The sequence below is a fragment of the Coregonus lavaretus genome, assembly GCF_964263955.1.
Source record: "Coregonus lavaretus genome assembly, chromosome: 30".
Classification (NCBI taxonomy): domain Eukaryota; kingdom Metazoa; phylum Chordata; class Actinopteri; order Salmoniformes; family Salmonidae; genus Coregonus; species Coregonus lavaretus.
This window is the reverse complement of record NC_140017.1, coordinates 5,321,436-5,443,331: the sequence shown is the minus strand read 5'-3', so window position 1 is coordinate 5,443,331 and position 121,896 is coordinate 5,321,436. Positions and strand designations below refer to the sequence as shown.

The 121,896-nt window shown below is 43.1% G+C and overlaps 3 protein-coding genes and 1 long non-coding RNA gene across 6 annotated transcripts; 1 reads left to right on the top strand and 3 right to left on the bottom strand.

The window, feature by feature from the left end:
* Positions 1-1,439: 1,439 nt before the first annotated feature.
* LOC311105452 (serine/threonine-protein phosphatase 2A 65 kDa regulatory subunit A beta isoform-like) lies at positions 1,440-28,879 on the bottom strand. Of its 3 annotated transcripts, none has more exons than XR_014610257.1 (16): positions 28,735-28,879; positions 26,887-26,977; positions 16,264-16,364; positions 15,901-16,133; positions 15,466-15,613; positions 14,928-15,083; positions 13,869-13,983; positions 13,677-13,747; positions 12,486-12,620; positions 11,228-11,401; positions 10,743-10,803; positions 6,923-7,077; positions 3,411-3,553; positions 2,999-3,090; positions 2,029-2,720; positions 1,440-1,762 (listed from the first exon to the last, which is right to left on the bottom strand). XR_014610257.1 is itself a non-coding variant. In XM_084147606.1 (15 exons), the coding sequence occupies exons 1-15, from the start codon at positions 28,810-28,812 to the stop codon at positions 2,704-2,706; spliced, it is 1,770 nt and encodes a 589-aa protein (XP_084003732.1). In that variant the 5' UTR covers positions 28,813-28,879; the 3' UTR covers positions 1,440-2,703. The 3 variants fall into 3 exon arrangements, 1 of the variants encoding a protein (XP_084003732.1); XR_014610258.1 differs by having other exon boundaries at positions 1,440-1,786; positions 2,350-2,720; XM_084147606.1 differs by having other exon boundaries at positions 1,440-2,720.
* A 5,788-nt stretch (positions 28,880-34,667) lies between these two features.
* On the top strand, positions 34,668-37,890 carry LOC311105839 (mediator of RNA polymerase II transcription subunit 29-like). Its single transcript, XM_084148051.1, has 4 exons — positions 34,668-34,836; positions 36,399-36,457; positions 36,560-36,644; positions 36,829-37,890. The coding sequence occupies exons 1-4, from the start codon at positions 34,684-34,686 to the stop codon at positions 37,054-37,056; spliced, it is 525 nt and encodes a 174-aa protein (XP_084004177.1). The 5' UTR covers positions 34,668-34,683; the 3' UTR covers positions 37,057-37,890.
* A 5,546-nt stretch (positions 37,891-43,436) lies between these two features.
* Positions 43,437-66,570, bottom strand: LOC311106065 (myeloid leukemia factor 1-like). Its single transcript, XM_084148360.1, has 7 exons — positions 66,465-66,570; positions 64,156-64,318; positions 46,956-47,042; positions 46,658-46,798; positions 45,195-45,354; positions 44,359-44,506; positions 43,437-44,146 (listed from the first exon to the last, which is right to left on the bottom strand). Exons 1-7 carry the CDS (start codon positions 66,509-66,511, stop codon positions 44,062-44,064), a joined length of 831 nt encoding a protein of 276 aa, XP_084004486.1. The 5' UTR covers positions 66,512-66,570; the 3' UTR covers positions 43,437-44,061.
* Positions 66,571-75,863: 9,293 nt separating this feature from the next.
* Positions 75,864-77,268, bottom strand: LOC311106270. Its single transcript, XR_014610300.1, has 4 exons — positions 76,994-77,268; positions 76,650-76,898; positions 76,272-76,542; positions 75,864-75,951 (listed from the first exon to the last, which is right to left on the bottom strand). It is a non-coding gene; the product is annotated as an uncharacterized lncRNA (long non-coding RNA).
* Positions 77,269-121,896: the final 44,628 nt, after the last annotated feature.

Sequence of the window (121,896 nt, the reverse complement as noted above, 5' to 3'; positions counted from 1 at the left end):
ATGAAGGGGAGGAGACAGGTTAAAGAAGGATTTTTAAGCCTTGAGATATGGATTGTGTGTGTGCCATTCAGAGGGTGAATGGGCAAGACAAAAGAGTTAAGTGCATTTGAACAGGGTATGGTGGTAGGTGCCAGGCACACCGGTTTGCATCAATAACCGACGAAGACTGCTTGGTTTTTCACCCACACAACAGTTTCCTGTGTGTGTATCAAGAATGGTCCACCACCCAAAGGACAACCAGTCAACTTGACACAACTGTGGGAAGCATTGGAGTCAACATGGGCCAGCATCCCTGTAGAACGCTTTCGACCCCTTGTAGAGTCCATGCCCCAACGAATTGAGGCTGTTCTGAGCGCAGAAGGGGAGGGGTGCAACTCAATATTGGGAAGGTGTTGCTAATGTTTAGTATACTCGGCGTAAATGTACATGGGTATAACTGACGGTGGCTACCGCTAGTGGCTAATATTTAACAGGATACAAATAGTAAATAATACAGTGAAAAGTCCAGGCATATAATTAAAACATTCTAGAAATCATAAATCAACTCGATAGGTTTGGCGCTATACTATCATTTACGCATGGCTACAGAAGTCTATAGCTTGGGTCTCCAAAGTTTCTCGCAAGTTATAAGGCCAGCATTTCATATACTTCACTGTGGAAAAGGTGATATGTTGGTTGATATGCTTCAGTTTGCTGCCATATGTCTGGTTTCACATCTCCAGTGATCATAAGGTAAAATAGATCTAAACCAATTGTCATTTATATTTACAATCCACTTATCCAAACAGCTTACTAATTTACCTAGCGCTTATAAATATGTAAATTACAGTGCATGGAGAATGGTGTTATTTCTATCGGAAAAAAATAAGTAGAGGTTGTTCCACTTGGAACCGATAGGTTGCTCAACCTTATTCGTTTTGTTGCGCGCAAAGGTGGTGGAATTAAGTCTAGGTCAGAATACGGCAGACACACCTTCGTTCTCTTTTCTCATGCTTAAATTCAAAGTCAGAACAAGTTTAGAGAGAAGTGCTTAAATGTATTACACCCATTTACATGTGCTTAACTCGGGTCGGAATTAGGAGTTTAGGCGTGCCAGGCTAAACTACTCTGCTGTTTTGGTCCGGTGGCTATTACACATGAGCCTGAAGCGAACCCGTGCACATGCGCAGATACTGTGACAGAGCTGTCTTTAATCTTGCTCATTATGGTGCTGCTTTGTAACGTCATTTCGCTGACTACCTTTGAGGCAGCAAAATCTGTAAACGTCAAGGGTGTGCAGACAACTAAAACAGCTACGACACTAAATGCAAAAGTTTATATTGTAAGGTTTGTAGAGTTAAACAAATCAGCAAACAACCAGATTCTACCAAATCTTTATATTACTTTATTCAGTTCAAGATAAAGGAGAGAATTCAATAAAAACCAAAGTGGGGTCTTCATGACATGGGAAAATCAAGGTTTATTTGTTTAAGAGAAAGATGAGAAATATGGAGACAAAATTAGGACAATCAAGAGTTAAACCTTATGAAACGCTTGAAAACAAAAAAAAGCAATTGCTCATCAGTAATTGGCACAAAGATTAAGAGCAATATAGCAAGAGAGATTGCAAACAATTACTCCCACTGTTCCCCCTGCGTCAAACAAATGAAGGTCTCAGAAAAAGAAATAAAGCCAGTGATGAACTGAAAAACTAATCTATAATGACAAATCAAAAGATGGGCAACACTTTGTGGTGGTCCCTATTACCGTACTTAAAGGTATACTTTGGGATTTTGGCAATGAGGCCCTTTATCTACTTCCCCAGAGTCAGATAAACTCGTGGATACCATTTGTCTCTGCGTGCAGTTTAAACGAAGTTGCTAACTAGCGCAATTGCTAGTTAACATTGGCTCACAAAACTACCTCCAACTTCCTTCATACTGGACACTGACATAAAAATGGTATCCCCAAGTTCATCTGACTCTGGGGAAGTAGATAAAGGGCCTCATTGCCAAAATCCCAAAGTATCCCTTTAAGTCTAGATAGAACATTGGGTGTGTATTACTCATTTCAGACAAACTAAACCGTAATTCATTGTACACACACACACCACCTGCACAGGCCAGACAGAGAGGATGGGTGCTGAACAACAGCTTTTCTGAATACATGAGAAATGTCCCCGGAGAGGGAGCAGCACATGTAAACAAATCTGCGGGTGTCTTAGCCTTGCCGTTCTTCACAAGCAAATAAAACAGCCTTCCTCACCATCTGCTGCAGCAATAGCATGTGTCTAGCACTTGGACAAGCAACCAAGAGATGGCTTGCGTGTTCTGGGTGCTTCGTACAGAGAAATGTGGCAGCGATAAGGGCCGTGCTAATAGTAACGTTACAGTCAATGGCTATGTATGTAGGACAGGAATGTGTGGGTCAAACCAGCAATGCTACTTATGCACAGTGGTCAGCATACGTAGTTTAAATGCATGTTTCATCACACTTGGAGAAGCAAAAGATTTACAGCGAGGGGAAATTAGAAGCCTGCGCTTTTCCTGGACATTTTATTATCACTGAGAGTAAGAAAAAGAAAATTAGGTGTTAATAGGCTCCATTAATTCTCCATACATCACCAGTTGCTCTTGAACATCAATAAATATATTGTGAAAAGTGTTTGCAATGTCGTGCCATCTTGGGTTGTTGTTTCCTCTGGATAGCCAAGCTTGGGTTGTTTTATGCCAGGGCCAGAACTATGGGGAAAAACACAAGGAATCAGAAGAATGACAAGATGGACTAACCTTCACATTGGGCAGCGCATTCAGCAGGGCACAACATTGTGGAATGCTCACATAGAAATAGCCTATATTATGTATAACAAACCTGCTTCTTTGACATGTAGCACATTGACTAATGGCAGCTCTATTCAGGACATTTCTATCTGCAATGTTCCACAACATGTGCCTAACTGAACATGGCCCTAGCGAGGAGACTTCATACAAGAAGAAAATGGACAGAGTACTATACTTACCACGTATAGCTTCCTGGGCAAAGTACTTAACATCCATATCTGTATCTGTGGCTAGTTTCTCCAGGACTGGTTTCACCTCTGTCTGCAGGGCACTGAGAAAAACAAAACGTTTCAGACAAAGCACACATTTTCCCACACTCCCGTGCCATAATGGATTAGCTGAGTGCTAGGAATTAAGCTTGGACAAGGAGATCTGGGTCGTGTTCAGTAAACGCAAAACATACTGTGACGGAATAACAAAACAGCATCCTTACTGGACCAGTTCAAGCAAGAGCCTCCTCAGTTTCAAAATATTTTCCCCAGTTTTGTGCCTACTGAACACGACCCTGATGTAGACTGTGGTCAATTCATTGGAGATGGTTGTTCAGGTAGGCCTGAATGATATGAACGAAGGTGGACGAGGAGGACCTACTTGCTGTCCAGGACGGGGCCGATCTTCTGGAGGGACTTGGCCACATTGAAGCGCACATTGGCCACCTGGTCGTTGGACATCTTGAGGACCACGGGCAGCATATGCTTAGTGGTGATGTCCTGGCCACAGGCCTCAGACAGAGCCTGGGGTGGATGACAAGGAAACCAACAACGCATAAACAAATGATCCTTAGACACAAGTGACTAAGTTGCTCTGGATAAGAGCGTCTGATAAATGCCTAAAATATCAAGATGTAAAATAAGTAATGATGACAAGAATAACTGACTGGGCCAGAAACTTTCCTGATAAAAATAATATAACAGTATGATTTATGCAAACTGGAAACTACATATCCTGAGGGTGCATTTATTGTAGCCGGGGATTTTAATAAAGCAAATTTGAGGACTAGGCTGCCGAAGTTCTATCAACATATCGACTGTTGTACTCGGGCTGCTAAAATCCTTGACCATTGCTATTCGAACTTCCGGGATGGTTATAAGGCCCTCCCCAACCCTCCTTTCGGCAAATCTGACCACGACTCCATTTTGCTCCTCCCTTCCTATAGGCAGAAAATCAAACAGGATGTACCCGTGCTAAGGACTATTCAACGCTGGTCTGACCAATCAGAATCCACGCTTCAATTGTTTTGATCACGCGGACTGGGATATTTAGACGAATACACTGAAACGGTGACTGAGTTTATCAGAAAGTGTATAGGAGATGTTGTGCCCACTGTGACTGTTAAAACCTACCCTAACCAGAAACCGTGGATAGATTGCAGCATTGGCACAAAACTAAAAGCACAAATCACTGCATTTAACCATGGCAATGTGACTGGGAATATGGCAGAATACAAACAGTGTAGCTACTCACTCCGCAAGGCAATTAAACTGGCAAAACATCAGTATAGAGACAAAGTGTAGTCGCAATTCAACGCCTCAGACACGAGACGTATGTGGCAGGGTCTACAGACAATCACGGACTACAAAAGGAAAACCAGCCACGTCGCCGACACCGACGTCTCAATTCCAGACAAGCTAAACACCTTCTTCGCTCGCTTTGAGGATAACACAGTGCCACCGACACGGCCCACTACCAAGGACTGTGGGCTCTCCTTCTCCGTGGCCGACGTGAGTAAGACATTTAAGCATGTTAACCCACGCAAGCCTGCCGGCCCAGACGGCATTCCTAGCCGCGTCCTCAGAGCATGCGCAGACCAGCTGGCTGGTGTGTTTACGGACATATTCAAGCTCTCCCTATCCCAGTCTGCTGTCCCCACATGCTTCAAGATGGCCACCATTGTTCCTGTACCCAAGAAAGCAAAGGTAACTGAACTAAATAACTATTGCCCCATAGCACTCACCTTTGTCATCATGAAGTGCTTTGAGAGACTAGCCAATGATCATATCACCTCTACCTTACCGGTCACCCTAGACCCACTTCAATTTGCTTACCGCCCCAATAGATCCACAGACGATGCAATCGCCATCACACCACACAATCCCATCTAGACAACAGGAATACCTATGTAAGAAGGCTGTTCATTGACTATAGCTCAGCATTCAACACCATAGCACCCTCCAAGCTCATCATTAAGCTCGAGGCCCTGGGTCTGAACCCCGCCCTGTGCAACTGGGCCCTGATCTTCCTGACGGGCCATCCCCAGGTGGTGAAGGTAGGAAACAAAATCTCCACTTCGCTGATCCTCAACACGGGCCCCACAAGTGTGCGTCTGTAGTTTGCAGATAACAGTAGTAGGCTTGATTACCAACAATGACGAGACCGCCTACAGGGAGGAGGTGAGGGCTCTGGGAGTGTGGTGCCAGGAAAATAACCTCTCACTTAACGTCAACAAAACAAAGAGCAGAGGGTGTACCCCCCTATCCACATTGACGGGACCGCAGTGGAGAAGGTGGAAAGCTTCAAGTTCCTTGGCGTACACATCACTGACAAACTGAAATGGTCCACCCACGCAGACAGTGTGGTGAAGAAGGCGCAACAGAGCCTCTTCAACCTCAGGAGGCTGAAGAAATTTGGCTTGGCACCTAAAACCCACAAACTTTTACAGATGCACAATTGAGAGCATCCTGTTGGGCTGTCTCACCGCCTGGTACGGCAACTGCACCGCCCGCAACCGCAAACTACCCGCCTTCCAGGACACCTAAAGCACCCGATGTCACAGGAAGGCCAGAAAGATCATCAAGGACCCCGCTATCATCCAGAAGGCGAGGTCAGTACAGGTGCATCAAAGCTGGGACCGAGAGTTGAAAAACAGCTACCTCAAGGCCATCACTAGTACATGAGGCTGCTGATGCAGTTTGAAATCACTGGCCACTTTAAGAAATGGAACACTAATCACTTTAATAATGTTTACATATCTTGCATTACTCATCCCATATGCATTTACTGTATTCTATAATATTATACTGTATCTTAGTCCATGCCGCTCTGTCATTGCTTGTCCAAATATGTATATATTCTTAAATTCCATTCCTTACTTAGATTTGTGTGTATTGGGTATATGTTGTGAAATTGTTAGATATTACTTGTTAGATATTACTGCTCTGTTGGTGCTAGAAGCACAAGCATTTCGCTACACCCGCAATAACATCTGCTAAACACGTGTATGTGACAAAAAATGTCATTTGATTGTTTTAAAAGTAAAACGTTTCCAAAAATGGCTTGATTTAAATCTGAGGTTTAATGACATGAGCCCTATACTATGAATCAGGTTTGAGGAGTAAGCGAGGTAACTTTGGTCAACTGAGTTCAACTCGGGATGACCGGTCATACGAAAGTGGCTCACCTTTTAGGCAGGTACATTTCTAATGGCAAAGAATCCTTAATAACTAACCTGCTCCAGGGCAGGCCGCTAACTCAGGGCTAACTCCACTTACCCTGAAGGAAATGACTGAGCCGCGAGGTGAGGACCACTGAAATCAGATTCCCTCCCTCTCACAAAGATTGCGTCATACACTTCAGATGAGGAAGACGACGGATTCAATATTTTATTAATCAAATGTGTTAAAAATAGTAATATTAAAATACCCATCACATTACACATTTAGTAATGACAGCATGCATTTGAAAGTTTACGCACAGTAAAACGTTTGTATGACTATATACAATTATTTTATCGATAGAAAAAAACCTGTTCGTGCATTGATAAGCACACCAAAGCACATCAAACACGGCATTAACTCTACGTAATAAAATACCCGCTTCTAATATCCTGTTTTACACCATAGCCTGCTAAATTTGCAAGAACTTCTTTCATGTTGATTTCGGCAAAAATGGAAATGTGGCATTGACTTGCCCATGGTTTGAATAGTTTGGCGCTCAACTACCCATGTGCCAAGTTACAAGCCCGCTTTAGTTGGCGGCAGCTACATGATCAATATCCACCTTCGTAATATGGCTAGCTTTATAAAAACCTGAGTAGATCTATCATCCATCGTAGTATACGCCTATGGTCTCTGAGGGTTTGTGGTGTGAAGGTCAGGAGGACTCACGTTGATGCAGAAGAGCGTGGTCATCCTGTGCAGGTAGTTGGGGTCGTTGGCCATACCCAACACCTTGGGCACGATGGTGTTCTGGGCCCACTCAGCTCCAAACTTCTCCACCAGCTTCATCAGGTTACAGGTGGCTGCCTCGCGGATAGCGTATACTGTCGGAAACAAACACATGCTTAGAGACCTTGGCCTGTAGAACTAGATATAATTAGGCATAGTAGTTTCTTTTTAGTAGTAGTTGTCAGGAAAAGTGGTCAGAAAAAAGTGAGGGATTTCCTTTACAAAACTATAATATTAATTGAACTATTGACTAGCATTTCTCAATTGAAATGGCAATCTTACCAAAAAAAAAGTGTACAAAACTAAAATTAAAACAGATCAAAGTTCAATATAGACATATCCAAACTCTACAAGAGAGTAGGCAGTCAGTACACTACCCGGCCCGTGAAAATATTTGCCAGGATTCTTGGTTCTTTTGAGCTCTTTTCTATCCATTCCAGTTTGGCAGCCATCTTTGTATTATTGTCACAGTTTGTTTGCCTTGTAACAAATAATGTGGCAAAAAGTATATTTGCATGGAAAACATGTCCATCAGTAATCATGGCTAAAGAGGCTAGTGACTGCAGAACTGCTCAAAACACTCAATTGTGCCCAGAATACAGTGACATAACATCTGGGCACACACAAGCCTGATTTCCTGATATTCGTTACTAGCTGTTGGACAGAGAGCTGGAGACCAGGTGGCATGGGTACAACACATTTCTAACCCACTGACTAACCTAACCCTATCTGGTGCTTTGGCTCCTAATACAGCCATAAAGAGACTAGAGAGCTCGAGAGCCAAGCTGGGGTTAGAAGAACCATGCCAATAGCCTGTGGAATCATGGCTGTGGAGCCACAGTGGGATATTAAAACCTGTGTGACACTGGCCGTGTCTGAAATCGGTCTTGCCAACTTCTTACTAAAACGACATACTGTGTACTAAGCATACTACTTTGAACGTACTGTTTAGTATAAATGTATGCAGTAAACAAATATAGTAGGCAAACCCATCCTGAGAATGCGGCATCTAATGCTCAATTGCGTTGTTTCCCACCATTCCTTCATTTTGGTACAGCCCATCCTCTTGCTAGATTATCAGCTGTTGTCAAACAAGTGGGTTTGAGTGTGCAGGCAATTCTACTAGATGAAGCCAAAATGAGGACATCCTGGCATTTAATCCCATACAACATTTTGGAAGTGTCACATACTATAAAACGTGCCATTTCCGCATACCCAATCAGCCTACTTCTAGAACGCAAGTATGGGAAATGGGGGATGTGGTGATACAAGGTAGGTTGTGATATACTTACTGTTGAAATCGCCCCTAAGACACTGACCATGGGTCAGTTTTGCATTTCCCCCACTAATGGCTAAGGGTAGGATTAGGGGGAGGAAAACCTGATCCTAGATCTGTACCTAGGGAAAACTTTCAACCAGAGCTAAAGAGAGGATTCCATGCGAGAAACAAAGCAGATGTTCTGAGGAGGACAAAGAACATGTAGTCTAAACACTGAGGACAGCTCTCAGAAGACATCTTTTTCTAAACAGGATTAGTAAAGTCGCACTTGAGCGATAGGTCAATAAGGGATACAATCTTGCTGTTCAAGGCTTTATAGATGGGTTGCCTGACAACGTTACAAATATGATGCGCGCATCGATGTGGCCGCAAGGTGCAAGTTGTTATGATTCTGAACGGTCAGATAGTTAGCAACAATGACAAGACACTGAAAGTGGGGAATCATAGGTATCTCGATTTAGCTTGTTGTGTTGATACCATGTCTTGTTTTAAGGTGTTTTGACTGATGTTATGCAGTGCTTCCCCTATATTCAATTAGCACTAATTTGAAACGCAAACAGCCCCCTGCCCCCACCCCTCCCAATTTGCCAGTTACTCACTGATATGTATAATGGGTATCCCTGCAAGAAGGTGTTAAATAAGGGGGTGTTTGAAAGGGGTCATAAACATTGCCATAAATAAATAATTAAATACAAATGTACAGGTAATATACCACATCTTGTCTGAAATGGGTATTTGAGTCACCCAGATAGCACAAGAACAGGGCATAAGCAAAGGCAAAAAAATTGCTTTAAAACTGTTAATTTTTGTCTCTGCCCCATGGCAAAACATGTAGAATTGCAGGAAATTAGCTTTAAAACAAAATTGTCTCTACGGTCAAGAAAGCATCAAATGTAACATTTGGAGACTAAATACAGCATACATGTTGTCAAGTCTAGGCCATCCCCGCCGGTTTTGTTGTTTAACAACCAACCCGTCTATAGCACAATCTAAAAATGGAGAAAAAAGAAGAAAAAACCTGCCGACATTAAAGGCAGACCGAAGAGACGTAGCCAACAAGGTCTTCATATCACATGCAAATCAAACCAGCGCATTCAAAAGACACTAAAAATCTGTAAACTGCATGAAGACGTGCCTATTTTCAGAGTGGGGTTATCACAATACCAACGACGTGATAACAGGCCAAGTATCACGATATCGCGATAACACAGGCTTTGCACCCCTCCAGGACGCCTGTTCCCGTTTTCTATACGTTCTGCACGCGGGCTGCACAAAAACCTCTACCGGATATTCACATCTCTACTCAATACAATATTGAATTTAACTTCACACTTTTTACTGTATAATAGAAAAGGCTACTGCAGACAATAGCTGACTTGCTCATATCCAAATGCCTACCTGTTATGGTGTATTACAGTATTGTTTGCATCCTAAATGGCACCCGATTCCCTATATAGTGCACTACTTTTACTAGAGCCCTATGGGCATTGGTTAAAAGTAGAGCCCAATATAAAGGATAGGGTGCCATTTGGGATGAAGACTGTATTACAGTAGGTTTCCCATTCTATCCAGCTCAGCTAGAGAGAGGGCAGGAGAACAGTTAAGGAGAGAGCATTTCCCTGGCCTCTCCCAGTCTAAGTCAAATCAAATTTTACTTGCCACATGCACCGAATACAACAGTGAAATGCTTACTTACAAGCCCTTAACCAACAATGCAGTAAAAAAATAATAATATATATATATTAGATAAGAAGAAAGAAAGAAAAAAAGAAGCTCAATTGGTTGAGCATGGCGCTTGTAACGCCAGGGTAGTGGGTTCGATCCCCGAGACCACCCATACGTAAAAATGTATGCACACATGACTGTAAGTCGTTTTGGATAAAAGTGTCTGCTAAATGGCATATTATTATTATTATTATATTAAAGAGCAGCAGCAAAATTAAATAACAGTAGGGAGGCTATATACAGGAGGTACCGGTACAGAGTCAATATGCGGGGGCACCGGTTAGTCGAGGTAATTGAGGTAATATGTACATGTGGGTAGAGTTAAAGTGACTATGCATAGATAATAAACAGAGTAGCAGCAGTGTAAAAGAGGGGGTTGGGAGGGGGGGGGGAATGCAAATAGTCTGGGTAGCCATGATTAGCTGTTCAGGAGTTTTATGGCTTGGGGGTAGAAGCTGTTAAGAAGCCTTTTGGACCTAGACTTGGCGCTCCGGTACCGCTTGCCGTGCGGTAGCAGAGAGAACAGTCTATGACTTGGGTGACTGGAGTCTTTGACAATTTGTAGGGCCTGCCTCTGACACCGCCTGGTATGGCCTGAAGCTTGGCCCCAGTGATGTACTGGGCCGTACGCACTACCCTCTGTAGTGCCTTGCGGTCGGAGGCCGAGCAGTTGACATACCAGGCCGTGATGTAACCAGTCAGGATGCTCTCGATGGTGCAGCTGTATAACTTTTTGAGGATATGGGGGTGTCTTACCGTGGTCAATGAGCCATGCCATGCAGAGGGTGTTCAGCTTCTCATCAAAGAACTCCACTCCCTGGAGAAGAGCGATTAGGAGAGAATACATTTCTAAACAATTTTCACTTAATATCCAAAGAAATCTAATCCAAACATTACAGTGCAAGCAACACTATTACTGAATAGGGTTCCAATTAGATTCAACCAAAAATTGGGGGTATGCAGCTTTCGACTCAGAAAGCACAAATAAAGCTAGCTGAATGACTTATACATTGCATAGCCCTTTTCTAAGTCATGGATGATATTGGTGACCAGCACCTTCCCACCATAAATTGTTGCACATACGCATGGCGCAAGGCAGATGTAGGCCACACAGATGTGTGATTAGGGGGAAATGAGGATGGGACAGAGGTCTCCTGAGGTGGGACTGGAGGGGGCTCTGATCAAAAGTAGTGCACTATATAGGGAATAGGGTGCCATTTGGGATGCAGCCGACGACTCACCAGTTGTCCGGCCAACAGGGGCATATACTCTATGATGGCCAGACGGACCCTCCACTTGGCGTCCTCGGCCAGCTCCACGATAGCGGGCAGCAGCGACTGGGAGAGCTGGCGGATGCCGATCACCTCGTTGACACAGTCCAGGTTGGAGATGATGTTGAGGCGCACCTCAGGGCACTGCAGGGCGAAAAAGGGGGAGGGAAGGGGAAAAAGAGCGAGGGAGAGAGAAAGAGAGAGACAGCAGGTAAGACTACAGTGAGAAGGATCTCTTGTATAAGTCGTGGGGATAATTACATCAGGGAACATTACATTGCATATGTCTGTCTTCTTTTAAGAATGAAAGCCATTATATTTCAAGCAGTCTTAAAAAGTGGCAAAAATCATTGCAACAGAAATCCGAGCTATTGCTTATGCATCCCCATCCGCTTATAATGATGCCTTTCTTGGCTCCAATCTCGACATGACATTAGCAACAAAGGCCAAACGAATTGCCAAAGACCTTCCGCCTGTCCCAGACCCTTGATTCTTAGCCTCCGAATATGCAGACCGATTTCCCATCAAGCTTTTTGCGAACCAAATAGGAGACGACGGCGATAGCAGCCAGCTGTGAGACTAAATATTTGGAGTAGAAATATTGAAGAATACAGATATTTTTTACATTCATGAGTCATTCGAGGCGTTTTGACTGTAATCCTTTGTGACACAAACCCTGTCAACTCCACTTTGGCCGCGAGGCAAACTAGAACATATTTTAATAGGAAGGCTGTCATAGATGACAGCCAATCGTGTCGGTGTATTTGTGCACCTTCATTTTTTTGCAGGGCAATTTGCGTCATCTACCCAAACCTTTCCACTCCGGTATTAATAAACCACCAGAGATATGTAAATGTGTCAGCTAGTGCCGACGTCTTACATCGGGATGTTGGCTGCGATACAGGTTACATTTAGGAAGGAAATGTCAGAATGAAACCACACATCACTGAAAACCGCATGAAATAACCTAGCACCACTAGAACAAATGTCACCAGGGAAAAGGTTCAAACCCTATAAGGGTCATTCCTAGGTTTATACTCCGGTAGGTACATCTGATCCTGAACCAGGTCAATAGCATTAGAGGATATTAAGAGGGTGATCAGATCAGACATGGGAGACATTTCTCCAAGTCCAGGCAGTCCCTCCCACCCTCCCAATTTCAGCCTATTTTCTGCCATTTGGTGCTTAATGACTAGAACAAATAGGAGCAGTAGTAACTGGTGTTTACCTCGTCCTTGAGCTGGGCCAGGAACAGAGGCAGCAGGTGTTCCACTGTGTTGTCTTTGCCCAGGATGGTGGACAGGCCCATGATGACAGAGGCCAGGGCAGACTTCACGTGCTGGCTGGTGTCAGACACCAGTTCCTGTCAGGGGAGAAAGAGTCAGACATTGCAGTGGACAGGGACAGCAAATCTGGTATTTTCAAATAGCGGGTAGTTTCAGACCTGTGACAATATTATTGCTACATTGATATTTCCCTCAGGAGAAAAGTGGCAACGAAAACAAGTTAGAGAAGCACTTTGGTACTGTTACTTAAGAGGCGTTTAAGGCCACTTGTCAGCATGCTGCCCACAGAATTCAGTGCAGTTGTAGACAAGGTGAGCAGAAACTAGCCTGTGTTGAAATGAATCATCTGTTATTGCAATCTGACCTGACATTGAATTGTCCCGTGTCGCTCAGTTGGTAGAGCATGGCGCTTGCAACGCCAGGGTTGTGGGTTCGATGGGGGGGGGGGCAGTACGAAAATGTATGCACTACCGTGGTCGCTCTGGATAAGAGCGTCTGCTAAATGACTAAAATGTAGAAGCTACCATTTTTTTAGGCTTGGGATGTCCTAGAAGAGATGTTTTCCCCCAAAAATATATTTTCGAAACAAAAAGGGCGTCATTTAAACTCAGGAACCAACCAGTGAGTTCTAACACCGACAGCGAATAGGAATGGTGGTTTGGTAGATATCTTGAATACAACAGTGCCCCCTGCTGTCCAAAGGCTATACTGAGCTCAAGTCCTCATCTTGCCATAGACCCCAACCTACAAAGCATAATATCCTCATGGCTCCCATATAGAAAGTAAAGTAAAAAACAACAGGTTCCTCAGTTTAACAGCTCAGTATAGACCCTCATGCTAGAAATTGATTCATGGGTGTAAAAAATATCCGCTGCTTCTGCACACAAGAATTTGATTAACTTGTGTTATTGTCGAGACTTCAGAACACGACTGTTTGCCTAAAGCACGACAGCTTTTTAAAAATGTATTTTTAAGATCTAAGATTTTTTTTGCCCCTTCGTGAGTCATGGGTACTCAGAATTACTTCCATTGAGTGAGAAATTCACAGGTCAAAGAAACTAGCGTACGTAAGTTAGCGGAATAATAAAGGAATACAAGTGAACAGTGACTGTTTTTTTTTTGTTTTTTTATACCTTGACACAGGGCAGAATGTGAGTCATGATGATGGTCTCTCTGCTGTCTTCTGGAAGGTTCTCGCAAAACTCTGAGGACAGAAATGGGGTTTGTCAATACCGTGGTCTATTAGACAGTAAAAGCTTCTCATTCAAACAATTATTTATTTCAACAGAGGCTTTATGACTTGCGGATAGCATCCAGACACTCACCCTTGACCTTTTTGGCGGCAGCGGATCGGACCTCAGCCTCACAGTCCTTGAGCAGGTTCTGAAAAGCTGGGACCAGGTCGTTCTTGGTGATCTCTGGGCCCACTGCTTTCTGGAGCTGTGGAATCAGTGACATGGCAATTAACATCCACCACGAAACCTTTGTGTGAGACTCCATGACCAACACACTCAACTGATGGGATTCAAGTTGGGAACACATAGGCTACAAAGTCCATGGCAGCAAGGGGGAAAGTGCACGAAACTATTTGCCATTGCCAGGCTTTAATTTGTGTGGAGGTTTCCTGACAACTGTTCAATTGGTTGAGGGAACTTCTACTCCTTCCACAAACTATGGGCATGGCAATTAACATCCAGCCGAGATCTCCATCTACAGCTCTGACACAATCCCACCTTCAAACCTTGCTCAGATTTGCTGATGAACACACTAAACTAATGGAATGTTGGGTTGGGAACACGTTACCAAAGTTCATGGTGGCGAGGGGGAAAGTGGTAGAAGACCTTCCAGTAAGTGTGGTGCTAAGCTTTCATTTGTGTGAGGTTGCCTGAAAGCTTTTATATTGATTGACTGCACTTCTACAATATTATGGAAGTGGCAATATGACCCATTTTATACTAAATGACAAGAGGTCATATGGGTTAGAAATCAATGGGTTAGTGCAGTGAATGTAAGTGGTAATGAGGACATTAAGAATGTTCTACGCTGGGGGACTATGAACATTACAGGCCCCCATAACTGTCCTGCTATCCATGTCCACTACTTCCCCCTTGGAGGATTGTATTACTTCAGTTCAATACAGTAAAGCAACTGAAAATATTCCTCCTAGACAAAAATAGCAAAATTAGAGCAATTACATCTGTCAAATTGGAAAAATATCTCAATTTGGAACAAACTTTTTACAGATAGGCACCGTTTTAAAGTGACCATCTGTGAAATGTTGAATATCCGCCTCCCCATTGCTTCCATTCCGGGTTCAGTAAAGCAGCAAATATTTTAGAGGCATTATGGCTACATGCAGGACATCGATGTTTCCACATGCTCACCTCAGAGAACTTGTCGGCCACCATGTAGCGGACCCTCCAGGACTTGTCCTCGGCGGCCTGGCGCAGGGTGGGCATCACCAGGGTCTCCAGGTCCTCCTGGGGCAGCAGCGTGGCAATGCTCACACAGGCTTCCACGGCCAGCAGGCGCACTGAGTCCTACAGGCGGGGGCACCATGAGATTATTGCTCATTCTGTGCCAATTGAATAAAATAATGTAGCAACACCATAGAAATGCATATAGTGAACACGCTATCCCCCAAGGGCAGGATTTCATGGTGTAACTGTGGAGGCGTTGGGTTAACAATAGCTAGACACGGTTTCTGTCCAAGTTGGGGCTACCTACTGAATTCGCTGAAATATGATTGTTCTAGTTCCATTCAATATTCATCCATCCCCATTCAAAAACATCTAATTTGTATGGCCATGCCATTTCCATCGGCAACAAGCCAGTTGATTTAGCAATTGGCTGGAAGAATTCCAGGCACTTCCCACCGCAATGTTACAGGACGCCCTGTCTGCGTGTATACGGTACATGTACCTGCTCATCGGAGGCCAGCGCGGTGAAGAGGGAGATGATGTCACTCTTGACATAGTCCAGCTCCAGAACCTTGGCGAATTCCCCAAGCTTGGAGGCTGCGGCGCGGCGCACCATGGGAGTATCATCTGAGCACAGAGTGCGGAAATGTCTGTAGAGAGAACATGACACCCACAGTCAGACCATAAATCCATTGTATCTGCTCTACAGAAAAAGAGTGTAGTTAATCATCCTGATCTGATTGACTTGTGCCTGCAAGGCTAGTATGTGTGACTACAAGAGGTGGGGGCATGGGTCCCCTGATATGAGACAAAGTAAAGTCCGCAACTCTAATATTATGCTCCCAGAGATTATTGGGACAATTTCAATCCCATTGGGATGTTAGCTAATCAGGTCTTAGCTATATGACTATAGCTATATCGTGATAGAGCTACTCACTGGCGAATTTCAGCCTTGACGGTGCTGGATACGCGGGGGTAGCAGACGCTGAACAGGCCACAGGCGGAGGTGCGGGAGGTGAACCAGTCACCACTGGCCAGCCTCTTCACCAGGGGTTCAAAGTGCACCTCCAGGTCCACAGGAGAGTGCTCCTGGGAGATCTTACGCAGAGACTCCACCGCCTTGTCTCGCACCACCGTTTCCTCCACGGTAGCCAGGCTCTCCAGAGGCGGCTGCGGAGAAAGACACGGTGTAGCGTAGCTGACTGGATATGTAAAATAAACTCTATACAATTGTGTTTTAAGGTCTATATGTTGAATATCTTATGGTCAATGCCAGATTTAGTTTGTAACACATACGTACCAGCAGACAGTGAACATATTCAGGGCCTCCCACCAGCATGGTGAAGTTGCCCAGCTGCTCAGCCAAGGCAAGAAGCACCTCGTCCTCATCATAGATGGTGTCTACAAGAGGTCAGTTGTGAAACATAATTAAAATAGAGGGGGGGGGAGACTCATGATGATGGCTGTAACTTGGGTCTTAAGGTGAGGACATACAGTGCATTCGGAAAGTATTCAGACCCCTTCACTTTTTTCACATTTTGTACCGTTACAGCCTTATTCTAAAATAAAAAATTGACCCCCCCCTCATCAATCTACACACAATAGCCCATAATGTCAAAGCAAAAATAGGTGTAGACATGTTTGCAAATCTATAAAAAAACAAAAACAGAAATATGACATTTAGGGTAAACGTCTCTATTAAGCCCACGTACCATATAAGCCCACAGTCAAATACAAAAAAACGACATTTTTTTGCTGTGTGATGTTTCTTCCAATAAAGCTGCTTGTTAAATAAATGACACTTATTATTGTAAGCCAATCAGATTTGTCAATATTAAGTTATCAAAGCATGTGTGACATGTGCCTGCTGATCGCAGAACAAATTGTGATTTTGGTACTCTCAGAAGATAAAATTTTTTCCATATTTCTACTCCTGTTTTTGGTAAGTACTCATTTGTTATCAACATTTAAGTGATTAGTGTTTTGAATAAGACATGTCAGAATATTACTTGAATGATAAATATTGTTTCTTTTGAAATCAAAATATGAGTTTTAGCATGCTAGCAAACAGACCACATGCTGCATCAATACAGTAGCTGCATAGCATGGGTTATTGACAAAGCATGATAAGCAGGTATAATTTACATTTTTGTATGCAGTTTATATTATACTGTTAAATAGACAATACATGTGTATGTTTATCTTTATTTTAATTTTTTATTAACATTTTTACCTGGTGGGCTTAAAGGGGACACTAGCAAAAATATCACACTGTCTGGGTGGATGTAAATGAGTATAGCTAATTACTACCCTGCATGATACATTTATACTTTTCATGTTATGTTAGTGCACCATATATAGATTTATTTCATATCGGGTTTTTTTATGTCATGTGTGTAGAATAAAATATTTTGTCTTTTAACCATAAATTCACTGATTGACTGTTTCAATGGGGATTTTCTTCCTTTTGACCTTTGAACCATTTTCCTCCCTAATTTTGACCTCACCTGATAAAATCAGCTCCATAATTCAGATAATTAATACCCATATTTAAATATCAGTCATATTGCATAGGTCAATTCATTCTGGATAGGCCTATATTCTATCCTAACATTAACAATATATATTTTTTAAATCTTTAGGCCTACTTTTCAGATGAGTTTTAGTATGAGATGACTAAAACACGAAAAAACTACAGTTCATACCCACGCATGATAGAAGCATGCCGTCTGTACAGGGAGGGAACAATGCAAAATCTCTCATTTCAAGCAAAACGTTATGGAGTAGACAGCAAGTCGTTGAGGCAGAGAGTGAAGGAGCAGCTGAGCATTGATGCACAACAGGGACATGTCATCTACCTGAGTCCAGCGGTAGAGCAGGAGATTTCAGACTGTCTTCAGGTAGGGTTATACTGTAGTGACTGATAGGCTAAGAAAAAGATAACATGAAACAGTGGGTAGCCTAATATTTTGCCTAATCCAGTGGTTCTCAATGTGTGACCTGGGTGTATGTGTGCGTGTGCCTGTGTACGTGTTTGTGTGCGCATGCATAAGTGTGTGTGTGCATGCACATAAGTGTGTGTGTGTGCATGCAAACTTTTGTGTGTGTGTGTGTGCGCTCACACGTGCGTCCAGGACTAATGCTTTGTCATTCTCCATCTCTTCAGGTCCTTTGCCAGTTGGGTTGGGGCTTCACCCGGACGGATCTTCTCGATCTCGTTCAAGAGTTTGTGATAGCAAAGGAACATCAAACCCCGTTTAAGGACCAAAGACCCGGCCGAAAATGTTTGAACGCTTCATGCGGGGACCATCCGGAACTTACCATAAGGAAGTCGGAACCTCAGCCATCAACGTCTGCAACGTCAAGCCCTTCACCCTCATCAGGCATTGGCATCAAAGATTTCTTCCTGCAACGCATCATGCCAACCAAGAAGAGCAATCCAGCCAAAAGACAGAATCAACACTAAAATATGGAGAGTCTCTAACATCTAACAAAATGGAAATATCACATTTACATAATTATTCAGACCCTTTACTCAGTACTTTGTTGAAGCACCGTCGGCAGCGATTACAGCCTTGAGTCTTCTTGGGTATGACGCTACAAGCTTGGCACACCTGTATTTGGAGAGTTTCTCCCATTCTTCTCTGCAGATCCTCTCAAGCTCTGTCAGGAGTCACTGCACCGCTATTTTCAGGTCTCTCCAGAGTTGTTCGATTGGGTTCAAGTCCGGGCTCTGGCTGGGCCACTCAAGGGCATTCAGAGACCTGTCCCGAAGCCACTCCTGCGTCGTCTTGGCTGTGTGCTTAGGGTCGTTGTCCTGTTGGAAGGTGAACCTTCGCCCCAGTCTGATGTTCGGAGCAGGTTTTCATCAAGGATTTATCTATACTTTGCTCCATTCATCTGTCCCTCGATCCTGACTAGTCTCCCAGTCCCTGCCACTGAAAAACATCCCCACACCATGATGCTGCCACCACCATGCTTCACCGTAGGGATGGTGCCAGGTTTCCCCAGACGTGACACTTGGCATTCAGGCCAAAGAGTTCAATCTTGGTTTCATCAGACCAGAGAATCTTGTTTCTCATGGTCGGAGTCCTTTAGGTGAATGTGGCAAACTCCCAAGTGGGCTGTCATGTGCCTTTTACTGAGAGTGGCTTACATCTGGCCACTCTACCATAAAGGCCTGATTGGTGGAGTGCTGCAGAGATGGTTGTCCTTCTGGAAGGTTCTCTCATCTCCACAGAGGAAATCTGGAGCTCTGTCAGAGTGACCATTGGATTCTTGGTCACCACCCTGACCAAGACCCTTCTCCCCCGATTACTCAGTTTTGCTCAGCGGCCAGCTCTAGGAAGAGTCTTGGTGTTTCCAAACTTCTTCCATTTAAGAATGATGGAGGCCACTGTGTTCTTGGGGACCTTCAATGCTGCAGACATTTTTTGGTACCCTTCCCCAGACCTTTGCCTCGACACAATCCTGTCCCGTAGCTCTACGGACAATTCCTTCGACCTCATGGCTTGGTTTTTGCTCTGACATGCACTGACAACTGTGGGACCTTATATAGACAGGTGTGTGCCTTTCCAATCAATTTAATTTACCATAGGTGGACTCCAATCAAGTTGTAGAAACATCTCAAGGATGATCAATGGAAACAGGGTGCACCTGAGCTCAAATTCGAGTCTCATAGCAAAGGCTCTGATTACTTATGTAAATTAGATATATATATATATATATACACACACACACAGTACCAGTCTGTTGTGAGCATTGACGTCAGTATGCAACCCGCAAAGTGGGTCAGCTCCTCTGATAAGCCCTCAATCCTTCCTTACTGCCTTAATGTGCCTTGCCGTGGCTTTCACCGTCATATAATTATCATGGCTACTCTATCTACAACTTCCTTTGTCTCGAGGTGATACAGATCCACTATCTTTAGATCCCCCGTCTTAGATATAGGCATAAAAGGTATAGGATTGACCGCTTCTTTTGTCTCTAGTTCAAATGTAGCCTAAAGCCTAGGCTAAATCTAGACGTACGTATACCGTGCCTTCACTTCTTTTAACATCACATTTTTACCATGTTGCAAGCATCACTCTGAGCTTGTTGCATTGCCAGAGCTAGCCAGTTTGTTTAAGATAACTATCATTCAGTAAACCCAGATTCACAGTATTACTAGAATAGAATCCAGACGTGCATGGGATTGGATTAATGTTCATTTTATGGTGGTTATGAAACCTTGTTTTTAGCTAGGCTGGTCAATGGCAATGCTACGCTGCTGCTGTTAAGTGTGTGCTGTGCAGTGTGGTACACATCACACAGGGTTTACGTTAGCTGAAAGTTGCCGGCTTTTGTCCCCCCAAAAGTGAAAAGCCGATAAATCTGTTGCCGGCTAAAATGACCAAAAAACAACAATTCCAATAGTAAAATAATGCTGTTTATTCATTGATGGAAATACCAGTCAATGTAAATACATTTGACCGTCATGCTTATCGGTCTATAGGTTAATTTGCATAATTTAGTGGAATTAAATTGCCCTGTGTGTATTTTTGTTAGTCATAATGTAGGCCTAGCTTATTTATCCAACACAACTATCAGATGCACACAGCTATTTTGAGCGGGATTTCTCCTGCAGCTCCGAGCTGTTAAAAACAGTTTTGGTGAACGATTAAAATTAGCTACTATTTTTATTTCTCAAGTGTTCATTGACGCACGCCTCCCATTCACCATTCAAGTGCAGGCAACAGGCTATCAGCGTGTCACCCACCACTTTACAATGTGAGCTGGAGGCAGTATGCACTTAAAAAACACTTAATTGTTTGAATCCTGAATGTTTCATTTCATATTATGAGGCATGTCTTACTTTGCTTCAAAGTAGCCTACAGGCAAAATCCGAGGCAATTATTTTATAAAGACTTCATAGGCGGCGCATGAGTTTCAAGTTTGGGGAAGCTTACAATTTATCCTACCATTTCTACGTGCCAGTTATGATGTTCATATGTGCATTTTCGTGGAACAGTTTCATTTCAATAATTACATATTTTTCAAATGGCTTACTGTGAGGAACTATAGGTTTTAATATATATATATATATATATATATATATATATATATATATATATATATATATATATATATATATATATATATATATATATATATATATATATATATATATATATATATATATATATATATATATATATATATATATATATAATTCGCAACGGATATTTTAAAAAACACTTTCCTACATTTCCAAGCAGCAGGCCAGGTACCCTAAACAGAGAAACCAGACACATGCTCATTGCTCACATGGAGCACTCCAAACTAAATTAAATAACAATATTGACAGATCTCGTAAATTCTGGTTATGAAATGAACCAAAACTTGTTTCTCACAAGTGTAGCAGATTTTGAACTCTGCAAACACTGTTTCCACTCTGAGAATGAGAACAGTAAATTACTGTAATTAATATATGCATTAACAGAAATGTATGTAACCAAATTACTGGTATTAACGGTATATTTAATACTGGTGACATACAGTACCAGTCAAAAGTTTGAATGAGTAGGTGTCCAAAGGTTTTTCTTTATTTTTACTATTTTCTACATTGCAGAATAATAGTGAAGACATCAAAACTATGAAATAACACATATGGAATCATGTAGTAACCAAAAAAGTGTTAAACAAATCAAAATATATTTCATATTTGAAATTCTTCAAAGTAGCCACCCTTTGCCTTGATGACAGCTTTGCACACTCTTGGAATTCTCTCAACCAGCTTCATCAGGTAGTCACCTGGAATGCATTTCAATTAACAGGTGTGCCTTCTTAAAAGTTAATTTGTGGAACTTCTTTCCTTCTTAATGCGTTTGAGCCAATCAGTTGTGTTGTGACAAGGTAGGGGGTGTTTACAGAAGATAGCCCTATTTGGTAAAAGACCAAGTCCATATTATGGCAATTACAGCTCAAATAAGCAAAGCGAAACGACAGTCCATCATTACTTTGCTGCCGACAGAGGGCTGCCTCACTTCTAGTCCTTAGGAAACTTTGCAGTATTTTGTTTTTTTATTTATTATTTCTTACAATGTTAGCCCAGAAAATCTTAAGTGTAATTACATACAGCCTGGAAGAACTATTGGATATCAGAGCGGCGTCAACTTACCAGCACTACGACCAAGAATACGACTTTCCCGAAGCGGATCCTTTGTTCGCACCACCCAGGGCATTTGAACTGATTCCAGAGGCCGACCCAAAACAACGCCTCCGGAGGAGAGGGAGCCGCAGCGGTCCCCTAGTCAGACTTAGGAGGCACGCACACCACCCATTGCTTCCGAGTATATTACTCGCTAATGTCCAGTCCCTAGACAACAAAGTGGACGAGATCAGGGCAAGGGTGGCTTTCCAGAGAGACATCAGGGATTATAACATACTCTGTTTCACGGAAACATGTCTCTCTCGGGATATACTGTCCCCGTCCATACAGCCATCTGGGTTCTCAGTACATCGCGCCGACATGAATAAACATCTCTCCGGGAAGAAGAGGGGTGGGGGGGGGGGTATGTTTCATAAATAATGACTCATGGTGTAACTATAACAACATACAGGAACTCAAGTCATTTTGTTCACCTGACCTAGAATTCCTCACAATCAAATGCTGACCGTATTATCTCCCAAGAGAATTCTCTTCGGTTATTGTTACAGCCATGTACATCCCCCCTCAAGCTGATACCACGACGGCCCTCAAGGAACTCCACTGGACTTTATGCAAACTGGAAACTGCATTTATTGTAGCTGGGGATGTTAACAAATCAAATTTGAGAAAAAGACTACCTAAATTCTATCAGCATATTGACTGTAGCACTCGTGCTGGAAAAATGCTGGACCATTGTTACTCATTTCCGCTACGCTTACAAGGCCCTCCCCCACCCTCCTTTCAGCAAATCTGACCACAACTCCATTTTGCTCCTCCCTTCCTATAGGCAGAAACTCAAACAGGAAGCACCCGTGCTTATGACTATTCAACGCTGGTCTGACCAATCGGAATCCACGCTTCAAGTTTGTTTTGATCACGCGGACTGGGATATGTTCCGGGTAGCCTCTGAGAATAATATAGACGTATACGCTGATTCAGTGAGTGGGTTTATAAGGAAGTGTATAGGAGATGTCGTACCCACTGTGACTATTAAAACCTACCCTAACCAGAAACCGTGGATAGATTGCAGCATTCGCAAAAAACTGAAAGCACGAACCACCGCATTTAACCATGGTAAGGTGACGGGGAATATGGCAGAATACAAACAGAGTGGTCATTCCCTCCACAAGGAAATCAAACAGGCAAAATGTCAATATCGAGACAAAGTGTAGTCGCAATTTAACGGCTCAGACACGAGACGTATGTGGCAGGGTTTACAGACAATCACGGACTACAATAGGAAAACCAGCCACGTCGCGGACACCGACGTCTTGCTGCCAGACAAGCTAAACAAGTTCTTTGCCCGCTTTGAGGATAACACAGTGCCACCGATAAGGCCAGCTACCAAGGACTGTGGGATCTCCATCTCCATGGCCGACTTGAGTAAGACATTTAAACCTGTTAACCCTCGCAAGCCTGCCGGCCCAGACGGCATTCCTAGCCGCGTCCTCAGAGCATGCGCAGACCAGCTGGCTGGTGTGTTTACGGACATATTCAATCTCTCCCTATCCCAGTCTGCCGTCCCCACATGCATCAAGATGGCCACCATTGTTCCTGTACCCAAGAATGCAAAGGTAACTGAACTAAATGACTATCGGCCCGTAGCACTCACTTCTGTCATCATGAAGTGCTTTGAGAGTCAAGGATCATATCACCTCCACCTTACCGGTCACCCTAGACCCACCTCAATTTGCATACCGCCCTAATAGGTCCACAGACGATGCGATCGCCATTACACTGCACAATCCCATCTGGACAAGAGGAATACCTATGTAAGAATGCTGTTCATTGACTATAGCTCAGCATTCAACACCATAGTACCCTACAAGCTCATCATCAAGCTTGAGGCCCTGGGTCTCAACCCCGCCCTGTGCAATTGGGTCCTGGACTTCCTGACGGGCCGCCCCCAGGTGGTGAAGGTAAGAAACAACATCTCCACTTCGTTTATCACCGCCTGGTACGGCAACTGCACAGCCCACAACCACAGGGTTCTCCAGAAGGTGGTGCGGTCTGCACAACGCATCACCGGGGGCAAACTACCTGCCCTCCAGGAGACCTACAGCACCCGATGTCACAGGAAGGCCAAAAAGATAATCAAGGACAACTACCACCCGAGCCACTGCCTGTTCACCCCGCTATCATCCAGAAGGCGAGGACAGTACATGTGCATCAAATCTGGGACTGAGAGACTGAAAAACAGCTTCTATCTCAAGGCCATCAGACTGTTAAACAGCCATCACTAGCACAGAGAGGCTGCTGCCTACATATAGAATTGAAAATCACTGGCCACTTTAATAAATGGAACACTACTCACTTTAATAATGCCACTAATGTTTACATATCTTGCATTACCAATCTCATATGTATATACTGTATTCTATATTAATAACGTTTACATATCTTGCATTATCCATCTCATAGTATAGAATACAGTATATACAGTGGGGAGAACAAGTATTTGATACACTGCCGATTTTGCAGGTTTTCCTACTTACAAAGCATGTAGAGGTCTGCTGTGTGTCTCAACTGTGAGAGACGGAATCTAAAACAAAAATCCAGAAAATCACATTGTATGATTTTTAAGTAATTAATTTGCATTTTATTGCATGACATAAGTATTTGATACATCAGAAAAACAGAACTTAATATTTGGTACAGAAACCTTTGTTTGCAATTACAGAGATCATACGTTTCCTGTAGGTCTTGACCAGGTTTGCACACACTACAGCATGGATTTTGGCCCACTCCTCCATACAGACCTTCTCCAGATCCTTCAGGTCTTGGGGCTGTCGCTGGGCAATACGGACTTTCAGCTCCCTCCAAAGATTTTCTATTGGGTTCAGGTCTGGAGACTGGCTAGGCCACTCCAGGACCTTGAGATGCTTCTTATGGAGCCACTGCTTAGTTGCCCTGGCTGTGTGTTTCGGGTCATTGTCATGCTGGAAGACCCAGCCACGACCCATCTTCAATGCTCTTACTGAGGGAAGGAGGTTGTTGGCCAAGATCTCACGATACATGGCCCCATCCATCCTCCCCTCAATACGGTGCAGTCGTCCTGTCCCCTTTGCAGAAAAGCATCCCCAAAGAATGATGTTTCCACCTCCATGCTTCACGGTTGGGATGATGTTCTTGGGGTTGTACTCATCCTTCTTCTTCCTCAAAACACGGCGAGTGGAGTTTAGACCAAAAATCTCTATTTTTGTCTCATCAGACCACATGACCTTCTCCCATTCCTCCTCTGGATCATCCAGATGGTCATTGGCAAACTTCAGACGGGCCTGGACATGTGCTGGCTTGAGCAGGGGGACCTTGCGTGCGCTGCAGGATTTTAATCCATGACGGCGTAGTGTGTTACTAATGGTTTTCTTTGGTCCCAGCTCTCTTCAGGTCATTGAACAGGTCCTGCCGTGTAGTTCTGGGCTGATCCCTCACCTTCCTCATGATCATTGATGCCCCACGAGTTGAGATCTTGCATGGAGCCCCAGACCGAGGGTGATTGACCGTCATCTTGAACTTCTTTCATTTTCTAATAATTGCGCCAACAGTTGTTGCCTTCTCACCAAGCTGCTTGCCTATTGTCCTGTAGCCCATCCCAGCCTTGTGCAGGTCTACAATTTTATCCCTGGTGTCCTTATACAGCTCTCTGGTCTTGGCCATTGTGGAGAGGTTGGAGTCTGTTTGATTGAGTGTGTGGACAGGTGTCTTTTATACAGGTTATGAGTTCAAACAGGTGCAGTTAATACAGGTAATGAGTGGAGAACAGGAGGGCTTCTTAAAGAAAAACTAACAGGTCTGTGAGAGCCGGAATTCTTACTGGTTGGTAGGTGATCAAATATTTATGTCATGCAATAAAATGCTAATTGATTACTTAAAAATCATACAATGTGATTTTCTGGATTTTTGTTTTAGATTCCGTCTCTCACAGTTGAAGTGTACCTATGATAAAAAAAAGACACACAGCAGACCTCTACATGCTTTGTAAGTAGGAAAACCTGCAAAATCGTCAGTGTATCAAATACTTGTTCTCCCCACTGTACATATCTATTGCATCTTAAACTATGCCACTCTGATAATGAAAATGACATTGCTCATCCATATATTTATATATTCTTATTCCATTCCTTTACTTAGATGTGTGTATTAGGTTGTTGTAGAACTGTTAGATATTACTTGCTAGATATTGCTGCACTGTCGGAACTAGAAGCACAAGCATTTCGCTACACTCGCAATAACATCTTCTAACCATGTGTTGGACCGCAGAGTGAAGGAAAAGCAGTCAACAAGTGCTCAGCATATGTTGGAACTCCTTCAAGACTGTTGTTAAAGCATTCCTCATGAAGCCGGTTGAGAGAATGCCAAGAGTGTGCAAAGCTGTCATCAAAGGCAAAGGGTGGCTACTTTGAAGAATGTCAAATATTAAATATATTTTGATTTGTTTAACACTTTTTGGGCTACTACATGACTCAATATGTGTAATTTCATAGTTTTTATGTCTTCACTATTATTCTATAATGTACAAATAGTAAAAAAAGGTGTCCAAATTTTTGCCTGGTACTGTATATATAAATAAATGTGCAAACATTTCTGCCTACCTGTTTTCGCTTTGTCATTATGGGGTATTGTGTGTAGATTGATGAGGAAATGTTTTTATTTAATCAATTTTAGAATAGGGCTGTAACATAACAAAATGTGGAAAAAGTCAAGGGGTCTGAATACTTTCCGAATGCACTGTACCTGTGAGGAAGGGGAGGAGTTCAGTGCGGGTCCTCTCCACTCCCAGGGCCAGTGCGATGGTAGACAGCTTCTTGATGCTGTTCAGTCGCAGCTTGGAAAGTAAACAATACCAGGAGATGTTATTACATGAAACTTATAAGAGGCCACCATTATCCATAAAGACAATCTTAGCATTTCAGTGAGGCCATCTAGAAATACTATTTCAGACCTGAAATAGACTACAGAAAAAGAGGACTGAGCACGCCCCCATTCTCATCAATGGGGCTGTAGTGGAACAGGTTGAGAGCTTCAAGTTCCTTGGTGTCCACATCACCAACAAACTATCATGGTCCAAACACACCAAGACAGTCGTGAAGAGGGCACGACAAAGCCTATTCCCCCTCAGGAGACTGAAAAGATTTGGCATGGGTCCTCAGATCCTCAAAAGGTTCTACAGCTGCACCATCAAGAGCATCCTGACTGGTTGCATCACTGCCTGGTATGGCAACTGCTCGGCCTTCGACCGCAAGGCACTACAGAGGGTAGTGCGTACGGCCCAGTACATCACATCCAGGACCTCTATACCAGGCGTTGTCAGAGGAAGACCCTAAAAATTGTCAAAGACTCCAGCCACCCTAGTCATACACTGTTCTCTCTGCTACCGGAGCGCCAAGTCTAGGCCCAAAAGGCTTTTTAACAGCTTCTACCCCCAAGCCATAAGACTCCTGAACAGCTAATTATGGCTACCCAGACTATTTGCATTGCCCCCCCACCCAACCCCCTCTTTTACTCTGCTACTACTCTGTTTATTATCTATGCATAGTCACATTAACTCTACCCACATGTACATATTACCTCAAGTATCTCGACTAACCGGTGCCCCCGCACATTGACTCTGAACCAGTACCCCCTGTAAATAGCCTCCCTACTGTTATTTTATTTTACTGCTGCTCTTTAATTATTTGCTATTTACATTTTTTACTTAACCGTTTTTTAACCGTTTTTTTCTTCATTGTTGGTTAAGGGCTTGTAAGTAAGCATTTCACTGTAAGGTCAATACCTGTTGTATTCGGCGCATGTGGCAAATAAAATTTGATTTCAACATTTCATATTAGAAAATGTATTCCCATTTTGGTGCCTTCTATGAACATAAAACCTTTTTAGAAAATCTGTATAGAAAATCTGTGTTTTTGTAATGATTTCAGAGACACCAAAGCAAGATGCAGATATAGTACATAACTAACCATGTCAGTAGTTACCTAGCTAACTAGTTTGTTACAACATTAAAAGAATGATAATCTCACAACCATTACCAGGGTGGAGCTGGATGACCGGCAGGTACAACAAGGAAGCTATGTAGTTAGCAGCTATAGACATATGAGCTTACAGTAACGTTGTGTGCATTGTACATTTTGATATTTCAGTAACAAAACAAGTAAGTAGGTTCATCTGCAAATTAACATGCGAATTTGAGCTAGTTAGATAACGTTTATTAACTAGTTAGCTGCTAATAGTGATACAGTAGCCCAGCAGCAAACTAGCTAGTTAACCAAGTGACCTAGCAACTAGCTAACGTTAGCTAACACCAATTACTTTTACACCGACAAATAACTACTTAGTTATAAATGGCATTAACTAAATACGACATGCAGCTATTCCGTTTGATATGTATCACACTAAGTAACACGCTATCCAGTTAGCCAGGCTGGGTGCACCAGGCTGAGATGAACAGGCCAAGGCCAGGGGCCTCGGGATGTTAGCTAGCGTTAACTTGCTATCCTTTTTTAAATCAGACACGATCAAGTAAAACAAATACCACCAATATAACATCCCATATGAACGTCTTATGAACAGAGCATCGGTGATTACCTGCACATCCTCATTACGAAGCTCGTCAATGAGCACGGCGATGGGGTAGAGAGAATCGTCTCCGTCAGCTCCTGCCATTTTGGACTGCAGTTAGCGAAAAGCGATTCACTAGGGTTCTGGTTCTTCTGGTTCTTCGTCTTTTTCTTCTTCTTTGGTATAATGGCGTTCGCAACAATTATATATGCATTCCGCCACCTACTGTACAGGTGTATAATAAAGATCCGAAAAGGGAAAAAATGCAGGGTAAAAAACAAAATAAAAAAAATCCCTACAAACTATCAATAACGAAATGTTATTTAGACTAAATCTGCCTGCTTTTCTGTATTAATCAGGTTTCCACACAGGCTCAGAAGGATCTTGTTATGGCGGGACATTTCCTGGCGACCGTACGTTAAGTCTGGGACCCCCAAAAACCTCTCGGCTGCAGTCACTAGGGGCCTTTTTCTCTACGGCTTTTTATGGTGGTCACTAGTTACCAGTCACAAAGTCCTAAACCCCGCCTATTTCTACAATTTATCTTCTTAAAATTGGAATTTAAACCTAACCCTAACCTCAACTCTCTAAAATTTTAAAATGTCACCTTTATTTAACCAGGTAAGCCAGTTGAGAACAAGTTCTCATTTACAACTGCGACCTGGCCAAGATAAAGCAAAGCAGTGCGATAAAAACAACAACACAGAGTTACATATGGAATAAACAAAAACAAAACGTACAGTCAATAACACAATAGAAAATCTATATACAGCGTGTGCAAATGTAGTAAGTTATGGAGGTAAGGCAATAAATAGGCCATCATTTAGTATTAACACTGGAGTGATAGATGTGCAGAAGATGATGTGCAAATAGAGATACTGGGGTGCAAATGAGCAAAATAAATAACAATGTCAATAACAATATGGGGATGAGGTAGTTGGGTGGGCTAATTACAGATGGGCTGTGTACAGGTGCAGTGATCAGTAAGCTGCTCTGACAACTGATGCTTAAAGCTAGTGAGGGAGATAAGTGTCTCTAGCTTCAGAGATTTTTGCAGTTCCTTCCAGTCATTTGCAGCAGAGAACTGGAAGGAATGGCGACCAAAGGAGGTGTTGGCTTTGGGGATGACCAGTGAGATATACCTGCTGGAACGCATACTACGGGTGGGTGTTGCTACGGTGATTAATGATCTAAGATAAGGCGGGGATTTGCCTAGAAGTGATTTATAGATGACCTGGAGCCAGTGGGTTTGGCGACGAATATGTAGTGAGGGCCAGCCAACGAGATCGTACAGGTCACAATGATGGGTAGTATATGGGGCTTTGGTGACAAAACGGATGGCACTGTGATAGACTACATCCAATTTTCTGAGTAGAGTTTTGGAGGCTATTTTGTAAATGACATCGCCGAAGTCAAGGATCGGTAGGATAGTCCGTTTTACGAGGACATGTTTAGCAGCATGAGTGAAGGAGGCTTTGTTGCGAAATAGGAAGCAGATTCTAGATTTAACTTTGGATTGGAGATGCTTAATGTGAGTCTGGATCTGGAAGGAGAGTTTACGGTCTAACCAGACACCTAGGTATTTGTAGATGTCCACATATTCTAAGTCAGACCCGCCGAGAGTAGTGATTCTAGTCGGGCGGGCGGGTGTAAGCAGCGTTCTATTGAAGAGCATGCATTTAGTTTTACTAGCGTTTAAGATCAGTTGGAGGCCACGGAAGGAGTGTTGTATGGCATTGAAGTTCGTTTGTTGGTTTGTTAACACAGTGTCCAATGAAGGGCCAGATGTATACAAAATGGTGTCGTCTGCGTAGAGGTGGATCTGAGAGTCACCAGCAGCAAGAGCGACATCATTGATATACACAGAGAATAGAGTCGGCCCGAGAATTGAACCCTGTGGCACCCCCATAGAGACTGCCAGAGGTCCAGACAACAGGCCCTCCGATTTGACACATTGAACTCTATCTGAGAAGTAGTTGGTGAACCAGGCGAGGCAGTCATTTGAGAAACCAAGGCTATTTAGTCTGCCAGTAAGAATGCGGTGATTGACAGAGTCAAAAGCCTTGGCCAGGTTGATGAAGACGGCTGCACAGTACTGTCTTTTATCGATCGCGGTTATTATATAGTTTAGGACCTTGAGCGTGGCTGACCCAACTCTAACCTTAACCACACTGCTAACCCTAAACTATTTTTTATTTTTCAAAATTTTTACGATATAGCCAATTTTGACTGTGTGGTTATTGTGGAATGCCAGAGAGTATGATACCGGTAGTTGATGTTCTCACTGGATTTGCAAGTTCACCAAAAAGGCCCCAGGGTCTGTGTACGGATCTGAGAAGACATTTGAATAAGACTGAACATTTTGTTGGCTTTTTTAGTTTATGTATTATTATTATTATTATTATGACGCGAGAGGAATAAGTGGGTTTGAAATCTGTCTTCTCCAGCAGGTGGCGATTTTCGTTTTTTTCGCTTACCTAGCAAGGAGTTTTTGTATGGAGGTCAATGAGCGAGTGTTGAATAGATCCCCACAGTGGAGGTGTCGTAATACCCATTACACCCAGTGGCGGCTCCTGAAAAAATTCTCAGGAGGGGCAATTTTTCTGATGATTTAGGTGACCTACACACATTTTAAAAAAGATATGTCCAGCAACAACATGAAGACAGGGGCAGCATATAAGTCAATACCAGAAGCATTTATTGACTGATCTGGGGAGATGGATTCCAGTTTCTGTGACAGATTATAAATAATCTCTGATGCCTTTGTTATATTAGCTTTTGGTTGAATGTACTGTCGTAGTAAATATATAATGTTATAGCTTGGTCTGACTAAAATCTTGTGCATGACCCATTTTGTGTTGGGCGTTTGTTTTCAATCAATGCTGTTCCTATCCTATAACAATGGACAAAAGAGTCCTATCTTGTCAGCCTTGTCAGCAGGTGGCCAAGGACAACACCCACGCCATAGGTCTCTCAGTTCTTCCAACTCACGAGTTCTTGCTCTGAGGACACACACACACACACACACACACACACACATCATCACTGATAACACACACACACACACAAAAATCTCCTCTCTTTAGGCTGAACATTTGAAGACAGAGAACCCGACTCAGAGCCAATGCAACAGTGGAGGGGACCTCGCCCAACTCATCAGGACCAATCAGAAGATCAGAACTACTAGATTCAACCTACATCATTTATTGTATAAAATGTCTGCACACAATGTTTTCGGGGCTCTCTTCAGATAGCTCCCTAAGAGTTTGACGAACGAGTCCGTGCACGCGATTCCAGATATCTTTACCTCTGAATAAACTGCCTTTATTATACCATATCCACCCTGTCCAAAGTCTCTACTTGGTCTCAGTTCTCCAGTAAACTTGTGATTATCAACAGTACACAACGGTAACAAACAATTGGGGGAACTCACGGGGCAGATAGTAAGATCGCAGTGACACAGAAAGCAGTTCAATGTCGGGGGTACAGAGTCGCTCTCTTACCAGGATCGCGGTCCGCTCTGACCAGGGTGAAGCCGGCCGGCTCCACTTCTCTGTCCGGGACTCTGTCATCCAGCCAAGTCTCCCAGCTGTATTGGATTCCGCTGCCAGCAGCGTTTTCATTATTTAGTCCGTTCGTAGCGGGTATGTACACGATCAACAAGATCAGTCCAAAACCCACCACTGGAAATCCATGGTTGGCAGAATGTTTGTAAACTAAGTCTACAAATTAAAAACATAAAATAACGCCACTAAGTGTACAAATTAAAAACATAAGATAACGCCACACTGCAGGTCGCAACAGAGACGCTGCTAGCCGCTATTTTCTTAGTTACGTTCATGGTTACGTCACGTATGACGAAAGCGCGTAAGTGCAAGCCCACAGACACCCATAGAGATTGTATTGAAAGCTTTGAAATTTGAAAAAAATAGATTTTACATGACAGGCTATGAGAGACTTCTGGGCGATTTTCAACCTGACTGAAATCGCCCTAAAAACGGGCGGGGCCATTTGAAGCACGACTTTAGCCTGATTTGACATTTAGTGGCAGTCAGATCAGATTAGAACACTGATAACTACTGTTGCCGTGATATAATTGATTAGAAAAAAAATCCCTTCCTTTTCCCGTTTGGCAGTGCGTCGCCCATATCGCCCTATTGAACAGGCCGTCCCTGATTACACCTAGTGGTCAAACAGTGAAATTGTTCCAATCTTTTTTACACCATTCATTTTCCTATAGGGGATTTTTAGAAAAACTTAAAATCAAATCAAATCAAATGTTATTGATCACATGCGCCGAATACAACAGGTGCAGACATTACAGTGAAATGCTTACTTACAGCCCCTAACCAACAGTGCATTTATTTTTAACAAAAAAAGTAAAAATAAAACAACAACAACAAAAAGTGTTGAGAAAAAAAGAGCAGAAGTAAAATAAAATAACAGTAGGGAGGCTATATATACAGGGGGGTACCGGTGCAGAGTCAATGTGCGGGGGCACCGGCTAGTTGAGATAGTTGAAGTAATATGTACATGTGGGTAGAGTTAAAGTGACTATGCATAAATAATTAACAGAGTAGTAGCAGCAGCGTAAAAAGGATGGGGTGGGGGGGGGGGGGGCAGTGCAAATAGTCCGGGTAGCCATGATTAGCTGTTCAGGAGTCTTATGGCTTGGGGGTAGAAGCTGTTGAGAAGTCTTTTGGACCTAGACTTGGCACTCCGGTACCGCTTGCTGTGCGGTAGCAGGGAGAACAGTCTATCACTAGGGTGGCTGGAGTCTTTGACAATTTTGAGGGCCTTCCTCTGACACCGCCTGGTATAGAGGTCCTGGATGGCAGGAAGCTTGGCCCCAGTGATGTACTGGGCCGTACGCACTACCCTCTGTAGTGCCTTGCGGTCGGAGGCCAAGCAGTTGCCATACCAGGCGGTGATGCAACCAGTCAGGATGCTCTCGATGGTGCAGCTGTATAATTTTTTGAGGATCTGAGGGGGAATAAGGGCTGTGCTTCGTGTAGGCTAACTCTAGCATTAACTTTTTGATAACCATGTAAATCTCTTTCGGACAAGGTGACTTTTATCAATATATTCAGCTTTATTTACTCTCAGATTCGAAAATGTAAATTAGCATCAAAACAGACCATTCAAGACTACAAATCCCTGCAAGCTCCTGCACTTCATCTATAGCTGACACCTTTACTAACAGCTATTGTGTAAATTTAAAACTAGCCCAAGACAGTTCAGATAATTGTTATTTATAATAATAATAATAATAATAATAATAATATGCCATTTAGCAGACGCTTTTATCCAAAGCGACTTACAGTCATGCGTGCATACATTTTTGTGTATGGGTGTTCCCGGGGATCGAACCCACTACCTTGGCGTTACAAGCGCCGTGCTCTACCAGCTGAGCTAGGACCACATTATTTAAATACATTTAGCCAATTTATTAATTACTACATTTACCTAATATTAGATAGTTACTCCAGAGATTCTTAAAAATGAATGGGGAAAGAATATGGTTTTGGAATAAACGCTGAAAAATAACGTTTGAGGTTAACACAGGCTTAGGAGATCTTATACGCTTTGTTCTATGAGATAATAGCAGTCAATTAACATGACCTTTATGAATTATGAAGCATTTGTGATTTGTGTTTTTATTGTTACATAACTTTTTCAAAATTCACAAAACGTCTCATAGAACAAAACGTATAAGATCTCCTAAGACTATGTTTACCACAGACCTTATTTTCGGCGTTACAAATCCTACAAAAACGCCATTCATTTTCCTCATAGGCTTTGTCCAACGAACCATGGCAGAGTCAGTGCCTAAAAAAAGTATCCAAAAAAGACGCCATTACTATTTATCTTTGGGGTTAAAGTTTCAGTTTTCACCCCACCCAGTAGGTGGCGGCAACACACCCTGAAAGGATGTAGTCCCCCGTAAAAGTCTCACCAAAGAAGAAGTTCACCAAAATGGCAGCGCAGCAACAACCCGGTGGACCGATTCCCCAAGTTGGAATACAGCAAGCTGCTACACTTCAACAACAGCAGTTGAGTCAACAGCAAGATTTCGACCCTGTTCATCGATTCAAAATGCTTATTCCACAATTAAAAGAGAGCCTCCAGGTACTCCGCGTTTTGTTTACATGAGCTGGTAACAATGGCTGATCAGTCAGTCAGGTCTCTTCACTGCCACACAGAGGGGAAAAGGGGAATTTTAGACCAACCTTTACTTGGCGATCCTTCCAGTAATCCAACAATGTGTACGCTGCGATCTGTCTATTTCAAATCTTCTCATTGATTGAGACAGGTGAGTGTCATTCAACCAGTGGTTATTTTGGGAGGTGGGGGGTCCTGTTCGGGGCGTACGGGGGGCACTCAGCCAAGGATGTAGCCAGCTGACTAGCTCAAGAGAACTCGAGCCTTAACCAGCCTTAGAGTTGTCAATCAGGCATATAACAACTGGATCAATTAACTACAATACTGACGCTCAGTTGTAACGTTTAGGAACGTTAATAATCCTGCTTGCGATACGGTTTTGGAAAACCTTTAAACGTAACTTTCACATCAGCGAGAAATAATCTTTCAAATGCAAAAGATGAACTTACTGTAGGCAGTTTAGCAAAGTTGCATGCTGGTTGCACTCCCGGCAGAAATTAACAACACTGGGCAAACCGAGGTAAGAAACTTACTACCCAGTTAAGCGCCCAGTGACAAGGGGAGGAAGCTAAAAACCCTGGTTTAAAATGGTCCAACTGGCAAATTTTAGGTAGAATAGAAAGCTGTAAACCTACTCTTTTAACAGTGGCAATTAAACTGCTTTCAAACGTGTTTTCCCATGACTGCATTAATTAAGAATGTTGTGCAATGACTGGCCATCCATGTTTTTCCCTCTGTGCCACTCGCAATTTGAAAGCGCCCAGAGGAATATTATTTTCTCCCATATAATGCGACAAGCTGACCAATTGAATAGGTAAACTCTTCTACTATGGGGTTGTCTGCTGTTGATTACTCATGTTGTTGGCTGAGGAAATATTCAATGTGAACAACAACAATTTTTCATTATATAATTCAAAATTAGCATTACCAAAGGTGCCAGAGCCCCACCTGTCTCTGATTTGGATCATATGTGCAGGGTCTAGGACCCTGCCCAATTCAACCACTGCATTCAAGATTTCTGAGTCGCATTCATGACATGCAGAACTTTGGGGTGGACACCCACCTGTCTCAATCAATGAGAGAAGATTTTAAATAGACAAGATGGCGGCGTACACATTGTTGGATTACTTCATGGAGCAAAAAATTGATTTAATAACAGTGCATTTTTATGAATTCAAATGAAACATCTGCAACTAGCAATGCGTTGTCTTGCATCTCGGGAATTGAGGAAGTATCGACAAGTAAAGGTTGGTCAAATTCTCTGTGCTATGCTTTACACTACCTCAATAATAATGCCTATCAGCCAGCTGGAACAGTAGTAATAGTCTGACTAGGCAATATTTTTAATGACTACCTTTTTAAGTTGAACTGCAAATAGTGGTCAGAGACAGAGAATAGGGGGATAATGCTTTTTAATGGAATATAATATGTTTGCATAGTAACAAAATATTATGCATATAGCTATGTACAGGTATTGCAAAATGTAGCTAAACCGAATATAGGCTAACTAAGCATTCTTTTCTGTCTAGAATGTCATGAAGATTGCCTCTTTAAATTTGGGACATAATACATCAATTGACAATGGCATGTAAGTACCCTTTTTCCCCAAACTCTAAATGGCACATACAGTTTATAAGTGTATTTTCTGGAGCTGGAGATGCACAACTTTCCTAATGCCTTTGTGTTTCAGAAAGAGCAGTGATGCCAGTGTACAGCGGTTTGACAAGAGTCTGGAAGAGTTTTATGCCCTGTGCGATCAGCTGGAACTCTGCTTAGTAAGGCACACACACACAAAATGAAGTTGTTCACCACCTCTTATTACTACACAAATGTCTTATTTCTATTTGGCTTTTAGAGTGCAGAGCATAATTCACCATAACATACAGTATAGTTTATATATCGATAAAGCTGGCAGCCTGGTCATCCGCTCACTATTACTCCTCTTTTCTTCCCCCATAGCGGCTTGCCTACGAGTGTTTATCCCAGAGCATTGACAGTGCCAAACACTCTCCTAACCTGGTCCCAACAGCCACCAAGCCTGACACCGTACAGACAGAGTCCCTGTCCTACTCACAGTACCTCAGCATGATCAAGTCACAGATCTCCTGCGCCAAAGACATTCACAACGCTCTATTGGAGTGCTCCAAGAAAATCGCAGGAAAGGGCCAGCCACAAGGAATCCTGTAGAAATGGGCATTTCATTATACTATCACATGGTTGTTCCTTTTTCTAAAGTTATTTGTATTTTTTTTTGTAATGATTGATAAGGACATAAAGTTGATTCACTGTTTAACGGATGCCCCTCTTCACTTTTCTTCCACCCCAAAATCTGAAAAGTAGCAAAAATAATGTCCTCAAGCATCAAGTAATGAGATACACAACTTCCTCATATTATGGAAAACAAACTGTGCCTCAGACCCGTCCAATCATGTTTTCAACAACGCTATCCCACGTTTGACAACAATGGGGTCTTGACGAAGTCACTAGGCGTTGAACTAAAGTTGCTATAGTTGTAAGTGAGGACTTGGTGGACTGTACATTCTTTAGGTTAGGTTTTACTTTGTGTTCGGTCCCGTGTACTGTTAAGGGCACAGATGACAGACCGGTAGGATTCCAGTTGAGGTGGTTTAATAATGCTGAACAGGCACGGAACAGCACCGCACTGTGTATGTAGTATGGATGGGCTAAGGCACTTAGTGGTCTGGCAACTTGCTTCAACCAAAGTGTGTGTGTATATATCAACAAGGACGTACACTGGCCTTGGCTAACACAATGAAAGCTAACTGTTGGGAAGACAAGGATGGCTGGAACTTTCTCTCACTTGACTTCTCTCGAGCTGATCTTCTCTAAGCTGGAGATCGCCCTGCATGCTCTGCTCCACTTCACCGGTGGGCGGAGCTACAGCTCTGATATAATGAACTAACATTACTGATATGATTAACTACAAATACATCACAGCCTTTTGTACAATAGTATTTTTACAAGCCGGTCCACATTTCTATTTTGTTAGCCCCCCCCCCCCCCCAAAAAAAGAAAAAAAAACTGAAAATAAACACTTAAAGCTGCAATCCCCTATGGTGAAACAACCACGTCTGTTTGCTATATTACAACAACGAAGTTGACACTGTTTTTTCCCCTCTGACATCATGCGCGACAGAAGACCACAACATCAATATGTACAGCTTTTTTTTTTACCATGCTGCTTCACGCTTCTGAGCTCCGCCACAAAAACATTAACGGAGGTGGGAAGGCTGTGGCGCCGTTTCCCGCTGATGTAGCCAAAATGATCCGACTCGTTCATTTCTCTCGAGTCGGAATGGTGCTATGCCAGAATGTGGACCGTTTTCGTCAGCATGCTAGGCTAGCTAATGATATAGCAGCCCATTGGATTCTATTAAAATATGACTGCTAGCGTTGGGGGGAATTCAACAACACAACGGAAGTGTTGTTGAATCAAATGGGTTGCTATATCTTTAGCTAACCTAGCACACTGACAAAGGGTAGGGTTAATAATAAAAAAAAACTAGCAGTATTTCAATCTTCTCGATTCACCATTCATAATTTAGGGATGATTAGGAGTACAGCAAAACAGTCCATCTCTGGTTTGAGGTACGTTTTCCCAACCATATAGCGCGCCGGACTCTGGTGGTCCACATTCTGGCAGAATTCAAGAGAAATGAACGTGTCGGATCATTTTGACCACAGCTACTGCGGAGTTCAGCATTAGTCAAGTTTGTATGCCCTAACGTGTAAATATTAGTGTTTTGTCACAAGTAGAGCAAATGACCTAATATGACCACCAGAAGGGTGACCGAGTCATGAGTTGGGAATTCTGTACCAACGCTATCCAAGAGCAGCTACTATTCAACCAAACTGCAAAACATCTGTGTGGCAGAGTAGCTTTGTCTTAATTATAATAAACCTTTTTCACTCACTTAATTTGTCTCTTACTTTTACATACATTCAGGCCCCTTCCCCTTTCCCACATTTTGTTACGTTACAGCCTTATTCTAAAATGGATTAAATGATCATTTTCCCTCAATCTACACACAATACCCCATATTGACAAAGCGAAAACAGGTTTTTAGACATTTTTAGAAATGTACTAAAAATGAAACACTGAAATACATTATTTACATAAGTATTCAGACCCTTTGCTATGAGACTCAAAATTTAGCTCAGGTGCATCCTGTTTCCATTGATCATCCTTGAGATGTTTCTTGAGAGGATCTGCAGAGAAGAATGAGATTGATGAGGGAAAAAACCCATTGAATCCATTTTAGAATAAGGCTGCAACATAACAAAATGTGGAACAAGTCAAGGGGTATGAATACTTTCCAAATGCACTGAACAAAAAATATAAACACAACATGTGAAGTGTTGCTCCCATGTTTCATGAGCTGAAATAAAAGATCCCAGAAATGTTCCATACACACAAAAAATGTAATTCTTTCAAATCTTGCGCACAAATTTGTTAACATCCCTGTTGGTGAGCATTTCTCATTTGCCAAGATAATCCATCCACCTGACAGGTGTGGCATATCAAGAAGCTGATTAAATAGCATGATCATTACACAGGTGCACCTTGTGCTGGGGACAAAAGGCCATTATAAAATATGCAGTTTTGTCGCACAACATAATGCCACAGATGTCTCAAGTTTTGAGGGAGTGTGCAATTGGCATGCTGGCTGCAGGAATGTCCACCAGAGCTGTTGCCAGAAAATTGAATGTTAATTTCTCTACCATAGCCTGCCTCCAAAGTTGTTTTAGACAATTTGGCAGTACGTCCAACTGGCCTCACAACCACAGACCACGTGTATGGTGTCGTGTGGGCGAGCGATTTGCTGATGTCAACGTTGTGAACAGAGTGCCCCATGGTAGCGGTGGGGTTATGGTATGGGCAGCCCATTGTCGTGCCATTCATCCGCCGCAATTACCTCATGTTTCAGCATGATAATGCACGGCCCCATGTCGCAAGGATCTGTACACAATTCCCGGAAGCTGAAAATGTCCAAGTTCTTCCATGGCCTGCATACTCAACAGACATATCACCAATTGAGCATGTTTGGGATGCTCTGGATCGACGTGTACGACTGCGTGTACCACTTCCCGCTAATATCCAGCAACTTCACAGCCATTGAAGAGGAGTGGGACAACATTCAACAGGCCACAATCAACAGCCTGATCAACTCTATGCAAAGGAGATGTGTCATGGCAGCATGAGGCAAATGGTGGTCACACCAGATACTGACTGGTTTTCTGATCCACGCCCCTACTTTGTGAAATCCATAAACAAGGGCCTAATTTATTTATTTCAATTGACTGATTTCCTTATAAAGTGCATTCGAAAAGTATTCCGACCCCTTCCCTTTTTCCACATTTTGTTACGTTACAGCCTTATTCTAAAATTGATTAAATTATTTTTTTCCTTATCAATCTACACACAATACCCCATAATGACAAAACGAAAACAGTTTTTTCGAAATGTTTGCAAAATTATTAAAAATAATAAGGCACGTTAAGGCAGTAAGGAAGGATTGAGGGCTTATCAGAGGAGCTGACCCACTTTGCGGGTTGCATACTGACGTCAATGCTCACAACAGACTGCTACTGTGTGTGTATATATATATATATATATATATATATATATATATCTCATTTACATAAGTAATCAGAGCCTTTGCTATGAGACTCGAAATTGAGCTCAGGTGCATCCTGTTTCCATTGATCATCCTTGAGATGTTTCTACAACTTGATTGGAGTCCACCTGTGGTAAATTCAATTAATTGGACAGGATTTGGAAAGGCACACACCTGTCTATATAAGGTCCCACAGTTGACAGTGCATGTCAGAGCAAAAAACAAGCCATGAGGTCGAAGGAAGGGGGGGGGCAATGCAAATAGTCTGGGTAGCCATGATTAGCTAGTCAGGAGTCTTATGGCTTGGAGGTAGAAGCTGTTAAGAAGCCTTTTGGACCTAGACTTGGCGCTCCGGTACTGCTTGCCTTGTGGTAGCAGAGAGAACAGTCTATGACTAGGGTGGCTGTAGTCTTTGATAATTTTTAGGGCCTTCCTCTGACACCGCCTGGTATAGAGGTCCTGGATGGCAGGAAGCTTGGCCCCAGTGATGTACTGTGCCGTACGCACTACCCTCTGTAGTGCCTTGCGGTCGAAGGCCGAGCAGTTGCCATACCAGGCGGTGATGCAACCAGTCAGGATGCTCTTGATGGTGCAGCTGTAGAACCTTTTGAGGATCTGAGGACCCATGCCAAATCTTTTCAATCTCCTGTGGGGGAATAGGCTTTGTCGTGCCCTCTTCACGACTGTATTGGTGTGTTTGGACCATGATAGTTTGTTGGTGATGTGGACACCAAGGAACTTGAAGCTCTCAACCTGTTCCACTACAGCCCGGTCGATGAGAATGGGGGCGTGCTCAGTCCTCTTTTTTTTCTGTAGTCCTCAATCATCTCCTTTGTTTTGATCACGTTGAGGGAGAGGTTGTTATCCTGGCACCACACGGCCAGGTCAAAATCAAAAGTAACAGTATCTGGTGTGGCCACCAGCTGCATTAAGTACTGCAGTGCATCTCCTCCTCATGGACTGCACCAGATTTGCCAGTTCTTGCTGTGAGATGTTACCCCAGTCTTCCACCAAGGCACCTGCAAGTTCCCGGACATTTCTGGGGGGAATGGCCCTAGCCCTCACCCTCCGATCCAACAGGTCCCAGACGTGCTCAATGGGATTGAGATCCGGGCTCTTCGCTGGCCATGGCAGAACACTGACATTCCTGTCTTGCAGGAAATCACGCACAGAATGAGCAGTATGGCTGGTGGCATTGTCATGCTGGATGGTCATGTTAGGATGAGCCTGCAGGAAGGCTACCACATGAGGGAGGAGGATGTCCTCCCTGTAACGCACAGCATTGAGATTGCCTGCAATGACAACAAGCTCAGTCCGATGATGCTGTGACACACCGCCCCAGACCATGACGGACCCTCCACCTTTAAATCGATCCCGCTCCAGAGTACAGGCCTCGGTGTAACGCTCATTCCTTCGACGATAAACGCAAATCCGACCATCACCCCTGGTGAGACAAAACCGCAACTCATCAGTGAAGAGCACCTTTTGCCAGTCCTGTCTGGTCCAGCGACGGTGGGTTTGTGCCCACAGGCGATGTTGTTGCCGGTGATGTCTGGTGAGGACCTGCCTTACAACAGGCCTACAAGCCCTCAGTCCAGCCTCTCTCAGCCTATTGCGGACAGTCAGCACTGATGGAGGGATTGTGCATTCCTAGTGTAACTCGGGCAGTTGTTGTTGCCATCCTGTACCGGTCCCGCAGGTGTGATGTTCGGATGTACCGATCCTGTGCAGGTGTTGTTACACGTGGTCTGCCACTGCGAGGACGATCAGCTGTCAGTCCTGTCTCCCTGTAGCACTGTCTTAGGCGTCTCACAGTACGGACATTGCAATTAAGTTTTCATAACTGTGACCTTAATTGCCTACCGTCTGTAAGCTGTTAGTGTCTTAACGACTGTTCCACAGGTGCATGTTCATTAATTGTTTATGGTTAATTGAACAAGCATGGGAAATAGTGTTTAAACCCTTTACAATGAAGATCTGTGAAGTTATTTGGATTTGTGCTAATTATCTTTGAAAGACCGGGTCCTGAAAAAGGGACGGTTCCGACGAGTTATGAAAGGATGGCTTCGCGAGACTAGAGGTAAATAGTCTAGAACGGCCTCCTCTTGTCTCCTTTCCTTCACCTGCCCTGAGGTGATGGAACTGGTCAGGGGAAAACAAATTCTCGGTAGGCATCCATGAGCCATCATTTGAATCTCTTTTACCTATCATGTTTTGTCACAGTTAGATCAGTGCAAATCGAGGAGAGGAAGCCACTTCACACATTCCCTCTGAAATCCTAACACCCAGACGATATTACTGACTTGGCTAATTTCTGCGTCTCTGGGTCATTTACTTTGTTACATATACACACTGAGCAGTTATGGCACTTTGTCCTGTGAAACCTGAGATGAGGCCACCACTGTGACCCAACCGCTCCCCTCCCTCCCTACCCTGCCTCTTAACTTCTAATTGAGAAGCCTGCATATATGGAAAAGTGTTGAGTTAACGTCATAGGTGATTCCATAATATATTTTCACACTTTATATAAATGCAAGGAGACAAAAACACAAGTTCAACTAAATCAGGAGCACATGTTGGGGCATGTGACGTGAGAGTGCGCTGGTTTCATAACAGCTGTGTGCGACCTCTCAGACATCCCTGAGTCACTGACAGGTCTGTTCCAAACAATACCCTGCTAGATACCCTGTGATAAACACACTGCTTGATGACTAGTAAAATACAAGGATGTTTTGGAACCTTCAAAATACACGCTCAGTTTTAAGAATAGACTACACTACCAATTTCAAATTGCAGATCTTATGAGGTCAATCTATAAGAATCCCATGATAAGAATATTTCAGAATGAACCGGATACTTTCATTCAAATTCAGTGTTTTAGGGTATACATTAATAGCATGGTGAAAAACAAGAGAACCCCACGTCAAATAACAATATAAAAAGGGTATTATCATTTTTTACAAAGATTACAGCAGATAAAATACATTAATAAAACAATGGCCACTAAAAAAAAAATAGCAACAAAATTTGACGTCTAAGTGCACTTATGGACTTCAAATGTTTAACTGCATAAATATATACGTTTGTTTCCTTTTGATGCAATCTATACAATGTGAACATGACATTTTCAAAAGCAGAAGGATAGTATTTCTGAGATAACATTGACGTTGATCTGATGCCCAATGATAGACCAATATACTGTTTTATCTAATTGTGACAAATTATGTCTGCTCTCATGTCATGATTCTGAAATCATATATCACATATATTGCTAGTAGCTTATGTGTCCATGTCTTAATGCTACTTCCACAGGAGTCCTGAGCTTTCTGGAAGAAGCTTGTGTGGATCTACTCTGACAGAATAAGTGCCTGACTTGACAAGTGTTCTTTACTTTACTTGGTAGTGTGAAAATGAAAGGGTAAAAAGCATATCAACAACTGGGTCATTGTCTGATTTTCTGTGAGACAAAATACCTGGAAACCAAGCTCGTCTTGGAGACCGGTAAAAGCATCAAAGAGTTGTTGCCTGACGTATCTTTATTCGCTAGACATTTCTACTGTTTCATCATGCCTGAGCCTTTGACTTTGAGATCGTCAATGTGTATTTTCCTTCCTTCAGGTTTTGGGTTTGCTTTGTCCCTGAGGGAGAAAATGACAAAGCAGACATAAATCATTCATCCATCAACCCAAATTTCAATAAACCGTTTATCAACCGTAGTATAATATTTGACAATTCAATCATAACCTAAATTCTCAGTGATGTAGCATCCAGAAATGGTTTGTTTTGGTTTACGGCCACTCCTCCTCGAGCAGACCTGTCATTATATGACCTATGACACATGATGACTGACCTCCGTCCCTGGTCGAGGCCGGTGGCGGCGGTGAGGGCTGCCCGGTGCACCACCCTAGGCTTGGGGGCCTCCAGACGGGACATGGGGGCAAATGGTCGGAATTTAGACATCTCTTGCTGCCACTCTTCGTCAAAGGACTGCGCCTCGGCTATGAGGGGAAAGGGCAGAGGTCAGAGGTTAGGTGTCAGGAACAGTTTAGGTATCACTCTGTGGGATGCTGTGATAAGCCTGGCGAGGGGCAGTTCCTTGGAATCTGAATACCTTATTTTTGTCTGAGATAGGAACATAAATTAATGTCTCAGACTACAAACCCCAAACAGAGCTGGGAGAGGAGAGTCCTCTGATAGTAAATTCTATGTCTTTGTTTATGACTATTCATCGAACACTGATACATGCCTTTAAAAGCATCATAAAAAACACTTCTAATAAATTGCCGGTAACACTTTACTTAAAGACCGCAAGTATAATGTGTTATTGTTATAAGCATGTATGCGCCTTTGTAATGTTTTATTATAAGGCTTATAATATGTTATGTCTCTTTATGTAGGACATTTTCAATGGACTCAAGTAAGGATCATTATGAGATTATAATAAGACATAAGGGGGTGATACATTCTTACAACATGTCTTACAATGCATTATAATCAAAGGTAGTGGGTTCGAACCCCGGGACCACCCATACACAAAAATGTATGCACGCATGACTGTAAGTCGCTTTGGATAAAAGCGTCTGCTAAATGGCATGTTATTATTATTATTACCTGCAGGGTTAAAGTAAAGTGTTACCCTTTAGTTTCTTTTGGGATGCTGACCCCCTTACACTACAGCTGACTTACATTCATCTAGATTCTGGAAGTCCTGGTTGAGCTCCCGTTCCCCTGTCTTCATGTTCTGTTTTTTCTCCACCACGTGTCCTCGGTCCTGGATGTGGTGTCCAATGGACATCTTCTCCAGGCCGCTCTCTGAGTCCTTCAGGGACTGCCGAGTCTCCTTAATCTAGACACGGGGACAGCCAATCAGAATGAGTTACCAAAGAGGCGACGGCCAATAAAGACTGAGAAAGCCAATGTCAGGAAACTCTTGCTTTGTCAGACATATAGTTTGGCCAAATGTTATTTTAGTGTAAATGCAAAAAATACATAAATAAACCTAACTCTATATGAAGAGTTTATTTCCAAAACACTATATACACCAATTTTTCTCATTTGTTTTTTCTTCAGATATGATTGCTTATGGGTACCTTCATGTGTGTGTAAAATATTATACAGATCTTTAATTCATAGATTTTAGGTGTATGAAAAAAACCTCCCAAAACGCTATACACTGATTATGAACACGTTATACACTGATTATGAATACCTGCTCTTTCCATGACATAGACTGACCAGGTGAATCCAGGTGAAAGCTATGATCCCTTATTGATGTCACTTGTTAAATCCACTTCAATCAGTGTAGATGAAGGGGAGGAGAAAGGTTTAATAATGATTTTTAAGCCTTGAGAAAATTGAGACATGGATTGTGTATGTGTGCCATTCAGAGGGTGAATGTGCAAGACAAAATATTTAAGTGCCTTTGAACGGGGTATGGTAGTAGGTGCCAGGCGCACCGGTTTGAATGTGTCAAGAACTGCAACGGTGCTGGGTTTTTCACACTGGGTTTCCCGTGTGTATCAAGAATGGTCCACCACCCAAAGGACATCCAGCCAACTTGACAACTTTGGGAAGCATTGGAGTCAACATTGGCCAGCATCCCTGTGGGTTGCTTTCGACACCTTGTAGAGTCCATGCCCCGACGAAAGAGCATCTGCTAAATGACAAATGTTTTACATACAGATACATACTCATTTTACTGTACACAAATGTTTAATCTGTACAGTTCTTTATAAACAAAAACAATATTTGTTACATTTGACTGTGTAAAACCTAGCAGTACTACTTATTTCTCTGAGAGAAATAAATAGTTTGGATTATTTGTCTCTGAAATGAAACCATCAAGTGATAGATTTTAAACAAATACTGTACATGTCTGTCATTGAACAACCCCATGCCATGATTAGATAGTGAAAAAACACACCAATCTCTTTCATATTTTCTTTAAACAATAAAAGCAAATTTACCAACATTTCTGAAAATGGATATTTAGCGTTTTGGAATTAAACTCTTCATATACTCTCTATATGGCTCGGAGCGCTTGCGGTTCGAGTAAACAACCTCTTCCTTAGTGTTCAGTGCAGTATCAGCTTGGAGAGCCCTCCCCCAGACCCTCAGCAGTATCTCTGGCCATACTTGAGTGTACGTACCCCGCCGGGGGTGCGCCTTGTCTGGGAGGAGGCCTGGAACACCTTGAGGGGTTCGTCTCCAACCTTGGAGTAGGTCATCACTGAGGAGGAGCTGAATGAGTGGGCGTTGGTGTTGGCGTTCGAGTCTGTGGACAGGTTCTCCTGGAAAACAACACACACACAAACAGATTGACGTGATTATAAAGCGATGATGAACAAAGTCTGTCATAGAAATATAATTAATTCATACTATGCCCCTTCTAGTAATTCCATTTGTATGGGCTGTGTGGGGTATGAGAAGAGACACAACGTGACTCACAACGTTTCTATGCATGTCCTCCATCCTGTTCCTCACGCCGAACATCATGCTGTCCAGCATACTGAATGGGTTCCTCAACTCCATGTCCTGCAGAGAGAACAAGAACAATGGGCCATTCAAAACTAACTTTATGGTCCATACCACCATTACAACATTTGTGGTCCTCTGTAGCTCAATTGGTAGAGCATGGCGCTTGTAACGCCAGGGTAGTGGGTTCGATCCCCGGGACCACCCATACGTAAAAATGTATGCACACATGACTTAAGTCACTTTGGATAAAAGCATCTGCTAAATGGCATATTATTATTATTATTATTATTATCTTACAACAGACATCCATATACCATACTATATAAAACCTCCATCCACGCTGTACCATCACAGGGGAAAAACTTAAGTCGAATTTTCACTTATTTTCCCATTGACATCAATGCATGACTGGGTGAAAGCTTGACTTATCATAATCTAGTTTGTTGAAATCTATTTAAAAATGTAGGCTAACTTCACTCATCACTGTATTGGATATCTTTCATCAATCCATTCTTCAGAGATACACTAAACTCTAAATTATCCTTGTTTACTTTCCATTGACATGTTGTCACTTCAGTGGATGGATATGTTTTAGTAACGTGCATTAGTTGGGCATATGCAACCTTTGTGAAGTGGAAAAAAACATCACAACCGCAAAAATAACACCGATAAGTCAACGTAGCTTTAGGCTGCGTCCCTTAGGGCACCCTATCCCCTTTATAGAGCATACCTTTTTACCAGGGCCAATACAGCTTTAAATCAACATCCTGTGCATGTCACTGGCTAAATAGAGCTCTTTGACTGTTTTACAAGACTCGACCCAACCACATGATCCTAGTCTCTCTTGTAGTGGAGTGTAAATTACAGTAACTAACCACAGGTCTCCTAGGACAGCTAGAGTGAGCTAAAGTGCTAGGCTGAGCCACCATTGGTACCAGCCAGCCAGCCAGCAGAGTTGATCTGGCCTGCTGTGGGAGCCAGTTGGCTGGGGTAATATTTGACCCAACACCCGACAGGAAGGGTCAACCAGCTCGTAAAACAACCAGGCCATGTGTGCATGACCACACGCAACCCTGATACTGGTAGACACAATCGCACGCACACATACACACATGTAGCCTAGTAAGCCTACACATACACTTGGTATGGGGTAAACACATGCATACTATCACATCTTACCAATTTGACATGGCACATGTGCACTGTGAATGTGGCCTTTGCTCAGATTCACAATATAACAGATATTATGGTATTACGATAAATTCAGCTAGTTTCAAACTTGCTGTGTGTGTCTATTAAGACATAGTGTTAGTGACGGGGGTTAGTACGTGCCAATGGTTAGTTTAGGGATGAAACAAGGAATTGTGCTGCATTATAGCATTTGAGCAGTTTGCCTTACTAACTTACCGTGCTATCAACACTGCCGAAAGGCGAAAGCGACTGGCTCATTAGTACAATACAGAATGAACATAGCGCACAGAGCAGCAGCAACACACACATAAGCACACACATATACACACGCACAAAGAAGCCTGAGAAAGCACAAAGCACCACTGAGGCAGGCATGCTCATAAACACAAAATAGTGTCAGTTTTTACACATGTATTCAGTTTGTTCTCAGTCTGTAGTTTATAGTCTATTTAGCTTTGTTTTCTTGTTATATTACACTGTGAATCTGTACCAGAGCCCTTCACACATTTCCACGGGGCCTAGAACCTGCTGAATGTGCAAAGACAGACTCTATTTCAGTCCTAGCCGTTGCTCCCCTGACTCTCTACTCCAGGGTGTTTATAACCCCTTGAGGTCTGGAGGCCTGGGCAGGCATCCCAAACACCCCAACCCAAGGCAGGGGCACCGTATGTGGACACAGACACCAGAGAGAGGGAGAGAGGTTGGGCTGGTGGCTGCAGCTCAGCCTGGAGGGTGTTGAGAGAGCTCTGCTCTCCATGTAATTGGGACCCGTTGCCATGGATTACAGGGGGTTTAACACTGAAAACAGATCCTCGTTCTGAGAAAACCCTGCATGTACCCAATGGGCGGGCGGGCGGGCGAACGGAGGAGAGTCTGGGTCTATCTTGGCTGCTCGCTCAGCTCTTTTCCAAAGTTCAGGGTGATGTAAAACGCTCCTTGCTGCCCCGGATAGGCCTGTACGTAGCACGACGGGCCAATTAGATCTCTGAATTGCATCTATGAACTAATAAATAGCCATTACACTCCTGTGGTCGGGCATATTTTTAGATGGCCGCAGAGATTGATAGTGCAAAATGTAAAGCATGGACTCGGAGGGACTTTAACACATTATTTTGGGGGCGGCTGTGCTACCGCTCGATTATTTGAGCTCATGGTCCCTTTTCCCCCCTCTCTCACTGTTTAAAGGGGAGCTGTGAGTCACAGGGCTTTTATTTCAGCTCTCAGGGATGGGAGGGATAGGCGAGCTGTGAATGCATGGGTTCTAGGAACTGTTAGAGACCACTGGGGACATCTAAAGATGCCACCCTAATACAAAAAACAACAACTGGTCAGCAGATTAATGATACAGAGAGTAGGCCTAACTTTAGCGACAAAGTGCCCATTTCCTTTTATAATCAAAACACTTGATAAACTGTTTTTATTATGACAGGTATATAAAAAAGCTGAGATTTGATCTTGGCTTTAATTAAAGCAGTGAAATATAATGAACCGAAGTAAAACAATTTGATCTTTACTTTAATGAGCGATTAAACAAAGTGAACCGAAATAAAACGAACTCCTCTGAATCCAAGGTATCTTATGAAAATGTATATTAAGTAAGCAAGTAGTTGAGTGTGATGGAAGGGAAGGAAATGTGATATTGCCAAACAGCCAAACAACCTTTGAGAAGGAAGATGGAACATATTCACAGGCTGGGGGGATTGAATGCTCAGCAAACCGGCAAAAGAAACAGCAGCTTTACTTCAACGATGCCGTGAATGTGCGTGTGCGTGCGTGAATGCATCTGTGCGTGTGCTGATGTGCGTATATATGAGATTCTTCAAAGTAGCCACCCTTTGCCTTGATGACAGCTTTGCACACTCTTGGCATTCTCTCAACCAGCTTCATGAGGTAGTCACCTGGAATGCATTTCAATTAACAGGTGTGCCTTGTTAAAAGATAATTTGTGTAATTTCTTTCCTTCTGCGTTTGAGCCAATCAGTTGTGTTGTGGCAAGGTCGGGGTGGTATACAGAAGATAGCCCTATTTGGTAAAAGACCAAGTCCATATTATGGCAATTACAGCTCAAATAAGCAAAGCGAAACGACAGTCCATCATTACTTTGCTACCGACAGAGGGCTGCCTCACTTCTAGTCCTTAGGAAACTTTGCAGTATTTTGTTTTTTTATGTATTATTTCTTACAATGTTAGCCCAGAAAATCTTAAGTGTAATTACATACAGCCTGGAAGAACTATTGGATATCAGAGCGGCGTCAACTTACCAGCACTACGACCAAGAATACGACTTGTCCATATTATGGCAAGAACAGCTCAAATAAGCAAAGAGAAACGACAGTCCATCATTACTTGAAGACATGAAGGTCAGTCAATTTCTTCAAGTGCAGTTGCAAAAACCATCAAGCCCTATGATGAAACTGGCTCTCATGAGGACCGCCACAGGAAAGGAAGACCCAGAGTTACCTCTGCTGCAGAGGATAAGTTCATTAGAGTTACCAGCCTTAGAAATGGCAGCCTAATTAAATGCTTCACAGAGTTCAACAGGGATGCAAACTGGTGGCACTTTTTTTTGCACTGAAACATGCAGAAAATCCCTGCTTGGGGGGATAATAAATAAATAAAAACAAAATGCTAATTTCTAGTGACTTAGGCTGAATCCCTTCTTGAAATGCAGGTTAACTAATTAAACAACAAAGAATATGATCAACATGATCAGTCTCTGTGTGTAAAATAAAAAGTGGTTCATGTGAACCTAACGCACAGCTAAAAAATGTAAGGAAAGCAATCCAATGTTATTTGTTGCCAAGCCTTTACTGCAAATTGCACTCAAGTCCAGAGAAAAAACTATACATTAATATTGCAGTTAGCCATGACAGCCTTTGTAATAGAACGTTTGTGACCACACACATCTAAATATTGCACTTGGGAAAAAAACATATTTAAGTAGAAATAGAATGAAACAAACAGGCATTATATTTTTTCTCTATTATAGTGGCTACGATTATAGTGGCCACTATAGTAGACATCGATCAAGTGCACAAGGCTATATATGTGCAAAAATAACGTTTACAGAGAAAAACTAAAAGAATCCCCCCCTCACTCAGACACAACTGTATGTCAAGTTCAACACAACAAAAGCAATAGCTTTGGGCTACACTGCACGTTATTACATTGTACACTTTCTGCCTGTGGACACCTGTTCTACAATGTGCCAGCAGCAGAGCATGAGACCCTTTCTTGGCATAATTGATCTATTTCAGGCAGAGTACACCTGGCATACCCCTTTTTATCCACCGCATTGGAAAAGTGAGACAGAGGGAAAGTGTGTGGTGTTCCTTTCACCTATAATGGGATCCAGCTTAAGCCAGGCTCAGCTCCAGCTAACGTTACACTTCATCCCTGAATCCACTTGTTTAACAAGCAATGCCTCATTTTCACCTAATTCTCTCATTCTGAAAATTAACAACATACTGTAGAGGGAAAACATTAGTTCATAGATAGTAATTTAGTTAGTTCGTCAGCTAGTTAACTAGCTAACGGAAAATTCGATCCAGCTAGCAAGATACTTAACAATGCTAACAATTCTTGTTCCACCACACTTGCTCCCTCACCTCAAACTTTCCAAATGGCAGTTGTTTTTCGGTTACAGCTCATGAAGTACGCTTCATCACCTTCTCACCCCCGTCTCCGTAGTCAGGCTTCTCACCTACCTCTTCGTTATTGTGGACGCGCTGCTGTAACTGGAAAGCGGCCTTTCCACTCTCTGCTGTCTTTCCAGAGCGCGCACTGATGCTGTAACTAGCACCCGATTGGGTGCAACTAGCAAGTCGGTTATCTCTTCTCTCTTCAGTCGCTTGTTGCATTCTGTTGTTATGTGAACGATTGGCTGAGCCTTGGATAGCATCAGATGACCTGGCCTCCACAATCACCCGACCTCAACCCAATTGAGATGGTTTGGGATGAGTTGGACCCCAGAGTGAAGGAAAAGCAGCCAACAAGTGCTCAGCATGTGGGAACTCCTTCAAGACTGTTGAAAAAGCATTCCTCATGAAGCTGGTTGAGAGAATGCCAAGAGTGTGCAACGCTGTCATCAAGGGTGGCTATTTGAAGAATCTCAAATATAAAATATATTTTGATTTGTTTAACACTTTTTGGGTTACTACATGATTCCATATGTGTTATTTCACAGTTCTGATGTCTTCACTATTATTCTACAATGTAAACATTTGTAAAAATAAAGAAAAAGCCTTGAATGAGTAGGTGTGTCCAAACTTTTGACTGGTAGTGTACACACACACACATATATATATACTGTATATATACACAAAACCGTTCAAAAGTTTGGGGTCACTTAGATATTTTCTTGTTTTCGAAAGAAAAGCAATTTCTTTGTCCATTAAAATAACATCAAATTGATCAGAAATACAGTGTAGACATTGTTCATGTTGTAAATGGCTATTGTAGCTGGAAACGGCTGATTTTTTATGGAATATCTACATAGGCGTACAGAGGTCCATTATCAGCAACCATCAGTCCTGTGTTCCAATGGCACATTGTGTTTGCTAATCCAAGTTGATCATTTTAAAAGGCTAATTGATCATTAGAAAACCCTTTTGCAATTATGTTAGCACAGCTGAAAACTGTTGTGCTGATTAAAGAAGAAATAAAACTGGCCTTCTTGAGACTAGTTGACTATCTGGAGCATCAGCAATTGTGGGTTTGATTACAGGCTCAAAATGGCCAGAAACAAATAACTTTCTTCTGAAACTCGTCAGTCTATTCTTGTTCTGAGAAATAAAGGCTATTCCATGAGAGAAATTGCCAAGAAACTGAAGATCTCGTACAACGCTGTGTACTACCCTTCACAGAACAGCGCAAACTGGCTCTAACCAGAATAGAAAGAGGAGTGGGAGGCCCCGGTGCACAACTGAGCAAGAGGACAAATACATTAGAAACAGATGCCTCACAGGTCCTCAACTGGCAGCTTCATTAAATAGTACCCCGCAAAACACCAGTCTCACTCAATGTCAACAGTGAAGAGGTGACTCCGGGTGCTGACCTTCTAGGCAGAGTTGCAAAGAAAAAGCCATATCTCAGACTGGCCAATAAAAATAAAATATTAAGATGGGCAAAAGAACACAGACACTGGACAGAGGAAAATTGGAGCCAATTTCCTCCTACAAGAGGACAATGACCCAAAGCACAGCTCTAAACTATGCAATAACTATTTAGGGAAGAAGCAGTCAGCTGGTATTTTGTCTATAATGGAGTGGCCAGCACAGTCACTGGATCTCAACCCTATTGAGCTGTTGTGGGAGCAGCTTGACCATATGGTACGTAAGAAGTGTCCATCAAGCCAATCCAACTTGTGGGAGGTGCTTCAGGAAGCATGGGGTGAAATCTCTTCAAATTTCCTCAACAAATTGACAACTAGAATGCCAAAGGTCTGCAAGGCTGTATTTGCTGCAAATTGAGGATTCTTTGACGAAAGCAAAGTTTGAAGGACACAATTATTATTTCAATTAAAAATCATTATTTCTAACCTTGTCAATGACTACATTTCCTATTAATTTAGCTATATTTCCTATTCAAACTCATTTCATGTATGTTTTCATGGAAAACAAGGACATTTCTAAGTGACCACAAACTTTTGAACGGTAGTTGAAGTATTTTTTACTTCAACCACCAACCACAGGAGGACTCAGGAGCCCGCTCTCAAAGAGTGTAGACAGCCTGCTGCTGCCGCTCTGCTAATCATCAGATGGGGGGAGAAGAGGTGGTAGGGGGCCCGCGTGGGTAACTGGGGGTCCTGCCTTGATTAGGTAACTGATTAATAAAAATACGATAAAAAACTGCATAATAAATACATGTGACTGGTCAATTGTGTGAGTCAGGGGCTGGGCCAAGAGTCAAAAAACATAAAACTATAATAATAATACTTTTTTATCCAACCACAGGAGCCCGATCTCAATGTTCAAAATACACCAGAGAGAACAATTTAGCCACAAAGGATCAATAGTTTATTAAAAAATAACTGTGAATTCAGTTTTATCACAAGCACATATAGTTACCAGGACAGCGGAGTCACTCACCACCTTCCGGAGACACTTGAAACCCCACCTCTTTAAGGAATACCTGGGATAGGATAAAGTAATCCTTCTACCACCCTTACCCACCCCCAAATTTTTTTTAACTAAAATTAATTTTTAAGTGGTTGTCCCACTGGCTATCATAAGCTGAATGCACCAATTTGTAAGTCTCTCTGGATAAGAGCGTCTGCTAAATGACGAAAATGTATTTTTATTTTATTTTTATCTGCCAAAATGAAGGAAACACCAACAAAAGGTGTCTTAAAAGGGTGTTGGGCCACCACGATTTGCCAGAACAGCTTCAATGCGCCTTGACATAGATTCATAGATACAAGTGGACCTAAACCATGCCAGGAAAATGCACCCCACATAACATACAGCGCATTTGGAAAGTATTCAGACCCTTTTGCTTTTTCCACATTTCGTTACGTCACAGCCTTATTTTTAAATGGATTAAATTGTTTTTTCCCCCCTCATCAATCTACACACAATACCCCATTATGACAAAGCAAAAATTGTTTATCACATTTACATAAGTATTCAGACCTGTTACTCAGTACTTTGTTGAAGCACCTTTGGCAGCGATTACAGCCTTCTTGGGTATGACGCTACAACCTTGGCACGCCTGTATTTGGGGAGTTTATCCCATTCTTCTCTGCAGATCCTCTCAAGCTCTGTCAGGTTGGATGGGGAGCGTCGCTGCACAGCTATTTTCAGGTCTCTCCAGAGATGTTTGATCGGGTTCAAGTCCTGGCTCTGGCTGGGCCACTCAAGGACAATCACAGACTTGTCCCGAAGCCACTCCTGCGCTGTCTTGGCTGTGTGCTTAGGGTCGTTGTCCTGTTGAAAAGTGAACCTTCGCCCCAGTCTGAGGTCCTGAGCAGGTTTTCATCAAGGATCTCTCTGTACTTTGTTAATCTTTTCCTCAATCCTGACTAGTCTACCAGTCCCTGCCGCTGAAAAACATCCCCACAGCATGATGCTGCCACCACCATGCTTCACCGTAGGGATGGTGCCAGGTTTCCTCCAGAGGTGACGCTTGGCATTCAGGCCAAAGAGTTCAATCTTGGTTTCATCAGACCAGAGAATCTTGTTTCTCATGGTCTGAGAGTCTTTAGGTGCCTTTTGGCAAACTCCAAGCGGGCTGTCATGTGCCTTTTACTGAGGAGTGGCTTCCGTCTGGCCTTTCTACCATAAAGGCCTGATTGGTGGAATGCTGCAGAGATGGTTGTCCTTCTAGAAGGTTCTCCCATGTCCACAGAGGAACTCTAGAGTGACCATTGGGTTCTGGTCACCTCCCTGACCAAGGCCCTTCTCCCCCGATTTCTCAATTTGACCGGGCGTCCAGCTCTAGGAAGAGTCTTGGTGGTTCCAAACTTCTTCCATTTAAGAATGATGGAGGCCACTGTGTTCTTGGGGACCTTCAATGCTGCAGAAATATTTTGGTACCCTTCCCCAGATCTGTGCCTCAACACAATCCTGTCTTGGAGCTCTATGGACAATTCCTTCGACCTCAAGGCTTGCTTTTTGCTTTGACATGCACTGTCAACTGTGGGACCTTATATAGACAGGTGTGTGCCTTTCAAAATCATGTCCAATCAATAGAATTTACCACAGGTGGACTCCAATCAAGTTGTAGAAAATCTCAAGGATGATCAACGGAAGCAGGATGCCCCTGATCTCAACTTTGTGTCTCATAGCAAAGCGTCTGAATACTTATGTAAATAAGGTATTTATGTTTTTAATAAATGTGCAAACATTTCTCAAAACCTGTTTTCGCTTTGTCATTATGGGTATTGTGTGTAGAAAAATGAATTTAATCCATTTTAGAATAAGGCTGTAACGTAACAAAATGTGGAAAAAGTCAAGGGGTCTGAATACTTTCCGAATGCACTGTATACTTTATATCCCTCGTTTACTTAAGTGTTTCCTTTATTTGGGCAGTTACAGGTATGCCTACAGTCGAGAAGACTGCAGTTTGGGCAGCATGCGCGCCAAATATACAACTTGTTGCATTGTGGCCATAGACATATAGACATCCCACGGGGGGCCAGTAAAAATTATAATGTATGCACTCACTAACTGTAAGTCGCTCTGGATAAGAGCGTCTGCTAAATGACTAAAATGTAAAAATAGAATCCATAGAAGGGTTTCTTAACCTCTTACCCTGGCAATTTGACTGTTAAACTCATGGACACACTAGCAATAGATACCAGTCCTGACTTGAATGGAAACTGTTGCGGCTGTTGCTTTGTCTTTTGCAGATTTTAAAATACAATTGCGGGAAAAACGTACAGTTTGGAAAGCAAATGCCTACTGCTGAAAAGAGAAGACTAATCCGTCTTTAGAACCAATAGAAACAATTTTCTATTAAAAAAAACTAAGCCCCGGGGCCAATGATTTCTTAATCCGGCCCTGCATCCACCAGTAGCTTTTCAAAGATCCCTACAACAGCCCACTGCTACAGAGCTAGCCACCGCTGTGCACAGTGCACCACACACATGCTCTTACTAACAACAGCTTTGACTGTGAGCTAGCTAGCTACAGTAGCGTTCTTTAAAGCTCTCTAAAAACAGTGGTTGCCTCCCAAATAGCACCCTATTCTCAATGTAGTGCTCTACTAATGACCTATGTAGTGCACTACTTTAGGGAATAGGGTGCCATTTGGGAAGCACAGTCTCTCTGTGCTGTACTCAACAAGAGGCCACTCAGCGTGCTGTGAGGAGAGAGAGGAGAGGACTAATAGAAAGGAACAGGGTCGCATGCAGCGAGAGAGAGCTGAGGCTGGTCCGTTGAAAGTAATTACCAGGGATAAATATACTGGGCACACGGGGAGGGGCGCAGGATTAGTGAAAGGACACAGGGACTAAGTTTAGCACCTCAGGGCTTCTAGTGGAGGGCAGCTGCCTGGTCATCATGAGACATTTATACTGGGAGAGAGAAGTTGTCTTTACATTTACATTTTAGTCATTTAGCAGACGCTCTTTTCCAGAGCGACTTACAGTTAGTGAATGCATACATGTGAAACGAACCCACATCTCTGCCGGCCAAACCCTCCCCTACCTTGGACGACGCTGGACCAATTGTGCGCCGCCCATGGGGTCTCCTGGTCGCGGCCGGCTGTGACCCATTAGACAGATCTGGGTCATGTTCATTAGGTACCAAACGGAGGAAAACAGAGAGACAACTTGGACATGTCCAATAAGAAACCTTTTCGGAATCTGTTGCAAAACGTTTCAAAACGTTTTCATGTCCTAATGAATATGACCATTAGACTAGTGACCAATCCTCAAAAAGGGCTTACGTTTTTGAGCAGTGGCGGTCGGTGCCGTTTAAGGTTGCAAAGGGAGTGTATATTACTGGAAACTTTCTAAGTTTACCAGTAAACTACCAGAATTTTGGTATCTTTCAAGGATTTTCTGTAATATAATACAAGATATCGAGTGGCCCTTTTGGGTACTTCAGATTTGTACAGGTGTCTGTAATTATCTCTGGCCCGCTCTCTGGTCTTATCACATGTAAAATATACGAAATAATTAAATACGATGATTTTCAAATAAAACATTTAATGACAAAGCTGTAAACATTAGCCTTAATATAAACTATCAACTTAGTTGGTGTTAATGACAGTTTCAGCATGAAATATCCTTTGTATTTGTTTTATACCTTTATTTTTATTTTACTATGTCAGTATGCATTTGTTGGCAATGTTTTGGCATCAAATGGTGGCAGCAGTTGTGAAAAAAGTCAATATTGGAGTTGCAGAGATAATTGAAAATAATGCCATTGTTGATTACATGCTTTTTTCATTAATTAGGCTATTTTCTCTTGAATCATATGGTCTATCTACTAGAAACTCATGGACAATATGGACACAGATATAAAAAAATGAATAATATATATGAACATATTTTTAAAAAGTTATTCAAGTATAAATGACCAAAGTTACAATAGATTGCCATAGATTTTCTGTTAATGACCAAAATTACTGAAGATTCCGGTAACTTTGGTAAACTACGGGTAGCTTTGCAACCCTAGTGCTGTTTAAGATGAGGGAGGATGATTTTTTTTAATGAGCATGGCCTTATTTATATTACAGCATAATGGATGACTGTCATTCATATTCCATTCACCCAGCTCAATGTAACATTGATAGGTGCTAAATGGCATATTATATTATTATTATATTATTTTCTCGCATCTACACGCTCTCCTCCTCTCACCTTTTCCCTTCACTTGTGGACTCCAGTGCACAACACAACAGCTGTCTGTGACAAGGCGGAACTGCTAACCGCTACACAGTCTACATTGTTGTCACCATATTAATGCTATAGTCAACAAACTAGAACTAATGCGTTAGTAAACCCACAATCCAATCCATGTGTACAATCAGGCAGTACAGTGTACAGCAAGCAGTTTAGCAGTTACACCAGCGGGCCCCGTTGGCAATACATCAATAAAACCGAAAGCTTACCTTGACTTGGAAGAGTTGCAGTGTTGGATAGCCTTAGCCAGCTAGCTAACATAAATAGCATTCCTCTCTGTTTCTGTTTGAGTCAGGTTGTTGAGTAGGCTAAATTTGCTGCATTAGCTAAGTAAGTGAAAGGTAAACTAAGTACAATGAAATATAGCTCTCTCTCTCTCTCTCTCTCTCTGCTGCTTCTCCTTCATTTTTGAAGAAGTTAATTTGTTCAAAACTGTTCAACTATTATCTTTCTCACTCTTCTGAGTCAACTATTCACCACACTATGCACTGCATTGCTAGCTAGCTGTAGCTTATGCTTTCATTGCTAGATTTGTTCTCTGATCCTTTGATTGGATGGACAACATGTCAATTCATACTGCAAGAGCTCTGATAGGTTGGAGGATGTCCTGCGGAAGTCATCATAATTACTAAGTCTATAGAAGGGGGTGAGAACCATGAGCCTCCTAGGTTTTGTATTGAAGTCAGCACAAAAACATCCTGTGGCATACTGCATTAGCATCGAACAGCCCCCGCGATATGCAACTTTTCAGGGAAGTCAGGAACCAATTTACACAATCAGTTAGGAAAGTAAAGGCTAACTTTTTCAAACAGAAATGTGCATCCTGTAGCACTAACTCCAAAAAGTTTTGGGACACTGTAAAGTCTATGGAGAATAAGAGCACCTCCTCCCAGCTGCCCACTGCACTGAGGCTAGGAAACACTGTCACTACCGATAAATCTACAATAATCGAACATTTCAACAAGCATTTTGCTACGGCTGGCCATGCTTTCCACCTGGCTACCCCTACCCCGGCCACCAGCTCTGCACCCTCCGCTGCAACTTGCCCATGCCCCCCGGCCACCAGCTCTGCACCCTCCGCTGCAACTTGCCCATGCAAGTTTTTACTTAAATCTGATTGAAAATCTATGGCATGACTTGAAAATAGTTATCTAGCAATGATCAACAACCAATTTGACAGAGCTTGAAGAATTAAAAAAATAATAATGGTAAAATATTGTACAATCCAGGTGTGCAAAGCTCTTACAGACTTACACAGAAAGACTCACAGCTGTAATCGCTGCCAAAGGTGATTCTAACATGTATTGAATCAGGGGTGTGAATACTTATGTAAATTAGATGTTTCTGTATTTCATTGTAAATAAATTCGCAAAAAAATTCTAAAAACATGTTTTCACTTTGTCATTATGGGGTATTGTGTGTAGATGGGTGAGAAAATAAATATATTTAATCAATTTGGAATTCAGGCTGTAACAACAAAATGTGGAATAAGTAAAGGGGTATGAATACTTTCTGAAGGTACTGTATGAATATTTATGATTTTACTTTTTGCTAGCTGATTAATAGACAACTTTGCTCTCATCCAGTGCTGCATGGTCCTGCCTGACAGAAATACATAGTTACACGTTTTTTATGATGTGGCTATTGTAATCTCATCGGCTCTAAGGAAAACAATTGGGCTCAGACACTGAAAACTCTCATTGTTTTCAGTCAAAGGTTCCTCTGTGGATTTTATTTGTTCAGTCCCTACTCTTGCAATTACGTTAACTCCAGTACAACCTGACAATCATTGACAAGAAATTCCATCAACTTAGTGGGCCTTCACTCCAATGTCAATGCCATCCTGAATCTCCCAGTCTGCCTTTGAGTTGCCATACATGTTGACATGGTGACATTATGGGGTATGGGGAGACTGTAACCACACTGTACATTTGAAGATGATCCCTGGGCTTTGATGGACTGTAAAGGGGTTGCAGAGGAGGTGGCGCTGGTCAAGCATGATGCACAAAGACCACGATCTCACAGTCAATCCCCAGCCACCATACACGATCACATACAGCATCTTTGTTTAAGTTTGACCATCCTAAGGGGCCTCTTGTTTGCCATAGATGCCATATGTCCTTAAAGGGATGTTGGGATTACTGAACAGTTTCCCAGACCAACGCATGAGTCACCCCAACATGAAAGCTTATTCTTTACATGCAAGTCCAGTTCCGGTATCACATGGGCTGGCCAGCCATCGTTGGTAGCAAAATAGGTACATATGATGGCAATGCACACTAGCACCTTCCAGGTGGCATTTTGGCTATTGAACACCCTACTGACATGTGGCAGTCCAATTCCATGCTGTCTCTGTCTGTAGTTACTGCCAGAGGGGAGGTCTGATGGTGGAGTGAACCTATCGAGGACAGTTCTAAGAGATTCAGGATGGCATTAACATTGAAGAGGTGCAAATCCTATCATATGTGAAGGAACAGTAAGTTGATGGCATTTCTTGTCAATAAGTGTCATGTTGTGTTGGTTCTATGTGGTGAACACCTGCCTTATGAGCTTGTATGTGTGTGGAGCTGTGCTACGTCCATCATAACACTTCTTAGTCGTAGTTTATGACCTACACTAAGTAGCCTCTAGTTAACCTGAGGTCGCCGTCACCGGTTCTTTCACCCTCTTCATCTCCTGCTGGGCCTGCCCCAGATTGTAATCACAGCCAACTACCCACAGTTAATATTGTTCTATCCAACTTCCAAAATAATATTAAGGAATTTGTAGGATGTGACCTGCAGGAATTTTGACACATTCAACATTAAAAACTCAATTAGGCGTTGGAAAGATCTATGGGCTGGTCTGTTTGTTACAGCCCTTTCACAGACTCTCCTTCACAACCCGACAACTAACCATTTCACTACTGAAGTATCCCCAGAATCATTCAGGCTGAGATAACATTACAAATAGTCAATGGGTCTCGTTCAAATTGAGCCCAACCCTGGTTGGCATGCAAGCTGCATCTCCTGAGTGTCTGCACCCAACTGTTGTAGAATTGGAAACTGATCACCACACAGCCGCAATATCCCGCCAGTCATGCAGGAACGATAGCTTGCCTAGAATGGCCAGTTACCTGTGCAAGCTGGTCAGGCCCCAGAACTACAACCACCACTGGCTACTTTGTCTCCTCACCCTGTTAGGACACACTCATGTCCCGGACACCTCAAAGACTTTGAATCAACCTTGCACACTTAGTTTCAGTGAGGAAAGAGGGAAAAGGTTAGCGCTGTACATATACGCTACTAGAGTGGCTGACTGTTGTATTACAGGTTGCTTTCCTGTAACTTGGTTAAGCTACTATGTGCTTGTGTCGTCAAAGGTTTGTTATTATATTTAGCAGAATTGCCCATTGTTGATATGCTGTAAGTGTGTGAATGAGATTTAAACATGAACACACATTGAAAAGCTATTTGGCTCAGGTATTCAAACACAACAGAGGCATGGCAGTGCCACTCATAGTCCTAGATATGCCAAGATGAAACCCTTTTTAAATCCAAAATTAACAAGGGCAACTTATATGCAGGCGAAGGTGTTTGAATGTAATCATGTTGACCATATTGGATTCAGAATCAAATTGATTTACACCAAAACAGTCTTTACGGGCATGAGTGTTGTATACAATTATGAAAAAAATGTAATCTAATTCCGATGTCGGAGCTCACTTGCTTTCCTTAGAGCAGATTACACTAGCCACAACATCTAAAAACATGTGTAACTGTATGTACTTTTGTCAGGCAAGATGATCCAGCACTGAATGAGAGCACATTTGACATGGAAAGTTATAATTTAATAAATACTTATAGTTGACATTTCCGCCTATTGTATCTCTGTGTTTACAGGTTTATATTTCCAAGATGCATTACTATATCCTAATGCTGTTTGTTTGTTTATGTATGTAGGGCAGACAACTGACTACTTGTATTTAACATTTTAGCAATATCAGAGCATGCAATATTGGGTTAAATTAGCTTATGCGGCCCATCCCCCCTACAGCCAGGCACTATTCTGTACTTTTTGAATTTAGGGGGTGTGTCAAAATATCTATCAATTTAACCACTTTTGCAGAAAAATATTTGTACACAACCATCCATTTCATAAATGGGAGACATTAAGGATGTGAAAAAACATGGTTGTGTTTTGTTCTACCTCAGGTAGAGGTATCAAAAAAAAATGTAAGTGCCTTCCCACTAGCCTACATGGTCTATTTGACTTCTGATAGAAAATGCATCTAACTGCATTGCAAAGCTGAGCTAATAGGCTAGTGTTTAACTGTCATGAAACTGTAATTCAGGAGTGGACCAGTACTGTTCATATTTACAGAGAAAATGAACTACACACGACACTGAATCCTAACTTTGCACATGCTTAACTTGGCAATCATGCATTAATGTCAATGGATGATTTGCAAGAAAACGTTATGTACAAGGATCTCAAGTCACGATTCAGGCCTATGTGAAAACAGAACTATATTGTGATAAACTCATAACCAGCGTTGTCGTGAGAAATGTGTACAGTGTGTCCTTTCTGATTTGCTGCATGTAACCATGGGCCAAACAGCTATGAAAACAAACATGTCTGTTTTGACTTGTCTTTTCAACAGCTCGGGGCAGCAGGGTCCTCAAGAGGGCCATTGGTGTGTTTGAGTGAGAAAGCAGTGTGTCAGTGGAACAATGCTCTAAATATACCCTCCTCAGGCCAAAGATAGCTGGCCAGAGAGGCGAGGGGGTTGCCCTTCTACAACCCACCAAACTCTCCAGTGCCCCAGCAGAGCAGCAGCAGAGGTTCAATAAGCAGTACAGCATCGCTGGCCTGACCCGGCAGCAGGGGGGATCTGGTTACACGCCCATGGCCATTTTCCATCACGAGCCCAGTAAACCTAAGCCCTTTTCTTTTTTTTTCTATTTCGGCTGGTCAGCGTTCTTGTTTGTTTCAATGCTGGGTACTGAAATGAAGGAGGGGGGCGAGTTGTGGTGCAAGTGTTTGGGTTCCTTCACTCACTGACACCGATGAAGAGGACAGTATGTAGGTCAGTACCAAGAACTGACCAACCCCTGGGCCAGGGATATGATTTCACACCTTCACCAAGAGAGTATGAGTGAATGGGGAGAATCTAAAATGTACTGGGAGGTATGGTTGCCAGTTTCTGTTTCTCAAGCCAAGAGAACATAGCCTGGACCCAGATCTGTTTGTGCAGACAAATGTTTGGCATGATAAGGAGTTGACATGATAGCACAAACAGATCTGGGAGCAGGCTAAGGAGAACAAATCCAAAGGGAGAAGACTAGCTTAAGGATAGGGTATGAACTAGAGGCACTGAAGCAGTCACCTGTTTGAGATTCAAACCAACAACCCTCTCCTGACCTGACATATCCTGGTCAGTATCTGTATGTGCTTTAGCCAATATCGAAACTCCCAGGCTACTTGTGTCATGCGCATTGAGCATAGGAAATGCGCTTTACAAATTAATAATAATAATTATTATTATTATTATGATGTGTGGGACCTAACCTGGGTCACCATGACAACACATTGGCCCTAGTCACCGTACCCCAGTCAGTGTGTCACAGTCAGCGCATCAGTCCTCACCCTGTGGTCCTCCCGTAGCACCATGCTAGTGTTGGGTTGGCCCCCAGCTACGTGGCCCCTGTCCCGCCGGCCAGTCATACTGGGCATGAAGTCCCGACCGAAGGGCTCTGAGAAACTCTGCATCATCTGTTGTACACGGTTGTTGTGTGCCTGGAATGGATCCCTGTTGAGAAGAGGAAGAAGAAGAGATGGAATTAGCCTCAACGTTCCCAGAGATGCTGGTTCTGTAATTCTTTGCATAATTGATGACTGTGCTGATGAGTGACGAGCTGCAGATTGGAAAAAAGGGAAAGTGGAGGGAACTAAAGGAAGGAAGTAAGGAAGGAAAGAAGGGAACTTCTTAACACCAGGCATCATTTACTGTCGGTCATACAATCAAATTCACAATTAATATGAGTAGGCCTAGTTATATTAGCTATCAATTCATGGAACACCTCCCCAAACACTTCAATGAAGGAGGCAGTGTAGCTCCTCCTTATTTTTTAGGTCAAATCAGTGATCTGCATTTTTTTTTTCTGTGTGAAAATAGTAAAAATAGTCATAGCTGGATGTGGGGTGGATGGGGGGAGTTCGGGGGACAACCGGAAGGTTTTGGGTGTTCGGAGCAGCTTCACTTCGGTGTAGAATGTATGTTTTAAAATATAAAATAATAATAATAGTTATAATAATACAAAATTGTCATAGCAAGAACATGCAACCGGGCATTGCGAGGGGAGGGCTGGTTTGTAGACTGAAGATGGGGGTCGTACTGTAACATTTATCTGATTTTATTGCAGGCCTAAGATATGACAAGGATCTAGGCCAGGTGATTAATAGATATTTCATTCTCTCACTTATCCTGGGGAATGGCTCACAGCATCTATTCCCCAATGAAAAACATGAAGCAATGTTTTGCTGACACCAGTAACTCTATGCCTCGAGTAGGAAGTACCATGCTATTACTTTAGCCTACATGTCAACCAGTAGCTATTGACACACATCAAACATCGATTTCGGTGTGCCTTCGTTGTCATTTAAATGATTTAGAATATGAGGTGACCAGTATATACATGAGGCATAAGTCTCAAGGTGCAGGGCAGAGTACAGGCAGGTAGCCATGCAGAAAGTGATAGCTGTTCAACAGTCTGATGGCCTGGAGATATAAACTGTTTTTCAGTCTGAAACTGCTGATATAATATAAGGGAATAGGCTATGCTGATAACAAAGCATTGAAATTGGGCACACAATTTCCCCATAAAAATATCTGCAACCTATTGATTGTGAATGCAGCTCTTAAAATATAACATTATTGATAATAGCCTACATACTGTCATTGTAGACACGGGGTGGGTAGCATACAGTCGTTATTGTCTATTATCTTAGACGTGTCATGTTCAAAGTGGTGTTGACTTTTGACTGGTATTTAAAATAAACATTATTTTTCGAGAAAAATCTTCAGACAGTCGAATGAATGAGTGGCAGAATACAATAGTGATACTACTTACGAGAAGAAAGGGTCCTCGTCAAATTCCCTGAGAAGACTGTTAAAACATTTCCACGGGCGTGACAGCCCCCAGCGCACCGTGTCAATGAAGTTACTATCGAAACTTGCTACATTTTAGAACGTTGGGCTGATGAACCAACAGCCACATAACCTCCGACGAGCCCTCCGATTGGCTGGCTATACAATGCTCGAGCAGGATCTATCAGAAGTACTTTATGTTGTCAGTAGCTGTCGTGACAACGGAGCTCGCGCTATAAAAAAATATTCGAAGTTTTGCCTTAGCTATTTTACCAGCGTGTGGCACAAGACCATAACATTTTCAATGTTCGTTTTTTTTAAAAAGCTGTCAGTGCTATTATATGATACAATATCAGTACTTGTTGCATTTACAACATGTGTACATCCAATCATTAACTGATTTTACCCAGAGCACGGCTGTGGATTGACTGCATTGTTTGAATGGAATGTTTGCATATTGGCAGTTATTGAAAAATTAATAATGGAATAATCCCTCTCTAATATTGTCGGCTGGCTGGCTAACTAGCTAACAAACATACAGTGCAGATACATTCTTCACGTTCATTATTTTACACAATCTTATCACAGCACTGGCAAACTATAACGTTATTGATAATAGCCTACACTACTGACAGTCATTATAGACAAGGGGTGGGCACAGTCGTTCTTGTCCATTATCTGAAACAATGTGGCATCATGTTCAAAGTGGTGTTGACTTTTGACTGATATTTAAAATAAATATTTTTCTAGAAAAATCTTCAGACAGTCGAATGAATGAGCGGCAGAATACAATATTGATACTACTTACGATAAGAAAGGGTCCTCGTCAAATTCCCTGAGAAGACTGTTAAACATTTCCACCGGTGTTGGGAGCGGCTATGAAGCGGCTCGTACGACCTCGTGTGACAGGCCCCGGGTTACTATCGAAACTTGCTACATTTTAGAACATTGGGCTGATGAGCTCCTATTGGCTGGCTATTCACAGGCTCGAGCAGGATCTATCAGAAGAACGTTATGTTGTCAGTAGCTGTCATGACAACGCAGCTAGGTCTAGATTTGTTTTCTTCTAAATGTTGCCTTATTTTACCAGCGTGTGCCACTTAAGTGATAATGCCCTCGAAGCCTGTGTTTTGGAGGATATATTGGCACTGATGATTTGGTTAGCTAAACTAGCAAGTATGTTTATTTATTTGGTTACCAAGGCACCTACTGTAGCTATCTACAGTAGTAAACTCGCTAGCTACTTCAGTGAATGTTGAACACATGTTAGATTCTACTGCACTGTTGGAGCTAGAAACACAAGCATTTCGCTACACCCACAATAACATCTGCAAAATATGTGTATGTGACCAAGAAAATTTGATTTGACATTTCTACCTGCAAATGAAAACATTTCTAGCAGTAAATGTGTTAAATTATAGCCAAAAGGGATAATTAACTAGGGGTTGCACGCCATGTAACACCTTCCACGTCGTTCATTATTTTCCAGAGAACCCATAGCCCCAAATTGATTATCCCTTACTTGCATTTGCAATTTGTGTAAATCCTATCATCAACTGATTTCAGCTAGAGTAGGGCTGTGGATTGACTGCATTGTTTGAATGGAATGGTGACCTATTGGCAGTTATTGAAACATTTATGGAATCATCTCCCAAATACTGGCTGGCTAGCTAGCTAGCTAATAAACATACAGTCTTGGTCAAAAGTTTTGAGAATGACACAAATATTAATTTTCAATGTCTGCTGCCTCAGTTTTTATGATGGCAATTTGCATATACTCCAGAATGTTATGAAGAGTGATCAGATGAATTGCAATTAATTGCAAAGTCCCTCTTTGCCATGAAAATGAACTTAATCCCCAAAAAACATTTCCACTGCATTTCAGCCCTGCCACAAAAGGACCAGCTGACATGTCAGTGATTCTCTCGTTAACACAGGTGAGAGTGTTGACGAAGACAAGGCTGGAGATCACTATGTCATGCTGATTGAGTTAGAATAACAGACTGGAAGCTTTAAAAGGAGGGTGGTGCTTGAAATAATTGTTCTTCCTCTGTTAACCATGACTACCTGCAAGGAAACACGTGCCGTCATCATTGCTTTGCACAAAAAGGGCTTCACAGGGAAGGATATTGCTGCTAGTAAGATTGCACCTAAATCAACCATTTATCGGATCATCAAGAACTTCAAGGAGAGAGGTTCAATTGTTGTGAAGAAGGCTTCAGGGCGCCCAAGAAAGTCCAGCAAGCACCAGGACCGTCTCCTAAAGTTGATTCAGCTGCGGGATTGGGGCACCACCATTGCAGAGCTTGCTCAGGAATGGCAGCAGGCAGGTGTGAGTGCATCTGCATGCACAGTGAGGCAAAGACTTTTGGAGGATGGCCTGGTGTCAAGAAGGGCAGCGAGGAAGCCACTTCTCTCCAGGAAAAACATCAGGGACAGACTGATATTCTGCAAAAGGTACAGGGATTGGACTGCTGAGGACTGGGGTAAAGTAATTTTCTCTGATGAATCCCCTTTCCGATTGTTTTGGGGCATCCGGAAAAATGTCAGGAGAAGAGAAGGTGAGCGCTACCATCAGTCCTGTGTCATGCCAACAGTAAAGCATCCTGAGACCATTCATGTGTTGGGTTGCTTCTCAGCCAAGGGAGTGGGCTCACTCACAATTTTGCCTAAGAACACAGCCATGAATAAAGAATGGTACCAACACATCCCCCGAGAGCAACTTCTCCCAACCATCCAAGAACAGTTTGGTGACGAACAATGCCTTTTCCAGCATGATGGAGCACCTTGCCCTAAGGCAAAAGTGATAACTAAGTGGCTCGGGGAACAAAACATCGACATTTTGGGTCTATGGCCAGGAAACTCCCCAGACCTTAATCCCATTGAGAACTCAAGAGGCGGGTGGACAAACAAAAACCCACAAATTCTGACAAACTCCAAGCATAGATAATGCAAGAATGGGCTGCCATCAGTCAGGATGTGGCCCAGAAGTTAATTGACAGCATGCCAGGGCAGATTGCAGAGGTCTTGAAAAAGAAGGGTCAACACTGCAAATATTGACTCTTTGCATAAACTTAATGTAATTGTCAATAAAAGCCTTTGACACTTATGGAATGCTTGTAATTAGACTTCAGTATACCATAGTAACATATGACAAAAATATCTAAAAACACTGAAGCAGCAAACTTTGTGAAGACCAATACTGTCATTCTCAAAACTTTTGACCACGACTGCAGAGAAATTCTTCAAATTCATTATTTTACACAATCTTACAGCACCAGCAAACTAGCCTAAGCACCAGTCTCTTTAGCAAACATTCCACTCCTTGTCATTGCCAAAGACTGGCCTTACGGCAATCTCAACATTCAATATACATCTGGATTTACAGCGCAGTTGTTGATAGTTGGAAACATTAATATTTTCCATTACAATGTTACGCAACATGGGTGCGCACAAATTTGGCGCACTATAGAAATCGAATTTTAAGAACAACAACAAACAATAGCGTTACAACCTGCAGCTGTAATTACTTTGTGAGAAGGCAGTGTCAATGCAAGATCATGTTGTTCAAGGTGGCTAGAGAGGACTCCGTAATGAAAGAGAAATAATGATAAGGAAAATATTAGCCAACAATCGCGCAACCTTTGCTTTAGTTGCATCCCATTAATGAGAGGAAAGAAATGCAAAACTGGCACCTTCGTCAACAGAGGGGTCTCTGTTTCAATGCTACAGACAGAAGTTGGCAGATCGGCTGTACTGACTGTCCAGTCCCAAAACGCTTGTGGGGATCATAGAGCAAAGCGGAGAACACCACCGTGTTTGTGAGAGTCTCATCTTTCTATATAGGGGTCATCATTGGCCCTCTACTCTTTTTTTGTGTAGCTTTACCTATTCTTCAAATAGCCACCCTTTGCCTTGATGACAGCTTTGCACACTCTTGGCATTTTCTCAACCAGCTTCACCTGGAACTCTCCTTCTTGGTAAAACAGCCCTTACGCAGCGTGGAGGTGTGTTGGGTCACTGTCCTGTTGAAAAACAAATGATAGTCCCTCTAAGCCCAAACCAGATGGGATGGCGTATCGCTACAGAATGCTGTGGTAGCCATGCTGGTTAAGTGTGCCTTGAATTCAAATAAATCACAGACAGTGTCACCAGCAAAGCACCCCCACACCATAACACCTCCTCCTCCATGCTTTACGGTGCGACCTACACATGCGGAAATCATCCGTTCACCCATACCGCATCTCACAAACAAACGGCGGTTTGAACCAAAAATCTCAAATTTGGACTCCAGACCAAAGGACACATTTCCACCGGTCTAATGTCCATTGCTCGTGTTTCTTGGCCCAAGCAGGGCTCTTGTTCTTATTGGTATCCTTTAGTAGTGGTTTCTTTGCAGCAATTCGACCATGAAGACCTGATTCACACAGTCCCTTCTGAACAGTTGATGTTGAGACTTGAACTCTGTGAAGCATTTATTTGGGCTGAAATTTCTGAGGCTGGTAACTCTAATGAATGTATCCTAACTCTGGGTCTTCCATTCCTGTGGCGGTCTTCATGAGAGCATCTCAAATATATTTTGATTTGTTGAACACTTTTTTGGTTACTACATGATTCCATGTGTTATTTCATAGTTTTGATGTCTTCACTTTTATTCTACAATGTAAAAAAAAGAAAAAATTAAGAAAAACCCTTGAATGAGTAGGAGTGTCCAAACTTTTGACTGGTAGTGTGTATATATACACACAGTATACTCGAGGAAAGAAGTAAGCCCTACCTTGCTCTTGCTTGCTGGATATAAAATAGGCTATAGCGTTCTCAATGAACTGGCGGGGAAGTGTGAATGGCGAGAGCTTCTCTGGTGTGATGTGATCACTTTGGCTGGTGGTAAAAATGCAATAAAAGGTGAATCGTCTGTTCTCCCCGAGCCCAATGTTTATGGGTATGTTCGTAAATTCAATCGTCAGTACCAGAGTGCACTCTGGGCATTCGTAAATTCAGAGCGTTTCGCTCTGGGAGCGTTCAGAGCGCACACTGGACGCACTGACCGAGGAGTAGGGTTGATCCGAGCGTTCCGACTTTGCAATGGCAGTCAAGCACCCACGTTGGCTAGCTTACTAGCTACTTCCAGACACAAATGAGAGAACACCACACTCTGACCATTTTACTCGCCCTTGCAGAGCTGGTTAGGCTGTTTTCATGTTATCCAAAGCGTTAGTGACTGTACGCTTTTTTTGCCGACACCGGCCATATTCAATGTGTGTTGAGTGTTCGTAAATTCATCAGTTATTCTGCGCTCTGGCACACTCAGACGAGAGTGCTCTGAAATCGGAGTAGAGGGCCAGCCAGAATGAATTTACGAACGCACCCTACAATTAAATGTATAACGTCAGAATGCCCAATGTTAAAATGTTCCCAATAGATCCAGTGGGTATTAGATAGAATGTCGCGACCAATGATTTGTATAAACCCTTACCAGACACATTAATGCATACTTTAAAATTATACTATGTGAGCTAAACATAAAAACATTTTTTTTTTTAACATTTCCCTACAAATGTTACTGTCCCCACTTCAACAAAAACATACTTAAATAAATGTAATTTTGTCCTTGAAACATTTAATTGAAATATTGTAGAATTCCATTCATTCCTATGGAGGACTGCTCCTACTAGGGAGTGCCAATATGGTTGACCGGAGGCTCAAAGCCTCTCAATGGCCAATACTTAGCATCAGCAATCCAGAGGTTGGTTATCTAGGTTACCCCATTGGCTCAGAGCAAAAACTTAACCTTTTTAAAAAGCAATTTTCTTGTTGTCTGCTTGTTTTAGTCAGTTCAAAAACTATAACGTATAAACAAATAAAAAAGTAAGCGTAATATGGTATCGACACTGGGAGGCTGCTCTCTGATCCCATGTACAGGACCATCTCCTGTCATTGAGCAAGGCACTTAACACCCCCAAAGTAGGATATCTGTTAAGCAACTATATAAAACACGTGGTCAACCCTCAGTCTAGAGAGCTACTGGGTGTGCAGGCTTTTGATAAAGCCCTGCTCAAACACATCAGAGACAGTTTATCAAGGTCCGGTTGAGCAGCTAATTTCTCAAATGTGGTTTGTTAGAGGGGGACAGGAATAAAAGCCTGCATAACCATTAGCTCTCCTGGAAGATGGTGGACCACCCTTGATGTAAAACATTGCAACATTCCTTACTATTACGTGAATACCGACTAGGACTATACGTATAATACTTTTTTTATACATACATAGTCCGAGTCGATATTCACGTAATAAGGAATTCCCTCGACCACACCCACAAATAATAATCCCATTGACCACCACTGTGAAAGAGCCAACTTCGTTGTCGATTTTTTGTTATACAGAAATAACAAAACATGTCGAAAAGCTGCTATGTACATGTAACCAGGTAAAACATCCCAAAAATGTCATCTTGTTTTCAAGCCACAGTAATACACTTTAGACCAAATCTTTAAATCAGCCCCCAATGACGATGCATTGAGTAGAACGCTCAATTGGGCATCAGCCCTAAAACGAACCTTCAAAACAATACTGTGACGCAACGTGCAACTCAGTCTCCTCATTGGCCCCCAGCAAAATTAGCCTACATTTAGGATAGTGTTTATATGGTTATTTCACACCATGTTGAGGTAAAAATCGGAGTATAATGCTTGTATGGATGTCAACTCCAACACATGTTTATGGCATCTTAACCAATCAACTGCATTAGTTAAAAATGACTTTGACTACCACCACCGTTTTCTGTATGCTAGCTATGCTAGCATTTAGCGGTCAGTTTTAATAAACCTGAAAAAGGACAACTTCTACATGTTATGCAGCGAAAACAGCCAAATATATTCAAATCGGACTTAAGTAACCACATTGTGGGCCTGGTACAATACATAAATTATGACGGATTTGCCGAATATCCACTTTGTTAGATCAGATTTGTTGCATGTGCGCCAATCTGGTTGATGGAACGTCTGCAGTCCATTGCCTCCTTCACCGCATCTGTCAAAATTCGAACGTTTTCCTATCAGTCTAATTTGCATAAACATTGTGATTGGATGATAGATGTGAGGGTTATCGAATCAGGATCAAATCCTCTGATCTTCTCGAGCTCATTGATGATAGAATGTTCAATATGGAGGACTAAAAGTGCCACAATTAAATAAATAAATACACCATTAAATAATTACTTAAATGTGTCATTAATTAATTCAAATTAGAATTAAATACATAAATGTGTTATTAAATGTGTCATTAATTAATTCAAATACCGATTCATTTTATGTAAAATACATATATAATTATTTCACTATTTACATTTACATTTCATGGTCCTGCGTTGGAGTGCTTCCTGAATTACTTAAAACTGTCAAACTGACCCATCAAAAGTTGGTAGGCGGAACCTAACGCCTGATTGGTTACCCTCTGCATCAAGCCAAGACAAATCAATTCCGGATAATGGATTGATGCAGAGCTACTGAACACATTCCAATACACTGGGTGGCGCTATTCACCTCTAGGTTGGTTTAGTTACACGGTTAAACAGAACTTTCATTGCAACGGCTAAAAATCAAGAGAAGACTCGGTCCTGCTAGCCCCAATGTTGAGACGCTGTGTGAGGTGCAGGACAAAATGTCTAAAAGTTGCCCGGAGCTGCTGAGAGAAGCAGCGAATTTGATTGAGGAAGCTCTGAGCAGAAGTCCAACGGCTCCCGCGGCACCGGTGACTCCGGCAGCTCAGTCACAGCAGATACCGGCCGCTCAATCACGTACACCTGTCCAAGGTAAGCTAAGTAATTTCATGTTAGCCAGGTGTGCTACTATTTAATGATTCGGGACACACGTGTAGGTTAAATTAGATCGACTCGAACATGTATTTGCATGCGGTATTATGATGCTTCGTGCGTGACACGTTTATTGTTAATGGGGGGGGAAGCATAAACCTAGCTAGTTCGCTAATCGGCTAAATGGTGTTAGCTGGCTTGAGCATCCCAAGATAGAAGTAGAGGCTGTTTTAGCTGACTGGTGACCATTGAGCTGTTACGTTTTTCTGTGTTGCAGCGGAGGTAGCAAGGCTCTTTGCGCCATATAACATTGGAGCCAGAAGGAATATGACGAGACGACCAGCACAAGTCCAAGTTAGCCGAAGAAGCTACACACACACTGTCTGTTGTTTGGCTGACCACAATGCGGATAAAATTCCAAGCGTACTGTTTAAAGCTGAACTTCTTACTTCAGGACTTGGAGAGCAAAAAGTAACATTTTCAGGTCAGTGCGAAACTAGGCATTTACCAAAAGTAAAAAAAGTTTGTACTGTCTGTGGCTTGTTGAAATTATTTGCATTTCTTTTTATAGTGACTCAAACTTAATTGGTGTTCATAGTGTCAATAATAGTTATCACAGGCTTATTTGCTTAATTTAAGGTGAGGTGAGTTATGATTTTGTTTTGTTTTTTTCTCCAGGGAATGACCACGATCCCATGGTTATAACAAATAAACTGATGGAAGTGTTTCCGAAGCTCCAACAAGGGGGAGGCTTTGAATTTCTAAAACTTGTAGGATCTACTCGCAGTCGAAATCTTGCGTTGCTTCAGTGTCCCAGCACTGGATACACCCTTGCCTATCTGAAAGATCCATCGACGATGATTGGACAGGCTACAATCTACATACGTCCACTTCAACAGGATCTACCCTTAGATTGTGTACATACATTTACAGAGACTTAGTTTAATACATAATCAAAACAAAGATTACTGGTGACTTTTAATCATTAATTAAAAGCCATTTGTTGTTGTTGTTAGGAGAGCTCATGTCCTGCCTCTGGTCCAGTCATCCCCTGCATCACTTGTCAGAAGGAAGTTCCCTTTTCAGAGATGAAGCTGCACAGATTGAGCTGCAATGGGTATGTACTTCTTAAAGCAATGCAAGGGTAGCATAATTTATTTTCTTTGGGAATATGTCTCTCTTATTGTTGTGCACACAAATAAGCGAGTATGACCATCATTTCAATTGTGTTAACTTCAAGGACACCCATGCAGGAATCAGAAAGAGAACAAGAGGGAGGCCAAAGTGAAGAAAATGATAGTGAGACAGCCCTAGTCAGTGACAGTGTTCCAGTGAGGCCTGAAACATCAGCTGAGAGTGCAGTAGTACCGGCAGTGATTGTCAACGAGGAGTTGGATCGCAAAGAAACAGACAGTGGTTTGTGTCATCACAATAGTGTTGCTATAAGATTGTGTGTAACTGAAAAGTTAATAGAAAGATAACACCTGTAGGATATAATTAGATAAGATAATACAGTTACAGACAATTAATAACATGCAACTGGGTTTTTCTATTTTTCTAATATTTAGTTGTAGTTGTTTAGTAGTGCTGTTTTTATGTCAACTCAGCGTTGTGACAGGTTCTGAAGATGTTTTTTCGTAATGGAAAACCAAAAAAGGCGAGGCGAGGCGAGTAGGTACCATGTAATGGAAAAGCACCATTAGATTTTGAAGAAGTGTAATATCGTTACATGGTAAGTTTAGTCTTTTCCTGGTTTCAAAGGCTGCATTACAGTAAAGTGATGTCATTTTCTGAACTTACCAGACTGTTCTAGCTGTTCTATTATTTGCCTTTTACCACTTAGTCATTATATCCACAATATGATAGTTATTTATCCGAAATCTAAATGTGGAAGATATTTTGTGAATGCACCAATTGTCAACCTTACAATATCGTTGCAATATCGACATCAAGGTGTTAGGTCAAAAATGTGATATTTGATTTTCTCCATATTGCCCAGCCCTAATGTCAATGCATACACAGTTCAGATGAATTGACACAAGTTCAGTGTCTTTGAAAACATTAACACACTGTGCAGTAGTTGACTTTTTTTTCTTCCATTTACTAAAATCAAACTTTCTGCACCTTCAGTGCTAACAGTACAGCATTCATGTTAGTCATTCTGTGGACCATAATGAGACAGGAAGCTTCAAAGAAACAGCTTTTTTTCCTTTCTTTTAAAAGGAAAGTAAACTTTCAGTTTTTCCTTGCTTGTTCTAACACAACAAATAAAAACATGGGTTGGACATCAGTCTAAGATTCTTGATAACACTTCCACAGTCTCTACATATAGTCTAAGTGCATCAGTAACAGAAACTCCTGGAGCTGGCAAAATTGCAACCTCTTCATCTGAGAGCTCACGGGCCAGCTGAACCTCGGGGACTGACACAGTGCCTCGATGAAGGCAGTGAGGTCCGTTCCAATCGATCCCATATTCTTCAGGAACCTGAATGGATGACAAGCATAATCAGTCTTGTACTTAAAACTAGTTTGACATGTCCTTACACAAGATTGTTATTTTTGGTCACCAAGGCAGTGAGAAATGAAATGTTACTTATTCAGTTTTTTAAAATAATACAGCTTTGCATAGTATGCACTGTAGAAACTACAGCTCACAGGTTGATCTTTAAAAGCTCGGGAGATTTTAAAGAGACAATAATCTATAGTAAATGTTTCATTTAAAGTATCACATTTAGCACCATTTTTTTCTCCCATAATTCCTTTGGGGAAACAATTTTAAGAAAGTGTTTAAAGTTCATTGTTAACCTCAGTAGGATCCTCCTCAGGGCCTTGCTCTCTGTAACTTCTCCAGAGTTGCTGTGGTGACTGATTCCTTTCAGTTCTAAGACCGTGGAAGTTCCAAGCATCTCGAAAAGAGTCGAGGCTTTGCTGAACCAGTGGAAGGAAAATCCGGTGCAGAGCGAAAAGATGGACTTCATTGTCTGGATTCAGTGTCTCCTGATCTTCCAATGAAGTAAAGATCTGATAGAAGAGGTCCAGGGCATGTTCATAAACATCTCTCCACATCCTCTCTATTCTGTGTTTAGGATAAAATTGAGAAATTGTTAATTTATGACATATGCTAAAGTACATTCAACTAGTATGTTAGTTGTGTGAGCCTAGTTGCCAAACATATTTCTTTACCGCTGATTGTGGACACTTCTGCCTGTGATGTGTGAATTCCTGTCGGTACCTCTGCTTCTGATCATGAATTCTGCTACATCTGCATTCTCCCCCCCTTTGTCAGACCGTACCCTTGATGGCAGCCCATACTGCTCAACAGCGGCGATAAAGCTCTGTAAGACCGTATGAGCTCTATTATTGCCGGCCACAGTCAGGTAGACCACTAAACGACTGAATCCATCCACCCCACCGTGGACAACAAATCTCCACCTGTTGCAAACACATGAAAAAATATAACTTTATTGTATAACAATTGTAATGAAACATATAGAAAGATGCATTGTTTATCTGCTAATATCACTGACCTGATAAGCTTATGGTGGCCATCTATATGCCACAAAGAGTTTGGGCCAGGAACAAAATACTGCCGTCGCCTTAATACACGCAGCCTCAGACGTCTCATGTAGACTCCCTCTGCATTGACTCTGCGTAAAGACTCTTGCAGTCTTGAGACTGAGGGGAGGAATTTAAAATGAATAACCACACACTCACTGGCTACTTATTTTGAGGATATAGTGGTGTCATAATAAAATAAATAATGTGTGTAAAACAGTCAACTATTACAGAACCACCACAGCTTCAAAAATGTACTTTACTGTCAGATATTGTACATATACATACACATATATATATATATATATATATATATATATATATATATATATATATATATATATATATATATATATATATATATGTATATATATATGTATATATATGTATGTATATATATATATATATATATATATACATACACATATATATACACATATATAAAAATTATATATACATATATATATATATATACACATACATACATACATATACATACATATATACATACATACATATATATATTTATATATATATACATACATATACATACATATATATACATACATACATATATTTATATATATATATATTTATATACATACACACATATATATACATATATATACACATATACATATATATACACATATACATATATATACACACATATATAGATAGATAGATAGATAGATAGATAGATAGATAGATAGATAGATAGATAGATAGATAGATAGATAGATAGATAGATAGATAGATAGATAGATAGATAGATAGATAGATAGATAGATAGATAGATAGATAGATAGATAGATAGATAGATAGATAGATAGATAGATAGATAGATAGATAGATAGATACCACATGCTCGAACAGAGATGACCTGAGATTTTTTGCCTCCTATGATATTTTGCTTTTCTATGATTATATTATACCCTTTACAGCAGGGGCACATCCGGACAGCTGAGAATATTACTGTCAGATATTGTTCCACCTCTATTAAACAGGAGGCTAAAAATCACAGGACATGTCTATCCTGATGATACAAGTCAGCCGTCCTGAAATGTGTGTTTCTCTTCACATTTCTTCTACACATTCTACATCTCAGAGGCGATGTCTTTCCATAAGCGGGCTTCCTTCACCTTTCAAAGGGGCAGAGCTCCAAATTAAAAATACATTTAAATAATGCCCATATTATTATCTACTCACTTGGAACATGCACACCTCTTGCATTCAGGTGACCACGCATTAGCTTGTAGCCGGTGTTTGGATGACTTCTGTGAATTTCACTTACAATACGGTCTAACTCCTCATCATTCACAGCTGAATAGAGATCTGTCTTTCTGTACAAACAAGAAAAACACAACATCAAGTAATGTTACCTTAAACGTCATATTCTTTCCGAGTGTATGAGAGCAGCAATTCATAAACAGAAAACTCATGAATTTAGTGTAAATACCTTAAACTGTATTGTTGCATGCGCCTCCTGATGGTCCTCTTTGACACACCGAACATCGCTGCAATTTGAACTGCGGGAACTCCACAAAGAAGTTGATGCTCCAGAACTGCACTCGGTATGTCAAACGCCAAACGCCCCGGTCCCTGTGTGTGTTGGGCCTGAAGTGCCCTGGTACCAGAGAAGCGGTGGACAACTTCTTCTAGATTTGCAATCACTCTGTGGTCGATATCTTCGTCGGAAAGTGCGGAAATGACTCCAACAACTTCAATAAGTTCCTCTGCTTTACTAGCTACATGCTCTGGGTCAGCAGGTCCTGCTTCTACATCCTCTGCTAAGTTTAAAATGTCTCTAACCAACTCCCTGGAAAGTTCACGGAGATCCTCCATTGTCTCTATCCAGGTTGGCCTACTCTACTTCAGACCAAAGCAATGGATCAGACTAGATTCGCGTTAGCCCCGCCCACTGACTTTGATGGGTCAGTTTGACAGTTTTAAGTAATTCATGAATCACTGCAATGCAGGATCATGAAATGTAAATGTAAATAGTGAAATAATTATATATGTATTTTACATAAAATGAATCGGTATTTCAATTAATTAATGATACATTTAATTACACATTTATGTATTTAATTCTAATTTGAATTAATTAATGACACATTTAAGTAATTATTTAATGGTGTATTTATTTATTTAATTGTGGCACTTTTAGTCCTCCATAGTTCAAAACGGTGGAGCATTGCAAATGTAAGGTAAAACGTAAATAAGTCATCCATAAAGTAAAAAGGACAAACAAACTTGTATAGCGCTTTTCATTACAGAAATAATATGAAAAACGGTGGAGCATTGCAAATGTAAGGTAAAATGTAAGTAAATCATCCATAAAGTAAAAAGGACAAACAAACTTGTATAGCGCTTTTCATTACAGAAATAATATGAAAAACGGTGGAGCATTGCAAATGTAAGGTAAAATGTAAGTAAATCATCCATAAAGTAAAAAGGACAAACAAACTTGTATAGAGCTTTTCATTACAGAAAATAATCTCAAAGCCCATAAAAATCAAACAAGCAACACATTTAAATTTAAATGATGAGGATGGAGATGTAATGTCTTTAGTTTATCTGGTAACTCAAGCCCCTCTCCTGGGGGCAATTATGAAACAAACAATAAAAGTAAACTAAAAATCCCTACATTAAACCCTGTGCTTCTAATGATAAATAAGCCATGTAGTCAAGTGTTTGTCAGAAGGCCTACTATAACACAAAAATCTGAATCCTCCTGCTTGTAGTTGACAAAAGTGGCCCTTTGTCTAAATGTTTAGTAGCAGCTGACTGTAAGGACACCTGGCTCTCTGGGAGTGGGTATTGCTACCCGACACTCTGGCATGTGGCTGACTGATGTAAGGAGGACCATCTGCTGAGAGTTACAAACAGACCCTTGAAGCCCACCATCAACATACAACACACACACACGAGCGAGCGCAGTCACACACATACACACAGTCACACACACACACACACACACACACCGGGGGCACACACTGAAACAGAAAATAGACAAAGACAGGTATGCAGATGTGTAAAATCATATGTGCTCGAGCATGCATATGACAGAGAATGACAGAGAATACACCTACATGTAATCATGATGCACACAACACAAATACAAGGCCACATAAATAATAAATCATTCAGAAAAAAAAGAAAATAGGCACATTTCCAAATAATTTGCGGAAAAAATTCTGTCTTAAAATGACGAGGTATGTTCACGCTCACAGTGACATTTCACTAGTACACGGGCAGCCTGGGAGTAGGAGAGCTAACCATGCTCCTCCATCTCTTTCCCAGTCCTGTTATAAGTCTACCATCTGCCCCGGCCCAGAAATAGAGCGGCAGTCTGGACCCGGCCAGCCCTCAGCCACCCCACTGCCCAGACAGGAACACAGAACGCTGGGCTCTATTTGTGCCCTGTGACTCTCCTGACTCTCACAGGGGGATAGGTCAGCATCATAAATCATCAGAGCTCTGTTAAGAACAAGGAGAATAGATCTGCCACATCTGAGGAAGCTGGACAGCCATCTTATTGTCATAAACATCTACTAAAGTTGGCTGACGACACAACAGTGGTAGGCCTGATTACCAACAATGACGAGAACACCTACAGGGAGGAGGTGAAGTCCCTGGCGGAGTGGTGCCAGGAAAACAACCTTTCCTTCACTGTCAACACTATGAAGGAGCTGATTGTGGACTTCAGGAGGCAGCAGAGAGCGCATGCCCCCATCCACATCGACAGGGAGAGGAGAGGGTGGAGAGGATGAAAAGCTTCAAGTTCCTCGGCGTGCACATCACTGACAACCTGAAATGGTCCATCCACACAGTGTGTTGAAGAAGGCACAACAGCGCCACTTCAACCTCAGGAGGCTGAAGAAATTTGGCTTGGCCCATAAGACCCTCACAAACGTCTACAGATGCACCATTGAGAGCATCCTGTCGGGCTGTATTACCACCTTGTACTGCAATTGCACCGTCCGCAACAGCAGGGCTCTCCAGAGGGTGGTGCGGTCAGCCCAACGCATCACCGGGGGCACACTGCCTGCCCTCCAGGACATCTACAGCACCTGGTGTCACAGGAAGGCCAAGAAGATCATCAAGGACCTCAGACACCCAAGCCACAGCTTGTTTCACCCCGCTATCATCTAGAAGGCGGAGACAGTACAGGTGCATCAAAGCTGGGACCGAGAGAATGAAAAACAGCTTCTAGTCACCACTAGCCGGCCTCCGCCCAGTACCCAGCCCTGAACTTAGTCGCTGTTACAAGCCGACTACCTCCTGGTACTCTACCCTGCACCTTAGAGACTACTGCCCTATGTACAGTACATAGTCATTGAACACATGAATAATGTTTACATACTGCTTTACCCACTTCATATGTACAGTTGAATTCGGAAGTTTACATACACCTAAGCCAAATACATTTAAACTCAGTTTTTCACAATTCCTGACATTTAATCCTAGTAAAAATTCCCTGTTTTAAGTCAGTTAGGATTACCACTTTATTTTAAGAATGTGAAATGTCAGAATAATAGTAGAGAGAATGATTTATTTCAGCTTTTATTTATTTCATCACATTCCCAGTCGGTCAGACGTTTACATACACTCAATTAGTATTTGGTAGCAATGCCTTTAAATTGTTTAACTTGGGTCAAACGTTTCAGGTAGCTTTCCACAAGTTTCCCACAATAAGTTGGGTGAATTTTGGCCCATGTGTGCAGCTACCCTCCTGGACTTTTCACACACACAACAGTGTCTAGGGTTTACCGAGAATGGTGCGACAAACAAAAAACATAGTCAGCGGCAGTCCTGTGGGTGAAAACAGCTCGTTGATGAGAGAGGTCGAATGGCAAGAATCGTGTAAGCTAACAGGCGGGCCACAAACAGACAAATAACGGCGTACAACAGTGGTGTGCAGAACGGCATCTCGGAAAGCACAACTCGTCGATCCTTGTCTAAAAACAAGAAGAAGCGGCTCCAGTGGGCACGCGATCACCAACACTAGACAATTGTTGCGTCATGCTTATGACAGAGTCAGGATTTGGCGTACAGTAAGCAGCACGAGTCCATGGACCCATCCTGCCTGGTACAGCCTGGTGACGGTGGTGTAATGGTGCGGGGAATGTTTTCCTGGCACACGTTAGGTCCCTTGATACCAATAGTGCAACAAACCTTTCCGACTCCTTGTAGAATCCATGCCCTGAAAAATTCAGGCTGTTCTGGAGGCAAAGGGGGGGGGGGTCCGACCCGGTACTAGATGGGTGTACCTTATAAACTGGCCGGTGAGTGTATATGCCTAGTATATGGATTTTTATATGGATTATTGTCTAGAATGGATCATTTATTTTCCCCATTAAGTATGAGTATGAACGCAAAATTCCGGTATCTTTCCCAACATTTCCTGGTTTTCCAGAATCTTGGTTAGAATTTTGCAACCCTACTAAGAGGCCTAAATTCTCTGCCTTGATAAGAAAATTAGTCAAGGGAACCATATGATTACAACCCGGTCATACAATTCACTTAAGGCAAATTTAAGTGCAGGTTTCCATTTAGTTTTCTACTATTTGGAGGTTAAAGATACCCTAAAGATCCATTGCAGCCTTTCACAGAGCACGGGCAGCCTGACAACAACAAAAAACATTTGAAAGACAAATAATTTCCATCTCTTCATATCCAGTGTCTCTGTGTGTATATAATGACATTTGATTTATCCAACGTGAGTCTGATAGCTTAGGAGAGCTAAATATGCAGTGTCTGGTGTGTAATGGCCTTGTGAATCACTCATCTCTCGCCTTAAACACGACGACACATACACGTACGGCCTAACCCACAGTATGGGGTGTACACCATTCGATGTGTCTTATCTAGGGTTTGACACGATGACTAGATCAGTCCCCCCCCATCCCCATGACCGAGGTTCTGGGGAGTCGCAGCAGTAACGAGTTTGAGATGACAGTATCTACAGTAGGGGTAATGGGGAATCTTTATTCCTGATTGTCTCTCCCCCGCCTGGGGCATATTGCTGCCATAGATCAGGCTGTCGTGGGTTGATCTGCATGTGTCAGGGCTAACTCACTTTCCCCTGCGGGGAGATAAATGACTCCACACAGCTCTTCCAAGGAGGGGGTGTCTCAGAGTAGAGAGAGATTACAGTTAGGCTTCATTTCCTATCCTAAGGCCTGACTCTGTGTGGATGGAAATGGTTGATTGTCGTGGGGTGGGGTAGGTGTGTGAGTGTGTGTGTGAAAGAGTCTGAGGGTGATAAGTGGGCCCAACACCCTGAGACAATCTATGCAATACTTCAGTAACCTTTCATGTTCCTGTGTGTGTGTTTGTGTGTCCCAATCAGAAAAGAGTGTGTGTGTGTGTGTGTTAGGGGAGAACTTACACTGGGGTGTGCTAGTGTGTCGCTGTTGTGTCGTTGTAGTGGATTGTGGTAGGTAGAGAGCTGATGTCTGTAAGGAGCAGAGGTGGGTCGTCCGGTTCCTGCTCGACTTTCACTGACTGTCTAAAAACACATACAGAATGCCAGTTGATATAATATTACACTAGAGCTACACAATTCCCAGGTTCTCCAGATATCTTGGTTAGGGGATTATAGACTTCCTGCTTATTCCCTCCTAATTCCAGGAATCTTACAGTTGGCATTTCTGGAAAACCTAGGAATTTTGGGACTCTACATCACACCAAGTCGGACTACACATATCAATCACATTGTATAGTAGTGTAATGTCCCATTTATTCATCACATCAAATTGTCTGAAAAGAACAACAAATGTGCTGCTTGCATAAACGAGCTACAACACTCGTTCAGAGGAATAACAAAGGCAGCAGATGCAGTTTGGTGTTTGGCCAGAAGATGGCAGTGTGAGTATAGGTCTGAAGTACTGACTGGGTCTTCTGAGCTGTGTGTGTGTGCGTGTGTAGACGTGTTTAACTATACTTGTGGGAGAAGTCCCCACAAGAATAGTGAACGAACAAGTTGACCAACTGGGGACATTTTGTTAGTCCCCACAAGGTCAAATGCTATTTCTAGGGGGTTTAGGTTTAAGGTTAGAATTAGTGTTAGGATTAGGTTTAGGGTTAGGAGCTAGGGTTAGGTTTTTGGGTTAGGGTAAGGTTTAGGGTACGGGGTTAGGGAAAATAGTATTCTGAATGGGACTCAATTGTGTGGCCACACAAGGTTAGTTGTACAAGACTTTGTGTGCGTGCGCACGCGACTTTGACTATCACATGCACTTCCTGCAGCTGGGAGGGACACCGTTCTTACCCATTTTTTATCTGTACTGTTTTGTCTTTCACTTCTTTTCTTTGGTGCGAATATATAAAACCTAAAACTGAGGAGGGGGTATGTGCACGTTTGGAGCCTGATAGAAAATTCTCCAGGTGTCCTCCCCCACCTGAGTGGGGAAGGAAGGGGGTTAGGACTTGGAGGCTAGGGGGTCAGACCCCTCTCTCTACACCCTGTATCCTTAATATTTCATTAGGGCCTCTATTTGAAGTTGCCGGTTGTAAATCGGTGGCTAATTGAGCACTAACTGGAGAGGGGTGCAGGTGTTTGGCCCCTGGGAGCCTCAGGTTAGGGACTGCGCTTCTGAGCTGAGGACCCTTAACTACAAGAAGTACCTCAAAGTACCTCAATTACATTTAAACTTTGGTCACTTAGCAGACGCTCCTATCCAGAGCGACTTACAATCAGTGCATTCAAATAAAGTAGGTAAGACAAACATACGCTATCACGTCCCTTTCCCTGTCCTCCTCTCATACCACTTATACAGGTCAGGTAGAGCCGTGATGAGAGACAGACAGAGAAAGAAAGAGAAAGAAAAAATAAAAATAAAGAGAGAGAGAGAGCAACAGCACACACAGAGCGATAGATACATGTCCCGGTCCCAGTGCCTGGTGTAATCTATCAACCTTCTCCACTTGGACTGTCACCTTTTGTCCTAAACCTCCCAGGATCGGCAATGATTGGCAACAAATCTAATATCCCAGGCAGGAGCATTTCAATAATGACTTCTGTGCTTCTGCCGCTGTGTCTATGGACACACACACACAGAGAGACAGAGAGAGACAGAGAGACAGAGAGAGAGAGAGACAGAGGCCCACCGCAGTGGCTTTTGTGACGGCTATCCTGCTGTTGTTGCGGCCTAGCAGATCAAAAAACAGTCCCGGCCGGCCCCCTCTCTCGTCCCGAACAAACGGATGGAGCAAACGGCATTGAATGGGAATGGTTTAATTTGGGTCCAGGAGCCGCCCTCGGACAGATGGAATAAAAACTGGAGGGGGGAGGAAGGAAATCAAATAAGAGAGAGAAAGAAGTGAACAGAGGAGAGAGAGAAAGCGCACCTTGACACCGTCTCGGGATGATTTGAAAGCCTGGGGAACAAAGGATTCGCTCTCAATGGCCTCAATGTCCTTTATCCTTCGCACTTGCTCCGCCAGCAACGTCCCCTCTGGAAACAGAAACACAGAAAGAGAGAGAAGGAGAGATAGAGAGACAGAGGGAGAAAGACAAAGTGAGAGAGAGGTTAGCAGCGTTAGGGGGGAGAGGTCACGCACACTGGGATTTGTTAGCCGCCCTCAAGTCACGTTGACACAGCAGGGACATCAGGGGAAGTGAAACGATTACATTTAGGATGCTTGACTCTGTCCAGGTTCTCTGGTAGTAATGCTCTTTGGCACCTGCTAAGAAATGTGACCAAATCTCTGTATTCTTTTAAAGGAGAGATTAGTTAGGGGGTCCTGACAGGGGGTCAGGGCTGGGGCCTAGCTCCATGAAAGAGCGAGACACAGGGAAGGACAATGAAGAAAAACAAACAAAAAACAAACAACAGAGAAGGTTGATTAGTCCCAAATGGCACCCTATTGCCTATATAGTGCACTACTTTTGACCAGAGACCTATGGGCCAAAAGTAGTGCATTTGGGATGTATCTGAGGATCACAGTATATATATATATATATATATATATGAAAACAGACTAAATAGAATACATATTAGAATGTTTGTAAACATTATCAATGTAAAAAAAAAAACAACTGTATAGCCTCTGTAACAATGACGCTGTGAGTCGAGAAGCAGGTGAAACGTTTAATAAAACAACAAACATGAAACGAGACAGCATAAACACAGGAACAATACTGACTGAGGACTAAACGTAAGGGAGGGACATTTAAAGGGGAGGTAATGAGGAAGGTAATGGAGTCCAGGTGTGAATCATAATGATCTGCAGGTGCGCGTAATGATGGATGCCAGGACCGGTGGTTAGTATTCCAGCGACGTCGCACGCCGGAGGGGAGGAGCAGGAGTAGATGTGACAGTACCCCCCCCCGACGCGCGGCTCCCGCCACAGGACAACACCAACCAGAGAGACAACCCCGAGGACGAGGAGCGGGTCGGTCCGGGCGGCGAAGGTGGAATTCACGGATGATGTTGGGATCCAGAATGTACTCCACCGGAACCCAACACCGCTCCTCTGGGCCACACCACTCCCAGGTACTGGAGCCGACCCCCACAACGCCGGGAGTCCAGTAGGGATCTGACAGCAGACGCCGGACTCCCCTCGATGTCCAGGGGGTGTGGGGGGGTGTCGTGGGGGACAGCTTTAGCTAGGGGACCAGGAACCACCGGCCTGAGAAGGGAGACATGAAAAGAGGGTGAGATACGATAGTGACTGGGCAGCTGTAACCTATACGTCACCTCGTTGACCCTCCAGAGAACCTTGAACGGCCCCATAAACCGGGGACTCAGTTTCTTGCAGGGCAGGCGGAGTGGGAGGTTCCTAGTAGAAAGCCAGACGCGATCCCCAGGGTGGAACACAGGGGTCTCACTGTGGGGGCGGTCTGCCTGTTCCTTTTGACGATGGACGGCGCGCTGGAGCCTCACGTGAGTGTCGCTCCACACCTCTTCTGCGCACCGGAACCACTCATTAACCACAGGAGTGTCGGTCTGGCCCGGGGCCGGCTGAAAACCCAGAACACACTGGAAGGGGGTCAAACCAGTGGAGGAGTGACATAGCGAGTTCTGGACGTAATCTGCCCATGGAAGGAATCGTGCCCACTCACCCTGCCAGTCCTGCCAGTGACACCTCAGGAACCTCCCCAGCTCCTGCTTCATCCTCTCCACCTGCCCGTTGGACTGAGGCCGGTACCTGGAAGTGAGGCTGACCGTGACCCTGAGCTTCTCCATGAAGGCCCTCCATACTCGTGATGTGAATTGGGGCCCACGGTCAGAGACGATGTCCTCCGGAAGGCCATAATGCCGGAAGACCTGCTGGAAGAGTGCCTCAGCGACCTGGAGAGAAGAGGGGAGACCAGGAAGAGGGATTAAATGACAGGACTTAGAAAATCTATCCACTACCACCAAAATGGTGGTGAAACCATCAGAGGAGGGGAGATCGGTTACAAAGTCAATGGATAGATGTGACCAGGGTCGCTGAGGCACGGGAAGTGGCAGGAACTTTCCTGCTGGAGCGTTCCGGGGGGACTTGGTTTGAGCACATACGGAACAGGAGTTGACATTGCGAGTGACGTCCTGCGCTAAGGTGGGCCACCAGTATTTCCCCGAGATAGATTGGGTAGTGCGAGAAATACCTGGATGTCCAGCGACGACAGCTGTGTGCACCCAGGTCAGCAGCCGATCCCTTATCCCTGTGGGAACGTAAATGCGCTCCAGAGGAGCTCAGCTGGTAGAGCACGGCGCTTGTAACGCCAAGGTAGTGGGTTCGAACCCCGGGACCACCCATACACAAAAAAATGTATGCACGCATGACTGTAAGTCGCTTTGGATAAAAGCGTCTGCTAAATGGCATATTATTATTATTAGTGGGTGCGGGCTCCCTCTCCAGAGCCTGGCGGATGTCTGCATCTACGTCCCAGACCATAGGATCTACGACTCGGGAGGATGGAATTATAGGCGCATTCTGGACAGGACCCTCCCCCGAATCGTAGAGACGGGACAGAGCATCAGCCTTGGCGTTCTTAGAACCTGGGCGATAGGTCAGCGTGAAGTCAACCCTTTGAAGAAAAGGGCCCACCTTGCTTGGCGCGGATTCAGCCTCCTCGCTGTCCGTATGTACTCCAGGTTACGATGGTAGGTGAGAATTACGAATGGTTCCTTGGCGCACTCCAGCCAGTGTCTCCACTCCTCGAATGCAAACTTCACCGCCAGCAGCTCACGATCACCGATGTCGTAACTACTCTCTGCAGGGGACAGTTTCGTAGAGTAAAACGCACATGGGTACAACTTCTGTGGGTTACCCTGTCGTTGAGACAGAACTGCCCTCACGCCTACCTCTGAAGCATCCACCTCCACCACAAAGGATGTCGTGGGATCTGGGTGTTTGAGCACTGAGGCGGCGGTGAAACGTCCTTTGAGTAGACAGAAGGCCTCATCGGCTGCTGGGTTCCACACCAACCTACGGGGCCCACCTTTAAGCAGAGAGGTGAGAGGAGCGGCAACAGAGCTGAAGTTCCTGATGAAGCGGCGGTAGAAGTTGGCAAACCCCAAAAACCGTTGTAACCCCTTTATGGTGGTTGGAACTGGCCATGACCTGACTGCATCTACCTTCTTGTCATCCATCTTCACACCCTGCGGACTGATTTGGTAGCCTAAGAAGGACACCGTCCTCTGGTGAAATTGGCACTTCTCTGCCTTTACGAACAGGTGGTTGGCGAGAAGGCGTTCCAGGACTGCTCGAACGTGAATGATGTGATCCTCCAAGGTAGCCGAGTAGATCAGGATGTCATCGATATACACGACCACCTGGCGGCCGAGCATGTACATGAACACTTCGTTAACGAATGCCTAGAACACTGATGGAGCATTGGCTAAGCTATATGGCATTACCAAGTACTCGTAGTGACCAGACATCATGCTAAATGCCGTCTTCCACTCATCCCCCACCCTGCGGATGAGATTGTATGCACTCCGCAGGTCCAGTTTGGTAAAGAACCAGGACCCGCAGAGCTGCTCGATGGCTGACGGCACCAATGGGAGAGGGTACCAATACTTTGAGGTGATTTCGTTGAAAGCAGGTCGATGGCACAGTCCCAGGGGCGATGAGGAGGAAGACAGGTGGCGCGGGTCTTGGAGAATACCTCCCGCAGGTCCTGGTATACCTCCGGGATGTTGGGCTGAAGGGCAACCACAGGACTCTCAACCGACGTGGAACCACAGGGGACAGGGAAGAAGGTCCTCCGGCATTCAACTGACCAGTCTGTAATTCTCATTCTCGACCATGAGATGGTAGGGTTGTGGCGTTGAAGCCAAGGGAGGCCGAGGATGATCTTGTGGACTGGTGCACTGGTAATGAAGAAGGGAATGTTCTCCTGATGAATGGACTCCACAGTGAGGGTGGTTGGTTGAGTGATGTGGGTGACGGTTCTGGATCCTAAAGGCCGTCTATCCAGGGCTTGAACCGGAAAAGGAGAGGAGAGCGGGTATGAGTTGATGTTAAGAGAGGAGGCAAGGGTCTGGTCAATAAAGTTCCCCGCGGCACCAGAATCCTCTAACGCTGTAGACACAGTACTTGAGGGACAGTCAGATAGTGTAATGGACACCAAAAAGAGCCTAGTAGACAGTGATGAAGATGTAATACTCACTCCTGCCCTAGGGGGTGGAAGATCACGTGACCGTCCCTCTGCTCTTGTGGATATACCGGATTCGGACAAGCCGGACACCTCTGGAGCTTGTGCCCTCCCTCTCCACAGTACAGACAGAGCCCCAGCTGTATCCGTCTGCGGTGCTCTGCCGCGGGGAGATGAGTGACTCCTACCTTCATGGGTTCAGACTCTGATTCCGAGTGTTCACTGAGGGAGGGAGAGAAGCGATGAGAGTACCGGCGCTCCCGAAGTAGATTATCCAGACGGATGGCCATCGCAATGAGTGCGTCCAAGAAGAGGTTGTCATCTCGACAGGCCAGTTCCGTCTGGACCTCTTCACACAAACCTCTTCTAAATAGCGTACGAAGCGCCGGCTCATTCCATCCACTGGATGCTGCTACTGTCCGAAAGGTGAGCGTGTACTCAGCAGCCATCTGGTTACCCTTCCGTAATTGCAGTAGCCGCTCACCTCCCTCTCTGCCCTCCGGGGAATGATCAAAAATATATTTAAACAGAGCCATGTACCCCTCATAAGAATCAAGCTCCTCCTCTCCTCTCTCCCAGACGGCCGTAGCCCACTCCAACACCAACCCAGTCAGCAGAGAAATCACCGTGGCAACCTTGGACCTCTCGGTGGTGGGAGCTCCCCTCTGATGCGTAAAATAGAGAGAGCACTGAAGTAGGAAGCCACGGCATTTGGATGGTGTACCGTCATATTTATCCAGGAGGGATAAATGGGCATTGCTGACCTGAGCGGGTTGCTGAATGGGCTGATGTGCTGGCTCGTTGGGTCGACTGGTTGTAGAGTATCCTCAGCTGGATGAAGACAACGCCTCCTGGGTGTGTTCGAGATGTTGCACACTGCGAAGAACCTCCTCCATAACCGATCCCAGTTGTGCCAGCTGGTCATAGTGTTGACGTGGAAGATAACCCTGTTCATCGACCGTCTGAGAGATATTTTAATTTCCTGCTGCTTCCATGGTTGGTGTCGGTATTCTGTAACAATTACGCTGAGTCGAGAAGCAGGTGAAACGTTTAATAAAACAACAAACATGAAACGAGACAGCATAAACACAGGAACAATACTGACTGAGGACTAAACGTAAGGGAGGGACATATAAAGCGGAGGTAATGAGGAAGGTAATGGAGTCCAGGTGTGAATCATAATGATCTGCAGGTGCGCGTAATGATGGATGCCAGGTGTGCATAATGATGAATCTCAGGACCGGTGGTTAGTATTCCAGCGATGTCGCACGCTGGAGGGGAGGAGAAGGAGTAGACGTGACAGCCTCAAAATATGCTTAAACTATAATTGTGATTTATTGGATGGTCAGTCATTCCCTCAAAAGCTCTGTCTATGAATTTAAGAGCGGTTTCAATCCTCCAGGCCCATCCCTTTGTTATTGTTTCAACTGTTGATTGCCCCTTTAAGAAAATCTCAGCAAGCACAGTCTATTCTCTTACAATGAAAAAAATATTAAAATGCATCAAAAATGTCAAATTAAAAAGACGTAGGAGGAAGGCACATTTTTGATTTATGAATGTGTGTCTGGAAAGGTAGGAACTGTAAGAGTCTGAACAATCCTTTTCTTCTTTCGCATGTCAATCTCTCCACCGATCAGTCAATATTCATCCCTCGCTTACATATCCATTTATCCTCCCCGGCACACTTCAATCTATCTAGGTGTCAATCTGAGAGACACTCCTGCCTCTGTTTGAGTTCGATGTAGAAGAGAGAGGCGCACAGAGAGAGACCTCCAGTGAGTCTGCATATGCTTCAATAACAGAAGCTGCGACTACAGTACCTTGTAGGGAAATTAAAGACTTTCAATGAACAGGTGTGGGTTGTAATGGTTCACAATGAATAACACAGATTAGTAAAATAGAGTGCGCACAAGCACACACAAACAAACACACACACATGAACACGCTCACATACACGGACAAATACACACACACAAACAAATACACTCACACACACCGAAGACACACCAGTTTGAGCTAATCACAGGAATTAAATGCATCCATTAACTGCCACAGAGAAGCTGTCACAACAGATCTTTCTGGGCCGCGTTTAATGAATAGATTCATATTTGTTCTGGTTTTCATTTGGTTAGCGTGAGCGGCACAGCAACACATGTTCACACACACTTCTCATTATTTGCCTCAGTCCACACTGCAGGCACGCGTGCGAACACACACACACAGTGAGGTAAAAGTAACAAAATAGGAGGAGGACATAATGTTGTTCAAAACAACTTTGCTTCCATTTATATTTACTGGGAGAATTGGACAATTGACTGACAACTGGAATTAAGCCTTCCATCCATGACAGTCTGTCTTGTTGCGTGAGGAGAACAGGAGCAAGAAAAATAGATGTGGTGTCTCCAAAAATAGTTATTACCTTGAATGTGCAGCTAGATGGAGAACGAGAGCGCCGGCCCAATATCCTCCTGAAGACTGTGGCCTGCCCTTCACATGACAGCCACAGCATCATCAGGAGTCTTGTGTGTGTATGCGAATGTGTGTGTGTGTCCAAGTTTGAAGGACATACAAATCCGTCAACTGGTCAACAATGAATCCCGTTTTTCAATCAGTGATCGATGAATCCACCCTCCGCCCTCTGAGGTAAGAGTCTTAATAAAGGACACACACACACATACCTCAGTCCCCTCCCACCCTATCTGCCCAGATATATCAATGACAGCCCTTCGGGCGGGCGGCAGAGTGGACGGACGAGGCCCCCGGAATCCATTAAAGCCTCATACTTTTTGACAAACACATTATTGGTAGATAAAATGACTTCCATATGCGGTTTGTCAGATGTCAGTGGGGAAAGATATGTATTTCATAGGAAAATAACAAACAATGGACTTTAAGAGAGAGGGCCAGGCCGAGCTATAGACAAGACAAAAATCAATACCGGCGCCGGCCGAGCAGCAGAGAGTGGAGAGCAGGGAGGTCAAAGTTGATATTTAATATTGACACATTATCCGGCTAATTAATTTAGCGGGCGCGACTCGATTGTCACCGCATTACTGGCAGTGCTCGTTTGTCGACGATGAGAGAAAGACGGAGAGAAGAGAGAGAGAGAGAGAGAGAGAGGGGGGCATAAAGAGACAGGAAAAGACTAGAAAGATAATGCCTTCAATGTTCACGACAGCTCAATGTTTTTATTCAACTGCGGTATGATTCTCCATACAGTTATCCAGTGGAGTAGGCCTTTAAATGGTCTTCCTACCATTATGAGTGACCTAGTGGAGCGTCAAACCAGAATGATCAATACACTGGGCCATATTGAGAGCCCTTACATTTTTCATCCTTGTATTCACTGGTTGTAATGAGCCTAACAATGGTTAGTGATTAATCTGCCTCTTAGGCTGTGTGTGTGTTTGTGTGTGTGTACGCCAGCATGTGCATGTGTGTGTGTTAAGTGTGTGGGATGGGCAGAAAACACTTGCAAACTCATTACCAAAATTAGTCCAACAGCGTCCTGATGAGCAACCTGGAATCAATAGCATATTGTGTGTTCTAAAGAGCTGTTTGTCTACTTAATTGATTAAGAAGGTGGAGAGAGGAGAGAAAATCAAAAACACCAATGAAAGAAAGCAGATTTCCTGAGCCATCCGGGACAGAAAGTGTGTGTGTGCGTGTGTGTCATGGAGAGCGAGAGAGAGAGAGAGAGAGATGGCGTTTCTGCTGCAGTGACAGAATCCAAACAGAGGATTGCGCTGTTTGACCACAGATTTCTACAGTGCCAGACCGTTTGTCAATCAGTTTGTCACTCAGTAACAGCGAGAGCTGAATATATTGCTGCTAATGATTAATTCCAGTAATTGAGCGCATACCTCGCAAGCTAAATTACGACGGCGCTCATTGTGCTGAGAAAATAAATAAGGGAAACAAACTGTACGTTGTGTCCAGGTCGGTCACAAATGAAAGGTACATTCAAAGGTGCTTTGGAGTTACATTTGCGGAAAGACAAGCAAAAAGCACCCTAATAGTGACATTAAAATAAGAAATAAAAAATGGGCGCGGGGAAAAAGGGCAAATTTGACTGCTGTTGACATGGCGGATGTAATTGGACAGAGTAGAGCTGGCTACAGTTGGGATGGCTGGCGTTACCGCAGGGCATGATCCTACATGGTCCTGTTGGTCCATAACACGACCCCTGTTGTTTCATAAAATAACACTCCATTAACACAAACAACGCAGCGTAAGACTATTCAAGAAATTGCATGTACAGTACATACACATATGGCAAAAGACAGGCAGACAGAAACACACACACTTCCTCATCAGTGTCCCGGCTCCAGTGAGTGCCAGAGCCCCCTGCCCCCCTAACCCTCCCCTCCCTCTTAAAACAGGCAGACAGAAACACACACACTTCCTCATCAGTGTCCCAGCTCCAGTGAGTGCCAGAGCCCCCCGCCCCCCTTACCCTCCCCTCCCTCTTAGCACTGCAGTAAGACATGTAATTCAATGCTCAATTTAGGGGATCGCCTCGCATTAGATTTTTTTTTGCTCACTAATTGATAGAAATTGAGCCATTAATCAAGCCACTAGCCATCATTCAAGCCGGGGAAGATGAATACAAACTTTCATAATAACCACCTTTCCCATTTTAGGGCTCATTATCATACATTTTTAATGCAATTATGCTATTCTTTTACGCTGAGCTCATAAATTACCCGCTCTTTTGTTGCTGGCTGGCCTTGTAAAATCCAAAGTAATGCTTTGTAGTCTGATCTTTAAGGCAATTACTGGCTTCTTCAGTCTTTCAGCTCCCTGCATTTCCAATAACCCTCGCCTCCAATGATTTATCCCTGCAACCACCGGCCAACACACACACACACACACACACACACACAGTCATGCGCCTGCACTCATATGCACACACACACACACACTTTTACTCATTTCTGTTTACCATCTTCCTTACCGATATGCCAAGGTACGCCAAGGTAACAGAGAAACCGGAGTAGCTATGTTCCTATTGGTGGATCCCCTGTGGGTCTTGGCCTACCTGTGGGTTGCTATTGTTGTTTGCGTAACCTAACGCTAAGCTAAGTACACAGAACAGACGGTTCACTTGGCATCAAACGGTTAGTTTCATTCAGCGCTAGGGGGCATTGAGATAGTTATACACTGAAATACTGTAGCACTTCTTACGCATCAAAGTGCTTCTTCTTGAGGCTTAAACATTGTTCAATACATGACTGGATCTGGGAATACATTCAAACCAAATTGGATGAACACTGATCTTCTCAGTCCGAAAACATAAAGTTATCACTAACCCAAAAATCCACATTCGAACCAAATTTTCGATTATTGAAATAAAGCAACAGCGGAGCAAAACCAGGTCAACTGTACAATTTTCATATCTCTGCCCGAGCTCGGAGTTTATGCATGAGGATACATATCAATTCAATAGAATCTTAAAATCCATTAACCAGCATACACACTAAAAGACACATTTTCCATCTATCTATCTGGCCCTGTCTGTTTGGGAGCGTTCCCCAAAGTGAACCCCCAGTGATTTAGCCTAGCTTTTCATCAGTGAAAACCAAAGCAATTGTGTGTGTGTGTGTGTGTTAGTGATGTGTGTGTACGCACGCACATGTGAGTGCTACCTGCACGTATTTATCTCGGTGTGCACGAGTGTGTCTCTCAATAAGGCACAGATCACTCAGTAAATCTTAAAACACATCCTCAGCCAGCCCATCCCTGCCCAGAGAAAAAGCAAAAACAGAAACAAAGCCTGGGTTATTAAAAAGGTGTCTGGCCCCGTGGTCAGGTAATCGTTTTGGACTGCATTGATTATGGCGCGCTGACAGCTTCCGATGCTAGCCCTGAAAATGCATCAAGTGCGTAATGAGGAGCTATTAGGCTCATCGATTTGCTGATTTCAATTGATAGCTACCAGGCCAAAGCGGCACGTCAATATTTGCATAACTAATACCCTGCTGCCTGTCTGCTGCTCCCGGCCTTGACAAATGAGATCTCAATGAGGGGAGGAGAGGGAGTTGGATGGAGAAAAAGAGAGAGAGAGAGAGCGAGCGAGGAAGGAAAAAAGACAGTGGTAGCAAGAGAAATGGGAGAGAAACAAAAAAGAGTAACACAGAGAAGAAAACAAGATCAGATGGGTAAATAACAGCAGATAAAAAGCGGTGCAAGTTGACTCAACCCATCATTATATGAACCACATAGAGATGATTTGACTATCATTGCATTCCAAGAACCATCTTTGGATGATGGGGGGTATGTTTGCAAGGTGCCCCATAATAGAGTGATACAAAGCTTTTTGTCCTCTAGAGAGGGATCAACCGTACACTGGAGAACCCAACTCAGGGGGGAGAAATAATACGTCAGATATTGTGTTGTGTTGAGCTGTGATATGTGCTATGTTGAGCTGTACTGTGATCTGATTTGTTTCGTTGTGTTGTTATATGCTCTTATGTGATGTGTAATGTTTTGCTGTGCTGTGCTGTGATGTCTGACAAGTTGTCTTACGTTGTGCTGAGCTGTGCTGTGTTACGTTGAAGTGTTGTGATGTACAGTGCTGCTGTGCTATGCATGCTAACACATCATGCTGGCCCCTTTGGCTGGGGGTTTTGGGGGTCACACCAGGGGGACACAGTGGCAGCCTGGGCCAGATGTCCGAGGGAGGGAGGGGACCGCCCAGTACCACAGCAGGTGGCCGAGCTGCTCTAATGATGCTGCCACAGCCGCATCGCAGGGTCCCCACGGGACCACACACACAGCTCCTTATCAACCAAGCATCCCCTCCTCCCCAAAACACACGCTTCCCATAAATACGTAAGCGACGCGTGCCGAGCCCCCATGGTACTAACATCCTTATCACTGTGTCAATTGCCCTGGGTGGACCCTCTCCTTGATCACTGTCATTTTCAGTGTGACCCCTGAAGTCGCTTGTCACAACACTAATGTCCCACCTACACCCATCATGACCACCGACCTCTGTATAAATCTGGGAGCGCCACTAGCGACTCAGGGGATCCCCTCTATTCTACACCCAATGCTCACTGTGATAACCTAAAGTATCACAATACTTCAAACTAAACAGCAACAAGAAAGACTATGACAACCCTCTCCTCAAACGTAGAGCCGAGTTTTACCTGAAGCACAAATGTGTTTAAATGACATTGACATTAATACAATCACATCTTTTCAATGCGTTTTTATGTGTAGCCTACATTTTCAGTAGGGTTTAAGATGGATGGATAGATGGACGGACGGTTGAAGGTTGAAGGTTGGAAAGATAGACAGACGGACGAATGGATGAAGGTTGGATGGATGGATGATCTCCGGGCCCAGAATTGTTCCTGAGTACGTGACCCCATATTGACAGCCAGCGTCCTAGTCAGAGCAGCTGAGGACAGACACCTGGCCTCGCCGACGTCTCCTAGAGAGATAAGCATCATCTCCACTCTTCACTCAATAAAGGGACCAATAATGAATGAATTACCCTAACACAGAGCCTAATGACAGTCAGACATCGCCACCACGCGCCCAGCCCCCCCTATCTCCTCCAACATCTCTATTTCTAATTCCCCCCCAATCATCCCCCTCTCTCTCCTCAATCAACCCCTATAATCAGTGGGGTGTCACTCCACACCTGTCTGCAGTCTGTTGCGGCTATAGACCTTGGGATCAGATAGATAGAGAATGATGCCATGTTGCACACACACGCACACCTTTTTTCAAAGAAATAAGAATGAATAGAAAGGGCATCTCCATTCAAGTCAATGATGGCATGATGGGTGTACTGGAAGCCATTTTGAGGGTACCCATGCCAGGAAGTAAAAGCAGGAAGTGTACCCTTCAATCTGTGCTGTGATTTGTTGAAACAACTCAACTGATATTACAAAAAATACATTCCATTGCATGAGCCACATCAGTTAGTATTATTTGAATGAACATTCTACATTACCATGGCAATCCAGCATCAGTTGATAGAACATTCCAAAATACCATGGAAATCATTGCGTTACAATATCAGGCAGCCATTGCGAGTGTACCCATGAGTTTGCCAGTCAATTGCCACGGTCAGAGCTTCCAAGCCCATTCTATTCATTTTTATTTCTATGCTTTTTTGGGTGTATGAATAGAGTGGAGAACATTTGATAATGCAACACCTATTCTTTTTTAAAATGTGAATTCCCCCGTTAGCTGTGACTTTAGCGATAGCTCCTCTTTCTGGGATCCACACAAAACCCAACAATCATACATACATATAGACAGAAACAGCACATGGAGACAGACAGCAATACCTGTATTTATCAGGTTAATAAAGTCAAATACAAATTCAAAAGGCCCTATTTTCACCACACACAAAAAGCAGTGTTAGAGTCACAAGAGACCACATTCCAGTGCACCCAGGCTGCGTCCCAAATGACACCATGCTCTATATTGCACTTCTTTTGACCAAAGCCCTATGGGTGGTGCACTAAATATAAATACTTGAGCCATAAGCCTTCTATTTACCCTGAAAGGGAGTGGGGTTTTAGGAGCTTGGATCAGTCCACTGTCAAGCTGGGTGGGTGTTAGATGGGGGGATAAGAAGGGTGGGATAGAAGTGTGAGGGGTGCAGACTGCACATACAGCACTGTGGGTTAACTAAAGACAGGTGTGTGTGTGTGTCCGTGTGTCTCCCTGTCTGTGTGTGTCCGTCGGGTGAGAGGGTGTCAGCAGACAGCCAGTGTCTGTGCTGTATCACGGCATGCCACTAAAATGTGAAGCTTTCACAGTCTGAACCGTGACGTCTTCAAGACCAGACCTCTCTGTGTGTATATGAGTGTGTTTTAGTGCATGTGTATTATGTGGGTGTGCAATACAAAAATATTATGCTTATTGTAATGTTCAAATATGACTATTTTGCTTTCTGGGTGATTCAAATGCATGTTTAAACTGCAGTCCAGCTTTAATCAAAACATGGAGTAATACACTTTACGAGAAATAAGATACATTTTACCAGTATATTTAATTGATAAAGTGATTTGAACAGCGTGTGGGTATGTGTGTGTAAGTGTGCACTGCTAGAGTGTGAGTGTGTGTGAGAGAGAGTGAGTAAGTAAGAGAGAGGGGGGGGGGATGCTCTCCAATTTCTCGTCCTGGTCTGGTCAGCATGTCTTTTATGAACAGGTCCGTAATTAAAGAAACACCCGGGCAAATAATTACTTAATTGGAGCACGGTCTATAAAATGAAAATGATGTAATCAAGAATCCAGGAAAAGGGAAGGGAGATTTACAAACAACACAAGCACACGCATACACATATACACACAGCCACACACACTGGTGACCCACAGCCTTGTTGACGCCCCCCCCCACACATAATTGATTTCTCCTTTCTTTATTTGCAGCCGTTTCCTCCCTCTCTCCAAACCTAAGGAGGCTCTGGCTGGTTCTACGTAGCCAGATTTAGGATCTCCTTTGGACCATCTCAACTAGCGAAAGGTCATGGCCATGGTGAGGGGTATGTGGGGGGGCTGGGTGGAGGGCTGGTAATTAAGCATGTGCCCTCTCCCCCCCTCCGTCTTGGCCTAATAAACTTAAAGACGCTTAATACATTACCTTACCGGCATCATCCTGCACTTTACCTTATTGAAGAAGGACTTACGACAGAAACACAGAAAAACACCGTGACCTCATAACGCATTCAAGCAACTGGGCTTTAGGAATGATGATATCCTATTTCAGTGGTAAAAAGAGTCCATTTTCTAATGACCATGGCACAATTCAATTGTCATTTGAAGCAAGTACGTGTCCCACTAGACCAAACCGTTACCTAAACAACCTAAGCGTATTGTGAACCTAAGCATATTGTGAATATAGATGATACTCAACTAACTAGTGTGCCTATGTGTATGTTTGTGCGCATGCGCATCGTTTGTAAATCAGTTTTCCTGAATTTCCTGGTTCTTGATTATATCATTTTCATTTCAGATTTTTTTTAAACAACGAAAACCTAAAATATTTAACTCTTCAATATATTCAGTATTTAAAGTGAAACAACCCCTGGATGGAATGACAACCATAAAACTGCGGTTCCCTTCTCTCTGCTTTCGAGGAGAAAACTGACAGAAGTGTGACAGAACACATCATATCAGCCCAGTCACTCATTCACACCCTCCCTCCCTAGCCAGGTCTGGGGGTGGCCCTGGCCCTGCGAGGCGCTGGCTGTGAACCTTCCCCTCTACATGTCCCCCCAGTATCACCCTATCCCAGCCGTCGTGGTCTGCTCTACCACCCCCAGTCCCTTCAGTCTTGTCTGGGACCACCGGTTACATCTTGATGAGGTGAGAATGAGCCCCCCGCCCACACACACATACACACACATGCACAACAGCAAACACGAATGCACACACACACCCTACACACTTTAAACCTGTCCCGGGAAACCACTTTCTCACCTTGAAACCTGACCGGAGCAATGGCATCTACACACATTATACACACACATTTACAAACACACACACACTTTTATACAGGGTTGGAAAACACGGCCCCCCTCCAGGCTCGTTTATGAACTCTGCCTGACGATAAAAACTTTAGAGGGCCACATGGCTGGCTGCCACCCAGGGCGATTTCCCCCAGCAGAGCAGTGTGTGTGTGCGCGTGCATGTGTGTGAGAGAGCCTGACCATCCTGCGCCTGTATACTACTCAGTGTGAGTGTGACCCTGTCCAGACACAGACAGGCCCTACCACTCCGTCCTCCAGGGGTCCATATAACAGCACACACAATACACACTTACAGTGCCTTCAGAAAGTATTCACACCCCTTGAATTTTTCCACATTTTGTTGTGTTACAGCCTGAATTTAAAATGGATTACATTGAGATTGTGTGTCACTGGCCTACACACACTGTCCCATAATGTCAAAGTGGAATTATGTTTTTAGAAATGTTTACAAATTAATTAAAAATGAAAAGATGAAATGTCTTGAGTCAATAAGTATTCAACCCCTTTGTTATGGCAAGCCTATATGAGTTCAGGAGTAAAAATGTACTAAACAAGTCACATAATAACTTGCATGGACTCACTCTGTGTACAATAATAGTGTTTAACATGATTTTTGAATGACTACCTCATCTTTGTACCCCACACAATTATCTTTAAGGTCCCTCAGTCTAGCAGTGAATTTCAAACACAGATTCAACCACAAGGACCAGGGAGGTTTTCCAATGCTTCACAAAGAAGGGTATCTAGAAGGATTAATTCATACTATTCCAGGTATTCCTTAAAGAGGTAGGGGTTCAAGTGTCTCCGGAAGGTGGTCAGTGACTCCACTGTCCTGGCGTAGTGGGGGAGCTTGTTCCACCATTGGGGTGCCAGAGCAGCAAATAGCTTTGACTGGGCTGAGCGGGAACTGTGCTTTCGTAGAGGTAGGGGAGCTAGCAGGCCAGAGGTGGATGAACGTAGTGCCCTCGTTTGGGTGTAGAGTCTGATCAGAGCCTGAAGGTAAGGAGGTGCCGTTCCCCTCACAGCTCTGTAGGCAAGCACCATGGTCTTGTAGTAGATGCGAGCCTCAACTGGAAGCCAGTGGAGGAGCGGGGTGACATGAGAGAACTTGGGAAGGTCGAACACCAGACGGGCTGCGGCGTTCTGGATTAGTTGTAGGGGTTTAATGGCACAGGCAGGGAGCCCAGCCAACAGCGAGTTGCAGTAATCCAGACGAAATCCAACACAACACATCACTGAGTACCACTATTCATATTTTCAAGCATGGTGGTGGCTGCATCATTTTTTGTTTATTTATTATTTTGTTAATGTTATGGGTATGGGTATGGGTACGCTAGTCATCGGCAAGGACTAGGGAGGATAAAAAGAAACAGAATAGAGCTAAGAACAGGCAAAATCCTAGAGGAAAACCTGGTTCAGTCTGCTTTCCAACAGACACTGGGAGACAAATTCACCTTTCAGCAGGACAATAACCTAAAACACAAGGCCAAATATACACTGGCTTACCAAGATGACATTGAATGTTACTGAGTGGCCTAGTTACGGCTTGAAAATCTATGGTAAGTCTTGAAAATGGCTGTCTAGCAATGATCAACAACTAATTTGATAGAGCTTGAAGAATTTTAAAAAGAATAATGTGCAAATATTGTACAATCCAGGTGTGCAAAGCTCTTAGAGACGTACCCAGAAAGACTCACCACTGTAATAGCTGCCAAAGGTGATTCTAACATGTATTGACTCAGGGGTGTGAATACTTACGTAAATTAGATATTTATGTATTTAATTTGCAATAAATTTGCAAAATGTTCTAAAAACATGTTTTCCCTTTGTCATGGGGTATTGTGTGTAGATGGGTGATAGAAAAAAATATATTTCATCCTTTTTGAATTTAGGATGTAACAACAAAATGTAGACTATGTCAAGGGGTATGAATACTTTCTGAACTCAGATGAAACCTCATTCTGATCACAATCAAGGGCATTCTTAGGTTTAATTATTTATTGTGTTTATTTTTTCGCCCTTTATTTTTCCAAGGAGTCCTGTTGAGGTCAGAAGACCTTAATTACAAGGGAGACCTAGCCAATTATTTCAAATTCTTATTAAATATAATGGACTTAAATATGGAATACCAATGACAATCTGATTATTATTATATTATAGATCAGATTTATTTAATTGAGATGATTTCACTTTCAATGTCTGAATAATAGCAACAAAGAGCTCCCGAGTGGCGCAGTGGTCTAAGGCACTGCATCTCAGTGCTTGAGGCGTCACTACAGACCCCCTGGTTCGATTCCATGCTGTATCACAACCGGCCGTGATTGGGAGTCCCATAGGGCGGCGCACGGGTTTGGCCGGTGTAGGCCGTCATTGTAAATAAGAATTTGTTCTTAACTGACTTGCCTAGTTAAATAAAGGTAAAAATAAAAAAAGAGGAATACATTTCTACACCAGTGACACAAATGCGGTATCAATATGTTCTTCTGTGATTTTGGTGACATTTGGAGGTACATCACTCCACAGACAGCGGGGTAATTGATAAGGGTGACCCGTAAAACGATTAGTGATCAACACGGGTGAAAGGGTGCTGTCAATCATCCATCCACTTGACCTGTTGTGTGCACAGCAGAGGCACGCGCGCAACATCTGCATAATGTGGGCTAATAGGCTCCTACTACAGGTATTGGTGGGCTGCTTCCTTTTTTGCTTCACATGTCAAGTTAAACATTTCGGTTGATACCCCTCCATGCACTGACGTTTGGTTTGGTCGCGTCCCCTGGTGTCCCATAGCGAGAGAGCCGAGCAGTGACATCACATTATCCGACAACAACAGGGGTCGACCCGGGGTTATTAGAATTTGCCACGCGGCTCCACTTCTCCCCTGAACCGCAGAGGGAGGGATGGAGGGGGTAGAGAGGGGCCTCACTTAATCACCCACCATGGCTTTTCAAAGAGGGAAAAAAATCTACTTTAAATTTGCGGTGATGAATAATCAATAAAGCAGTAATTGCTTGGCTTATCACCGCGCGCGGGAACAAATTGGGAGGAGAAGGCTGGCGTCCGCGCACATTTGGCTGCAACAGCGCGGGAGTTTTGGGGGTTCACTGGGCCAGCTGAGGGAAAAGGTCTCGCGTGATAATTAAAACCTTTCACACTGATTTTCTGCCAAATTTATTTCCCCAGGGTCCATAACTCTGATTCACTGCTTACAAGCCAGGCATAACTAATCATTTCAATGCTGGGTTGCCCAACAACAAACCTGAATGGGGAGGGGAAAGAAAATAAAGGACGTTGAATCGAATTGTGGACACCAATTCGACTCCAAATCAAACATCATCTAATAGTCCTACATGGACGACGATATTGTACAGTCATTTGTTTCTGTAAAGCCAGCATTTACTGTAGCCTATAAATGCGTAATTTATTGGCCTCTCTCCAAATAAGGCAGTATTTATTCACCTTTTTAATCCAAGAAACAAACAAAGCCATAAAACCGGGTTAACTGTCAGTGCAATATTCCTCAACATGTTCAAGACATTATTGTATTGATATTGAACATAATAACACAACAAATAAGGTGATCCATCGCAAAGCACTGCCGCTAAACGACAAGTGATGAGTCCACCCCAGGATCGATAGCAGGTCAATACAAACCAGATTTTCTTACATCAAAATCACTGTGAATGATCTTCTGTCAGAGCGCACAATAGAAATACAGGAGGCTTTCTCAGAGCATCCCGAAGATACCCTCGATATGATGGGAAGAAGAGCCTCATAGGAAAATAAAGCCACAATGTATAGCCTACGGTAGCAAAATGGCATTAGGCCTAATGACAAGTGCATGACAATTTGTTGACGTTATTCACCGTGTCTCATCATCAGCGCATCTCCCACATTAGACTTCATGCAGGGAGATCATCGACACAAGAACACCGATGTTTACCAGGTGCTGAATATCTCCGCTTGTCCTTCAAGTGCTGCGGCAGGATCCTCCTGCCCGCCCGGTAATTAAAACATTTAAAGCAGCACAAGCCCCAGCTCTCCCCCGGTGTGATAGGGGGGTCAGACCGCCTGTAGATTCTAATTTGCGCCCCATTTGTATTCTTGACAGGGCGCGTGTTAAATATTTAACAGCAGTCCAGTAGGAGTTTGTATTGTTAGGCTTTCGAGGTCAAATAATTTGATTTGCAGGCAGATTACATTAAAGCGTCCAACGTCCGTCCAATCTCCCTCTCACTTTACTCTAATTTCCTTCTTTTTTTTTTATTACCACCAAAGATACAAATTGAGGCACATGAAGATTAGGAGAGTTTGTTATCCGCAGCCTAATTATTATTTTTAATTAGAATACGGAGCCCATCATTTATTATAAGGCGTGATAGCGCATGCAGGCCCACTTTTACGTGCGGTATAATAAAAAGGTTAGGTTAGCGAAAACATCGGGGTATTACACATTATTAAATGGGGCATAATCACACCAGCTGACTTCTCCAACAAAATATTAATTCAAACATTGCAAATGAATGCAGATAGATAGGCCTACTACCAGAGACACAGGCAAGGCTAACCACTAACCAGCACTCTAATTAAAGCTATGTGTAGAACACTAAATGTACCCAGTTTCTCCATGTGGGTAGTACTATGTTCTCCTCCTCTCCAGGAGAAGGGGAAAAGAAAAAACATCTCCGTTGGTTTGGCAATTTTCTCTCCCAGTCCATCCCTTGCGACTTCGCTTTTTTTCTGTTCTACAGCCAGGCCAGAGATGAAGTCCAAACATTTGCCTCTTTAGCATGGGGTGGTGATTGACAACAGAGCTAGTTATATGGTGATGATGTGTTAATGGCCGGAGCAGGCTCGGGGAGAGGGGGAGCAACCCCTCTGAATATTTAATCGCCATCTTACTCCAGAACACAGACACACACAGATAGGTACACACCCCAACCCGTGACCCATCCTACACACCGCATAATTAAACAAACAGTTATTTCGTTTTAATGCCAAAAGAGCAAGCCTCTAGTATATATTCCTCCTAATGACATCCGTTAAAAAGCTATTGAACGTTTCATTAAAATATATGATCTTCCAATCTGACAGCGGTTTGGGATGATAGGGACAGAGAGGTGCATATGACTTATATACCCAAATACCTTACCATCAGCATATGCCATATAAACCGCAGGAAAACTACACTACCCTTTACAACATCCTGCAGTCACACACAAGATTCAGATGCACCAACAATGATGATGACAGCCTTTTGAGTGTATTGGCTTTGAAGAGGCATGGCTGTGCGTGGGAATGGCTGAGGTTATTAAGCATTTGACACTAATTTCCATATTGACTGCATGATGGTATAGCCTCTGTCACCTGCTCCTCTGAACAACCGCACACGTGAAAAGAAGGGGAATTAAGTCTTAATGAGCCCGGGTTTTGAGCTCTCTCTGCTACACACATGCACGCGCGCGCGCGCGCACACACACACACACACACACACACACACACACACACACACACACACACACACACACACACTACACCTGGTTCATCTGCATCTTTTCCAATCTTTACCAAGGAGGGCTAGTGGTGGGGAACTACCATGGAAAGATCTGATCTCTCTCTCTTGCTCTCGTTATGAAACATACATTCACTTTTTTGAGTGTTTGAGCAATGGGTTTGAGGACCACAGCCATTACATCTGAGCAGAGAGCATAGAGGAACCTTCTACAGCTGGGGCCACAGACAGCCACTGACATAGAGTCAGTCTTGCCCTCACACAACATCGGCCTGAACACAGGTGTTAGTGTGTAGCATCGCACTCCTCAGCTAAAACCAAAAATCAGGGCAGCAACACATACAGCAGACATAAGCTACATGGTACAAGTATGTGGACACACCTTCAAATTAGTGGATTCGGCTATTTCAGTCACACCTGTTGCTGACAGGTGTATAAAATCGAGCACATAGCCATGCAATCTCCATAGACAAACATTGGCAGTTGAATGGACCGTACTGAAAAGCTCAGTGACTTTCAACGTGCCACTGTCATAGGATGTCACCTTTCCAACAAGTCAGTTTGTCAAATTTCAGCCCTGCTAGAGCTGCTCCGGTCAACTGTAAGTGGTGTTATTGTGAAGTGGAAACGTCTAGGAGCAACAACGGCTCAGCCACGAAGTGGTAGGCCACACAAGCTCACACAAGGGGACCGCCGAGTGCTGAAGCGCGAATCGCGCAAAAATAGTCTGTCCTCGGTTGCAACACTCACTACCCAGTTCCAAAATGCCTCTGGAAGCAACATCAGCACAATAACTGTTCGTCTAAGATCACCATGTGCAATGCCAAGTGTTGGCTGAAGTCGTGTAAAGCTTGCCGCCATTGGAGACTGGAACAGTGGAAACGTGTTCTCTGGAGTGATGAATCACGCTTCACCATCTGGCAGTCCGACAGGATGAATCTGGGTTTGGCAGATGCCAGGAGAACGCTACCTGCCACAATGCATAGTGCCAACTGTAAAGTTTGGTGGAGGAGGACTAATGGTGTGGGACTGTTTTTCATGGTTCGAGCTAGGCCCCTTAGTTCCAGTGAAGGGAAATCTTAACGCTACAGCATAATGATATTCTAGATGATTCTGTGCATCCAACTTTGTGGCAACGGTTTGGGGAAGGCCCTTTCCTGTTTCAGCATGACAATGCCCCCGTGCACAAAGCAAGGTCCATAAAGAAATGGTTTGTCGAGATCGTTGTGGAAGAACTTGACTGGTCTGCACAGAGCCCTGACCTCAACCCCATCGAACACCTTTGGGATGAATTGGAACGCCGACTGCGAGCCAGGCCTAATCGCCCAACATCAGTGCACAACCTGCTTTTGTGGCTGAATGGAAGCAAGTTCCCGCAGCAATGTTCCAACACCTAGTGGAAAGCATTCCCAGAAGAGTGGAGGCTGTTATAGCAGCAAACGGGGGACAAACTCCATATTAATGCCCATGATTTTGGAATGAGATGTTCGACAAGCAGGTGTCCACATACTTTTGGCCATGTAGTGTACATAGCTAGTGGTCTCTTCCAAAGTTTAATTTTCCAACTCTAGTATTTGCCCTTAAACAGACAATAGAGACGAAAAAGTAACAGCCCTTTCAAGTTGAAAATACTTTGTTAAATTATGACCATGGGGCCAAGTATTGATCTGGATGCACTCTTGATAAAACCCACTTTGCTCAGGGGCAGCCAGTGTGTACCGCAGTATAATAATAGTGTGCATATCACAGCATCCACATGAATCGAGAACGGTTTCGATTAGTACCACTACTGTCGGACTTGTAAATCTATTTGTGAAGTGGAGTGTAGGTGGCTGTTCTCGTCATCTCGTTTGGTTTAATTTTGTTCTTCTTAGCGGTTCAAGAAGTAACTTACTTGTCGGGCTGATCTGTAGAAGCCCCTGCGGGAGTGCATGGGAGACCCCGGTGACCCAGCGTTTAATAAGCGCCGGGCCCACCTCCTCCGTTCAGTGGCCCATTGAGAAGCAGGGCTGGGACGCCGGACGCCAGTGTGCGGGGCCCACCGTGTGACGCCAGTTCTCAGTCTTCGAGGTCAGAGACAAAGCAGCTGTTGGGTCGGCGGGGGCGCTTCAGCGCTTTGATAAGCCATTTTGCACCCGACTATTTCAGTCCGCTCTTTCAAAGAGGATCAGGAATAAAAAACAAAGCCTCGCAGCGCTATGTGGGCACAGCGCGTTACTTAATAAAACAGGAACAGTTTGAGAGAGGAATGAAGTGGCTTTGAGCTTGGGGGGAAGGAGTCAATTGATTCCAAAAAAGGCGAGATTACAGCGTGAACTCTGCTTAAGAAACCTACTTGACTGGGAGCTCGGCACCGTAGCCTGGAGCCACACACTTACTCAACACTTTGCCAATGTCTCCACTGAGAGAAAGAGAGAGGGAGAGCGAGAGAGAGAGAGAAGGAGGAGAGGGAGAGAGCAGCAAGAGAAATGAAAAATAGAAAGAGAGAATGACAGACCAAAAAATGAGGGCGAAACAGAGAGAGAAGGAGAGCGATTTAATTTATGTCCTCGCTGCCAACGGAGGAAAGACCAGAGTAGGTTTGCAGGGCTAATTAATTTCTGATGGCTGGGCTTTCATTTGGCTAAAAGGTCACCAAACTTTAAAGGTCATGCACAGTTTCCCACTCTGTGTGTGTGTGTGCGCGTGTGTTACTGTTACCAACCCCCTTGAATCACTCTCCACAATAGATGTGGTGCAACACATAGCCAAGTAAAGACACTAGTAACATGTCATGTACCACAACTCGACAATAATGACACATCTTCAGCAATCTGGAAGTTTTCAGTATGTGTGTGTGGTGTAAAGCCATGAAATGCCTTAAATTACAGTGCATTTATGTGTAATAACAAATAATAATTTGGGAATGCAATAAGTATTGAGTTGAAAAATGTATAATTGGTAGAGTACTGTGGATACCAATATCTCTGTGAGACTCCCAGGGTTAAGAACATACATTGTAGATTAATAATATTACATTGTATTGTATTACACACTCTAAACTTATTCCACGGATCCCTTGGCCAATTAAAAAAAAAATCTGTTGTACCTCCCGAGTGGCGCAGTGGTCTAAGGCACTGCATCGCAGTGCTAGCTGTGCCACTAGAGATCCTGGTTCGAATCCAGGCTCTGTCGTAGCCGGCCGTGACCGGGAGACCCAGGGGGCGGTGCACAATTGGCCCAGCGTCGTCCAGGGTAGGGGAGGGAATGGCCGGCAGGGATGTAGCTCAGTTGGTAGAGCATGGTGTTTGCAACGCCAGGGTTGTGGATTCGATTCCCATGGGGGGCCAGTATGAAAAAATTAATAATGTATGCACTCACTAACTGTAAGTCACTCTGGATAAGAGCGTCTGCTAAATGACTAAAATGTAAAATGTAAATGTTGTTAGTAATATTCATAATATAATGTTCTTTTTCATTTTTATTACAGAAATACTCCTCAGTTTCATCAGTGGCTGGTCTCAGACGATCCCACAGGTGAAGAAGCCGGATGTGGAGGTCCTGGGGTGGCGTGGTTACACGTGGTCTGCGGTTGTAAGGCCGGTTGGAAGTACGGCCAAATTTTCTAAAACAACGTTATAGGCGGCTTATGGTAGAGAAATGAACATTAAATTATCTGGCAACAGCTCTGATGGAACATTCCTGCAGTCAGCATGCCAATTGCACGCTCCCTCAAAACTTGAGATATCTGTGGCATTGTGTTGTGTGACAAAACTGCACATTTTAGAGTGGCCTTTACTGTCCCCAGTACAAGGTGCACCTCTGTAACGATCATGCTGTTTAATCAGCTTCTTGATATGCCACACCTGTCAGGTGGATGGATTATCTTGTCAAAGGAGAAATGTTCAATAAACAATGTAAATGTAAACAAATCTGTGAAGAAAATTTAAGAGAAATATGCTTTTTGTCCGTATGATTTTTTTTATTTCACTTTAATTCATCTCATGAAACATGGGACCAACACTTTACATGTTGCGTTTATATTTTTGTTCAGTATATATATATATATACATACACTACCATTCAAAAGTTTGGACACACCTACTCATTCAAGGGTTTTTCTTTGTTTCTACTATTTTTTACATTGTAGAATAATAGTGAAGACATCAAAACGATGAAATAGCACGTATGGAATTATGGAATAACCATAAAAAAAATAAAAAATAAAAAATATATATATATTTTATATTTGAGATTCTTCAAATAGCAACCCTTTGCCTTGATGACAGCTTTGCATACTCCTATCCACATCGACGGGACAGCAGCGGAGAAGGTGGAAAGTTCCTCTGCGTACATATCACTGACAAACTGAAATGGTCCACCCACACAGACAGCGTGGTGAAGAAGGCGCAACAGCGTCTCTTCAACCTCAGGAGGCTGAAGAAATTTGGCCTGTCACCTAAAACCCTCACAAACTTTTACAGACGCACAATTGAGAGCATCCTATCAGGCTGTATCACTGCCTGGTATGGCAACTGCACCGCCCACAACCGCAGGGCTCTCCAGGGGGTGGTGCGGTCTGCACAACGCATCACCGGGGGAAACTACCTGCCCTCCAGGACACCTACAGTGAGAGAAAAAAGTATTTCATCCCCTGCTGATTTTGTACGTTTGCCCACGGACAAAGAAATGATCAGTCTATAATTTTAATGGTAGGTTTATTTGAACAGTGAGAGACAGAATAACAACAAAAAAATCCGGAAAACCGCATGTCAAAAATGTTATAAATTGATTTGCATTTTAATGAGGGAAATAAGTATTTGACCCCCTCTCAATCAGAAAGATTTCTGGCTCCCAGGTGTCTTTTATACAGGTAACGAGCTGAGATTAGGAGCACACTCTTAAAGGGAGTGCTCCTAATCTCAGTTTGTTACCTGTATAAAAGACACCTGTCCACAGAAGCAATCAATCAATCAGATTCCAAACTCTCCACCATGGCCAAGACCAAAGAGGATGTCAGGGACAAGATTGTAGACCTACACAAGGCTGGAATGGGCTACAAGACCATCGCCAAGCAGCTTGGTGAGAAGGTGACAACAGTTGGTGCGATTATTCGCAAATGGAAGAAACACAAAATAACTGTCAATCTCCCTCTGCCTGGGGTTCCATGCAAGATCTCACCTCGTGAAGTTGCAATGATCATGAGAACGGTGAGGAATCAGCCCAGAACTACACGGGAGGATCTTGTCAATGATCTCAAGGCAGCTGAGACCATAGTCACCAAGAAAACACTTGGTAACACACTACGCCGTGTGGTCCTCTGTAGCTCAATTGGTAGAGCATGGCGCTTGTAACGCCAGGGTAGTGGGTTCGATCCCCGGGACCACCCATACGAAAAAATGTATGCACACATGACTGTAAGTCGCTTTGGATAAAAGCGTCTGCTAAATGGCATATTATTATTATTATTATAAGGACTGAAATCATGCAGTGCCCGCAAGGTCCCCCTGCTCAAGAAAGCACATATACAGTGGGGAAAAAAGAATTTAGTCAGCCACCAATTGTGCAAGTTCTCCCACTTAAAAAGATGAGAGAGGCCTGTAATTTTCATCATAGGTACACGTCAACTATGACAGACAAATTGAGAGAAAAAAATCCAGAAAATCACATTGTAGGATTTTTAATGAATTTATTTGCAAATTATGGTGGAAAATAAGTATTTGGTCACCTACAAACAAGCAAGATTTCTGGCTCTCACAGACCTGTAACTTCTTCTTTAAGAGGCTCCTCTGTCCTCCACTCGTTACCTGTATTAATGGCACCTGTTTGAACTTGTTATCAGTATAAAATACACCTGTCCACAACCTCAAACAGTCACACTCCAAACTCCACTATGGCCAAGACCAAAGAGCTGTCAAAGGACACCAGAAACAAAATTGTAGACCTGCACCAGGCTGGGAAGACTGAATCTGCAATAGGTAAGCAGCTTGGTTTGAAGAAATCAACTGTGGGAGCAATTATTAGGAAATGGAAGACATACAAGACCACTGATAATCTCCCTCGATCTGGGGCTCCACGCAAGATCTCACCCCGTGGGGTCAAAATGATCACAAGAACGGTGAGCAAAAATCCCAGAACCACACGGAGGGACCTACTGAATGACCTGCAGAGAGCTGGGACCAAAGTAACAAAGCCTACCATCAGTAACACACTACGCCGCCAGGGACTCAAATCCTGCAGTGCCAGACGTGTCCCCCTGCTTAAGCCAGTACATGTCCAGGCCCGTCTGAAGTTTGCTAGAGTGCATTTGGATGATCCAGAAGAGGATTGGGAGAATGTCATATGGTCAGATGAAACCAAAATAGAACTTTTTGGTAAAAACTCAACTCGTCGTGTTTGGAGGACAAAGAATGCTGAGTTGCATCCAAAGAACACCATACCTACTGTGAAGCATGGGGGTGGAAACATCATGCTTTGGGGCTGTTTTTCTGCAAAGGGACCAGGACGACTGATCCGTGTAAAGGAAAGAATGAATGGGGCCATGTATCGTGAGATTTTGAGTGAAAACCTCCTTCCATCAGCAAGGGCATTGAAGATTAAACGTGGCTGGGTCTTTCAGCATGACAATGATCCCAAACACACCGCCCGGGCAACGAAGGAGTGGCTTCGTAAGAAGCATTTCAAGGTCCTGGAGTGGCCTAGCCAGTCTCCAGATCTCAACCCCATAGAAAATCTTTGGAGGGAGGTGAAAGTCCGTGTTGCCCAGCGACAGCCCCAAAACATCACTGCTCTAGAGGAGATCTGCATGGAGGAATGGGCCAAAATACCAGCAACAGTGTGTGAAAACCTTGTGAAGACTTACAGAAAACATTTGACCTGTGTCACTGCCAACAAAGGGTATGTAACAAAGTATTGAGAAACTTTTGTTATTGACCAAATACTTATTTTCCACCATAATTTGCAAATAAATTCATTAAAAATCCTACAATGTGATTTTCTGGAGATTTTTTTCTCATTTTGTCTGTCATAGTTGACGTGTACCTATGATGAAAATTACAGGCCTCTCTCATCTTTTTAAGTGGGAGAACTTGCACAACTGGTGGCTGACTAAATACTTTTTCCCCCCACTGTACATGCCCGTCTGAAGTTTGCCAATGAACATCTCAACGATTCAGAGGAGAACTGGGTGAAAGTGTTGTGGTCAGATGAGACCAAAATGGAGCTCTTTGGCATCAACTCAACTCGCCGTGTTTGGAGGAGGAGGAATGCTGCCTATGACCCAACAACACCATCCCCACCGTCAAACATGGAGGTGGAAACATTATGCTTTGGGGGTGTTTTTCTGCTAAGGGGACAGGACAACTTCACCGCATCAAAGGGACGATGGACGGGGCCATGTACCGTGAAATCTTGGGTGAGAACATCCTTCCCTCAGCCAGGGCATTGAAAATGGGTCGTGGATGGGTATTCCAGCATGACAATGACCCAAAACACACGGCCAAGGCAACAAAGGAGTGGCTCAAGAAGAAGCACATTAATGTCCTGGAGTGGCCAGGCCAGTCTCCAGACCTTAATCCCATAGAACATCTGTAGAGGGAGCTGAAGGTTAGAATTGCCAAACGTCAGCCTCGAAACCTTAATGACTTGGAGAAGATCTGCAAAGAGGAGTGGGACAAAATCCCTCCTGAGATGTGTGCAAACCTGGTGGCCAACTACAAGAAACGTCTGACCTCTGTGATTGCCAACAAGGGTTTTACCACCAAGTACTAAGTCATGTTTTGCAGAGGGGTAATAATATATTATACATATACATATGATACAAATACTTATTTCCCTCATTAAAATGCAAATCAATTTATAACATTTTTGACATGCGTTTTTCTGGATTTTTTTGTTGTTATTCTGTCTCTCATTGTTCAAATAAACCTACCATTAAAATTATAGACTGATCCTTTCTTTGTCAATGGGCAAACGTACAAAATCAGCAGGGGATCAAATACTTTTTTCCCTCACTGTACAGCACCCGATGTCACAGGAAGGGCAAAAAGATAATCAAGGACAACTACCACCCGAGCCACTGCCTGTTCAACCCGCTATCATCCAGAAGGCGAGGTCAGTACAGGTGCACGAGAGACTGAAAAACAGCTTCTATCTCAAGGCCATCAGACTGTTAAACAGCCATGACTGGCACAGAGAGGCTGCTGCCTACATACAGATTTGAAAATCACTGGCGACTTTAATAATGCCACTTTAATAATGTTTACATATCTTGCATTACCCATCTCATATGTATATACTGTATTCTAGACTATCTTAATAATGTTTACATATCTTGTATTACCCATCTCATATGTACAGTTGAAGTCGGAAGTTTACATACACTTAGGTTGGAGTCATTAAAACTAGTTTTTCAACCACTCCACAAATTTCTTGTTAACAAACTATAGTTTTGGCAAGTCAGTTAGGACATCTACTTTGTGCATGACACAAGTAATTTTTCCAACAATTGTTTACAGACAGATTATTGCACTTATAATTCACTGTATCACAATTCCAGTGGGTCAGACGTTTACATACACTAAGTTGACTGTGCCTTTAAACAGCTTGGAAAATTCCAGAAAATGATGTCATGGCTTTAGAAGCTTCTGATAGGCTAATTGACATAATTTGAGTCAATTGGAGGTGTACCTGTGGATGTATTTCAAGGCCTACCTTCAAACGCAGTGCCTCTTTGCTTGACATCATGGGAAAATCTAAAGAAATCAGCCAAGACCTCAGAAAAAAGATTGTAGACCTCCACAAGTCTGCTTCATCCTTGGGAGCAATTTCCAAACGCCTGAAGGTACCACATTCGTCTGTACAAACAATAGTACGCAAGTATAAACACCATGGGACCACGCAGCCGTCATACCGCTCAGGAAGGAGACGCGTTCTGTCTCCTAGAGATGAACGTACTTTGGTGCGAAAAGTGCAAATCAATCCCAGAACAACAGCAAAGAACCTTGTGAAGATGCTGGAGGAAACAGGTACAAAAGTATCTATATCCACAGTAAAACGAGTCCTATAAAAAAGCCAGACTACGGTTTGCAACTGCACATTGGGACAAAGATTGTACTTTTTGGAGAAATGTCCTCTGGTCTGATGAAACAAAAATAGAACTGTTTGGCCATAATGACCATCGTTATGTTTGGAGGAAAAAGTGTGAGCTTGCAAGTCGAAGAACACCATCTCAACCGTGAAGCACGGGGGTGGCAGCATCATGCTGTGGGGGTACTTTGCTGCAGTAGGGACTGGTGCACTTCACAAAACAGATGGCATCATGAGGAAGGAAAATTATGTGGATATATTGCAGCAACATCTCAAGACATCAGTCAGGAAGTTAAAGCTTGGTCGCAAATGGGTCTTCCAAATGGACAATGACCCCAAGCATACTTCCAAAGTTGTGGCAAAATGGCTTAAGGACAACCAAGTCAAGGTATTAGAGTGGCCATCACAAAGCCCTGACCTCAATCCTATAGAAAATGTGTGGGCAGAACTGAAAAAGAATGTGCGAGCAAGGAGGCCTACAAACCTGACTCAGTTACACCAGCTCTGTCAGGAGGAATGGGCCAAAATTCACCCAACTTGTGGGAAGCTTGTGGAAGGCTACCTGAAACATTTGACCCAAGTTAAACAATTTAAAGGCAATGCTACCAAATACTAATTGCGTTTACGTAAACTTCTGACCCACTGGGAATGTGATGTAATAAATAAAAGATGAAATAAATAATTCTCTACTATTATTCTGACATTTCACATTCTTAAAATAAAGTGGTGATCCTAACTGACCTAAGACAGGGAATTGTTACTAGGATTAAATGTCAGTAATTGTGAAAAACTGAGTTTAAATGTATTTGGCTAAGGTGTATGTAAACTTCCGACTTTAACTGTATTCTATACTATCTATTGCATCTTAGCCTATGCCACTCTGACAATGATATTGCTCATCCATATATTGATATACAGTGGGGAAAAAAAGTATTTAGTCAGCCACCAATTGTGCAAGTTCTCCCACTTAAAAAGATGAGAGAGGCCTGTAATTTTCATCATAGGTACACGTCAAGTATGACAGACAAAATGAGAAAAAAAAATCCAGAAAATCACATTGTAGGATTTTTAATGAATTTATTTGCAAATGATGGTGGAAAATAAGTATTTGGTCAATAACAAAAGTTTCTCAATACTTTGTTATATACCCTTTGTTGGCAATGACACAGGTCAAACGTTTTCTGTAAGTCTTCACAAGGTTTTCACACACTGTTGCTGGTATTTTGGCCCATTCCTCCATGCAGATCTCCTCTAGAGCAGTGATGTTTTGGGGCTGTTGCTGGGCAACACGGACTTTCAACTCCCTCCAAAGATTTTCTATGGGGTTGAGATCTGGAGACTGGCTAGGCCACTCCAGGACCTTGAAATGCTTCTTACGAAGCCACTCCTTCGTTGCCCGGGCGGTGTGTTTGGGATCATTGTCATGCTGAAAGACCCAGCCACGTTTCATCTTCAATGCCCTTGCTGATGGAAGGAGGTTTTCACTCAAAATCTCACGATACATGGCCCCATTCATTCTTTCCTTTACACGGATCAGTCGTCCTGGTCCCTTTGCAGAAAAACAGCCCCAAAGCATGATGTTTCCACCCCCATGCTTCACAGTAGGTATGGTGTTCTTTGGATGCAACTCAGCATTCTTTGTCCTCCAAACACGACAAGTTGAGTTTTTACCAAAAAGTTCTATTTTGGTTTCATCTGACCATATGACATTCTCCCAATCCTCTTCTGGATCATCCAAATGCACTCTAGCAAACTTCAGACGGGCCTGGACATGTACTGGCTTAAGCAGGGGGACACGTCTGGCACTGCAGGATTTGAGTCCCTGGTGGCGTAGTGTGTTACTGATGGTAGGCTTTGTTACTTTGGTCCCAGCTCTCTGCAGGTCATTCACTAGGTCCCCCCGTGTGGTTCTGGGATTTTTGCTCACCGTTTTTGTGATCATTTTGACCCCACGGGGTGAGATCTTGCGTGGAGCCCCAGATCAAGGGAGATTATCAGTGGTCTTGTATGTCTTCCATTTCCTAATAATTGCTCCCACAGTTGATTTCTTCAAACCAAGCTGCTTACCTATTGCAGATTCAGTCTTCCCAGCCTGGTGCAGGTCTACAATTTTGTTTCTGGTGTCCTTTGACAGCTCTTTGGTCTTGGCCATAGTGGAGTTTGGAGTGTGACTATCTGAGGTTGTGGACAGGTGTCTTTTATACTGATAACAAGTTCAAACAGGTGCCATTAATACAGGTAACGAGTGGAGGACAGAGGAGCCTCTTAAAGAAGAAGTTACAGGTCTGTGAGAGACAGAAATATTGCTTGTTTGTAGGTAACCAAATACTTATTTTCCACCATCATTTGCAAATAAATTCATTAAAAATCCTACAATGTGATTTTCTGGATTTTTCTCTCTCAATTTGTCTGTCATAGTTGACGTGTACCTATGATGAAATTTACAGGCCTCTCTCATCTTTTTAAGTGGGAGAACTTGCACAATTGGTGGCTGACTAAATACTTTTTTACCCCACTGTATTCTTATTCCATTCCTTTACTTAGATTTGGTGTGTATTAGGTATTTGTTGTGGAACTGTTAGATATTACTTGCTAGATAATGCTGCACTGTCAGAACTAGAAGCACAAGCATTTCACTACACTCTCAATAACGTCTGCTAACCATGTGTATGTGACCAATACATCTGATTTGATTTGATAGAAGAAAACTGAGGATGGATCAACAACATTGTAGTTACTCCACAATACTAACCTAATTGACAGAGTGAAAAGAATTAAGCCTGTACAGAATACAAATATTCAAAAAAATACATCTTGTTTGCAACAAGGCACTAAAGTATTAATGGACATTTCTTTGTCCTGAATACAAAGTGTTATGTTTGGGGCAAATCCAATACAACACATTACTGAGTACCACTCTCCATATTTTCAAGCATAGTGGTGGCTGCATCACGTTATGGGCAATGTTCCCTCTAAATATGTTGGGGCACTGAGCACATTTTTGGTCTTGTGAGCAGAAACTTCAACGTTGTGAGAATTTTGTGCAACTTCCAGCGCATTTACAGTGAACACTGAGGCTGTACCCTTACAGTTTTAGACAGTACCCAATAGGCTTTTGGGGCTATTTGAGCATAATGTAGGCCTACCAACAAAACCAATGGATAACATTTTCACATGGAAATATCTTTTGATTTCTATGATATAGTCTACAGTAGCCTATATGAGGTGTCCAATGCAGGCCTACATTGCATGAGACTTTTAAAAAACATTTTTACATTATGAAGGGATTGACATTAATTAATTTACATTTACATTTTAGTCATTTAGCAGACGCTCTTATCCAGAGCGACTTACAGTTAGTGAGTGCATACATTCTTTTTTTGTTAGTTTTTTATTGTTATTTTTTTCATACTGGCCCCCCGTGGGAATCGAACCCACAACCCTGGCGTTGCAAACGCCATGCTTTACCAACTGAGCTACATCCCTGCCGGCCATTCCCTCCCCTACCCTGGACGACGCTGGGCCAATTGTGCGCCGCCCCATGGGTCTCCTGGTCACGGCCAGCTACGACAGAGCCTGGATTCGAACCAGGATCTCTAGTGCAATGCAATGCCTTAGACCACTGCGCCACTCGGCAGACCATGATGATTTTTATGATTTTATACTTGGTCTGTAACACCATGGGCCAAATACGTGACTGTATGATGCAAGAAACCACTTTACAAAATACAACTAGTTATTATTACCATACAGAGAATTAGACAATGTAGGCTACCCCTCTGCCTATTGACTTATTTGCATATTCAAGCCTGTCTCAAAATAGGACACTGTCCCTTTAATTAAGACATAAGCTTTATACCTGATTGGCTTTTCAAAGACAACTTGAAATGTAGCCTACATGTTTTGTGCTCTTGTAGGAAGCAGTAACTCCCCATTGCTGAACTATACTTAACTATAACTGGGCTAATAACTCGCTAACTAGCAAAGAATATCAACAAATGTGTGGCTCTGCGCTCTGATCTGATCTGAAAAGCGCATTCCCTCGTGGGTGATTTATTTATTAATTAATTTTATTCAACCTTTATTTAATAGGTAAGTCAGTTAAGAATAAAATCTTATTTACAATGAGGGCCTACCAAAAGGCAAAAGGCCTCCTGCGGGGATGGGGGCTGGGATATATATATTTTTTTTTTTGACAAAACACATCACAACAAGAGAGACACATCAAAACTACATAAAGGGATACCTAAGACAACAACACAGCATTGCAGCAACACATGACAACACAGCATGATAGCAACACAACCATGACAACAACACGGTAGCAACACAACATGGCAGCAGCACAACATGGTAGCAGCACAAAACATGGTACAATTATTATTGGGTACAGACAACAGCACAAGAAGGTAAAGACAACAATACATCACGCAAAGCAGCCACAAGTGTCAGTAAGTGTCTCCATGATTGAGTCTTTGAATGAAGAGACGGATATAAAACTGTCCAGTTTGAGTGTTTTTTGCAGCTTGTTCCAGTCGCTAGCTGCAGCGAACTGAGAAGAGGAGCGACCCAGGGAGGTGTGCGCTTTGGGGACCTTTGACAGAATGTGACTGGCAGACCGCTCGTGGGCTACCCCCGCCAATAGAATTCTACTCCGTTGCGCTCTGGCTCTGCCTACAACAAAATCACAGGCTCAATCTTGCACAGTTAGATTTGTTTTGGTTTGTTGCATTGAAAAGGGGCTGATATAATGTTGATTCGATCACAGAAAAAATGTTGATCTATATAGTGCAAACTAATGGGGCAAACTCAATCTCTTGCGTCTCTGCACTGCATGGCATTTCTTCTGTGTGGCAGTCCTGGAGGAGGTGCGCGGCCGCACACTCGTGCAGCATAGAGGGAACATCGGTTATGGGTATGCTTGTAACAGCTGTAATCGCTCCCAATGGTGATTATAACATGTATTGACTCAGGGGGTTGAGTACCACTCTCCATATTTTCAAGCATAGTGGTGGCTGCATCATGTTATGGGTATGCTTGTAATCATTAAGGACTGGGGAGTTTTTCAGGATAAGAAATAAACGGAATGGAGCTAAGCACAGGCAAAATCCTAGAGGAAAACCTGGTTCAGTTTGCTTTCCACCAGACACTGGGAAATGAATTCACCTTTCAGCAGGACAATAACCTAAAACACGAGGTCAAATCTACAGTGGAGTTGCTTACCAAGAAGTCAGTGAATGTTCTTGAGTGTTACAGTTTAAGTTACAGTTTTGACTTAAATCTGCTTAAAAATGTATGGCAAGACCTGAAAATGGATGTCTAGCAAGTAACAACAACGAATTTGACAGGGCTTGGAGAATATTGAAAATAATAATTGGCAAATTTTGCACAATCCAGGTGTGGAAAGCTCTTAGAGACATACCCGGAAAGACTCACAGCTGTAATTGCTGCAAAAGGTGATTCTGGGGTTGTACTGGGGTTGAATACTTCTTTAACCAATATATATTAGTGTAAAATTGTTCTTGAATATTTTACAAATGTTATAATTTTTCTTCCACTTTGACATTATACTATTTAGTGTAGCTCGTTGACCAAAAAATGACAATGAAATCCATTTGAATCACACTTTGTAACACAACAAAATGTGGAAAAAGTCAAGGGGTGTGAATACTTTCTGAAGGCACTATAAGTGAAGACTAAAGAAGTTGGCCAATTGCTCACTGGTCAGCCTGTCTGTCTGTCTTTCTGTCTGTCTGTATGCCAGCGCGTCTGTCTTCTTGCCCACCTGCCTGGCTACCTGCCCATCCGTCCGTCACCACCACTCAGCTACCCACACCCGGTATGTATTGATGTTACACAGAGCATTTTGGGCAATGTTCCCTCTAAGCTGGCGGTGCCACGCAGCTCCCCAGGGACTGCCCCACAGAGCGCAGAAGAAATATCAGCCCACGGAGAGAAGCAAGAGATTGAACTTCACTCAACTTTCTAGAGTTTTCCCTGTTAACACTATCAACGTTTCCCTTTACTGTGGCAATAGTGATCAAATCAATGCAATATTAGCCACTTTCAACGCAACATACCGACACAAAACGAACTATGCAAGAGATTTTGTTCTAGACAGAACGCATCGGAGTTGGATTCTATTGCGCAGGGCTCAGCCCGTACTCTACACAGGCCTGTGCAGCATAACCAATCAGAGCTGCAGTAGGCCTATATGCAAATAGACCATTCCATATATGAATCTGTGCCATTTCCTTTGAACTGGCCTGTGTTTACAGCTGTAGCCACGTGTGCACATGTTGTTCATATCCTTTGCTAGTTAGTGAGTTAATAGCCCAGTTATAGATCATTTGTAGCAATATGGGAGTGATTGCTTCATACAAGAGCACAAAACGTGTACATTTCTAGACATCTTTGAAAAGCAAGTCAGGTAAAGAGCTTTTTTTTGTCTTAAAGCGGCAGTGTTGGTATTTTGAGAGAGGCTTGAATAAGCTTAGTAGCCAATAGGCAGAGGGTAGCATAATTTGTCTGATTCTCTGTAATAATGGTATGGGAATGACAATGCATTTTATTTTGTAAAGTGTTTTCTTGCATCAAACAACACAACAACATTTTCAGTCACCTCCTTATCTAAAGGAAAAGTGGATAAACAGGTTAATGTCAAGCCCTGCATGTTATTTTTTTCAAAAGTCTCATGGAATGTAGGCCTAAATTGAATGCCACAAATTGGCTGCTACTGTAGGCTGAATGATAGAACAGCTATTTCCATGTTAAAATGTTATGGGATGCATATCCATTGTTTTTGATGGCAGACCACTCTGGTAGGCCTACATTATGATCAAATAGCCACAGTAGCCTACTTGGCCACTGTTAAAACTATAGCTTAAAGTGGGTACAGCCTCGTTCAAGTTTGCGCTCAGCAGACCTGAAATCTGCTCAGCGCCCAATTTTTGTTGAGGGAACATTGATTATGTGTACTGTAGTACGTCATGCTACACAGTCCACCTATAGTATCACACCCACTACTAAATTGATGACATTGACCAGGCTCACCTTCCAACTTCATCTTCTTGGCCTCCTCGTCCTTCATCTCCTTGGCTTTCAGCACCTCATCTGTTTTGGCTGGAAAGGAGAGAGACCCTCATGAGCAGAGCAAATAGCACATTTCTTTATCTAATGTAGTAACAACATAACCAGC

What these genes read in the sequence shown, in the direction of transcription:
- LOC311105452 (XM_084147606.1), bottom strand. Translation starts at nt 28,812, where the DNA reads ATGGCAGGAGCTGACGGAGACGATTCTCTCTACCCCATCGCCGTGCTC. An exon ending in TTCGTAATGAGGATGTGCAG is followed by an intron (nt 26,978 to 28,734) that starts GTAATCACCGAT and finishes TTACTTTCCAAG; the next exon opens with CTGCGACTGAACAGCATCAA. An exon ending in GGCCCCGTCCTGGACAGCAA is followed by an intron (nt 3,091 to 3,410) that starts GTAGGTCCTCCT and finishes TGTTTTTCTCAG; the next exon opens with TGCCCTGCAGACAGAGGTGA.
- LOC311105839 (XM_084148051.1), top strand. Translation starts at nt 34,684, where the DNA reads ATGGCAGCGCAGCAACAACCCGGTGGACCGATTCCCCAAGTTGGAATA. An exon ending in AATTAAAAGAGAGCCTCCAG is followed by an intron (nt 34,837 to 36,398) that starts GTACTCCGCGTT and finishes TTTTCTGTCTAG; the next exon opens with AATGTCATGAAGATTGCCTC. An exon ending in ACATCAATTGACAATGGCAT is followed by an intron (nt 36,458 to 36,559) that starts GTAAGTACCCTT and finishes TTTGTGTTTCAG; the next exon opens with AAAGAGCAGTGATGCCAGTG.
- LOC311106065 (XM_084148360.1), bottom strand. Translation starts at nt 66,511, where the DNA reads ATGTTTAACAGTCTTCTCAGGGAATTTGACGAGGACCCTTTCTTATC. An exon ending in CTTCCAGAATCTAGATGAAT is followed by an intron (nt 44,507 to 45,194) that starts GTAAGTCAGCTG and finishes TTCCCCTCATAG; the next exon opens with CCGAGGCGCAGTCCTTTGAC. An exon ending in GGCCTCGACCAGGGACGGAG is followed by an intron (nt 44,147 to 44,358) that starts GTCAGTCATCAT and finishes TTTCTCCCTCAG; the next exon opens with GGACAAAGCAAACCCAAAAC.